Source organism: Alosa alosa, chromosome 4, assembly GCF_017589495.1.
Source record: "Alosa alosa isolate M-15738 ecotype Scorff River chromosome 4, AALO_Geno_1.1, whole genome shotgun sequence".
NCBI classification, from domain to species: domain Eukaryota; kingdom Metazoa; phylum Chordata; class Actinopteri; order Clupeiformes; family Clupeidae; genus Alosa; species Alosa alosa.
The window spans coordinates 1,602,438-1,746,616 of record NC_063192.1 but is presented as its reverse complement, the minus strand read 5'-3'; the positions used below and the strand labels follow the sequence as shown (position 1 = coordinate 1,746,616).

Sequence of the window (144,179 nt, the reverse complement as noted above, 5' to 3'; positions counted from 1 at the left end):
CACAAAGCCAACTTTGTCTAATCCTGTGAAGTTTCTCCTGTGTAACAAACAGCTAATCCTGTCGCCTTGTGACTGCAGCCCCACCTCCGAGCAATTTCCGCTGCAAGAATCGGCAGGACACTGGTGGCACGTCGAGGATACAATAACATTCTCCAAGCTGATGGCACGAACTTTTATCCGAAAAAATCCACAGGGCACAGAGGCTGAATCTCCTTGATGTAGGCCTAACTTAATATTATTCACAGTTATAGACGATAGATATAAAAAGAAGACTTTCCGGAGACTGGACAATTGAATTCCAATGAACACCCAGAGTGAAACTTTTGAAGACAGTGACAGAGAAATATTTCCTTCCCAGTCGTAGGACTACAATAATTTTAGATTTGTAACATTTGTTTCTAAGTCGACTGACATGTATTCCTACGAGACGCTTGCATATTCGGGGGGCACCTTGCCGAGACGTATTCGAAATGTAAGTTTCCCTGCTCTTTTGAAATATTGTAGACCTAGGCTGGGCCTACATTAAGATAAGAGTTCTTTACAGCTGTAAGCTCGTTTCACTCACAAATTGAAATTGAATATTGGATTCATATTGGAATATGGATATTTTTCCAAAACTTGTCAAGTTCGTGAACTTGTCATTGTTTTTGTTGTGTAGCCTAATGATCAAATAGGACAAATCATATCACATACGTGTTAATCCTGTCCACCTAGTTTATTTAGCTAGCGAATACCTTTTCGCCATAATTTAACGCAGTGTCTTAAATGGTGGGTCGGGACCCAAAAGTGGGTTCACAAATATAATGACAAACATCACCACGTACCAAACAAGTAGGCCTACTGGTATTTTGCGTGTCTTACCATGTAGGCTAGCTCATGGTATCCGTTGGCTTGAACGCTAAAAAATATATAGGGCCTATATGTGTTGCGACTACATGAACATGGGAAATTGTGGGTCCCAGACCAATAACCACTGATCTAACGTATAGGCCTAGGCTAGGCTAGGCCAACTGATATTTTTTAAAATTTTATCCCAGAAAACAGGCTTTCTGACGGGTCGCGTGTTATTTTAATTGTATTTAGGAAATTACATACAAATATAGCTGCAAGCGTCAATGGTGGACCCGAGCACCTGCCGTCCGCGACCTGTGAAATTTCGGAATCCAACTGACATGTAGTGTGTTTGAGAAATGTACATACTGTAAAACTTCAAATAATAGCCGAGTCCCAAGACACCTGTCTCTTTTAAACGCCTGGTGTGGCTACAGGGTTGGGAGGCCGGTCTCAAATAGAGGCCTGGTCTGTTTTTTAGTTTCAGGTTGTATTTAATCTTCTAAACCCGCCAGATCATCTGTTTAAAGCCCAATTCACACCAAAGATTCGCAATGAGGCGAAACCATTGCAGAAAGGAGTTGCAGCAGTGTGAATTAGATGTTACACGTTGTTGCAAGCCGTCGCAAAGCATTCACCATGTCTAGTCACAGTTGCAAGGTTTTAGAATGTTGCATCAAGTTGCTGGTTTATAGAATGTTGCAGCGCATCTCGTCGCAAATCTTTAGTGTGAATTGGGCTTAAGCCAGTATGGATCAGACTACGCAGTGCGCACGCTAACGTTATGATTAGATGGCGTTAAAAGACTGCGGTGGGGAAAAGCTTTTTTCTGTGGGGAATAACTTTTTTCAATATGAACTATGCCTATATGTCTGACTTCGTCACCGTTCAATTCATCCCTTTAGTTTCAAATTTGCGGACAGGCCAAGGGTAAGCTTGTGTTTATGCTGGCAACAAAAAAAGGGTTCACAAACATTTTTATTTCTAAATAAAGAGAAAGCGTAGGCTATGATCTGAAATGGCGATCAAAGCCAAATAAAATATGGGAGGCTATGATGTCATGCTGACATTTGTGAGACAGCATGAGAAAAAGGAGGGAGAATGAAACATTATGCACGTTCCACTTTTGCATAAATAATTCCTGAACGGTTTTGGTCAGGGCTGATAATGCAACTGTATTTGACAGAGGACAAATAGGCTAGGTTGCTAGTGACAAAATATGAGCTTTCAGTGTGATATGATTTCTTTGTAAATTACGTTTGATTAAAATGTGTTTAATTTGTTCTGGCTATATTAGCTATTTGGATCTTATCTCACTCAATGAACAACATCTCAACAACAAATGAATGATGATCCGTAGTTGTCATCGGATAGCCTAGTCATATGGGTAGACATTCAGTGTGTTTGAAATAATTAATTCGATAATATTTTCCATCTTTGCAGAAGAATTTTTAATTTTGTGTAAAGGGAATTAAAGGCCTGTCCCTAATACTAGGCGGTACAGTTTGGCGATTTGGGAAAACAAAAGTCCGGGCTATTATTTGGAGTTTTACGGTATGTGATTTCTGGCACATTTTCTTGCTTGGCCAGGTGGTGGCGCCTGGATGTCATCATAATCATAATATTTATTAACCTGAGAAGTTTCGGACCATTCATTCAAAGCATAGAACATTTCTGACGCACAGTTCCTGCTTGGCCAGATGTTGGTGATTTGCTAGGCAGGGAATTACACATGTGAATATCATCACAATAATGATATCCAATATTTTATAAAGTTTCAGATCAATCAATTAACCCTCTAGACCCCAGTGGAATTCTACAATGCCCTAGATTCCTGGGTTTTCTAAGAGAAAAGGGCAATTTGAGAAACATTTCAAATAACCAAGAATAACTAAAAATCTAATGAAAAGTGTCAATTGTAAGTTTCTTTCAGCTCTTTCAAATGATATATGATCCATTAAGAATTATATATTCTTGTTTCCCATAGACGGCCACAGGCCTACTCACTTACAGTCTCTTCTACAGTCTACAGTCTTTCACTAACAAAAAGTTATAAATATGGTTCACATGGGTATGTATTACTGTAGAAGCTGGGAAACAAGATACTATATGAGTACTGATTTAACTGAAATAGACAGGCATATCTTGCACTTATTTGGGATTTAGCTGGCTGACAGTTGGGCCTTACAGCTAAAGAATGATGAGGATATGAACTAACTGAGGGCAGAAGCATAGCGCATGAAACCGTGAGTCATTTGACTAAGTATGCCACCAAGAACAGGGACTGTCAAACCTGACATGGATTTACGTTTTGTTTTACATGCACATTGTCATGTTATATAATTTATCTAAACTTGATCAGTTGATGATAATGAACCTGTTGCACTCATTCACTAACCTTCAACCTATCCTCGGCTAACATTACGAGTCTTAGACTAACGTTACTTCAGTGAAGGTAGCAAATTAGCAGGCTATTTTTTGTAATCACAAATGAGATGAAGGGACATTAGCCTACTTGTATACAAATACATTTTACAATACACCTGACATCCATAAGCAGAAAACACAATGATGGTTCCCGCTTTGGTTATTAGTCAACATAAAAACTCATTGAGAGAGAACAGATACAATAGTAGTTTGCAATAACTATCTGTAAGTGGGATAACGATAATGTTAGCTTTACTGAACATGCCAGAAAGGAGTAGGCTAATGGTAATGTTATGTGTGTGTTAAGATATAACTGCAAATAAACCTGGCATGGGTTTATCATAAACTTTATGGTTAATTAGGCTAAGACCCATCACTGAATTATGCCTATATTTTGCTGGTGCTAATGTAACCTGCGTTGTGTTGAACCTGCGCGATTCAGCCCTGAACACGCCCGGACTCGAACCTACGAACAGCAGCACCTCGGATCGGGAGGCGAGCGTGCTGACAGTTGAGCCAATAGCCCAGGCTACTGGCTCGCATGCCAGCAGCACTCTTGAGGCGTCGGGGAGTGAGGTTTACTAACGTTTCACAAGCACAGCTAAGCTATCTGGCATCCGTTACACTAGCTAAACTCAAACTGACTTTCACATACGAATAGTTAGTCATGACAAACGGGAGGATGCTAACGTTAAATATATTACACTTTCATATTTTTATTTTGTCATTTTCTTACATCAATATGATCGTCACTGACATCAAAACATGGTGGATGCACATCAATACTATCTCATCTAATGAGAAAAGACGCGGACGCTTGTTAGAAGCCATAACTCCAGAGGCACCGTAAGTCCTCAGGCGGTCAGTCAACAGCGTGTGTAGGCTAAACTCAGATTGAGTGTCTAGATATTATGATGATCATAATATCTATTAACCTAAGAAGTTTCAGGATGTTCATTCAGATTACTTTCTGTTATGTTACATTTTACTGTGATGTCATTCAGTAGGTGGCAATACACTACAATTACATAGGCTACGATGATGCATCTGGAAGTGACCAATTTACCACAAACGTTTTGTGATCTAATTTGCAACGGTTGAGAAGTGATCCTAGAAAGTTGTTTTTATTCTACTGGACATGGTATGGTGCGGAAGGGGTGGCATGATCCCTCTTCATGTTTGCCTTAAGGCTGTTTCATGCTTCTGCATTGACTCCACGCAATGACTACCTTGTTGCCTCAAATGCTGCGCTGAAATATTAATCTTATTTGTTTGGCCTTTTCCTACGTAGATTTAGTAAAATACACAGTAGCCTAATATATCAATGTGTGTCTGTGTGTGTGTGGGGGGAGGGGGTCTGTCTGTCTCGGTGAGTGTGTCTCTCTTTTTCTCTCTCTCTCTCTGTGTATGTGTGGGGGTCTCTGTGTGTGTTTGTGTGTGTGTGTGTGTGTCTGTTTCTGTCTGTATAGTTTGTGTCTCTCTGTGTGGTGTGTGTGTTTCTCTGTGTATGTGCGTGTGTGAGTCTGACTATGGTGTTTGTGTGTGTGTGTGTGTGTATGTCTGTCTGTGTGTGTGTGCTTCTCTCTGTGTCTCTGTGTGTGTCTGTGTGCGTCTCTGTGTGTGTGTGTGTGTCTCTCTTTTTATCACTCTCTCTGTGTGTGTTTGTGTGTCTCTGCGTGTGTGTGTCTCGCTATCTCTTTCTTTCTGTGAGTGTGTGTGTATGTGTGTGTCTCTGTGTATGTGGGTCTGGCTCTCTGTGTGCGGTGCGAAATACACAGTAGCCTAATATATCAATATCATTATCTTTCTATTAATGGTGTGTCTCTCTGTGTGTGTGTGTTAGTTTAAAAAAACTTGTTTGTCTTGGGGACTTACATACACCTACCAAATATGGTGTGTGTAGCTTAAACTACATGCTAAGCATGACACTCTGTGACATAAAGGGCACTAGTGAGTCCCTGGGCCACACCCCCGGTCAAGCCTGTGTCTGTCTGTGTGTGTCTCTCACGGTGTGTGTGTGTGTCTCTCTCTCTTTCTCTGTGTTTGTGTGTGTGTGTGCATGCGTGAGGTGCATGTGTGTGTGTGTGTGTGTGTGTGCATGCATGTGTATGTGTGCAGATCTTGCACACATATGCAATGTACAGGCAGGTCAGTTGTATTGTGTGTGTGTGTGTGTGTGTGTTAGTGTTAATTTTGTCACCTATTTTAAATTTAGTCTTAGTCTTGTGACGAAATGTCCTTTTTAGTCTTTGTCATATATAGTCATTCAAATATAATTTTTGTTAGTCAAGTTTTAGTTGACTAAAAGTCTCTTTTTTTTACTGGCACATTTCATGCTTGGCCAGATGGTGGCCCTATGCTAGGCATCTGAATTACACGTGATTATCATCACAATAATAATTTCCAATATGTTATACCTACCAAGTTTCAGATAAATCAGTTAAAGGTACTCTAAGCGATGTCACACGTTTTTTAGGCTAAATCATTTGATGTCACTTACTGCAAACAGCACCAACAAAACCAACTGCTAGCTGTCTGTGTCCTGAATACACTGTAAAAAAAATGCAATCTCTGTGGACAGCCCAGGCTCCAAGAATGGCAACAAAAACAACCTGAGCAAACCTAGCCCATGAAAACATAACAAACTGTTCCAGCAAATCACAGACGAGATGCGTGTTTAGGAGAGTTTCAATTGCACGGGAGGGAGAGGGAGGAAGTAGTGAGCTAGCTCTCTGTTTTGTTTGAAAAGTCAACAGAAGAGACGTTGCCCAGTATCGCTTAGAGCACCTTTAAGGCATTGCCCATTTCTGTTACATTTCCAGCTTGGCCAGGTGGTGGCGCTTCTGGATACGTTCATAATCATAATATCTGACTTTGTGATTAGTAGATAGGTGGAGGGTGGTGCATCAGGCCAAAACACAACATGGTACCATCAACATCAGTTGAGGGCTGCAACTTCACTTTTTAAATGACAATATCCTGGCTGGACTACTGTTGTCAGTGATATAAGTATTTGAAATTAACATGATTTCTTAATGTCTAGTGAAGAGTTTTAGACCCTGACTTAGGCTGACCAGCTATGATGTGACTCGGAATCATACAACACTTCATGCTGGCAAAAAAACTTAACAAAAAACGAAAAAAAGGCAAAGGTACAAGACTGTATTTCATTTCCAAACGAATGAACTACTCATCCCATAAGCCTTTTCAAACTGCACATTTGAATATTTGCAGCCTAACGATAGTTTAATGTCAGACAGATGTTTTTAATGTCAGACAAAAAGATGACTAACTTACCGTTTCCATTGAGTAAATTCAACTTTCAAGATGAGAAAAATTGTTTTCATCAGATGCCCACACATCTGTTCTGACAGCCTCGGTATAGCTAGGCAGATAATAGAAAAATCATACAAAAATCATACAAATACAAGCACTAAATTTGGCACAGTTGTTCTCTAGGACATACTTAAAATTACCCGATTTTCCACTCAAAAATTCAAGATGGCGGCCATATTTAAAGATGGTTTTCCTCATAGACATGCATGTACTGGCTCAATTTCACCAACGGTAACAGACAGTGGAGGATCCAAGGATTCCAACAGTACCTCATTTTTGAAAACTGGGCTGCCATCTTGGATTTTCCAGTGGCAAATCAGACAAATTGTTTTAGTATGCCGTAGAGAACAACTGTGCCAAATTTGGTGCTTGTATCACTATTTGCACGATTCCACTAAAAAACTGCTCTTAGCCGCCCTACTAGCAATGCCTTTATCAGGGAAGACTTTGAATATTTTAGGGAAATAATGGCAAAATAAATTCTGCATATATTTAAACAATATTTCCCCATAGAGAAAGAGTCCAGATGCTAAAATAGCCATAACCTATGCAGGCAGGCAGGCATATTAGCTTTGTTTTCCCTTTGTTTGTTTGGTAGCATATCAGTGTTGTATTGGGGAGGATCTGGGCTTCATAACACTTGGAAAATAGTTTTGATACTTCACAAAACTGCAAGCAGGAGTGAAAACAAGCCAGTCGCATGGACACACAAGATCTCTTTCCAGTAAGCGCTGCTTTGAAAACTAAATAAGTTATTGACCTACAACAAATATTGTTTGTAATATTTTTTTTTTAGGTACAGTTTTGTTAGGATATTGATTCCAATTATATTAATGAACGTGTGTTTACAAGGCGGAGACATAAAACCATTCGGTTGTGGACAATTTTATGATCATTGGTGATTTATAAAGTCTGAAAGAATGGCATACACACGTTTTTTGTGCATACAATCAGTTGAAAAATTGTCTAAGATCAAGTGAAATGTGGTGTCTATGCAACCTTTTTATAAATGAAGCCTCTTGATATCAGAAATAAAATGTACACTCGTTACCATCCAAACATGGACCTTGGGTTGTTTTTAGACTGGAGTTATAATTGCTTTTATTCATATTGTAAAAAGGGATCCTCTGCTGCTGTTGGGCAATGACAACATTTCTGCAGAAATGTGGTGTGGTTTGAGACTCCAACACACTTATAAATGTGCAAATTGCAAAACAGAGAAGTGTGTGAGCTCAGTAAGAATATCCATTATCCATGTATCCTATGATGTGTACGCACATCATAGGAATGTGCGTACACATGTTCCTACATCAGGTTTTATACAAAGATTGATATAATTGGCACCTACTGTAGTCTTAATAAGCACTCTAAACTTGTTTGAGATACTCTAATGTTGACTATTTGTACTATGCTAATCATGAATGTGTGGGCATGGCATGTAGGCACCAAATGGATGTCTGTCTCTCCAAAGCATCTTGGCTTCACTCCCATTACAGACAAGCAGCTGTGTGTGTACCGTGTGACTAGAGAGTCTAGGAGCTGGCCATCTTGAAGCTGTGCACTGCTCTGCCCTTGTTTGGAAGCGACACAGTCATTTCTTTCCTCAGTGTTTCAACCTCCCACAAGGGCACAGGGCACAATGTACTACAATAAGGCCTTGTGTTAGAGTAACATATGTAGTGTAGGATCACACAATTAGACTTTATATATAAATGAACCATTGAATGCAGTCTTGAACAACTCTGCAAATGATAGCAGACATTCCCAACAGGCTCAACACAAAGGACACTTTATGGTTGCCTTTTCAATGATTGAGAGGATTGTCACATACATAGAGACTTACACACAGCCTGTTGTAAAACATAGTGAAATGGCATTTAGCTGCTTAACTTTCCTGCACAGAGAGAATACAAAGAATTTAGAAAGAATTTAATAGATTGAGAGAGGAGGGGATAAAAAGTCCAGTGTGTGTAAGTGCAGTATGGCAAGACCATGTAATGTAATTTTAAGTTAGTTCAGGATGCGGAAGGTCTTTCTGTTTTAACCATGTGGGAACAGAGGCCTCTGCCTGACCTGTGGTTTAAACAGTCCATGGTCAGGGTGTGAAATGTCCTTCAAAATATTTTGAGCACCTTGTACTCTTCTGGTATAGATATCCTTGAAGGTAGGGAAAGGTGCTCTGATGGTGCATTCAGCTAGCCTAGAAATCTAGCAACTCTCCGTTGGCTTGTGAGCTCCAGAAATCGAAACTCAATCAGGCCAATGAAATCGTGTATAGAGTTAGGTGGGCTTAACATAATGATTGATGGCAGAGTTGCAACGGGTTGGCTTGAATTCCCTGCTACTTGAAAACAAATAAGATGGATGTTGCTGTTGGCGAACAGTGTGATACGAGTTAAGCTTTTATTAAGTTGGCAAACGTTTGAACTAGCCAACTAGCTCTGCTGGTGGGAAGCATGGGACTCTTAAGCTGCGCTGTCCTATTGCGTGCAGAGGGAATTTGAAAGACAACTGATTATCCTGCCCCTCGGACTGAGCACTGCGAACGGTGAGTGCCCAGACCCTACATTTTAATATGGGTCTGGCTCGTCAGGCTAGCATTCAGCAGATCTTACAACTCTCTGTAGGGCACTGCAGTCACAGGCTGTACAGTTCCCATACCAAGTGATTATGCTACCTGTTAGAACACTCTCCACTGCGGAAGAGTAAAAGGCCTTCAAGATGGATGACTTTTTGAATTTCCGCAGCTGACGTAGGAAGTACAGTTTTTTGCCTGTGTAGATTGTTGAACTGGTACCACTGCTACATCCTCCACCTGATTCAGGCAGGCCTGTTGATTGCTGTTGATTATCAGACCCACCACTACTGTGTCATCTGCAAATGTCATGATGGCGGAATGACTGCTGCTGGCTCTGCAGTCATGAGTATAGATGTTGTACAGCAGGGTGCTTAAAACAGCCTTGGGGGTCACAGCTGATGGTTAATGTGCCAGATGCCAGACTGCCCACTCTGACCACCTGTGATCGGTTGGTGAGAAAGCTGAGTATCCATTTGCACAGTGAGGTGTTCAATCACAGAGTCCTCATCTTTGTGACCAAAGTGAGAGGGCCTATGGTATTGAATGCTGAAATATAATCAATTAACAGCATTCACACATAATTCCCCTTCCCTCTCTCCAAGGTGGTCAGGTATGCTGAAGGCTCCTGTTGGCTCAATAGGCAAATTGGAGGGGGTTGAAGAACTTGGCAGGGATGAGCGAATTAAATTCTTCACAAGCTTCTTCATAACCGTTGATGTCAGAGCCACTGGGCGGTAGTCATTATCTGTGGTCTCTATAGTTTATGACAGTTAAACCAGGTATGGATAGATTTCAGTATGGGATTTTCTAGGTGTTTGCTCCTAATCAAGACTCAGTGAGGAAATGACATTCATTAATGAGTCTCAACTATCAGCAATAATTGATTGATTGTTGGTTGATAATTACGACCCAATGACAGAGGTGATATAAACTTCCACAATTATTGTACATGGAATATTCAACAGTGGGTATATGTTCTGTATGACAGAGCCACACATTTTTTAAAAAGATGCTGCTCACTACTTATCTTGGTTTCACAGAAATTAATCAGTTGATTCAGAATGAATTGCTGAATTCTGCCCCGTCTCTCTTAAACCCCCTTTAAGAGAAATAAGGAGCTAAAGAACAGCAAAAGAGTATTTTAAGATCTTGAGTTGGTCTTGGTTTGAGACAAGAGGAAAGCTGAAAGCTTTCTTAGCAGATGAAATTCAGAAATATAAGACAATGGTCAAAATCTACATTGATGTTAAACTGAACTCAAATGTGTCTAGGAAACATAGGCTAGAGAAAGCAAGGATCTTGTTTTGAAATTTATTTTTATTTGCTCTATGAAATTATCATCACTATAATCATAATATTTCACACTTCAACTTTTTTTTAACCTTCATGAAAACATGGCATGGTTTATATGTAGGCTAGTTACCTAGGGCCAGATGTACGTACATTTGCGAACGTAGCGTTATCAGCGTCATAGACACACCGCAGATTGTGAACGCTGTCAGACCCAAGTTTCTGTCATATTTATCAATCGATCAATCCTTAGTGTAAACTGCGCCTTTCTCTGCCCATAAACGCAATACGAACGTCCACAACTGAATGGCAGCGCCTACATACAAGCGCAGAATCAAACGTTTAGCGATCATGCAATAATACCATTCATGATAAGATGTAAACAATCAAGGAGATATTGTATAGAGGGGGAGGGGGGTGTCGATTTTGGTCGGCCTCTTTTTTTTGTCAAAGTTCACAAGCCCACAGCGCAATAACTAAACCATGTAGGAGGCTCAAATTTTGCTTGCTGGTACATAAATAAGAATAGTATGTAGCAAAATCGTCACGCTTGGTCTGGATGATCCTGCATGGTCATAGTTGTCCCTCAAAGTTGATCAAAATTGTATTGGAGTTTTTGGCTGGGCTCTGTTTAGGCCTTCAGAAGACGTATTTGTACTCAACATAGGCTCTTGATTTATTTTCCTTACTGAGATAAGTAGAAACACTCTCACAAAAAGCAATGAACAGAAAATAAATCCCTTCAGGGTCTGAACAGCAGACCTCACAAGTCTGAAAAATCATTTTGGTTATCATTTTCAGAGCTCCCAAACACCTTGTGGGAATATACAAATATTGTTTTAATATGTTTTTCTTTATTCTCCATGATCCCTTCTTTTTAAAAACACCAATTTGACTTGTCTTATGAAAATCTTTCTATTTTATTTTTCACCTTGAACATGGGCAAAATGCCCCATTGACATCAATATGTTTTGTGTAGCTCTATACAAAACATATTGATCTCAATATTTTAAACATTTCCCTTTCAGAAATGGAGACCTCTGACACAGTCATCAGAACTAATCAGGTCAGTTTCTGTTATTTTTATTCTATCATGTGAATAAAATCTGATCAAATGACTCAGAAAAAGGCCATTTTCAACCATTGTGCTCATTATACAGGAGAAAATACAATACAAATGCAAATACAATATAATACAAATACAATCAAGTCAGAAGATTCAGGATTAGTTTTGTTTGAAACTTCAGAAATTACAGTTTGTTTGGGATTTCAATTCTGACCTGACCTCTTGACCACTAATTCATTTCTCATTTAACTTTGTTTCATAGTCATTGTGATACATTTGCAAGTCATGAATTAAAGTAGCATATGGAGACTTCAACCTATTGTGCTCAATACCTTATTGGTGAAAGAGTTAGGACATCAGCAGTTATGCTCACATTCAAGTGCCACTGCATGTATGTGAGCAGTGTGCAGGTTGTTTAGCTTTAAATAATAAAAAATAATCTTTTTATAGGACAAACGTGGTCCTGAACGAGTTAGGACATCAGCAGTTATGCTCACATTCAGGTGCCACTGCATGTATGTGAGCAGTGTGCAGGTTGTTTAGCTTTAAATAATAAAAAATAATCTTTTTATAGGACAAACGTGGTCCTGGAGAAGAATGCAGATGAGACATTTGGTTTTGAAATTCAGGTAAGACCATATTCCAGCATCCTTTAAGGAAGGCTTGGCAATGTATTTTTAGGAACATTTTTTATATACCATGGCTTGTAAAAGTATTCAGCCCCCCTGGGAAATCATTACTGTTGTCTTGACAAGATATCTACACACATTTGCCTAATAAGTGCTTTCATTGTAAACATTTATTATTACGTAAATAAAGGCTAAATAAGTTGTTTGTTAAAATAAAAAATGTATTAGTTAAAAACTAAAATATCCTGTTTAAATTCAGCTCCTATACATTAATGGGTAAAGAACCCATTTGGTGCAGTAACAATAAAGTGCGATAACAACCTTTGTAAAAACAACAAGCTGTTTGGCTGTAGTGGCCGGCAAGCGGCTATACAGTTAAAACAAGTGGGTTAATAGCAGTAATGAGTTCTGTTTAAATCTCCTGTATTTTGAAAGCTAAATGTTGGCAGGTATGCATATTGCTCCTTACTACCTCAGCTGCCATCTTCTTTGAACAAGTAGCAATATACGTTCATTCATTCATTCATTAATTCATTCATAAACATTTCCATGGCAATGGTGATCAACACCAGACGCTGCTTTACATGCTTTGTTGGATTTTAGGTAGTGTAGGACTTCTAAATAAAGGAGAGCTCGGTGAATGGGCACAAAGCTGCCTTGAACTGGAAACACCGTCGTTTCCTCTTAAGCAAATCTAGGGTTTCCTCATTTCTATGTCTTCTTCTCAACCAAAGTTGATATTATATGAACTTGTGGTGTCTGTAGTGACATATACAGTCGCATCAATTTCGTAGCTTGTGGTAAGTCTATCTGGGATGGTCACAATCTCATGGCTTATAATCAAATTCTCAATGGTGAAAATTAATGGGATTTTTACTTCTAGAACCAGAGTGGACGGTCATTTTTGAGCTCCATTCAACCTAAATGAGAATGAAGCGAAATTCACTGCAGTGGAAACCTACTATTTTTTTCCTACTGGTGGGCCAAGCTCAAACTTCTCCAGGTTTTCTTGTGATATTGTGTCAAATTCGTCTCTATTCATTGTCCCTTCAAGCTTTTCCAGTTCTCACAGTTGAAAAACATCCCCACACTACCATATTACTTCCCTATTTTACAATAGCTATAGTGTTTCTTGAGTCTTTGTCAGGGTTAGATTTACATTATATGTAGCGCTTTGATTGGCCCAAATGGTCTACTTCAGTCATGTGACCATGTACTGAACAATTTGGCTGTTGACAGGATATCCAGGGTATCCTGGATCCGCGGCAGAGGATGGGCATCCTTAACGGTACGTTCATTGAGAACCCGAGGTCCTTCCTCTGCATCATAACTATGGGCAAAGAGAGCTCTGTTCTAGAACCTTTGACTGCTCGTTAGAATTTACTTGTTTTTCAAATGCCATCCTACGTTGATGCTTTTTCACGGAAGGCCCAGGCAGGGTTTGAATATCATGCTTCATGTGGGCAGTGGTTGTGTAGTGGCTAAGGAGCTGGGCTAGCTGACAGTAGCCTGAAAAATTGTGGGTCCGATTCCTGGCATCCAGTGTCCTTGAGCAAGGCACTCAACCCCAAGTTGCTCTGGGAACAATAGCCCTTGACATATGTAAGTTGCTTTGGATAAAAGTGTCTAAATGAAAATGTAATGCTTCACTAGGCCTGTGTGACCCATATCATGTGGGTCCTTGGAGAAAACATCCTGATATGCGCTGAGCAACTGTGCCAACTCGTGGCGTTCCCCTGCACTTCAGCAGAGCTCTCAGAGCTGAGAGCGTATAATGCTTGCAAGTGGTCAGGCACACCAGAGCCCCGGTCTGTGGTGAGCGATGGCTCAGTAGACATGCTGAGGGGCTGAACAATATCCGCTGTCTGTTGCTGGGATTGAAATAGGGCACTTGCTCCCCGAATAGCATAATTTTCTGGCTGCCAAAGTCAAGGCGTGTTCGTGACTGAAAACGATGAAATTCACAATAGCTGTGTGAGGGCCGATCTGAATGGGCAGGTAGATCTCCCCACGGACATTCACATTGACTGAACTTATGCCTTGCAAATACTAAACAGTAGATGGCTGGAGTGGCAGCTTAATGTCTAGGTCAATGCTGTTATAACATCGGAAAGGCAGGTGTCCAATAGAGCACATACCTCCATACAATAGAGCAACACATGTTTGCACATTTCAGGGCCCAAACATTTCACACTCAGGGCTGGGGGCGGTATTCGGACTAGGGTTGGGCGATGTCCCCTAAATTGGCATTTGACGATGTGTACAGTAAAACATTGTGATGGACAATGATATCGTGGGGGGTTAGTAAACACTAATTAATTACCATATGTCTGTACAGAAATACATTTATAATTTACTACATAAAAAATAAAAAATATATTATATAGGCTATATGGCATGATGAACGTGGACATCTAAGAGAGACATACTGACCAGGCTACCGAAGTTGGGTGGAAGATCTGCTTCAAGAAAATCGTGGTGACAGACGGATTGACAATCAATCTGAACACTTGCGTTTGCACCAACCAGCAGAATATTACACATTGCCAGCCTTCGCTGGGCCTAGCAAAAAAGCTACTTACAGTAAGACTACTATCGTGGTCTCATTTAAAATCTTCAGTAGGCTACGCTATGCAGCATCCCACGTTATCAGGCTACCGTCTATGCTGATTATGAGGGCGGCGGGAAGTGAAAGTAAAGGGCTGCGGTCGCGCAGTCCAGGCTATAGGAGGGCAAAGTAAAAAAAAAAACTTTTACAAATAACGAATCCCGATTACCACTCCGCTGCTGTCTGGGACTTTTGCTAAATGCATGAAATACAAGCCTTACAGTAAAAGACAGATAGGCTACCTCCTGATCCTATAATTAACGAAAGAAATGGTTTATTTTAACACAGAGGAGAACAACGCATTTGGCGCTCGCTGTACCCTTGCAAAAATATTTGAGCGCTAGAATGTCCTAGTCGTAGCCTAACAATAATAATTCAATTGGACTATTTTCTGCTAAAACATTAGGCTACATATTTTACGTCCAATGTAGGCTATAGGCCTGCGAGACATGTAGGCTACAAAAAGACAAACACATTCACGTCACAGTCAGTTTTATCTTATAAGACAGTAGACTAATATGTGATAACTGTTTGGCTGACAGCCTTTAAAGTAGGCTCAATTTCATTTCCAGGGAAAGTGTTTTTTTATGTTTTAGCCTGTTACAGCATGAATTAGTGACTGGCATGTGGGGGCGTGGCATCACAATGGTTGCTTCCCATCGTGATGTCTGTCAACCATCACGATGGACGATGATATTGTCCATTGGCACAACCCTAGTGCGGACTGCACAGGTTCTGGTGCTGCGGTTCAGATGATGTGGAAAGCTCACATCCATCTCGATCAGGATTGTCTCACTCATGTATTGCAGTTGTCCTGGCCCGTTGCTCTGTAGCTTGCTCACAAAAGTGCATGAGCTGAGTCACGCTGGCAGCTGCTCGCCTAATGGCATCACGTTTATGGGTAATCTCATAGGCCTTGGCTAGCTTGTGTGGATTTTGTTCCAGAGCTTTTGCACTAGTTCGGAACGCCCATGGCATTCATGAATACGGGGGTTGTAGTGTAGTGGTAAAGGAGCTGGGCTAGCGTGCAGTAGCCTGAAAGTTGTCGGTTCAATTCCCGGCTTCCACTGTTGTGCCCTTGAGCAAGGCACTTAACCCCAAGTTGCTCCGGGGACAATGTGATCCCTTGTAATATAGCTGAAGTCACTTTGATCAAGAAGTGTCTGCTAAATGTAATGTAATGTAATGAATACCTCCACACCAATGATATCTTGTTCCCCCTCAGAGCAATCTGCACAGCCTATTCAATGGACATGTTTTCATAAATGTCATCTCTCAGTGCATGCAAAGACTCACCAGGTTTACACACTCGTCTTCTCAGTTCAACACCAATAGTGGCAGCATTCTGTGAAGATGGGTCAGTGGAAAATGGGCCTTGCAGGTGGACATCTGGGAAGAAATTGAGATTGATTCTGTTGATAATACGATGATACATAGGCCTTTTGTTGCCTACAGCATGAGTTAACATTTCTGTTTACACTTGTTTAGGAACTGCACATAGCCTTTAATAAAATGATTGTTTTTATGTCAGTATGAAATTTAATTAAAAATGATTGCAAGAAGGTTTGGGAGAGAAAGAGCTTTGGAAAAGTAGCCTACTGCCCTCACCAAATCACTTGATTATAGTCAAGGCAACATCAGGTTTCTGCCATGGGTACACGTTAGATACAGCATACCGTGCAATTGTTGAAAACTTTCAAACATATATGTCTGTCACATTTTCCAGGATGATGATGATGTATCTTGCTATAGAGCAAATACCATTAAAACCTTTCTTCATGAAAGACATATCAATCAATGACATGGCCAGCAAACAAACTGGATCTCAATCCAATTGAACATGTATGGTGGAAGCTAAAGAGAATGGTGCATAACAAGGCACCATCCTGTAAAGCTTATCTGTCAACTGCTACTTGACAAAGTTGAAACCTGGTTGATGAAGAATATTGTTCTACATTAGTGAATTCTCTGCATTAGTGAAGTCTCTGCATTAGTGAAGTCTATGCAGAGAATTCAAGGAAGTACTAATTATGATTTTTTAGGATTGTGATTCCATTAGGATTGTGACTTTTTTCCTCAGGATTGATTGTAATTTCTTTGAGTTATGTTTCACAAAGCCAGAATGTTATCTGTTGCATACAAATAGTGTTGAGGCACATCTGTGATTTGTCTTTTTTCCCCTAAAATATAAAACAGCTGAATAAACATCCCCCAAGAGTGATGGTTCATAATTTTTGCCAGGGGTTGTATAAGGCTCTGGGTGGTGTTTGCAAGGTTTGACATGCCTTTTGGGTAGCTAGTTTGTTAATTTTTGACCAAAACTTAAAGGCTCCTTTAATTTGGAGCCTCACCCAACAAATCTGCTGGAAAGATGTATCCATGGACCTACATGACCCAAGATGGCGGTGCGTGCACAACGTGAGGCTCGACGTCTGTCCAGTTTTGTAATTTAGTGTTTATTTACTTTGACTATCCTACTTGTTTTACAACAGACACACACTATTGGATATTCATCAAAGCTGCAAGAACTTTGTTTTGGATTACCCATTCAACTTTCGACCAGCTCCCTCCCGAGTTTATCATTTCACCGCGACCAGATGAACAACTCACTCTGACCGGAAATGCTCGCCATCCACATGGAGACGCTTTTTGGTTTGGGCGATCGTCCAAACGAATCTTGTATATGCACTGCCTGAAGACGCACTTTTTTGAAACCTGGTCCCAGGGTGAAAAAATTTGAAAACGTTGTCTTTACGTGTTTGTTTGGATGGCGAAGCCGCATACTTGCGTATCGATGATGTCATCGCCACACCTCAGCTGCCCTCGACTTGACACATATTATAGTATTGCCTAGCAATACTAGTTTTCGTACATGACATTACCTGAGATTACACTCAGAAGGCTAAACATAGTTTATCATGACTTGGTGAACAGTATTTTTCCTATGTGTTTGTCTTGATGCATTCTAGTTACTGTCAGTGACTGACTCGAGAGAACTAGTCAGAAGTTATTAGGGAAGGGCGTTTTCAGTTTAAATGAATGTGTGCTTAGTGCCAGTGACATTCATTTCTTTTACATGTCACAACATAAATAAATGTCAGATATGAGCCTACAAGTCGCTTAGAAATCATGTTAAGCTTACAGTAGATGCGCACTTAATGCGCAATTTGATGCAGGCAAAAAGTATCGAGTAATGAAATGGTATTATAGCAATATTATATAGTAAATGTGACGACGGAATAGCCTAGAACTTGGGTAGGAATAGTGTTTAGTAGCATAATGCACTTGCGGTGATAGCCAACAACTAATGTGAATCGCGGACCATACAACCAAAGAAAGTAAAGTTTATTTGCACCTATGTTCACCAAATAAAGGACTGGACAGCACCCTTCACAAACCAAAAAAATGTTTTTTTTTGGTTTTACAATTGACTACAGTTGACAGTTCACTATCGGTCCACACAAACAATTCTGGTTTCCTTGCACTAGCTATTTTCGTCGTATTTATCATGTGCTTGGTTTCTTCTTCTACTGTCTCTTTGTATACAGCATGCAAGCTTTATGCACCTCTTCCTCTCATTTATGGTGAATTTCTGTAACAGAAACAGCCCCACCCATAGGCCTGGAATATGAAGTAGCGTGTTGAGATGGATCAGTTTGGACGCAAATATTTTTGAAACGATGCCAGGGAAGACGGGGGGAAAAGATGGTTTTGGTATATGTGGACGTGGCCGCAGACTCCACTCTACAACACCAGTTCCAGCACAACAACTGGAATGTGTTTGCTGCTGATGCCACTACAGACTCCCAAATGCACATTCATACATCCACCAACTCTGTCCTGGATTATATAAGTGTGTAGAGGGAGTGACTACACATAAAACAGTGACATTATTCCCTAAAAGAAGTTCGCCTTCTCCTCAAGGCTAGGGACCAGGAGACCTTCAGCTCAGCCAGATCCAACCAGAGGAAATGCCTTAACAATCCACAGCCAAGGAATGGAGCCATTTCCGCCCGGTTGCACTGACACCCATCATTGTGAAATGTTTTGAGAAGCTGGTCCTCTCACAACTGAAATCATGTCTGCCCACTGCACTGGACCCGTACCAATTTGCCTACCGACACAACAGATCAACCGAGGATACTATTTCCACAGCGCTCCACCCGGCACTCCCCCACCTGGACAGTCCCAATGCATATGTTAGAATGCTGTTCATTGACTTCAGTTCAGCATTCAACACTGTGATCTCCTCCAAGCTGATCTCCAAGCTCTGCCAGTTTGGCATCAGCAACTCACTCTGCAACTGGATTATGGACTTCCTTACTAACAGACCCCAGACTGTTAAATTAGGAAGTCTCTCTTCCTCCACCACACTGGCGTGCCACAGGGCTGTGTGTTGAGCCCTCTGCTCTACTCCCTCTTCACCCACAACTGCGCCCCTGTTTATGGCTCCAATGCCATAATCAAGTTCGCAGATGACACCACAGTAGTGGGCCTGATCAGAGAGGAGGATGAAATAGCATATAGGGATGAGGTTCAGCACCTAGCTATGTGGTGTAAAAACAACCTGGCACTCAACACCCAGAAGACCAAGGAGATCATTGTGGACTTCAGGAGAACCAAGAGCAAGGCACACACCCGGGGTGCTCAGCGGTGTTGAGGTGGAATGTATGTCTAGCTTTAAGTTCCTTGGGGTCCACATCACAGAAAATCTTTCTTGGTCTCTCAACTCCTCCAGTCTGGAGTCCAGTCTTTCTACGGACCCTTAAGAAAGCGTCCTAGAATTCTATCAGACTTCTACTGCTGTACCATTGAGAGCATACTCACAAACTGCATCTCTGTATGAAAGTGCAATGCTGCCGATCGCAAGGCACTACAAACAGTAATGAAATCTGCCCAAAGGACTTGGCTCCCAACTCCCCTCCATCCACAGCACATGTCATAAATGCTGTACAAACAAAGCCAAATCCATTGTCAAGGATGCCACCCACCAAAACCATCAGGTCTTTTTACCCTACTCCTATCTGGCAGGCGATACGCCTGCGCTCCCGCACCAGCAGGCTCAAGTACAGCTTGTTTCCAGAGGCTGTAACACTGTTGAAAAAACTACATCTCCTGTCTTGCACTTTAGCTGTTTACTTGTTTACCTGTTTACTTTTTACTTCTGCACTGTTTACCTGTTACATTGACTGCACTGCACTGTTTACCTGTTTACATTTTTACATTTACTCCTGGGGCCGGTTCCCCGATAACGCTCACTCTTAGCGTGCTAAGAAGACTCAAAAGATATATCTTTCCAAAGTTGTTTATGTTCCTAAGTGTGTTCCCCGAAGTGTCCCTTAGGAAGCTTCTTAACACGCTGCCTCTTACGTTCGACGTTACAAAGGCGCTGTCCCAAGTGAAGGTGCTGAATTAGTTGGCATCGTTTGCTCAGGAATCGATTTTCCACTTCACGAGAAGGTGTAATGGTAAGGTACTTTACAATCAGAATTGATTGGCAAGCAGCTGCAGTTACTTCTGTTTAATGCGGTATTGATTGCCTTTGGTTAATGTTTTCAATAAAAAGCCACCTATCTTCATTGAACAGAGAGAGAGAGAGAGTTAGATACAGAATATGGTGGAGAAGCAACGTAAAAAAGGGCACCAAGCTTCTCGTCAGAGGAACTTGAAGTTTTGCTGGACGAGGTGAGCTTGCACAAGGTGACACTGTTTTCCAGCTTTTGGAATAACTTGTGCAACAGCAACAAAAAAGAGCTATGGAGCGACATAGCAAGGAAGATGGCTGCCTCTGGATCAGGCACACCAAGGTCCTGGCAGGACGTCAGCAAAAAATGGCATGATTTTTTTTCAAGCCAGGTTAAGGTGAGAGCTTCTGCTGTCCGTAGAGACCGGGCGAGGACAGGTGCGGGGACCAGTTCGGTGCAACCCTTAACAGCACTTGAGAAGAAGGCACTGGCGATCATGGGAGACACAGTCTCACATGGAATCCCTAGGGGGATTGACGTTAGAAGAGGTGATGCTGAACAGGCCTCATGTTCCAGGTCATCGCCACCCCCCAATGTGCCAAGCTCCCCAGACACCGAGCCATCTGCTCGGTGCTGCTCTCCTCACCTGGCAGCACTGAGCCTGAAGGGTGCACTACGCCACCACCTCCCGTATGCACGTCTTCGCCAGGACTTCTTTACATGACACAATCTCACCATGTCGGTGTAGCAAAGAGTCGGTGAACATTGAAAAGGAGAAGTTGGTCGTGTTGCAGGACATTCAGCGCCAGTTGACCGAAGCAAATGAGCTCGCTTGCCAGTCTCTGGAGCTGAAGAGATCCCAGCTGGAACTGGCCAAGCAGAGGTATGCCCTAGCAGAGGCACAATTCAACAGGCCCTCAATCTCGGTACCAATCTTGCTGCCAGCTGAAGGTGAGCCAGTTGTTCTTGGTTTCTAGATTTTGATGTTCCTTTCCTCACAGTTCCTAATCTGATTTTGGTATGTCTTTGTCTTTATAGATGCTGAGCAACAGTCACTCAGTGGCCGTGTCTGTGTGTGTTTGTATGCGCATTTTCATTAAAAAATACTTGATCAACAAGATTGTATGTCATTCTGTCATCCTTAATGAGTCAACAACTGATTCTCTATTGCCATTGGAAACCTATGAGTAAAATCTTGCTCTTTCTATGAGATACCTTATTTATCCACAAGGAAATTAAGCAGTGTCAATCTAAGTGCACGTTCAGATATAAAGGCTCGTTTGAAGAGACTGCATAAAGACATTAGTTTGTGATGGACATTGTCTGTGTGTTAGACGACACGTAAGGCTATGCATGAGGCAAAGCAGCGGAAAGGGAATCCTCTGACAACCATGTGACCTGTGTTCAATGGCCAATAAATGAATGAAGATGAATCAGCAATGTGATGTGGTAATTTGGGCATATGTCAACTTTTGACTCAGAAATTCTAACGTGTAGGCTCCTTCGCCAACCTTAAGTGAAGCATGTCAATGATTGGCGTTGCATAGAGCACTTATGGAATGGACACAATGATTAGAATCACACACAGAACATTTAATGGATGCAAGGTTTGAAACTTCCGTTTACTTTTCAGAAACCTAAAAATTCCATCATACGAATCAAAAGAAAAGTCCATTCAATCATGGATGATGGCTAATGATCAGCTCAGCAAGTTAATCCAAAAAGAAAATAAATCAACCAAAAACATTTGCAATCAAAAGTTGCCTTGCCTCAACCCTGGCAGCGTGCAGAGCAGCCCTCTGTGGAGGATAGAGGACCTCAACTTCTCCCTCTCCATCTTCCTTCTCGTCCGCTTACACCTCCTCCTCCCCCTCCGGAATAGGTGTGCCTCCGCGCACAGCCATGTTATGAAGTATGGCCGTTGCCACCGTAACTGCGCAAGAGCTGAGAGGCTTCATACATAGTCCTCCTGCCGACTTGTGCAAGCACCGAAAGCGCAGCTTCCAGATGCCAATTGCACGCTCGACAATGTTGTGCGTGCGAACGTGTGCAACATTGTTAGGCTCTTTCAGCCCGAGTCTGTGGGTTGGTAAGCGGTGTGTTCTCAGAGCGTATCCTCTACCCCCAAGGAACAGGCTCTGACCAAACCCCTCTCTCTCTCCGCTTGTTCACCCACGGCAGAATTGGCGCAGACAAAACTGTAGTGGGTGCTGCCTGGCCACCTTGCCACCAGGTCAGAGATCACACCCCTATGGTCCACTGTAACCTGCACGTTTATGGCCGCGTATCCCTTTCGCGATATGTACGCCTGATCAATCACTGATGGATTGGCGATAGGGATGAGTGTGCCATCCACCAGGCCCAAGACTCTGGGAATGCCAGCAATGGCATGACAGCCCTGGTGCACCTCCTGACGTGTTGCCGGCAGCCGGATGTAATCCCCGGCATGGCGCAGAAGGGCGTTGGTGACAGTGTGGACGCACCTCCACACCGAGGTCTTGCTTAGGCCATAGCCCTCTCCTACGACTTCGATGAAGCTCCCTGTAGCAAAAAACCTTAGCGCTGCAAGCAGCTGGATTTCAGGACTTAAAGCAAAATTCTGCCACGTTAGCCTGGCAAGCGCAGTTCTGAGAAGGTCCAGCAGCTCCATAATGGGGTTCTCTTGGGAGGCGATTTTTTTAAATATAGCCATGTCAGGCAAAATGTCAAACGGGCTTAAGTTTTGCTGAATAAAAAAATTGACATGGACTAAACAGCTCCGCGGCCAGCGCCTCTTTGATTCAATACAAGGACACGTTGGATTGCTGCCATAGTTGGTCGCTGAGTGGACACCACCATGCTTACCCATTTATAAATCTTAGCCATTTAGAGCCAACTTTTAACTATCAAAAGTGATTGCCAATTTGAACGCTTTAATGACATTACGTATCACCACCATATTAGTTCTGATACCAAATAAAGTAAACTTCATAAATATGCCTATATTCTTTGCGAACATATTTTATTATTAGTTTTAAAATTTCCATAACATAATATCGTTGAGCCACAACACTGTCAACATAGTCTACCATAGTTTGACTTGTACTGCGCTGCACTGATTTCTAAAGACTGCATAGTGGCGGCGACTAGCGCCTTGAGCTCAAACAACGCTAAGAGAAGCTTACGAATGGTCCAGACCAACCTTACGAAAGTGACTTACAGAAGATATACTTAGCGTACGAACGTGTCGGGAATCGTGCCATAACGTTAAGAGAGAGATTAAGGAATAGGTTAAGAACTACTTAGCGATAAGAACGTTTTGGGGAACCGGCCCCTGCACGGTTTCATCAATGCCCTCGCACTGCTAACATCAAAAACTGCACAATATATTTATATTCTATAACCTGCCCATAAACCTGCAATACATATAAATTACATGTATGTTTGTATGTGTATATGTATATGTATGTATATATATATATATATATATATATATATATATATATATATATATATATATATATATATATATAATGTTTATTTATACTCTGTACATAACCCTCTATACTCCTTATCTGTCACCGTAGACATGTCATCTGGAAAACCTGTATTTATCTATCTATACACTGTTATCTAGTCTACATAAATGCACAGAATACTTGGTATTTAATGCTTCTTTGCACTTCTGGTTGAATGTCAACTGCATTTCATTTGCAAGAAACAATAAAATCATGGTACATAAATCTTAAATGGAGTTATCTAACAAACCTCTGTACAGTGTTTTCATTTATAGATAGCAATAGAATTAGATGCAAAAGTAACTTGATTTATCTTAGAGAACAACAAAGCAGCCACATAGGTGACCACGGTGTTTATGACCCAGACTGTCAAAGCTACTTCTTTTTCCCACCTGTTGGCATTTTTAAAGCTAGAATACATTTTGTGAAAATGTAATGTAGATTCGTTTTTTTTTTTGTTAACATTTTTGTAAACCAACCAGTATGTTACAGATAAGTCATTCATCATTTCCTTTTGCAGACTTATGGTCTTCACCATCAGAATGAAAACTCAGTGGAGATGTGTACCTTTGTTTGTAGAGTGCACAATCACAGCCCAGCCAAACTGGCAGGTCTGAAAGTTGGTGAGTAATGACCTGGAGTGGTAGATGATATTTTTTTCCTTATCTTGTGTGTATCCTTGCACAAATTGCTCCTAAAATCACACAAATTGTTGCACACACACACACACACACACACACACACACATACACACACGGCGCCATGGCCAACCCGTAGAAAGCACCTAGGCCAAACCTGCAGTTCATAAGGTAATCAGCAGACATGGGGGACTCGTCTCGAGTCACATGACTTGACACGACTCTCGAGTCACATTGTTTAGGACTTGAGACTTGCTTGATCAACATGTATAAAAGACTTGACTTGACTTGATGACTTAAGACTTGAGACAAATGACTTGAAATTACTTGACTTTTTATTTTTCATAGATATTAAGGAGTTAACTTTACAATTTTAGAAAATCTGCTTAGGTGCTGTTGCATGCGTCACGCGAGCGAACCTGTCATTGTACCAAGTGACGCAACGCGACAGACCAACAGCAAGTGCCAGATCAAATGAGACAGACTGAGGTAGGCTAACTTGCAAATATGGAAGGCTCTACGTTTATACCAAAACATAATACGAAATAACGAAAATGTTGCCAATGTAACCTAAAGTAAGTGCCTCTCTTTCTCACTCCCTCTTAAACACGTCCCTGTTCCATACATTACACCCTAGTAGTAACAACAGTCAGTAGGCCTGGCTAACTGCCAGCAATCATCATATAAAAGTAGCTTATTTCACATGTTAGGCTTATGTACCTATAATATGATATAGCATTGACGGTCCTAAACCCTCCTAAAACCCATTGCGCTGTCGCGCTTGTCAAAGTTTGGCAGTGACGTCGGCGGCAATGTTTGATTGATTGATTAGTTCGCTTTTTTGACATTATTGGGTCCCTGGGGATGTGACAGGTCAGGGCAGGTGTAACTTGAACTGTTTGAATATAGTTTCATGATTTGATGTAGCTTACCTAATATTTGAGGCATATTGAAACAATAATAGGCTATTTTATAATAGGTCTACTTGAAATACATTTTTATTCTTATACATTTCATCTTATTCTATAAACCATTCAGATGTATGTGGCTTAAATGAATGCAATGTCTATTTGTTTTTTACAAATAAAACTCCAGCAGTTAATAACAAGCCTATTTGCTTGCTTGAGACTTGAAGGTTAAGACTTGAGACTTGCTTGTGACTTGCACATGTGTGCCTTACTCCCACCTCTGTCTGGCATATTGAAGGATGAAATACATATTTTTGATGTTACGCATTAGAAGGGGTAAGCCTAGCTTGCACATTATTAAAAAGGAATGCAGAATGTAAGATGTGACTGGTTTTGAACACAGCCACACAATACTCTTACCTTGACTTGCATTGCATTTTGTACACATGCACAACCTATTAGAAAAGAGCCCTGCTAGCTAGTTTGCATGCCATTCTTGAGGGATATCTGGACAACACAAAGTATGCATTGTTGACATTATGTCAAAATGGTTGTTTCGTCACATTATGTTGCTATTTTTAGATGTTTAAAAAACACTCCAAATACCACCTTTAATGTTTGTATTGTCAAATTTGTATGCAGGATATACCATTGCATGTGTTAATGAGACATCAGTGGAGGGTTGCCAACACAAGGAGATTGTTCAGCTGATCAGGTCTTCAGGGAACATCCTCAGGTAAGCACCCAGTCAAGACTACTGCTAGGTTAGCCTACTATAAGCGTCCGCACACGCATCAAGCTTCATTCACTCTAGTCTAGTCTCTTGCCAAGTTTGCTTGTGCCAGCTCTCGCTAGACTATCTGTTATCAGTCTTGATATCGATCTACTTAGGCCTTTACTTCAAACCCAAACAGTTTTTTTAAAGACTAATACCACAAACAGTCTTTTTAAAGATGATCCCAATCTCAGCCCCAGCTATTTTTTTTAACTGCTAGGCGTGCGCTTAGCTAATAGGGTAGGCTACCCCTCTGCCTTTTTCACTGTGTTGCAACACATGCCGGTTCTCTTTGACTCCATGCTGAGCCAATCCAGAGGTCATATCAGAGGTCTAGTGCCAATTCCCACTTATAACAAAAGCCGGTAACACTTTATAATAACTACACACAATTCAGCATTTATTAAGCATTTGTTACGTATTAGTTAATGGTTTGTTCATTATTAGTAATTTATTGTTCATACATAATGTATTATCAGTAAAGCATTTGTTCACAGTTATAAAAGGTTTGTTCACAGTAAATAAGCCTATATCTAAAATATGAATACATTATTGTTAATACTTAATAAATGATGCAATAATACTGTGTTGATAAGGTAATATTTCCATTATTTAACAGTTGTTACATACACATGCACTAATGATTAGTTAGGGTGAGGAAATATTTTATAAACCACTTTCTAATACTATAATTCATGATTAACTGAGGAGTTACAAGTGATTATTTTGTGAGCTCATCTAAAGTGGGGACATTTCATGCCTTGTAACACATTTACAATATTACATAATAATATGAATTATACATGCTTTGCTGTTGTTATTATTATTATCATCATCATCATCAGTGGGCCTATTATCATTACTAGGCTTTTGGGTAACACTTTATAATAACTACACACAATTCATAATTTATTAAGTTGTTGTTACTTATTAGTTAATTGTTTGTTCATCATTAGTAATTTCATGTTCATACATAATTTATCATCAGTAAAGCTTTTGTTCACACAGTTATAAATGGTTTGATCATAGTAAATAATCCTATCCAAAAGTATGTTTGTAAGTACATTTATACTTAATAAATAATAGATAGATAGATAGATAGTCTTTATTGTCATTGACACTTTTTGCAAAGGTACAATGACATTTGAAAGTGCTGTCAACTCATGAGGTATGCATAAGAACAATAATAAATAGTTTAAAAATGCACATATATAAAAATATAAAAAGAATATAAACATATATTGCACTGGTTATGAACAGGAATGGTTCTGTACAGATTTCACTGGTAAAAAGAGCATTACTCCACCATAGAATTTGCACAGTGGGTTAGGGGCCAAGAACAGACTATTTCAAATTTGAAGAGTTAAGGGACATGATTGCCTTCGGATAGAAGCTATTTTTTAAACGGTTTGTCCAGAGAGGGTTAAAGCGGAGCGAGAGGCGCAAACGTTCGACAATTTCCGCGTTCGATTATTGCAAGGGGGAGGGGGGGAAATCCCCCTTTATGCAGACCAGAGTAAACCCTTGCTGCACTAATGTCAATGGAGACTTGTGGAATTTTACCAATAAATTGGTCATTATGTCTTTCTGGATTTGTTGAGGGTTTTTTCGAACATTTTGTCATAATCTGTAAGTGTTTGGGATTATTTCAAGCCTAAAAGTGTAATTTTTTAGTGTTCGGATTTGTAATAAAATAACTTAATATCAGACCATGCTGCTGCCAGTTACTGTCCAGTTGTTAGCATACTAGCTAGCCTCTTAGCTAAGGTAACATTTTAAACGGAGAAGTGTAATTTCTTTGAAATGACAACTAGCTGAATAACATTACTGACATTAGTTAAAGTGGATAGTTTATACTCGCCGAATTTGGAACAGTATATTAAGTTTAAGCGAAGTCCTTCAACTACTAGTCAATTGTTAGCGCATATCTGTATTGCCATAGCTACTCCCATCCACTTGTATGGCGCTTTTAAGCTGTTAGCTAGCTAGCTAGCTTCGGTACACATGACTAATTCAATTATGTATATCATGTCCTAAAGAATGATTCATTGGTATCATACATGATTATAGACAATGATACTGTGAACACAATTATGTTTATCTGTTCTTATTGCTTATTAAGAGTGAAAGTTTATTTAGTGACGTAAGGTGACACTCCCACTTATGCAGACCGGAACTGTCGCGTTTTGCTCCCATAGTAACGAATTACGTTGCTCTATCTTGCTAGTAATCAAGGATCTTTGGTTTGTCCTGGTTTTCATTGTTCTGTATCTCCTGCCTGATGGCAAGAGCTGAAAGTGACAGTGACCTGGGTGTGAAGGGTCCTTTGAAATGTCTATTGCCTTCTTACGGCATCTGGAGGCGTAGATCTCTTCCAGCGTGGGGAGGGGGCAGCCTAAGGTCTTCTCTGCTGCCCTGACGACCCTGTGAAGCACCTTCCTCTCTGAGGATGTGCAGCTACCGTACCAAACACACAGTCCATACATGAGCACACTCACCATGGAGCAGTGGTAGAAGGCGAGAAGCAGATTCTGGGGTAGACCGCTCTTCCTGAGAGTTCTCACGAAGTACAGTCTCTGCTGCGCCTTCTTCAGTAGCTCCTTGGTGTTGGCGCTCCATGTCAGGTCGTCCTCCAGCTCAATGCCCAGAAATCTGAACACCGGAACCCTCTCCACACAGGCCCCGCCGATGAAGAGTGGTTGAATGTCAGACTTGTTCTTTCTAAAGTCAATGACCAGCTTCATTTGTTTTTGTGGTGTTGAGGAGCAGGTTGTTGACTGAGCACCACCCTGCCAGCCGCTCCACCTCGTCCCTGTATGCTAGCTCACCCACCTCGGCTGAGATGAGTCCAACTACCGTCGTGTCATCTGCGAACTTTACAGTCTTGTTGCTGATGTGGGTGGGGGCACAGTCATACGTATAGAGAGTGTAGAGGAGTGGGCTGAGCACGCAGCCCTGTGGCGAGCTGGTGCTGAGGCTGAGAGCAGTGGAGATGTTGGAACCCAGCCTGACCCTCTGGGAGCGGCCTGTTAAAAAGTCCAATATCCAACTGCAGGTGAGTGATGGGAGCCCAAGGTCCGCCAGCTTAGAAACCACACGTTGTGGAAGGATGGTGTTGAACGCTGAGCTGAAGTCCACAGTTGTTCACAGTCCCTTGTTGTTCCAGGTGGGTCAGCGCGGCATGAAGTGCTGTGGAAACAGCATCCTCAGTGGATCTCTTTGCTTTGTAAGCAAATTGAAAGGGGTCCAGGTCAGCTGGCAGGCAGGAGATGATATGACTCCGCACCAGTTTCTCAAAGCACTTCATGATGACTGGTGTAAGTGCCACTGGGCGGTAGTCATTTAGGGTGGTAATGCAGGGTTTTTTCGGTAGTGGGACAATGGTGGAGGACTTAAGACAGGGGGGGACACTGGCCTGTGACAGGGACTGGTTGAAAATTCTGGTAAAAATTCCAGCCAGTTGGTCCACAGTCTTTCAGCACCCGGCCAGCCACTCTGTCAGGTCCTGCAGCCTTTCTCGGGTTCACCCCCCTCATCACCCGCCTCACCTCACACTCTTCTACCTTAAGTGTGAGGCTGCTGTGAGCAGGTGGCTGTGGTAGGGTTGATGTAGATGTCACCTCAAAGCGGGCAAAGAAAATGTTAAGCTCCTCTGCCAGAAAAGAGTCCCCCGCGGCGGCCGAGGAGTTGCTGGGTTTGTAGCTGGTGATGTGCTGGACGCCCTGCCACACCTGTCTGGTGTTGTTACTCCTGATATGGTCCTCTATCTTCCTTCTATATGCTGCCTTGGCCTTGCGAATGCCTCTTTTCAGGTTGGCTCTGGCAGCGCTGTAGAGTGCCTTGTCCTCAGACCTGAAAGCAGTGTTCCTGGCTGTCAACACGCTCTGCACCTCTTTTGTCATCCAGGGCTTTCTGTTGGGATAAATCCTTATACGTCTGTCCCTGGTGACATTGTCTGTGCAGAATCTAATGTAATCCAGAACTGCTGTAGTGTGGTTCTCCAGGTCCTGGTGATCAAAAAGCAGTCCTGCGGCTGGTCGGAGGCCTCCTCGGGCCAAGTTGGGATAGTCCGGGTCGTGGTCGGAGCTCGTTTCCGTAAGGGGGAGGGGTAATGAAACAACCACTTCCCAATATAAACCATTTGTAAACAAAATGCTTTGTTCATCATTTGTAAAGCATTGCTCCTAAGTTAATTCTCATAAATAAAGTGTAGACACAGTTAGAAATGGTGTATCTAAAATATGTTTATACATTATTGTTAATACTTAATAAATGATGCAATACTATGTTTTTGATTAAGTAATATTTAACAGTTGTTGCATACACATGCACTAATGATTACTTAGGGCGAGGATACATATTTTATAAACCACTTCCTAATACTATAATTCATGATTAACTCAGGAGTTACAAGTGGTTAGTTAATGATATTTTGTATAAATAATCATGTATAAACATATTGTAGATATAGGCTTATTTACTATGAACAAACCATTTATAACTGTGTGAACAAATGCTTCACTGATGATACATTATGTATGAACAATAAAATACTAATGATGAACAAACCATAAGTAACTAATAAGTAACAAAGGCTTAATAAATGATTAATTGTGTGTAATTATTATAAAGTGTTACCGAAAAATGTAATTAAATTGATTTAGTTTTCATCACATGTAGTTAGGACTTGATGATAAGAGCCATATGTATGCATATTATCTATCAGTTGTATTGATGTAGAAGTTGTAAAAGAGTTTAACAAAGTAAATGATATGCAATGTGGCAAACACCTTTTTGCAAATGCAGCACACTGAGGGCCAGATGTACGTACATTTGCGAACGTAACGTTATCAGCGCCATGGACAAACCGCAGACTGCGAGCGCTGTCAGACCCAAGTTTCCGTCGTATTTATCAATCGTTCAATCCTTGGTGTAAACTGTGCCTTTCTCTGCCTCTCTCCGCCCATAAACGCAATTTACGAACGTCCACAACTGTATGGCAGAGCCTACAACCGCAGTTGAATGAAGTTAACTGATGACAACATTAAAAAGAATCAAACGTTTAGCGATCATGAAATAATACCATAGATGATAAGATGTCAACGAGCAGGGAGATAATGAAGATCAGTAGTTCTACTCAAACTACTTGTGAACGTAGGCTATGGAAAATTGGTCAAATCTAGCAAGTAGGGAAGTTTAAGTGAATAACGTGAAAGTGAAAGTAAGACATTCGAAAGGCCAACGAAAGTTAATGTTGCTTTTGATAGTAGCCTAAGACTTGCAAAACTGGTGCTCTAAATAGCGATTCTGTTGTCTTTGAAAGGTTCTCTTATTGAAGCATTGAACTTCAATTTGGATTAACACCTGCTTTTACAAGGCGCAAGTATTTAGGCGCAGAATAGACGTGCGCTTTCAGGAGCAGTCTTTGTACATACCGCGGAATACATAATAACTCCCACTTTCCCCTGGATCCTCCCATGAATGCATATGCATGACACGACAATCGCAATCAACCACTTTCAGCTCCCGCGACAGGCAGTTTGCGCTTTTACATCATTGCAGCCTGTTTGTACATACCTCGCAATGATTTTACACGCACGTTGCGAAACAAATACGCCTGAAGTGGGCGTAAAAGCGTTAGTACATCTGGCCCTGGGAGTGTTAAAGGAGAATTCTGCCGATTTTCACATAAATAGATAGCTAAAGCAGCCAGGCATCTTAGATGGAGAGCAGCTTCACAGAAGAGAACTTCTGACAGCAAATTTGAGGAAAAGTTGGTAAACCACCCTTCTTACCTAATTTGAGGGTGCTGATTCTGAATATTTTGTTTACCAAGCTCAGTTCTGAGTTCTAAGCTGCATAATCAGCATTTTAACATAAAATAGCGATTATTTTTGCTTATTTTGCCCTAAATTGGGTTGATTGCAAATGTAATTACTAAAACCAAATTAAAGTGTTCTCTAAATACATGTTTGAGCATTAAAGAAGCCAAACTATAGTTTATTAATGTATTTAATGGGAACATGATTACAGTTAACATGTAATAAACTCGGAAATTCTAATCAAAACACAACCATATTTTTATTACTAACATAGTGAGTCACTCGTGGTGTTTAATGCATTTCATCACAATAACAAATTGCACAGATAACCTTCAACTCAGAATATATCCTACAGTATATATGAACTTAGATAGCGGGAATAAGCCAGAACTAAGAATAATGCAGAACTGCATCTACCGTCAGCAACAACCGACAAGTAAAGTAATTTTTTACTTCTAGTAACACTGGATTTGGTATGTGTGCTTGCCTCCATACTAGAGCTTGATAATGTGCTCTTCTAATATGCCATTGAGCAGCATCACTTGTTGGTGGTAGAGCCTCCGATCCTCGACATATAGAAAACAGAGTGGCTCTATCATAGTGTTGTACGACTTCGATACAATACCTGCCATAAATATTTTGATACTCGATACTGAAACAATATCCAAATCCTAAAATATCTGGAAAAAGAAAGGACACAGGCCTCCTCCAAGTGTATTGAGTCATTTGTGTTGAATTTGGTGCACTTTTGGTCAATTCTGGGTTTTAAACTTCTAAACTTCCTACATAATTATTATTTTTGTAGTCAGTAAAATAGTAGTTTGTGTGTGATTAAGTCCTTTATTGTTTGTTAAAGCTAATTTATATTGTGTGGTATTTTGGCAATAAATTACATTTAAATAGCCAAAGTAGGCTAGATCAAGATCAGTGTTCAAATTACTGCATGCCAATCACTTAATGCTATGCAGAGGAGCCTAATCTTTAGGCCATCCGATGTAGGATACCCTAGGCCTTCCTGTGTTTATGGGATTTCTTTGACAGTTGCAAAGGGGGAAAAGTTAAGATAGTCTTCTTTGCTCCCAGTGTTATTTAATAAGTATGTTTCAACCACTCTTTGGGTCTTAATCAGATAGGCCTACTCCATTATTACATTACATTACATTACATTTGGCTGACACATTTTTAACCAAAGCGACTAACAACATGGTAACAGTTAAGTTTTAAAGCAATTCTTTCAACAATTTTAGGACAATTTAAAAACGGTAGAGAATAAGTGCATCAGTGAGTGCTGTTTTTAAACAGTTGAGTGTCAGTTCAAGACGGGTGGTAAGTGCTAGGATCAGCAAGACTTGTTTTAAGTGGTGCTATGAAAGGAGATGTTCTCTAAAGAGCTGGGTCTTCAGGAGTTTTTTGAAAATGGAGAGGGATGTCCCTGCCCTTGTAGGAACTGGCAGTGTGTGCCACCAACAAGAAACAACAGATGATAAAAGTTTGGATTGGCCTGAGCGTATCTGTTGCAATATCTGTGTGCATTCCTACATTAGGTCTATTTCTTTGATAGTCAACCTCATTTGCTACCACATAACAAATACCAAATAACAATACAAAAGTTTCTTACAAACTTTCCTGCATAATTCTTAAATGTGCTGCAGTCAGATGGGTGTCCTAAAGACATATAGATCTTGAGCATCTATTACCAGTGTTGAATGAGCAGTTTTTGCAGTGATCACTACTGGACATTCCACATTGCTAGACAGCACTTGAGTGAGGATAGACTTATTTCCACTTCACAAATAACCATCGCTATCTGCAATAGCTACAGTTCATAGCTGAGGATTTGTCCTAGGTCCACTTCCCTTTCAGCATCATATGCAGTAATGATGCACTGGAGAATGTTTCTTTTTGTTGCACTATAAAGGATATTTTTTGCATGGCTGGAATTTGAATGATAGGAAAGAGCACCAGTGAGATGTTTTAACTAGGCAAGCACAGTCGCCTTTACAGTAAAAAAAAATAAAGTGTAAATCCTCTGTAAAGACTGACAACTGTTCATAATATTTAGTGACAAAGTACTTTCTACAGAAAAATGAGCAGTCACCTACTATTCTATCAATTTATTATCAAGGAATCTATTTTGCTTCTAAACGTCATACTGAATTTTAATTTTAGCTTATTTTCATTTGTTACTTGAGGGTCATTGGGGTAATTCCTGTCCTGTCCTACATATATGATACATAAAGAGTATATTAATGCCTTATTTTTTGCAATTCCTATGATATCTGATGGCAAAACCAAAAAGTATGTGAATTATGCTAATTAGCAAGCTTAAAACTCAAAATTGAGCTTGGTAAACAAAATATTTTAATTCAGCACCCTCAAATTGTGAGAAATAGCCCCTTTACCGACTTTTCCTCAAATTTGCCAACAGGACTTTTTCTGAGCGTTTGTTAGCTATCTGCTCTCCCTCTATCTACAGCACTACACTTTAGGGACATGAACATAGGAGCTCACAAACATGCCTCCAGAGTGTAGGGCTGTAGTTGCCTGGAAGCTCTAACTGTTTGCTGCAGCAACTCAAGCAAGGGAAAACCGATTGTTTTCTCTTTTTCTCTTACCGTACAGTACTCAGTGACCTCCGAAAACAGAGATTGCCAGAATTCACCTTTAACTTTACAATAACATGCAAGCTATGAAACTTATTCATATCAACAACGCCAGCATTCATGCAGGTGTGCAAGGACTTAGCTTACCTCTTATTTGAACAACCAGTGAATTCAAGCTGATTGTAAAGGTGTCCTTTTATAGCAACTATGTGTGTGTAAAAGTCAAGTGAGCTAATGAATGAACAAAACAAAATATAATTTTGCCAACATGTGTAAACGTGATACATTTCCTGGTTAAATAACTTGTGATCTAACAGTAGCAAGGCAACAAGCACAGAATCAAACATAGAATCAACAGTATCCATCATGTCTGCTCTTTGCCTCTACGTTGTCTAGTATTTCTGTAGGATACCTTGACAAAAGAGATGAACTAGTTCCATGACTAGTTACAGTCCTTTTAGTGTCAGTATCAAGATAATTTGGGCAGGTATCATATTGAAGTCACAATTTTGCTAATTTACTTTTAGAGGTGCAGTAAATAAAAGTGTTTTTGGTTTGAGTGAGAAATATGTGTGAGTGTCCGGATTATTTTTGCAGTTTTTAAATGTTTGTGGGTGTATGAGTGTTTGGAATGCTTTAAATAATTTGGCCCTTGGGGCAAACTATTTGGGGACCCTTAGGGACTGTTCGTTATTTATTTCAGGGGCTATCGGAGGAGTTTTGGGAGCGTTAGTCAAAAAATATGTGACCCTCCCACGCCAGCAATACATTTTTCTACAACCCTCTAAAGTGATTGAGAAAAAACACATGAACTTCTCCAATAATTTATTGATGCCGTCTGTACTGGTTTGCGTTTAGCAAAGATGTACGGATAGCCACTGTTTTTTAACAATCATGATATACATGACTTAAAGAAACATGCTGTCACGTCAGGTAGCCTAAAGTTCATAGGCCTAATATGACTTCATGCTAAATTTTTTGAAGGTTCTTAGTGATTATGAGGAACAATATGGGAGAAATTTGTCGATCACTGATCGTCGTTTTAGGACATTAAGCCATGTTAAGCTTTTTGCTTACAATAGGAGTTAATGAAGAATAAACGCTTAATGTCATCTTTGGCCAGTGGTGAGGCTCATCAGACGCAAAGCCCTGGGCGACGGCCCACATTTTGCTGTTTTCATTAATACAAAACTTGGGTGACCCTCCCTCCTAGACGAAAAAAAGTTGGGTGACCCTCCCCTCAACAAAGAATAATGACCCTCCCCTATTTTCCTCCGGTGGTCCAGTCCATAAATACCGAACGGTCACTTAGCATAATGCCTACACCATTTCAATTTTATACACTGACATACCTGGAAAAATGTATACAGAGAGAATAAACAAAATCTGCTGATACAATTGATAGTAATAGTCTTCTTTTGTTACTTAATGGTGGTTAGTTAAAAGCCTTTAGGTGCATTACCACCACCCTTTGAGTAATATCTGCAAGGCTGCAGGAAAGTTGCTATTGAATGTGTAAACTCTGGTAAATTGTCAGGAAATGATCCTTTACTTGCTGTATAACTGCTGGACTTGAATTAACTTTTTGTGGGTTTACCAGACTTGAGACACTCTACAGTGATTCAATACGGAAGGCTGAGCTTGATGCTAGACTGCAATACTTAAGGGTGAGTTATTTTTCTTCTGTCGTGTTTATTTAATTTTTTACTCATATAATTTCCAACAACTTACAGGCTATTGTTTTTTTCCTTTTGGGATGTTAAAAAAGAAATCTGACAGCTTGTCCTAACTGCATGCAACCCTGTCCACACTGTATCCCTTAAATATGCCATTCTATTGTGACATATTTCTCCCTCTGTACAGTAGCAGATGCAAGTGACAGAAAGAAAGTAGAAACAGAGCAGAGAAAACAAACATTTTTGATCAAAACATTATGCCGCACATCACTGCTTCGCTCGCATTTAGTTAGGACTTTCTAATTGAAAACAAAGTTTCCGAACGTATTTTGTTGCCTGCTTGTCCGACCGTTTGTCTGATTGATTTCAAACGTGGCAGATGTCTTGCTTACGGGCATGAGTAAGTGCAGTGCCAAGTTTGACATTGTTTGGATGAGAAATTTGTCGTTCTAGCCGCAAGTCAGACTCGAGTTACGATTTTGATGACTTGACTTCGACTTGACAAAATTAGAAATGACTTGCAACTCGACTTGGACTTCCATGCTATTGATTCGAGACTTGACTCGGACTTTGCCTCTTTGACTTGTAATGACTTGTAATGACCTGTGGCATGGGTAAAATTATTTGTATCTTATAAAAACATTTGTATCTTATAAAAACATTTTCTACCCATACCAACTTCAGCAGCCTCAAGTTCATCGTTACACCTGCAACTCAGCGTTATTTTGCATGGAATGCAGGGTCTCCTATCTAGTATGAGAAAGGAAAAGGAATGATCATCGCTCACTGATCATCCTCCCGTTTTAGTTTGACTAAGTGGATGCTGTGATATTGTGATGGATTTGCAATTTGCAGGTTTCTCTACACCACTACCTAAAATGGTTTTGTTTACAATGTGCTACTCCCTTCACAAGAAGGGAGGCTGTAACCTGAATTGGTAATGGCCGGTGCCTCATTTCGGTGCCACTTAGATATCTGGCGTTTTTTTTTTTTTTTTAATACGAGGCATCACTGCACGTCATGTGCCATCATTATAACGTCTTGCTCTGATAGCAACACATCCATAAGTTAGGCCTAGCTAACATTAACACTACATGTAAGCTTAAAGCAGAGGGGTGCACAACATAGGCTAGTGGACAGTATTTGAGTATTTACTTGCGTGAGCCCATGATAAGTAGCTTACTTTAAAGCAATATCTCAAGCTCCTATCAAAATCTAGCAGTAGGCCTAACTACACACAAGTAAAAGGCTATGAAACAACATCAACAGTATACTTTACACAATAACCTTGCTAATGCTTTAACTGGCATTTATTTGAAATGTTATCAGCAAAAGTTGTAAGTGAAAACTATTTCACGCTGTGTTATGAAAAACATAATGACATGACGACATACATTTTTCATGTGCATGTGGCTCATATAGCATCCAAATGAATATGAAGATCATGCTAAAAGTTAGCTTGCAAAAACATAAATACTGGTATGTAGGTTACATACCTCTGCATTGATATCCCTGAGCTGTCAAAGAGGCTGTAATATCTCCGTATGTTAGCTGCTCTGACTGGGGGTAGCCTGTTAGCGCATAGTTGCTGTTAAAAGGCCTACTAGCTCTGGGAATCTAAACACTTCAACACCGGCACATGTAACATGTTTAAAACTATTGCGTGTTATGGGGGAAGACATCACATTTTTTCAAGCATTTGGGAACACACTGAATGAACTTGTAAGCAGAGTCCCTCGACGTTAGATTAGGTTGCTTGCAAATGCCGTTGTCCATGACCTGACAGTTCCAAGGCAAGCAGTTTTAACATACCTTATGTCACGCTGCCTACACTGGATAAACTTGAAAGCAGAGCTTACCATTTTGTGTGCATCCATGGCAAGCTGTTTTAACATTTAAATGTATTATGCGTAGAAGCAATGATATATTGATAGTAAATTGAATATAACAGTTCAATTTCACGTTCAAATTTGTTTTATCATTTAAAAACCAATCATGCTTTAGACCATTTTATTCTAAAAACAAGTATCGATTTAGCACCAGTATCGGATAAAACCCAAACGATACCCAACCCTACACGACAGGCATGGCTAGTCAAGGGTTGACAACTTTCTCAACCCCAAATGAGGGACACTCAACCCCAAATGAGGGACACTTTCAGTCTCCACCCCCCCAACCCCCCCTTGTTTTATTCAGATGATAATAATGACAAAGTAATTTTGTTTTTAAAGATACATTTCTTAAGAAATATTACCGATTTGATGCTGTTTAACTTATTTATAAATGGTGCACTGTCACTTTAAGAACATTGTCTACCTATCATTATAAGAGTGGTGTATTTTGACATTGTAAACATTCTCTAAGGAAAGTGAAAAGAAGTTTGCAGCAGTGCTGTCAGTTAAACGCGTTATTAACGGCGTTAACGTAAACCTATTTAAACGGCATCAATTTTTTATAGCGAGATTAACGTTCTTTTTGGTGTAACAAACTGTAGTTTTTTCACAAGCTGTTGCAACAACTAATAATAGAACAACTAGGCCTACAACACCACACTGGATCTAGCTAGACCGTGCTGCATGTACACACCCCCTTTTAGGGGAAAGGGAGCTGTTTGGATAATGGAAACCTATGCTGCATATAAGTGGGGAGCGAAAAGGGCTTATACTTACTAAATCTTGAAACAAACGTGAATAAAAGGCACAAAATAAGGTTGGTGTAAGAGTTATCTGTGTGTTTATGGGATTAATGTGACCATTATGTTCCTATTTTTTGCTCTTTCCAGTTTAGCCTACTAACAGGAGTTGTTTTTTGCCGCCGTGTAAATCACAATTCAGTTATATTTGGTCGACGCCGCTCCATAAAATTGTTCATCCAGTGTTTGCGTGTTAAATGTCAAGTGACAGTGCACCATAGACTGTAGGCCTATAAAATAGCAGTGCACTCATGTCGAAAAGTTCCTTATTTTCAACTGAACTCAAAGATAATATAGTAGGCCTATTTTATGTTTGTTATGCCCTTTATTAGCTATATTTCTGAAGAATATATTGTGTTGCCTCAGGTGCACATATTTTGAAATTTGATTTGAAATAATCAAATAGACCCACGTCTTAAAGTTAAGTTAATGAAGTAACTTGCTTTGTATTTCATTTGAATCCTAATCAAGATACACAATAATTGCTTTATATTGTTAACATGGACTCCTGGAAAGTTCAGAAATGCAAAATAATAGAATTTTAATCATGCGATAAAATATGTGATTAATTGTGATTAACTATAGGAATTCAGCGATTAATCGTGATTAAAATTTTTAGTTTGACAGCACTAGTTTGCAGTAAAGCTACTCTGGCTAAATTATGGTGCTCCCTGATCGGGTCTTTTCCACTGTACCCTACACACAGTGCGAGATGCGCGTGGTGGTAGCAGCGGCACTGGACACTTTGTTCCAGGTGTGTTTACAGTAGCCTACTATTGGCCATTGACAACTAGACAAGGCCGATGAGGCTGTGATTGAAATTCGCGACTGGAGCTGTCCCTGACGGGACAAATCAAAATCACCCAAAATACGAGATGTCCCGGACAATTCAGGGTGGTTTGGCAACCCTAGTCATGTCATGGCAGAGCCAGTGAAAAGAAGCAGAAAGTGAGTAAACCGTTGTCGGAGGAACAGGGAAAGAGGAAACAGCAGACTGACAGATTGAGGAGTGTTGAAAAATATATACTCTGAAGCTGTAGGGGGAGCTCTGCAGAGAAACATGCGAGCAAAAAGAGAGAATACATTTTAAATTTCTCTGAGTGACCAGTAAAGGGAAAATATTAAAATTGACTTGTGCATGTATCCTACAGCAAATCTTGCATGAGAAGTGGGATGAGTACCGCTCCCTGATGATGCAGGAACAAAGACTAACCCACGGTGAGGACAGTAACAGCACTCACAGTGTTGTCTGAATCACAGTCCATATCTGTATTCAAAGCATTCTCACATGGTGATGGTCTTTTGTGTCTTTAGTATTTTGGGTGGCCAAGCAAAACTCTGTGTATCTACCATTGTGTTTTTTATCTTATCATTCTTAGCAGTAAAAAGTTTTATTTGACACCATGATTGGTGACAGTTTACAAAAGTTCATGTCTGCACTTCAAGCACTGAAGCACCACCAATGGTTTGAAGTTAAAGGTGTAAAATGTAACTTCTGAACTATATGCAGGATGTACAGTGTTGGGGAGTAACGGAATACATGTACCGGCGTTACGTATTCAGAATACAAATTATGAGTAACTGTATTCCGATACAGTTACAAGTTAAATAGTTGGTATTTAGAATACAGTTACATTGTTGAAATCAATGGATTACATGACGATACTTCTCTGTTTCATAAGTTTATTCACTCTCTAAATAAATGAAGGCAACTTCATTTCCCAGAAGCTCCTGAAAGCAATCTATGATGAAATTGTTTACATGTTTAAATCCAAGCCCCGCCGTCTTGCACTAGCCTCAAAACGCAGCCAGCACGCATTATGGACGCGTCATCGGAGACCGTGAAATGACTGTTTGCACAGCAAATTAGGAGTAAAGTAAGTGGAGGTAACTCCTGTTCCTCACTGATCGTGGTTCCTGATGTCTGTTCAAAGGATAGTTTCCCAAGTATTAATAGCTCAGGCTACTTCGGCCAATCGGTTACACAGTTTGCTAAGCAATAAACAAAGCCTAGTTCACGTGTTGATTTAGACCTACAATAAAACCAATCTCTAAAATAGGCACTGCATTCTAAGTTTTTTATTCTAACTTAAAATAGCTTTATGGATTATTATTTTTTTCTAATTTGATCTACATTTACATTTCAAATTGAATTATATGGTGCAGCCTCTTAAGAATTACATTTACAGGTCATTTGCGTTCCACCTGTCATATGCGCCCCTCACTTGTACTGGGTTGATGCCACCGAAAAATCTCACAGGCACACCTTAATTATAATTTCTGGCTACGCCCTTAAAGTAGCCTATTTATTTTGTTTGTTTTAATTAGCCTAGTCGCCTGCTGTAGTTTTAGTGGTCACCTTGCTATTTTAAAGTTGTATCAGGTAGCTTAGTTGACTTTACATTCTCCTTTGTGGGCCTAACACTTCAGGCATTTGGAACAGAAGAACACACCAGGATAGGCCTGTTTAGTTAGCCTAAAAATCTAGACGCACCCTTGCGGCAGCAAATTACATTTGCTGCCAGGGCTAGTCTAGCAACTCTCCGTTGGCTTGTGAGCTTGAAAAATTCAACTTCTATCAGGCCAATCAAATCGTGTATAGAGACGTTAGGCGGGCTTAACATAATGATTGAGGGCAGAGTTGCAACGGTTTGGCTTGAATTCCCTGCTACTTGAAAACAAAGAAGACACGAGTTAAACTTTTTTTTTAAGTTGGCAAAGGTTTGAACTAGCCAACTAGCTCAGCTAGTGGGAAAACGTATGGGATAGCGCTGTCCTTTTGCGTGCAGAGGGAATTTGAAAGACAACCGATTATCCCGCCCCTCGGACTGAGCACTGCCAACGATGAGTGCCCAGACCCTACATTTTAATGTGGGTCTGGCTTGTCAGGCTACTGTTTAGTAGGCCTAAGCAGGATTTGATGGCTGCATTCCTACACTTATAAAATGCAATTCAATGCGGAAGTAATCTAAGTATTCAGAATACGTTACTCAGATTGAGTAACGTAACGGAATACGTTACAAATTACATTTTTGGGCATGTATTCTGTATTCTGTAACGGAATACGTTTTGAAAGTAACCCTCCCAACACTGAGGATGTACCATTGGATTCATTGGAGTTCAATGCACTGTATGTAATCAGTTTCTGATAATACTGCCAGAGTTCCCAATGCCAGGGTATAGCAACTTGTAAGGAAAGTAAGTTTGTCTTGACCAATTGATGGTCATCTGACTTTTTGAGTGTGCTAAGAGTGTGATGCCCTTAATGTAATAACATCAAGGGCCCTATCATGACATTCTAAAGTGCATCGTCACTCGTCAAAAGTCTCTTCAAATTTAGTAGGATGTCCAGTTCACATTGGGAGGGGTTTTGTTATCAAAAGTGTTCCTAGGATTTTTATTCAGTCAAATGGGTGTGTTTGGGGCGTAACATCATTTCAAACCAATGAGAATGACATCTGTCATTCCCTTTAACGGCGCAAAGCGCGATATGTCAAATAAATGCATCGGTATTTTGGCATTCAACGGCGCATTTGAAGGAGGCTGCTTGCGAGACCGTATGGAATAGTCATTCTTAAACCATGCTTTACTAAAACCTAGCATAGCCTTCACGCATTTGCAACTTCACCAAGGAGTCAGTCAACGACAAGACAGTTATATGCAGTTACTTTCACTATTGACTGACACTGGGTTACCACCGAAAACATAGGCTGGAAAAAGCAACACTTACCCTAATGTTGCTCAAATGACTGAATAAAACAACATTTATTCTGCAGAGGAGTTGCTTATATCTCGTGACAGTGCGTCTTCAGCTGTGCTCCATACATGTCTCTCGCCTCTCCCCTAATCACTTTTAACCGTCATTACCAATTTGCAAATGATGGTGAATAACTGATCATCATGAGATGTACATGTACAGTATTTCGTAATATCTTTGTTCTAATTATGTTTCCCATTGTAATCGTGCAATTTGTAATGCTTTGCATGGACGTGCGCTGGTGTGCGTTCATAAATGATAGAAGGATGGTGCGTGCACCTGCCAATATGACTGTTGACATGCGCTCTTAAAATAGCATATGAACAACTCGCCATTGACTTCTGACCAGGTTTAGGTGGTGTACGATAGCGATTTTTACACAACGCGCCAGGCCCCTCCCTAGATTGTTAATTGCCACACCCCTGGTCGCAATGTTTAAAAAATAAACGTGCAAAATACCGAATTCAACTTTGCGCGGGTGAAAAGCGAACTTTACGCCATGCGCTGGTGCCCAAAATACAGCCCCAAGTTACCAAGGAAGCTCCTGGATGCTTGGCCCCCATATTGCTGCTTGTAGTTGTATTTGCCTTAATAATGTATAGACCCTTTCAAGAGAGTTCCATTATCAGCATCATAGTTGGCCCCACAAGGCTTCCGTTTTAACATTCCATATGTTATCTTAATGCAAAGGAAGTAGATTGGGAACCAAATTTTTGTTTTTATTGTTGAAAGGGTCTATAATGTATTATACTGAATTCACTGTTCCACTTCTATAAGAAGTCTTTTCACAGCATCTCTCTTTCTCTCCTATCAGGCATAGTTATGAGTGACGCTCTGATTTATGAGTCCCTGGAATCAGCAGGAGTTTATGGGAGTTTAGGTGTTCCCAGTCCCATTACCCTTCGTGCTCAACACCTCTGGGAAGGTAGCAACAGCAGCAGTGCCAGCCACCTCAGCGTTGCCACAGATGAAGACTCTCTGTACCAGGACTGTCTGTACCAGGGTAATATGCCCACCCCATCCAACTCTGATTCCTATTGCAAACTGTCTCTGCAACTCTCGGCCCAGAGACTTCTTCGTCCAGCCATTGATCTTTTTGCTACATCAAGATGTTCACTCACACGTAGTGCCAGCACCCGTAGTTACTTGCAGGAACCAGAGAATACTGCTTCATTGTCAGGCAGCAAACAAGGGTGGTTTGGTATAATGCTGCCCAAGCCAAAACAAATGAGCTTTCCGAGGAGTCTGTTGAAGTTCATCCCTGGCTTGAACCATGCACTGGAAGAGGAGGAAAGCAAGCTATGACGCCTTGCATTAATGGGAAGGGAATATACCTTAATTGTGAACAATTGTGCACTTGTTTCCATGTTTGTTTTCAATTTGGCATGCTGATAGGTATAGACATTAGGTATAGACATTAGGTATAGACATTAGGTATAGGCTGATAGTGGGCAACTACCTCCTGGTAACACTAGGGCTGTCAATCGATTAAAAAAAATAATAAAATGAATTACATACTCTGTGATTAATTAATCTAAATTAATCGCATATATACTTTTTGCTGTGAAAGTATTTTAAATATTTAAATTCAAATGGATCATTGAATAATCAGCATTAGTGACATTAAAGTTCAAAAACTCTATTATTATTTTCACTGTTCAAATAATGGTCATAATAATCTACGATATGACCTAATATGCTGAGGAAATAAATTCAAAAGTGCTTCGGGAAGAAGTTTTTTTTCACATACATTGCATTTCAGGCCACAGATTTAACCTAGGGGACACAATGAAAATAAATTAACACTCAATTAACCTCAATGTCAACACTATTTCTTTCCATTGATGTGCGACTTTAGAGTTGACAAAATCCAGTGATATGCAAATTCCTTGCTACAGACATTGCAGAGGACTTTATTTTAATCAGCTCTTTATTTTGATTTCTCTTTATTTTCTTCTCTCTCCTTCATTTTACAGTCTAATGGTTACTGACTAGAACGGCTTAGGGTCAAAGGTCATACGGAATCGATTAATCTGCGCTATTTTTTTTAATCAGTTATTTTTTCTCAAATGAATTAATCGAAATTAATCAGTTATTTTGACAGCCCTAGCTAACACATTAACCTATATGGCCAGTACAGAATACAGCTAATGACATATTTCTTCTATATTATTGTATAAGATGTATAATATCAAAAAATAATAATAATAATAATAATAATAATAATAATAATAATAATAATAAACAATTTAAATAATATGCATAAGGTTACAATCTCTACAAACCCTGGACTAACAACCACCATCAGTAGCCTACTAAAGCTACTGATTTCCCCCATCTTCTGGCCCCACTGCCGCATAAAGGGATGGTTGTGTAAACACAACCTAGGGCAGAGTCCTGCACGGGTCTAATTTTTTAAATCCGCACCCACCCGTACCAGTCATGTTTAAAACAGCATCTGACCCGTTTTCCATCACCAGAGCTAGTTAAAATCCGTACCTGACCCGACCCGCATGAAATAAAACTGACACCCGACCCGCGTACCCAAGTTAAAATCAGTCTACCACCCGAGTTAAACAGACACGTTTAAGGAACTAATTACACAACCATTAACACTGCAGATCCAACTTCAGCTGAAGTTGACGGCAGGCCTATCCTACATGATGAAAAGTAGCCTAGGCTACCACAATACAACACTCGAGTGATAACATTTTACCACTCTTCAAGCAGATGCGGCTACAAGGCTATCGCCACGCAAATGCCTAATTTAGGTGTGCCTTGCACACACATCACTAAACCTATTAACAGCAGTAGTAGGCTAGCCTACATTAAATAAAGGAATGATTCGGTCACAGCCTACACCGGATTATGCATTAGCCTATGAAACTTTATGGAAATAAGCATAAGACGTGTGACACTATCCCGTTTATTTGAGTGCAAGATTGAATGGGAAAAAATGTGGCCTACCTTTTCCCACGCAGAGGAGAAATCTCGCTCGCTCGCAGGGATGGCAATAGATCTCACAATCTAAGCAATATTAGGAAATAAACGAGCATGCTCTCTCCACCATAACAAAATGTCAAAAGAGTCATCTTTAGGTGTTTTAAGCAGCCACTTCGTTCTGAAAGACGGCAGGCAGATCCTGCGCATGTGATTTTTAAAAGTCAAAGTATAGGCGCCTATAGAGAGTTTTGGGAAGGCACGTACGAAACATGCATTTCAAATGCTTTTATCAACTTGAATTGCAGGCATATTATTTAGGATGTGTTACTATGTAGAAAATATTGTTACGTATGCACGTGATGTTTATGAAAGGCCAATTCCGATTTAGAATCCACAACTACCCCGTGTCCGACCCGACCCGCATCCGACACAGAATATTTTTCACCCGTTTCATCAAAATGTGCGGGTCACCTGCGGGTACCCGAATTCGTGCAGGACTCTGGCCTAGGGTCAATTTACATGCATCATTTGTTTATGTTAACAGCCACCGAAAGACAAGTTAAGGTCATGACCCACTCCAAACTACCACCGAAGTGTAAATAGACCCTAAGTTATGTTTACAGCAAACCATTCCTTTAAATGTGAAAACACAAAAGATGGAGCAGAGTATGTCAATTTGCGGCTACTGTATCAATATGGCGGTGCAACATGGCGGACTCTGTGAGGTTACTTTCGCATTTTATTTAGGTACAAAGAACTCATTCTAAGTTTATAAAAAAGCCTTAAATTGTTGGTTAAGGTAAATACACTAATCAACAGAAATTTATAGTAAGTTACACACTGTACCTTTAAAACTACCAAATTATTGCTCTATGATTAATGTGACTTAGAAATTAACCTTGAAAATGCCCTTGATATTATACAACAATCGACTGTTAATGGGTGGTGAGACATGAATTTAATTATTCTATATGTCTGCACACGTGCCACCTTTTGAAATGGTATACCCATATCTCCTAGCATGGCAAATGAATAAAAACTACATGAAAGCAGGATTCTTGTGAATTCTCCCAACTGCAATGATGACAAATGGTGATTAAGCCAGGGAATCAAAAATGAATGATAATTTTTGTCACTTAAATACAGTGTGATTTTTATATTTCAATGTATATTAAAGGTCTTTTTTAGAAATGACTGTCTGGCATTTACTTGTTGTAGATCAATACCAAAATCATAAGAATGAGATTGCCATGGTGATACTAACTTTGGGCTTTACCACTTTTGGTCATATGTGTGATATTTAAAGTGATGCTAGGGTGACGCTAGAATTCCATTTAAAAAGTCACATTCAGTTTAAAATCATATTTAATGTCTGAAAACTGAACTTTATTATAAACATCAAACATCTCTTGTTTATTTATTTACGTTTATTTGACAGGGACAATGCTCAATATATAATTGGGCCAGATTATAGCCACAAGGCTAATTTACATCTGTTGTCCCTGGACAAGAGTTGATGTTAATCAAATTAAAAAACAAAATGTATGAGTGGGGGCAATGACCCAACACACACATCACAGTGATATGTACTGTACAGAGTAATACAATTGAGTAAATGGGAAATAAAATTGATGAAATAAGATGAACATAAACACAGAGACAAGAATCAATGACTAAAAATGCTCACAACGTTGGTTTGCTTTCAACCATTTCTTAAGGCCTAATTTAAAGTTGGTGAATGTGGTGCTTTGTCTAATAATGTCAGGGATGCTATTCCACAACTCTGATGTTTTCACTGAGAAATCGGTTTGGCCAAAGGTGGAATGCCTAAACACACTTGTGCAATCCCTCCTAGATGATGCTCTTGTGGGTCTACAAAGGCTCACAAATTGTTTAAGGGTTGGTGGTGCAAGATTATTGATAATTTTACAAAATAAACAGGTGTTTGAAAATAAAATAAACTTGTCCAAGGTAAATAAACCATAATTCTGTATGATAGTACAATTATGGTAACTGTAAGATTGTTTAATGTTAAACAAGAGTAATCCAGCCAGTTGACTATTTTGTTCATTGTTCCTGTGAGTTTGTATGCCGCTTGTTGTTTTGTCTTTGCATGAACATAGATAACTGTGTCATCAGCATACATTTGGATGTTAATGCCTGGGCATACTGAAGGAAGATCATTAATATATATACTGAACAATAGTGGACCTAGGATTGAACCTTGAGGCACCCCTACTGAACATATATTTTCTTTGGAAAATGTGCCATTAATTTTAGTGCAATTCTTCCTTCTCATCAAGTATGATGTAAACCACTTGATTGTGTCAGCTGAGATGTTATGAGTGGACAGTTTAGAAACTAAAACATTGTGTTTTACGGTGTCAAAGGCTTTCTTCAGATCCAGAAATATTGCTCCAACCACTCCCCCATTGTCTAAATTGGATTTCAGTTCTTCCACAAAGTAGCATAAAGCGGTATTTGACCTGAACCCAAATTGCATTGCATGCAATGGAATATGACATGAATTGAGATGGGCAGTAAGTTGGTTTGCTACAACCCTCTCAACTACCTTAGATTTAATTGGGAGTATACTACTTATGGGCCTGTAATTTGCCACATCAGTAGGGTCCCCAGCCTTGAATATAGGTGTTATCACAGCTGTTTTCCAAACATCAGGAAACAGACACTCATTAATTGACATATTGACCAGGTGTGTGATGGGTGTACATAGTGCTTTGGCATTACACTTGAAGAGGGAGGAATTTAGTCCATAAACATCCTGAGCCTTAGAGCCTTTGAGATCAAAATGTTGGTTATCTCTTCTTCATTTGTCTCTTTAAAACTAAAAGCATGGTTGAGCATGGTTGTGTTTCCTATCTCCTGCACAGCACTCAAAGAATCTCCCATAGAAATGTGTTAGTTCGTACCATAAACATGGCAGTTATCTACACATTATTCCACCCCTTCCACCGCCAAAAGTTGACATGTGAATACATCGTGCCAATCATGTGGTATGTTGTGAATACGTCGCGCCAATCATGTGTTATGATCTCGCAGCTGGCGTTGTGAAGCCTTGCACACGTGCAGTTCTGGCCGAAATAGATACCTGATAAATGCCATTGAAAATAAAAGATATGGACACAGCCATCCCTTAGACTTCTAACGAGACGAGTGAAGCCAATTTGAACCTATTTCCTGTTGGTCAACTTCGGTTCTCGCGCATCCTCAGTCCAGGCGAGTGAGAAATGTGTGACGTTAATCAACGGACTGAAACACAGTAACTCGTCTGGTAGCCGTGCTAAGAAAATGGATAACGCGCAGAGTGCTGCAAGTTCGAGTGCAGCTTTTGGTGGGGATTTGTTCTGACGTAGTGCCAACCCATCAAAACATCACTTCATTGTTTTCCTAAATATCCGTCGTAGACGGTCTCCCCCTGACTGCCTTTGAGTTTCTTATCCAGAGAATATGGTTACTTTGCTCCTGTGCGACGCTTAGTCGCATGCTCATTACATCATGATAGTATTGTTTTCGGAAAAAAAAGAATTACTCAGCCGTAAAGTGAGTTACGCCAGTCACACAATGTTGTGTTTCTCCGAAAATAGAAAAGGTTCATATAAAGGCTTAAAACGCTTCAGATGTAACGTTATTTGATTTCAAAGTGACACCGAAATGAATGGGGGTCAATGGAATGCTAGCTCAAGGCATCGGGGAGTGAGGTTTACCAACATTCCACACACACAGCTAAGCTTGCTGGCATCCGTCACACTGAGACCTCTGTAAAGTCATTAAAACATATTATACAACGATTAGGTCCGGTCGAGCTATTTATTTGAGTCCGGTCAAGAGGCATTCTATGAGGCATCATGAGTGGCAATATCCAAACACAGTGCCACTCAAGACTTTTTACTGCTCAGTCGGCATATTGCATTATATTACCAACACGACCATTCCATTCATTCATAGCGAGAGAGCAATGATTTCATAATGTTACCTTGGAGTGAGAAAAACACAAAGTAGGTGGCTGGCAGATAGCTCTTTAATGAGCTCAGACGTATTTTTTGGTCACAAAACCTGGGTTTTTAGATTAAATAGTGATTGTTTCTCGCTAAGTATTACAAAGTATAAGGGCACAGACACTGAACTTATTTGTAAATACAGATCTACTGCCGTGTTAGAGTTGGCTCCGCCATGTTGGATCTTTTTTTCGAGTTCACTTTCAAGCAACGTACGTCTCGAGTGGTGTCACATTGCTTGGCAACGGTAAAGGAAAAGGCTAAAGATTACATATATTTGTGTGGGCGGAGGATGAATGAACAAAAATTTAAATAAATGATAGAAAACACAATTTTGTATCTTAAAACTAAACTAGAAATGCAATTCCAAGGAATTACCAGTGCATGAAAATGCAAAAGTTGTGATGTAAAATATCATGTATAGTTAAAATAGATAATACAGAGATGGTTACTAAGGTGATGCTAGGATAGACATGGTGGTTGCATAGCTTAATAAAAGTTGATAGTTTAAAAGTAGACCGTTGAATGTAGATAGTTTAAAAGTTGTTGATAGACAGCTAGTTTAATAGATAGATGGTTTAACGGTAGTTTAAAAGTAGACCGTTTAATGATAGTTTAATGAAAATTTAAAAAATAGTTTTACTGTTTAAAAGTTGAATGTTAATAGTTTAAAGTTGTTGATAGACAGCTAGTTTAATAGATATATAGTTTAATGATAGTTTAAGAGTAGACTGTTTAAAAGTTGAATATAAATAGTTTAAAAGTTGTTAATAGACATCTAGTTTAATAGATAGATAGTGTAATGGTAGTTTAAGAGTAGACTGTTTAAAAGTTGAGCTACTTAGCTAATGTTTTCTAGCAGTTTTGCAAAAAATGCTAACTATGTTAGCAATGCTAACATGCTAACCATGCTACTTAGCTAACGTTTTCTAGCAGTTTTGCTAAAAATGTTAACTCTGCCAATATGCTAACTATGCTAAACATGCTACTTAGCTAACTTAGCTAATGTTTTCTAGTAGTTTTGTTAAAAATGCTAACTATGCTAACATGTTAACTATGCTAACAATGCTAACTAGCTACAGTGGGTAGGAGTCATAGTTGATGACAAGTGACAGTTACAATGGCTGAACAGTTAAAAAGTTCAGTAGTTTAAAGGGTTAAATTGTTTAACAATGAATTATTGTAGTGGGGACTTTTATTTTGAAACAGTTTTGGGCAGAGGAAAGGTTGTTGATAGACAGCTAGTTTAATAGATAGTTTTATGATAGTTTAAAAGTAGACTGTTTAAAAGTTGAAGGTAAATAGTTTAAAAGTTGTTGACAGACTGGAAGTTTAATTAATGTTGATATTCAAATAGTTTAATGGCTGTGTATAGGTAGATATTTGACGATAACTGAAAGTTGGAATGGCTCTGATGTTTGCTAGCAGTTATGCTAAGATTTTTAACTATGCTAACCATGCTACTTAGCTAACTTAACTAACATTTTCTAGCAGTTTTGCTAAACATGTTAACTATGCTAGCAATGCTAACATGCTAACTATGTTAACCATGTGACTTAGCTAACCTATCTTATCATTTTTAGTTGTTATGCTAACTATGCTAACTAGCATGCTAACATGCTAACTTTGCTAACCATGCTAACTAGCTACAGTGGGTAAGAGTCATAGTTGATGAAAAGTGTTGACAGTTGATGACAAGTTAAAAGTTGTTGATATACAGCTAGTGAATGTATATAGTTTAAAAGTTGAATGTAGATAGTTTAAAAGTTGTTGATAGAAAGCTAGTTTAATAGATAGATAGTTTAATGATAGTTTAAAAGTAGACCGTTTAAAAGTTGAATGTAAAAAGTTCAGTAGTTTAATGGGTTACATTGTTTAACAGTGGATTATTGTAGTGAGGACTTTTATTTTGAAACAGTTTTGGGCAGAGGAAACAGTTGAATAGGATGTGTAGTCTTAATTGACCCAGATTGTATGCTTAAAGCCTGAGGCTGCAGGTGGCCTGAACACCTGCCATAGGATTCTAATTGCTTAACGACATTATGATGTCAATCGGCAATGTTAAGTCTATGGGGATTTTAAAAAGTTTTTCTTTAATAGTTTAAAAGTATAAAAGTTTCAAAGTTGAAAAGACATAGCTTAACCGTCCGTTTGAATACCACGTTACAAAGTTTGAATGAAGTTTTGAAGTTAAACTGTTCAAGAGAAATAGCGTACGGAAAAAGTGGTAAGCGGAATAATAATAATAAGTTGTTGCCTAAGAAGAACAGTACAGTGCATTTTCATGCACTGTAATAAGAAGTTGCCTAGGAAGAACAGTACAGTGCATTTTCATGCACTGTAACTAGAAATGCAATTCCAAAGAATTACCAGTGCATGAAAATGCTAAAGTTGTGATGTAAAATATCATGTATTGTTAAAACAGATAATACAGAGATGGTTACTACGGTGATGCTAGGATAGACATGGTGGTTGCATAGCTTAATAAAAGTTGATCGTTTAAAAGTAGACTGTTTAAAAGCTGAATGTAGATTGTTTAAAAGTTGTTGATAGACAGTAGATAGTTTAAAAGTTGTTGACAGACTGGAAGTTTAATGAATGTTGATATTCAAATAGTTTAATGGCTGTGTATAGGTTGCTCTTGGGTGCTCCTTGTTAGTGCCCCCAATTCCAATCCTCCCCCACCTTTCTTATGCAGCCCTTGCCACTTAATCTACTAAACCCCTCTTCTACTGCACTTTTTACCCCCCCACTTTGCACAAATAGGCTGACACCAGACATAATTTCACTGCATTTCTTACTTCCAGTAACTATATGCATGTGACAATAAACTTCCTTGTATCCTTGTAGGTAGATATTTGACGATAACTGAAAGTTGGAATGGCTCTAATGTTTGCTAGCAGTTATGCTAAGATTTTTAACTATGCTAACCATGCTACTTAGCTAATGTTTTATAGCAGTGCTAGCAATGCTAACCTGCTAACCATACTACTTAGCTAACGTTTTCTAGCAGTTTAATGAATGTTGAGATTCAAATAGTTTAAGGGGGGCACACGTGGACACCAAACATGTAAGACGTGTGCTTCAGTGCTCCGAGGCTAAGTGACTATAGTATGTAATTTATCTCGGCAGAATATTCCATTTCATAGTTATCTTATTGTATCAGTGACAGTTTAATGAAGGCTCAGTCGAGAAATGGCTTCAGGACGGAATAAAGCAGACTTCGGCAAAGGCAAAAAACAACAATCTGCTGGAGATGCTAATGTTATGGATGCTAGCTCGATACAGAAGATGATTAACACTCTCAGGGATGACATATGTGATAAAATTGATTCCCTCTCGACTGAAGTGAGGCCCGAAATTGCAACAGTTCTTGCTGAGCTGAAAAGTGCTATGATAGCACCATCAAAGATTTGGAGCATGCTGCATCTAACCAAGGTGACCACTTGAGTGAGTAGGAAAACATCGTACAGACTCTGAGAACGCAAGTGGATCAACTAAATGCTAAGTGCGAGGATCAAGAGGGGCGCTCAAGAAGAAACAACATTCGTCTGATTGGGATACTGGAAGACGTGGAGGGCTCTAATCCGAGTCTTGACCAAAAACCTATCCTGGACAGAGCCCACCGTAGTTTGCGCGAGAAGCCCTGTAAGGACAAACCACCCAGACCGTTCATCATTCGCCTACACTACTACCAGGATCGGGACCGGATTCTACGCAGGGCTGAAGAGGCTTTCCCCCTAAGTTATCAAGAGAAAAGAGTCTCGATCTTCCCTGACTACACAACTGCTGTGGCCAAGAAACGTGCACAGTTCGGGGAGGCGAAGCATCTCCTTCGTCCTATCAAATGAGTGAAGTTCAGGTTGCTGTTCCCTGCCCTGCTGAAAATTACTTTGCCCGATGGAACACTGCACAAATTCGAAGACCCCTCTGCAGCAGTGGATTTCATCAAGAACATAACACCTGCGGGTAGTACACCAGCCTAACTTCAGGATACAGATGCGGTGAGCTAACGGTGGCCAAGTAAATTGACTGTCTATTTGGGCTAGCCTACTGATGGACTGCTAAGCTTGAACGTCCTTGCTATTTTCCCTTCTCTTTCCATCTCCAGATAGCTTAGCGACAGGTTAATCTGCCCCGTTTTCTGGCCATTCCTGGTCTGTCTACTCTGTTTTTTGAAATAACCTAATAGTCTGCATTTTGAGCTGATGTTATATTATTTGTATTTGCCGCTCTTATACTGTTCATTTAGGCTAAGTCACTAGTTTCTGGTAGGACGTCGGTGGCTCTCTTGAATGAGCAACGGTGCTATTTCAGATTGTTCGTCAATGTTAAAAGGGAATATGCGCGCGTCCTGTTCAACGGACGCTTTAGCAAGGGATGAATGTGTTTTGTCTTGTAATTTTTTCAATTTTTATGTTGTATGTATTTGTCGATCATTATGCCTGCTAAAATAGCTTTTCGTCCGTGGTTGTAATTCACAGTAGTTAACGTGACTCAGACTCTTTATCAAACAGTGCATGTCGCAGTCTCATAGGAATAAGTTGAACTTTGTCAGCTGGAATTGCAGGGGATTAAATGCACCAGTTAAACGTAACAAAGTCTTGAGCCATCTTCATAAATTAGAGGCACATATAATTTATTTGCAAGAGACACATCTAAAGGTGGTGGATCACGCTAGGTTGAGAAAGAATTGGATAGGTAAAATATATCACTTAACATTTCAGGCCAAAGCCAGGGGTACAGCTATCCTCATACATAAATCAGTCCCCTTCATTTGTTCTAATGTCCTAGCTGATCCAAATGGGAGATATATTGTTGTAACTGGGAAAATTCATAGTATTTCAATCATTCTTGCAAATATTTATGCACCTAATTGGGATGACTTATCATTTTTTTAGAACTTTTTTCTCCAAGCTTACAGACATTGCAACACATTCTCTCATACTTGGGGGTGACTTTAATTGCTGGATCAACCCAACCCTTGATCGATCATCAACCAAAGCTCACTCTCCATCCAAATCTGCAAAAACAATTCAATCCTTCATGGAGGAATTCAACATATCTGATCCATGGCGTTTTCTACACCCGAACAGTAAACAATACTCTTTTTTCTCTAATGTCCATCAAACATTCACACGCATTGATTATTTTTTAAAGGGGTGGTTCAGGATTTTGGACATAGGACCTCATTTCCATGTAACCAAGTGTGATATTTATCAGTGGAGACCGTTTTCAACACGTTTCATCCAGTCCTTCTAATTGCAGAGTTCGCAGGTGCTAGGCTAGCGCAAGTCAACGGTATGTGCTAGCCTGCCACTAAAAACAGTCTTACCCACTCCAAAGTACACCCAAGGCAAATAAATTATAACGCCAGACTATCGATGTAAATGTCTGTATTGATAGTTTTATTTCTAACATTATTCTATCCTTGCATTTCAACGATCGCATTACATTTTGAGGGACTAGTGTCTTAGCAGCGGCGGAATTATACTTGCTCCAGTTAGTAGTACAGCACTGGACATCCCAAAGGTGGATGAGGGGGCCGCTAGCCGATTGGATCAGCCTTTGTCTGTAGAGGAATTTGGGACTGCTATGGCCTCAATGCAGTCTGGAAAGTGTCCAGGACCTGATGGTTACCCCATAGAGTTTTACAGAATTTTTTTTCCACTATTGGCTCCCTTACTGGTCAATATGTATAATGAATCATATACAAAGCATACACTTCCATCAACTCTCACTCAAGCCACCATATCTTTAATTCTTAAAAAGAATAAAGACCCTCTGGACTGTGCTTCTTATAGACCTATTAGTTTGTTGAATGTGGATTTAAAGTTACTTTCTAAATTATTAGCGCTCCGCTTAGACCCTATACTGCCGACCATCATATCCTCAGATCAGACAGGATTTATTAGAAATAGGTATTCATTCTACAACCTGAGACGGCTTTATAATATAATCTATAACCAACCCTCATCTAGTATCCCTGAAGCCTTGATCTCCCTTGATGCGGAGAAAGCATTTGACCGGGTGGAATGGGCATACGTCTTTTACACAATGCAGAAATTTGACCTTGGACATACATTTATTACATGGGCTCAACTATTATATTCTGAAACAAAAGCCTCAGTCAGAACTAATAACAACTTTTCTGAATATTTCTGCCTACACCGCTCCACTAGACAAGGATGCCCATTGAGCCCTCTTCTATTTGCTATTGCAATTGAACCACTGGCTGTTCTCCTTAGATCCAATCAGGGAATTACAGGCGTATTTAGATCAGGTATAGAACATAGGGTGTCGCTTTATGCGGACGATCTTTTGCTGTATATATCAAACCTGTCCACATCTATACCTGCAGCACTTCAATCTCTTGCAACATTTGGCTCTATATCAGGCTACAAATTAAACTTGAGCAAAAGTGAGTTGTTCCCATTAAATGCTAGAGCATACCCTACCCACTCTTTCCCATTTAAGATAGCAACCCACAGATTTACCTACCTGGGAGTACAGATCACAGACAAGTTCCGGGACTTATACAAATTCAATTTTGCCAGTCTGCTGTCCCGCGTACAGAAAGACTGTGAACGGTGGTCTTTACTGCCCCTATCACTGCCAGCAAGAATCAATTCTGTTCAAATGAACACCCTTCCTAAATTCTCCTACCTTTTTCAGAGTATCCCAATTTTTCTTCCACAAACATTTTTTCACAAGATTGACCGTTTGGTCACAGAGTTCATCTGGAATAGGAAAACACCTAGAATTCGCAAATAATTTCTCCAAAGGCCCAAAAAACTTGGGGGCATGGCATTACCAAATTTTCAATATTATTATTGGGCAGCCAATATTAGCCTTACATTACTGGCTGCATTCAGACATACTCAGTCCACCCCCCACATGGTTGCAGATGGAAGCCTTGTCCTGTAAACCCGCATCTTTGAAGGCCTTAATGTACTCCCCCCTTGGATTCCCTCTGTGCCCATATACTAAAAATGTATGTGTTAAAGCATCACTGAGAATATGGAACCAATTTAGAAAACATTTCAACCTAAAAATTCTGTCCATCCATTCTCCTCTTACTACAAATCCTGTTTTTCCACCCTCCCTGACTGACGGAGCATGGTCGGTATGGTCTAAGTTAGGTATCAAGACAATTAATGACTTATATATAGATGGCTTATTTGCATCCAACAACTGTCTGAAAAATATAAATTGACCAAGCCGCAGTTCTTTAGGTACCTACAGATACGTAGCCTTGTTAGATCCTTATATCCCCATTTTCCTAACGCACCACCTGCCAGCCCTACTGACACACTCTTTATGCCTCTCCCAAATATTAGAGGAATGATATCTTATATTTATAATAGTATGTACACCTTTCGACCAATAAGTCTCAACTTAATTAAAACTCAATGGGAGGGGGACCTTGGGGATGAGATTTCAGACGAACTATGGGACTCAATTTTACACCGCGTACATTCTTTATCAATATGCGCTAAACATGTCCTGATCCAATGCAAAATTGTACACCATATCCATTGGACTAAGGTCAAATTAAGACAGTTTTTCCCAGATGTTGAGCCCACATGTGAGTGGTGTCACTCATCAGCTGTTTTCCTACTGCCTATGTACAATCAGAGAAGTCGGACGGACCCCCCAGTGACGAAGGAGGTCAAGCGCTGGACTGACCAATCGGAAGCCAGGCTACAGGAGGCCCTTAGCAACGTTGACTGGGAGATGTTCAAGACGAACTCTGCTGACATCAATGAGTTTACGGAAGTATCATTGAGTTACATCAATATGCTAACTGATTCCATCATCCCAACTGTAAAGATCCGAAGCTTCCCTAACCAGAAGCCATGGGTGGATAGAGAAGTGAGAACGGCATTAAAGACACGCACCATGACTTATAATGCTGGGCTTATTTCAGGGGATATGACTGATTACAAAGCAGCATCTTATAGTTTACATAGAGCTATTAAAGATGCTAAGCGGCGGTATAGAGACAGAGTTGAAGCTGATTTCTTGGAGGGTGATCCAGCACGAGTGTGGAAAGGACTCCGAACCATCACTGGCTTTGAAAGAAAGTCCCTCCTATGACCTAATGTGAGTAAAGCCCTCCCTGATGAACTTAATGCTTTTTTATGCTCGCTTTGACATGAAAAAACACAGACTATCTCGCACTAGCTGCAGCATGTGAAGCAAATGAGGATGCACCTTTCTGTGTCTCTGAGGTCGATGTGAGCAATGCCTTTAGGAGGGTTAATTGTAGAAAAGCTGCTGGACCGGATGGAATTTCTAACAGGGTTTTGAAATCCTGCGCTACTCAGTTAGCTCCTGTGTTCACTTATATCTTTAACACATCATTGGCTCAAGAGACAGTTCCTACTTGCCTCAAGCAGTCTGTTATTGTTCCAGTACCGAAAAACAAAAGTCCATCATGTGCCCTGACGTCTACAGTGATGAAGTGTTTTGAGAAGCTTGTGAAAAACATTATCTGCTCATCCCTCCCTGCCTCCTTCGACCCCCTCCAATTTGCTTACAGAGCCAACAGGTCTACAGAGGATGCCATCTCAAAACTCATGCACACCACCTTAACTCACCTGGAGGAGGGGAATGGGAATTATGTGAGGATGCTGTTCATTGACTTTAGTTCAGCATTCAACACGATAGTACCTCTCACCTTGGTCACAAAGATGAAGGCCTTAGGACTAACCACCCTGTGTCACTGGATATTTGACTTCCTCACCAACCGTTCACAAGTGGTTAGAGTGGGGGGTCTGACATCTGACTCATTAACCATCAGCACTGGTGCTCCCCAAGGCTGTGTTTTGAGTCCACTGCTGTACAACATCTACACACATGACTGCAAAGCCAACAGTAGTCATACCTCCATCATCAAGTTTGCAGATGACACAGTGATCTTGGGCCTGATTAGTAACAACAATGAACAGCTCTACTTGGATCAGGTTGATGAGGTGGCACAGTGGTGTCAATCACACAGCTTGACACTGAATATCAATAAAACCAAGGAAATGGTAGTAGATTACAGAAGGCAGCAGCAGAACTACAGTTACACCCCACTAATGATCAGCGGGCAACCTGTAGAGAGAGTCACAAGTTTTAAATACATTGGTGTCCACATTACTGAAGACCTAACATGGACTGTTAACACTCAATATGTTCTGAAGAAGTCCAGACAACGACTCTACTTCCTTCGTCAGCTAAGGAAATTCAAAGTTTCTACATCCATCATAAAGGCCTTTTACACTTCACCGGTTGAGAGTGTTCTAACTGGTAGCATCATCATCTGGTATGGGAACTCCACAGTTAGAGATTGTAGTACTCTGCAGAGAGTAGTGCGCTCAGCTGAACGTACTATAAGAACTCAACTCCCTGCTCTACAAGATATCTATTCCAGAAGAGTACTCCTAAGAGCCCAAAAGATTCTGAAGGACTCTTCTCATCCTAACAATGGATTATTCCTACCGCTGAAATCAAGAAGACGCCTATGTAGTCACAAAGCCAGAACTGAGAGACTCAGGAGAGTTTTTTTTTCCCCAGGCCATCCGAACTCTGAACTCACACTATACTGACTTTGCACACATTCACTCTTCAGCACTCTCAAACATTTCCCAACTCTGAACTCACACTATACTGACTTTGCACTCATTCACTCCTCAGCACTCATGACCCCCCCCACACACACACACCTACAAGACTTTTAGCACTTTTACATCCCTCACCCTATGCTATAGACCTTTTATTTATTTTCTTATTTCATCACACGTCAAAACACACACACACACACATATCTGACTTTCTCCAACGTTTGCACATCTCCATAGAACATTTTATTTATTATTTTAGATTTTTCCTCCATCTACCCATGTCCTTGATTACTTAGCCTTTCTGCCCACCCCCACCCCACCCTCATCACCAACACACACAAAAAAAAACACACACACTTACATCATCACTGTCATCACCTCACATACATACAGCACACTGCTTGCTACAGTAAGCCTCCTCTACTTGCTGCACACTGCCCCCCCTCCCTACATACACAGCACATTGTCTTCAGGATCTTCTCCAACACACATCCTCTACACACTTACAGCACACTGCCCCCACCTACCCACATGCACACTACACACACACACACAGTCACTGCTCCACTCCCCTCCCGCCCTCACACATATCTTCACTGTCATCACTCACATACATCATACATACAGTACTCTGCTTGCAATAGTAAGTCCCTTCACCATACTTGCAGTACACTGCCCCCCCCCAATACACAGCACATTGTCTCATGAGGAAGCTTCTCCAACACACATATTGCACACTGCCCTCTCCCCACATACACAGCACACTATCCCATCTCCCCTGTCATCCCCCCAACACACACACCAAGACCCCTGGCAGTTGGGTTAGCCCCTTGAGCCGTGGATCTGCCCAAGGTTTCTTCCTTGGTAAGGGAGTTTTCCTTGCCCCTGTTGCTCTTGGGTGCTCCTTGTTGGTGCCCCCAATTCCAATCCTCCCCCACCTTTCTTGTTGGTGCCCCCACTTTGCACAAATAGGCTGACACCAGACATAATTTCACTGCATTTCTTACTTCTAGTAACTATATGCATGTGACAATAAACTTCCTTGTATCCTTGTATCATCACCTACATCCTTGGCACATACACTCTGGTTTTGTCCAAATCTATATGAGTACTAGTCCAAGGTCTTTGAAATCCTATCAGATGTCTTGGAAGTGACAATTTCTCCCTCTCCTTTTACTGCTTTGTTTGGTGTTCTCCCTCCTACAGTACCCCTCTCTTCATATAAAGCTGACTTTGTTGCATTCATCACACTTGTGGCAAGACGTTTAATCTTGCTGAGGTGGAAGTCTCCAAATGCCTCCTCATTCAGTTCCTTGATTAAAGATATCCTTTCTTTTATGAAGTTAGAAAATATAGGACATACCATCAAGGGCTCTACCCGCAGGTTCTATAAAACATGGGGTTGTCTTTCTCATTACATAGACAATTTGAGCCTTCCCTCTGTGACAGACTAGAGCTGGGTACACACTGTTTAATTAAATAGAAAACAGACAAACCACTGTAGTGACATTTCTCTGTAGAATGCAGGCTTTGGGTGGGTGGGTGTTCTGTGTATCATTGTTTTCATATAACAATGTGTGGTACAGTATAACTTCTTAATTTAATTTCTTGATTTTTTCCCCCCTGTTGTGCCATTGATATATACCACATTTCAGTATCATGTTTGTTTATATTTGTACTTGGAAAAACAATAAACTAATTAAAGAAAAAAAAATAGTTTAATGGCTGTGTATAGGTAGATATTTGACGATAACTGAAAGTTGGAATGGCTCTAATGTTTGCTAGCAGTTATGCTAAGATTTTTAACTCTGCTAACCATGCTACTTAGCTAATGTTTTAACACTTAATAGGTTTATTCCACTGTATCAAAGAGTAACAAGGTTGTAGCAGCACAGCTGTTACATGTACACTGAAGACAATAAGGCCTTGACTGGAGCTAAGAATGGTTTGTATATCAAATCTATCATGGGCAGATTTACCCCATCCAGCAGGTCTCAGGTCAGCTCTTTGCCTCTGATGAAAATTTAGGCAAACTGGCAAAGTTTTGTAAAAGCACTCAGTATTACAATGTAACAACTATATGTAGGTACCCACAAATACATAATGCAAGTACAATGATAGTACCTGATAGTACATGTTGTTACACAGGATGTACCACTGTACCTAATTAGGTAGGTACACTGTAACAGCGACACATTAAAATAAAGTGTTACCAAAAATCGAAATTGCTCCTTTTGTTTCATAAACGAACTACAAAAGAAGTCACGTGACTCTACCCTTCGGCGTTACTTATGGTAGCATGGTTTGTTTATTAGCCTGGTTAGCATTGACACTTAACACTTACTGCAAGCTCTTCATGTGAGTAGAAGCACAGCACTAGTTATCCAGACATAAAGGTTATTACCACGCAGTTTATATCACGTTCCGTTATTACAAAAATATGTTAAGCCAGTTAAGCAAATTGCTGTATTGATCAGTTAGAGATTAAGCACCCAAACCTGTGACGTCACATACAACTGTAGTTCGTTATCACCATGTTACGACAAAAACTCAAAACAATTCAACTGATCCTAAAAATAAGGTATGACCACTTGAAGCAATAGAAGTGACCCCAGTGCCTAACATATGGAAGGCATTAAATTAAGATCCCAATGTGCACCGAGATATATTTTTTCTAAAAAAAAATCCCATCCACTCCGCTAAACTCTAGGAACGCAACCACTAGATGGCGATGAGATTACTTTCCCTCCCTATGTTACTCCTGTGTATAGTATACAATGGGGAGAGGTCCGTACCATTGTATATAATCTTGTTTAGTACTAAAAGCCTGACCAGATGTGGACACTAAGGGAGGCTTAGGCCTGTGTCTATTTACTATCAAGAGGGTCATATTGCCCTGCTCAGGGACATCCGAGGCCTCAGTGATAACATGGGCCGAAGGAAATATTGTGCCCTTGTGCAGGGCTAGTATTTTTCCATCTGGTCAGAGCCGGTTTTGTGCAGTGGTTGGCACCTACGTTGGCATGATTTACGTTTGTATGTTTTAATATAACAGGCTTTGTCTTAGGTTTTGAGACTGATCGAGGAAGCGACTCGGGGAGCATCTTCTGTCAGGACGCTCAGCAGCCCACTTCTAATAACTACCACGACTATTAGACTCTGTGCAGTTTTACTGTTCGAGACTTAGCCTGTGTTCTGTTATTCATTGTGTTACCATCTACAATAAATCATCATTTAATCACTGATTCTGATCCAACCGTCGAGCTGTATTAACCATCTTCAATACAGACATGCATGTTAAGCTGTGTGAGTTTTATGAGATAAATGCTGTTTGCGTGCCAATTACAAAATGATGCTCTTAATTTAATTTTGGTGTGAAGCATAGGAGATTATGAGTGGAGTGCACGCACATCTACAAAATTTAAACACGTGCTGGGTATAAGGCTTAGCCGACAATTGAAAAATAAAGATATCCGCACACTGTTCTATGAGCTCCCAGAGTGGTTTATTAAAAACGTTTCGACCAGAGGTCTTCATCAGGTATCCTTAGGGAGCTTATAGAACAGTGTGCGGGTATCTTTTTATTTTTCAATTGTAAGCATAGGAGATTATCTGACCTCTAAGATAAGCCTTGAGGGACTCCCATAATAAAGAGCAAGATGTATTATCTGTCTTGTTTATAGCAGGAAAGTGTCAATAGATGTCAAGTCAAGTCAAGTTTATTTATATAGCGCATTTCATACACAGAGGTCATTCAATGTGCTTTACATAAACAAAAGCAAACAGTAATAACAAATAAAAGCATAAAAGGGCAATAGTGAAAGAATAGTTAGATTATAATAGTAAAACAATTAAAAAAATGAATAAAAAAAACATAAAACACACAAGGTAAAATCATTTAAAAATAAAGAATAATTAAAATGACAAAAAAAGACACAAAGTAGAATAATTTTCAAGGCAGATTCAGAATTTGTAACTCAGTGCAGTTAGCAGAAAGCATCTGAGAACAGTTTGGTCTTAAGTCTAGATTTAAAGCTGGCTACAGTTGGGGCCCTTTTAATGTCATCCGAAAGTTGGTTCCAGGGCCCACTTCCCCGAAAGCATCTTAAGCCTAAGAGCGTCGTAAAGTCCCTCTTACGAACGTCTTAAGATTTGCCGACTGTTTCCCGAAACCATCGTAGCTTAAGAGCATCGTGAAAACACTCGTAGATCTACGAGTGCTCCAGAGTACTCGTTACCAGCTAAGAGCGTCTTAACAGTACTTCTCACTGAGGTCACCAACAGGACATACAGAGGAATTACAACTTAGAATACATAATCCAATTTACGTTCCCATTCTTTATTGTGTTTACCTGTGATGAATCAGATTTTAGCGTGCAAAATAGCCTACATTTAATGGTCATAATAATGTGATGAAAAGCGGACAAAAATGCAATCAAGTTATGAAGCGAGGCGTTGCCAGAATAGTTTGACATTATCTTTGCTAAGTGAATATTTTATTAGGCCTATGAGGTAAAAAAGCAGAGAAAGCAACATGTGGTTTAGTCTGTAGCCTACTGCATCAAAATCTAAGCCTACACATTTCCTCTCTTTCTTCTTATCTTCAAACGTGTTCTTAAGTGGCACCGCGAAAAATTATTGCATGGTGCAACAATCTAATCTTAAAATAATTACAATTATTTATGTCTCTGTGTGGTATATAACCTACTTGGGATGCTTACATGCAGATGTCAAAGTGTTTCTATTTCCGTATTGATGTGAATTAATGTGTAGATCCGAAGTTTAAATGGTAGGCCTATAGCTGTGACGTGCAGTCACCTGACATCACCGTCAAATCAGAGGATATTTCAGAACTATTAAAGTGGACAGCTCCCCTTAAGAGCATCTTAAGAGCAGTGCACGCGCGTTCACGCTACGAGCATGTTCGGGAAACAGTCGGAGAAACCAAACGAACGATCGTAAGATGAATCGTAGAAAACCCTCTTAAGAGCGTGTCTCCGTCGTTATCAGGGAAGTGGGCTCAGAGCTGAGTTGCATAGGAGCTAAAAGCTGCTTCACCATGTTTAGTTCTAACAGCAGGTTTTAATAACAGGTTTTTCTCCTGAGACCTGAGAGGTCTGGAGGGTGTGTACTGCTGAAGCATGTCTGAAAGGTATTTAGGTCCTGCTCCATTTAGTGATTTATAAACAAGCAGTAGTGCTTTAAAGTCAATTCTGTGACTTACTGGAAGCCAGAGCAGGAACTTAAGAATTGGAGTAATGTGGTCAGTTCTTTTAGTTTTTGTGAGAACCCTAGCTGCTGCATTTTGTATCACCTCAAGTTGTTTGATAGTCTTTTTAGGAAGGCCTGTGAACAGTCCATTGCAGTAATCAACCCTGCTGGAGATAAATGCATAAATGAGTTTTTTCTAAATCATCTTTTGACATCAGCCCTCTAAGTTTGGCAATATTTTTGAGGTGGTAAAAAGCTGTTTAGTTATCGCTTTCATGTGGCTGTTGAAATTTAGATCTCTTTCAATTAATACACCAAGCTTTTTAACAGTATCCTTTGCTTTCAACCCTTTTGTGTCAAGGAGAGTGGCAATCCTAAGTCTTTCCTCATTTTTACCAAATATAATTACTTCAGTTTTTTCTTTGTTCAGCTGAAGAAAATGTTGTTGGTGTTGAGGTACATTTTCCAATGGCAACAAATAAACTCCTTTCTTGTAGATATGGTTAGTTGATTAAAGACTACTTTTTCAATAATTTTGCCAATAAAAGGTAGATTGGATATGGGCCTGTAATTGTTTAGCATGGAGACCTCCAGGTTATTCTTCTTGAGAAGTGGCTTTACAACAGCTGTTTTCAGTGACTTAGGAAAAATGCCAGACAGCAGTGATAAATTTACCATGTGAAGGATATCTGTCCCTTATGTATTTTTTTTAATGAAAACTATCAGAGATATGAAGGGAAAACGTCCGGCAAATGTTTGGGCAAATGTGTGAAGCCGACCCCATTCATCACAGGTTTTTGTGGAAAGCTCTACAACATCTGAATTGTTTGATAAGCCAGTCATCAACAATTGTGGAACTAAATATTTGCGCTGTCTCTAAATGAGTTTCACATTCCCTTTTAATTCTTGATCTTCTCTAATTAGGTTCAGGGATGTGATTGGCAAAGGTAAAAAAAGGAAAATATACGTAGCACGGAGTGACACCCCCCCCCCAGACCCAAGAACATTTTGAAAAATAACCCCTTAAATGATGACATCTGATGACTTTTATGGGAAGTATTGATATATTGAGATACATATATTTCAAACATTATAGCATATTATAATACAGCCTATAAGGCCTAAAGAAAACGAATATAATAGAGCAAAGTCGCCTAGGCCTACACAAGACTACACCAAATATGGCTGAAATATATAAGCCATCATGATCATTTTGCCAACAGTGACACAGAACCATGGATTTTTTCCATTTATAACATGTTTTGTTTATAACTTAAACATCGAGTTAAAATGTTGACAAAACTATTTACTATAGGCCTACTCGATGATAATATATAGCCTGCCCCCTAACAGTCCTCTGGGCCTATGTACAAATTTGTGAATCACGTGATAGGCCTACTGACATTGATGCTGATTGAAGAGGTTGCAACTTGAAGGTTGTTGATATTTCAGTTCCAAAGAGAATCAAATTACATCGATTCTTCTCCTCCCAAAGTAACACTGTAGGTCCTACACCTCTCCTCCTAAAATAAATGGTAGGCTCTAACTGTTTTATGCTACTGCACCAGGATTGTATGTAGGCTACAACACTAGTTTTACAAGCGCACACACTAAATGGAGAGCTAGGGTTAAAATGCAGACTGCTCCTTTAAAAAGGTGACTTTTTATCTATCAGCACAATGCTACAGTTCCACTAAATATTCAGCTCAATATTATGTGCAAGACTAATGTTTACTAAGCATGCCAAAGCTTTGATCTCTTAGCACTGTCACCATAACGTTACGTTTTCTCATGGTGAGATGGCATCCCGAAATATGTTTTAGATGACATGGGGCGTAAGGTTCATGGAGGTGAACGGCTGGACAAACGTGAAATGACAAGGTATTAACTAAACAATTTAGTAGGTCTAAGGTAGACAGGCTTTGTGGTTAAAACTATGAAAACCTGTAACGTTAGGCTAGTCTCTCACAGCTAACTTCAAGCACAGCTTACAATATCAGCATCACAAGATTTATTAGGCCTATCGGAAAATCCTGACAGCGAACCCGATGCAAAGCCAAAACGAGAAAAAAAAACTTTATACATGATGTCTTTTTAAATCAATTTGTTGACCTTTACCGTTTCATGGCTTCTGCTGAGAAACTAGTTCACCACACACACTAAACTTGAATCAAGCATTCTTCAGAACGCAGCTGATCAACCCGTCTCCTTTCACTTTCAATGAAATCCACTAGCAAACAGACTAGACTACTTGCAGTGTGATATTCGGAAAGATGTGAAGCACAAAACCCGTTGTAATTGTCAGCAGCCTGTTATAGCCTACACAACAATGGTGTGTGTTATACAGAAATATAGCCTAGCCTACCTCTGACCGACAGACCTAAAAAAAACTCAGCGGATCTATACAAATTGCATGGGTCTCATTTTCAGGTCGAAAAAAAAAACGGAAAAATCACACCCCTGAAGGTTACAGTTGTCATTATACTGTAGATAGGCTGTTGCATAGCTTAGTAGTATTTGCCCATGTTGCATGTCCATTTATCTGGAAACATAGGCCTACTTCGAAGTGTTATTTTTAATAGCCCATATTTTGCCAGACATGAGGTTGGAGTGGAAAACCACAGGAAATACAGTACGCACATTTTTTATGTTCATTTACCCAGATACATCCGACCGTGAATGTGAAAGATGGCATACATGAGGCCCCAGTTGATCTCTTTTTAACAGATGGGATAGTTAGGAGGCCAGCATCCAGGGGTCGTTTGGTAGGGCAGGGACATACAGCTGTGTGTCATCAGCATAACAGTGAATCTTTACATTAAGTTTGCTAATTATGGGCCCTATCTTGGCGATCTAAAACGGAGCGCAAAGCGTATTCTTATCACGACACAAAGCGTATTCCTATCTTGCACTTATCTTTTGTTAAACAATGCGCCCAGGGCTGTGGCAATTAACGACCTAAGGTGTGGTCTAGCGCATTATCTAAGGGCCCGTCCACACGGAGACGCTTTTTAGGTTAAACGCAGAGGTTTTGCTTCGTCTTGGCCGAGCGTCCAAACGAATCCTGTAAACGCACTGCCCGAAACCGCACTTTTCTGAAACCTGGTCCCAGAGTGGAGAAATCTGAAACCGTGAGTCCGCTTGAATTCGTTTTAGACAGCGAAACCGCGACATCCTGCTTGGCGTGATCGATGATGTCATCGCCACACCTCAGCTGCCCTGGACTTGCACTTATAGTATTGCCTAACAATACTAGTTTTCATACATGACATTACCTACGTTTACACTCCGTAAGATAAATATCACAACTGGTGCTGCACAGCGCCGATATGACTTGGTGGACTGAACACTGTTTTTTCCCAGTGTTTTTTAATACATTCTAGCTACTGTCAGTGACGCGAGAGAACTTAAGTTATTAGGAAAGTGCGGTGTAAGTTTAGGCTACATTAATTTGTGCGAAGTGCCAGTGTCATTCATTTATTTTACATGTCTTACAACATATATACATGCATTCACAGTCGAGTGAAATCAGATATAAGCATACAAAGACGCTTAGAACTCACGTTAAGCCGATGGTAGCACACTGAATGCAAATGCGCGATTTGATTTGATTTGATGCAGGCAAACATATTGACTGTTAGTAACAAAGGTTTTATAGCAATATTATAAATGTGGCGACAGAATAGCCTAGAACTTGGGTAAGCCTTGCGTTTAGTAGCCTAATTGCGATGATAGCCAAAACTAATGTGAATCACGGACTATCCTACAACCAAAGAAAGTAAAGGTGATTAGTAGGCCTACCTGCGTTAGCCAAATAAAGGACGGGACTGCACCCTTCACAAACCGTAAAATAAAGTTTATTAGTTTTACAGTTGACTACAGTTGACAGTTCACCATCAGTCCACACAAACAATTCTGGTTTCCTTGCACTAGCCATTTCGTCATAGCCTATTCTGTCTGTTTGTAAAGCACAAACATTTTGCTCAATTTCTGTAAAGAAACAGTGCCACCTATAGGCCTGGGGTATGAAGTAACGTGTTGAGCCGTGTTGAGATGGATCCGTTTGGACGCAAATATTCTTGATGCGGTTTCAGGGAAGACGGAGGAAAAAAAGATCGGTTTCGTACGTGTGGACTAGCCCTAAAAAACGCTATTTTACACCATCTAAAAAGCATTATGCCACTGACCAAGAAAAAACCTGGTCTATAGCAAAAGGCACATATGAAGCACAGCTGTCACGAGATGTAAGCAGCAACTCCTCTGCAGGATACATTTTTTAGTTCATTCATGACATAATGAACATTCAGTCATTCATACATTATTGGGGTAAGTGTTGCTTTTTTCAGGCCATGTTTTCCATGGTAATCCACTGTCAGTCAATAGTGAAAGTAATTAACTGTGTAACTGTGTCAAAGCTGTTACGGTGGAATGACACGACCGGAAGCCTGATTGGAATTTCTTGAAAAGGCTGTTTTAGGATAGGTAGGTTGGTAATTGGTTGGCAACAGCTTTCTTGCAGTTTTGACATAAAAGGTAGATTGAAAACCGGTCTATAGTTCTGCAGAACTATAGTTAGATTTTTTGAGTAGTGGTTTGATAATTATGGTTTTAAAAGCATATGGTACAAAGCCTAGTGCAAATAATTCATAAAAAATGTGGAGACAGGAGCTAAGTAAAACAGGCAACAGTTATTTAAATAGACTAGAAGGTATTGGGTCCAATAGACATGTTATGGGCCTAGAAGCATCAAATCAAATGAATTGTTGCAAAACACAATCACAATTTGACACATCTGTGCTGCTATGGAAGTTAGCAAAAGTAATGAGAGAGATGTTCTTTTTCTGTACAAAGCATCGCCTGTATATTCTCCATTCTGGAACTCAGCCTTACTGGAGACAATTTGTCCATTTTTGTGCAAGCCGCCATGACACATGATGGGCCCAACAAGTTCCAGCCAACCACAACCAGCCACTGAAATTTTTGCCCACCCTTTCTTGTCCTTGATTTTGAGCATTCCTTTTATTGGGGCCCATACTCAGCTCTAACACAAGTTTAGGGAGGTTCTGTGGCAAATAATAAGTTGGCAAGGTGTGTAGCACAGCTGGAAGATCCCCATCGGTCTCACTGTCACTATAGCCCTTTCTCTCAAAATGAAGTAAGATTATTTTTTTACTCTGGAGGCCTGACTGCAGTGTAGCTTGAAGACATGAAAGAGTAGCAACAAGCACTTGAGTAGTCACTGAAGTCTTCTCTTCTCTTTCTGTGTCTTCCTCTCCTTTTAATCTGTAGGTCCACGCTTTCATTTCATAATCACATGTCTCATGGTTTTCATCATACTCAAAACTCGAAAATTGCAAATGTTCACAGTCTAAATATGGGTGTCTGTTTTTTTTATTTCCATCCTCTGTCTCCCCACGTTCTCCTGTGAAATTGTAGGCACCAGAAGCACTGGAACTCCAAGCAATTAGTATCACGCCTCCAGTCTGTAACACCGCTTGCCACTGTGTGTGAAGCCAGGGGACAGGCCCCAGATGAGCTACAGAGTCCTGTGAGGCACAGTGGTCCCACAGAGCAAGTCGCACGCTGCAGTTCAGCTCTGCTTCTAGGCCAGAAGCGAGAGCTAAAACTGCTGAGACATGGCTTGTCTCATCTGAGGAACTTACTAGCAAAACAGGTCTACTGGAAACTAAATCTAGAGAAAGAGAGATATATTAAAGAAACAAGTGTCATAGATCCGTTTAAACTCTGAAATTCTAATGTCTGAAATTCAAAACTGCTGACTTTTTTAAAAAGTTAATTTTCAACATCAAATTACATTAGAAAAATGACATTATACGCATGTATGATTAAATTTTAGTCAGTTCTGAAGCATTACCTGAGAATCTTTTCAAAAACTGGTACCAGGCACAATTTCCCAGGACAACTAAAGTAAGCAGGAAAGCCAGTGTTACCCCAATAATTAGTCCCCATCTTCTGTGTATCTGTGGGTCTGAGAGATCAAACAATTATACATACTTGTGTTGTACAAACAGCCTTTTTGTTCAAGATAATTTAATCTCAAAGGACGTTACCTTGTTATGTAGAAGTCACTTCAACTACTATGAATAGTTTTACTATGTATCTTTATTATTATTATTATTATTTTATTATTATTATTATTATTGTTTATGTATTTATTATTAATAATTGCATATATCTTTAAGAACACAATGGGTGACCACACATACATATCCTTTTTCAGCTGACAGAGAACCCGTTCCGTTCCTGTTCGCTAACAAACATTTGAACCATTCGGAGCCACGAAAATCCTGGATATAACAATTGGTGAGACAGCAACGAGTCCCAGGCAACACAACTGGTCTGCTTGGATGAATGTGCTAAGGATTTTAGTATTGGGGTAAGTGTTGCTCTTTTCAGGATATGTTTTCGATGGTAACCCCTTGTCAGTCAATATTGTGTGCAACAAAAGTGTAAGACTTTAAGAAATCACTTTGTTAAACTTTACTTGACATTATCGACATAAGAGTGACATGACAATTAATTCATGAATTATGCAGTACTTAATTCCTTAATATCTCACAAAGGTTCTCAAAGTGCGGCCCGGGAGCCAATGGCGGCCCGCAGAAACGTTTCTAGCGGCCCACGATAACATCTGATAACATCTGTAAAACTGAACAACTGTACTGTGTGCTTTGAAAAGAATGAATCTCTCTTTAGTGGTGTTTCGTGGCCATCAGGTTTTCCTGTGGTGCTTTGGTAGCTGGAATTGGCCCTGAATAAGGCCTATGCTGATAAGAAGCAAGGCACACTGAGACTGTTTGTTCTAAATAAGTTTGTACTTGAAATGGACTGCAACCAGAACTGTTATATCCCAAATTTGTTTTGCCAGGTTTAGCCTCAGTTATGAATTAAAATGGTTCCAGGTTTCTTCTTGTGGGCACATCATTATGATTTATTAAGAATGATGATGATGATTTCTTTTTCTTCCAAACATGTGGTTATCACTACTCAAATTCTGATTTGAGCACAACTTGTGCAGTTCTCTAAACACATGTCATTGTTAACACTTTAATTGAGGGGCCACAAACACGATGAACTCATGAGTTATTAAGCTTACATTTATGTAATCATGATGATCATGCTTAATAAATCATAAATCATAATGATGTACCCATTGTACCTAATGCTTTAGTTGATGTGTTGTTCATGCATGAGGTCATGAATGAGAGACTATAAACTCATGTAAATTCCTGATGATTCATAAGACATAAAGAAATGAAGTAATGCATAACTCATGAATTAATTCATGATAATTAATGTACCCTTACCGTAAAGTGTTACCAACTATTCATTATATTTCTTCCTATCTATATTTTGTGTTTGATTAGGGAGGAGTTATGTTGATATATTTTCAATAGCCTGATATTTTCTACATTTTATACCAAAAACATCTGACTAAATAGTATTTTCTAATGTATGGGATGAGAAACATAGCCACAGCTGCTTCTTTAATTTTGTCTTTCTGTATTCTCAACATAATTAAACAATACATTTTTAATCTGGCTTCATCCAATTTTCAGATTGTGTGTTTTGCAATAAAAGCAAATTAAGGTACATTTTATGAATAAATGCCTAATTTGCATATATAAATAAAATCTCAAAAACCTGTAATACATTTTTTCTTTGGTATGATGTCACTGAGAATTTTCCCCTATTCTACTCAATTTACTTAGAGTGTTGGGCACAATTTTGGCCTTTAATCTAAAAAAAAAAATGTTCCACTCCATCTATGGCGGTAGACTTTTAGTATATGATTCAGGAGGGTATTAGGACCAATAAAGACTATGAGACATTTCTGTTGCAAATTTTTTGTGTTTTTGGGCTAGATTGACTGGCCTAATTACGTTGGCTCACGGTCGGCGATCATTCTAATGCCACCATCTTCCCGATATCTTGCCGATTAGCTACCGATCTCCATAAGACATCTCACCGGAGCACTTTATGTCGGGCAGGCACACGCGCCCCAACGTCGGCAAGAGGTTATTTGTTGTCTGGGTAGACGTCTAATTGACAGCCAGAATTAGTTAATGAACTTGTCCTGCATGTGACAAACCAACGATGATTATGATTATTAGGATGGTAAACAATGAAGGTGTTTAGCCTGCAAGAAGGGTGTATTCCAAAACTGAATAACAAAATGTAGCCTACACAGTATTTTTTTTTTGTAAATGTAGGCTACTAGTATTTTACTGTAAGACGAGCATTAATATACTGTACTGTGTTTACAGTACATTACTGCTAGCAAAGGATTAATAACGGTCACTTTTTTACAGAAGGCCTAACTACTATACAGTAGTAAAAATGCATGGGAAAAATTTGACCAATGAAAATTAGTTTTTCTTCTCGTACTTTTCTCTTCCTCTTATTAAACAGTTAAGATCATTGACATGGATATAGACGAAAAGACAAAGGGCTCTATCTTGCACTTCAGTGCAATTGACTTTGTATACTTGCGCTTTTGTCTTTCCTATTTTGCAGTCAGCGCATATTGGAATATTCCCTCCACAGATACATGTGCGCCCACGGGGCCGTTTCAGCAAAAAGAGGGTGCCTGTTCCGGCGCAAACGGTCCCTGTTGATATTTTGCAGTTTCAGAAAACAATTCCGCCACAGACCAGGAATTAGTCATGGGCGCAAATTCAGATATTATTTTAAGGGCGCATGCATGGCCACAGGCCTGCAGAAATGAATGCTATGCACACCGATCTACAGACACCCTGTGCACAGATGGAAACATTCAAAGCCTTGATAATATTTGTCCGTTTCCCGGTTTTGTGCATGCATTGGTCAACTAAAAAATTAGTAGCCTATATTGTACATCTACATGAAATATCTTTCCAACAACAACGCCTAATTATGACCTAATAATTTGGACAACTTTATACAGCCCTATAAAGGCTAAAGTTACCTTTAGTTTTGTTCCAATTTACCGTTGTGTATGGCTTTAAACATCATGTGCGCTTAAACACCAGCCTATAAGCATTATTATTATATTAAGGTTTTGACAAGCACCACAATTTTGCCTACCTTGTTGTAGCCCATCTGAAATAACTCCAAGCTTTGCTATGCTCCCTCCATCCTTTCGTTGTTTTCAAAAAACGTTTTATATCCATGATGGCCTTGAAGTCTTGAGTTTGTGAATTAGCTTAAATCAGCTTATTATGTGCTGTTAACCAGCAACCATAGATAGTAAAAGAAAGCAGCAAGTAGCCTTGACTACAATTTCTGTAGTTGCTGTGTCCATACATTTATTATTCTCTCTCCTGCTCAAACAAAAGTTGTGCGTGCATTAAGTTGATGATAACGTGTTTACAAACTCTACTTTACATAAAATATTGTGAATAGCCTAATGTCATGCAGTTAATGGGATACTGTGCAGAGTTGGAAAGTTAGGTCAACTTGGAAACTGTTTCTCGTTGTTGAGTTGCCTGATAGTAAGGTACAGCCGTAGCTTACACCTGCAGGAGCGCTTGCTTAGGTGCCTGTGTTGCGCAATGCACTTTGCTCCTCTCATCTATACGACGCAGTTCCCATTTCTCCAAACCATACATAATTAGAAGGACAAATATTGCTACACGAGGGAAATCAGTGTGGTGTCCGATGTGAAAAAATAGGTATACATCGAGCGTACACATTTCCACGAATCACGGATTTGTTGATGACATAAATTAGGAAATATTAGAGGACTTAATGAGACGTGTTGTTGAACTGCATGCCGATGCCATTTAACCCAAATGCCCCAGCAGCAGCACGGGAGAGGAGAGCTTATCTGACAGAAGATCTGCATTGTCTATAGTGAGGTAATGTTAGATTACATTGCAAAAATATCACCATGCATTCATAACCTCGTGATTCAGTGAGAGTGATCCCAAAACATCGGAGAGTGACATTTCTGTATTACATTTTGTCAAGAGGAAAAATCAATAGCAAACTGTTCCCAACTGACTATAGCGCTGTGAACCATTCCTGGCTGCACCTGGCAAATCCGCCATCATAATAGCAATCCGCTATGGAACAAGCGTGCCTGTTGTTAAAGGGAATGTGAGATGATGCTCTGATTGGTTTATTGCATGTTACGCCCAAACCACATCCATGAGTAATGTAGCTCCTACAGACCACCCCATTTTAGATTTGCGTCGGGCGCAACAGTCATGATCCCGCCGGTAAAATAGCAACAGCGCCCAAGATCCGCCCACAAAGCGATTTGGCAAAGTCAATTGCGCTGGAGTGGAAGATAGTGCCCCAAATGTTTAAAACTGGTGCTACTGCTACATAACATCTAGTCATAATCGTGGTTACCATGGCTGAAACGTCCCCATGGGGGAACATGTTTGTTTCGATTGCATGTAATCTAATGGAGATGCACCGGCGTGAGTACAGAACACACCTTTAAAAAGATTAAATTGTTTAGCAAACATCAATAAACGGCAATAAACAGTTTGGACTGAGAGTTATCTGTGTGTCAACGAGGTTAAGGGTAACATTAAGTTTCCTAATTTTGGTAATTTAATTTAAACTGCGACTAAGGGCTGAGCTACACCAGGCGCGTAACTGAAGCGTTCCGTTCGCGACGCGTTAAATCCATTTTAGATGAATGGTCTATTTTTTTCGAACGTACGCCCCACTGTCACGTGTAGCTACTTCCATTGATTATAATGGAAGCTAATTGTTGCAGCAGACGCAACGCGAACGGAACGCTTCAGTTACGCGCCTGGTGTAGCTCGTGTGTAAGACTATCTTAAGATGCATTATTGTTGACGAAATAATACGAGACTAAAATGTTTTGTATGAAACAAAAACTAAGATAAAATCTCTTAATTTTCGTCTACAAAATGAGAAGACAGAATATCTAGCTGTTACGTTTTCAAAATATTCCGAATTAGTTCATGCGCAGCAGCTTTCCTGTAGGCTAGTCTACGTGCTGTTGCTGCAACCCTGTGGCTGCAACACGAAACTACATGGAATAAAGAACACTGGAGATTTCTGCCAGAGTTAGCACACTGATGATGCAAAGTTTGCTAGCAAGTAAGCTAATATGGAAAGTTCACTAGCAAGTTAGCTAAGATGAAAAGTTTGGGGAATGTGTTGCGTTTGGGCGCATATCGCCATCTAGCATGGCAGAGTAAAACATTAATACTGTATACGCGAGACTGTATAGAACAGTTATTCCATTAAACCATGCTTTATTAAAACCTAGCATAGTATAGCCTACACACATTTGCACTCGTCTATTATTTGAACTCATTGGCAAAGTGAAACTAACTTCACCGTGGTGTCAGTCAACGACAAAACAGTAACACAGTTAATTACTTTCACTATTGACTGACAATGGGTTACCATCATGGAAAAAGCAAAACTTACCCCAATAATGTTCAAATGATTGGTCATTATTGGTCATTACCAATTTGCAAATGATGGTGAATAACTACTCATTGTGAGATGTATTTCGTAATATCTTGATTCTAATTATGTTTCTCATTGTAATTGTGTAATTTGTAATGTTTTGCATGGATGTGCGCCGGTGTGTGTTTGTGGATGAGAAAAGCATGGTGTGTTGTGCACCCGCCCATACAGTGGGCAGTGCTTCGACTTGGCTAGCTTCCCTCGCGGTCTGCGCGAGGGATCACGCGACTTTAATTTGTATTTTTCCAGTGACGCTGCAACAACCGGCAGAGGTCTCAAGTGAGCAGGGTGTCTCGTAAAAAGAAATGGAGCTGGAAAACCCTACACAGACTAAACTACAGACTTTAGCAGACTGGTTTAGAAATAATTTAATAGCCAGAAATATGCCTGCCCTGCCCTAATAAAGAAATATTTGGTTAACGGCGAGTGAATCCCGTTTGCAGCCGTAGAAGGACAAATTAAACATTCTGGTTTTCTCCGAGTGCAACGATGATAGACAGACATCATTTGGACAAAATATAGAGCATATTAACCTCCGTTGCTCAGCCAAATGCCTTCCTGTTACGTCCTGTTATCACAGAGTTATCACAGGCGATAAACGATTTTTGATGGTCACAAGTTTACTTCATTAGCGTTTATTTTTTTGATTATTAAAGAGTGTTTAAAGGCATGACTTTGTGCTTATTCAGAAGAGCATTTATATGATATGTTGCTGTCAATTCCCTACTCCATATACTAACCACCAATGAGAGCGTCTCTCGGATGAAAATTCCTGACACTTCCCATCTGAAGAATTAACGCAAGGCTTTGTCGGGTCGTAGTAGTCTGACAAAGCTTATTGTTTAGTGACACAGCTAAACACTGGTACCTCATAGAACGTCTATAACATAGCCTAGGTGGTCGCAACTCACAAAAGTAAAGCAGATAGAAAGAACTCACGCAAATCTAGCCTACAACACGCAGACAGCTTCATGCTTAGGGGAGAGAGAGCCAAGCATTGCACAGGTGCTTTATGATTGTTGGCTTCTGATGGTATCTTGCTAATTCACTGAACTGCATTAGGTGACACAAATTATTGCCTTTATCTTATAACTCCTTGTCTGAGCGACTACCAGGCCTATGGTTTTTAAAAATCAGATGTTCCCTGACAAAGACATTCGAAAATTAAGAATGTTTATTGACTTGAAAAATACACTAAATTTTGCAAACTCCCTTCATTCAACCCTTGAAGACATCGCGGTCTGGTGCGCTATCAGTGTTGCGCAGGTTTGGTCACAAACAGCCCGCGGTCGCCCGACCGCAACTGGGACCGCGAATTATAGGACAAAATTATACCCGACCCGCTTATTTACAAAATGTGTGCTTTTGGTTATAGCCTGCATGCAGTGTGACAGTAGGCCATTTCTGTAAAACAAACTAATTTATTTGCGAAACTTTATGCAGTAGAACTACACGCAGTAGGCATGCAGGACATAATGTTTGCGCAGGAGAGAGAATGAGAATAAGAGCGCAAGCACGCACGCAACCACCAAGGATTAGAACACTAGGATAAGACATGAAGGCCATGGACAATACATCTTTCTTTCGAAAACAGAAATGGTGAGGCAAGGTCTAGGCAAAAGAGATACATTGCTGGTCAAAACGTTAGCGTAAGAACTGGTTTATAATAATGAATGAAGCACAAAGCACATTTACTGTTTAAAGTCACAAACACAACGAACTAAGGTAACTTTTATGCATGCGCGAACCTATGCATACCGGTAGATATGGCTGTGTAGTCTGTGCCATAACATTTATTCCTGCAGGCTGCCCGTTTTGGCCGTCATACTTTTAAATGGCTTCGCAAGAAGTAGGCCTACAGAGACCATAACTTGTACTACTGTCATCTTCTTTAAGAACTTTTCCCAATATTTCCCATAGCCTATATCACTTTTCCTGAAGCGGTGTCTTTATTATTTTAACTCATCAGTCTTCAGCTTCTTAACTGTTGACTTTACTGTATTGATGCTAGCCTTCTCGTGATATTTTAAGTAGGCCTATTTGTAGAAAATATATATTTAATTAATTTTAACTGACCACCAAGAAAATGACCGAATATCATTAAAATATTTTGTTTATGACTCATTACGGGTCATCAGCTAATCGCTTAATTTCGGGCAGACCGCGCAACACTGTGCGCTATGTAGATCGTTGCATTTGCCATTTAATTTCTCAGAATTTAGGTCTACTAGGCCTACAATAACGTCATCACCAAATACGTCTTTTATTTTTAGTTGATCAACCACAAAGAGTAGCATAGGCCTACTGTGCACAGTGCACTGACGACTGTAGCAGCCCAAGGTAACCAGTTGTAGATGAGAGGCAACCCCTTGTTTCAGATAGCCTGGACAACATGTAACCTGGGTGTTGCCTACGTTATTAATTAATGATAGCCTACAATAGTTAATTGATTCGCGTAACATATTAGTTGGCTCAAAGAGTAGGGAAACAGGATGGAGAGAGTCACGCGTGTCTTTTGTCCGAGTGGCTGTAATGTAGCTGAGCGCTCATGGCGTATAAAAAAAGCGACTTCAAACCGCCTAAAACAACTTGTTTGTGAATGTCTGACAACTGCTGCGGCGCATGCACGCGCAAGGAAACCAGTAGGTGGAGAAACCAGAAGGCACACAACACCGGAACGATTTTAAGGCTATTTCGCATAGGCTACTCAATGGTGCTATTTCACATGCATTATAGCGACCCCCACTCACCGGGGTTAGGTGGAAGGTGTTAATAGACGATTGGCATAGCCTACAGTGGACTAGGGCTGTCAAATTGCTCACAAATGACGTTCAAATATCCCCTCTAAAATAAACACGTGTATTCGAATATATTGGAATATCTAGGCTATATTATTTGCGCATTATGTCAGTGACGCGCATCATGTCATCTGTTTTTAACTTTTTGTATGGTTATTGCTTGACAGGGGAGATCCCAAGCAGCTTTCAGCCATAAGGCATTTCCTAATTCACCCGACACTGATATTCAAAATGTTGAAACTACTTCGGCATAGCCTATAAGCAGTTTAATTAAGTGTAATGTTAGTTGTAAACAAACGGGCTACTTGGTGAGGCTTAGCCTCACAGATAGGCCTATTAACTGACCGCCCGATTCACGTTGGCTGGGGGGGCCATCAGACATTTGTTCCCAAGGGTCTATGAATTGTTAATCCGGCCCTTCCCCCAACGAACGCAACTTTCCACCTCTGAGACAGTTTAAAAGAAGTCTAGAGAACTCACTGACCTACTTACTGTAGGCTGCGCAAACCACAGGTCTTTTTTTGGGCAAGCCTGCATTTGAGGCAGGCCTTCTGTTGAAGAATTCTATATAAATCCCTGCTTTAACAGTAATCCTCCCTACCCCGCCACCACAGCTGTGGATAGTGTGGCATGCTCCACGCTTTATGTCTCCTTGCAAACAGGGGCCTATAGCCCAACCATTTACGTCTTCAAAAATAACAACTTGCCAGATATGCCTTCATATCTTTGGGCTTCATTTAGCATTTTGTTCTTCCAATGGAAATGACTCTTCTATATTTGCTGCCTGCTGCATCCTTTCTGTTTGTATTGTTTAGAAAATGTTTGACGTCTTGAGTTAATGCATTAAACATTGTTTGCTGGTAACCAGCCACAAATAGCCTACAGATTCTTGCGTGCGTACATTCTCTATTCTCTCCAAAATGTGCCCGTTTTATAGGCTGGCCAAGTGTGTAATTCTGCGGCAAAAAGCAGATGTATTTGTTTATTGTACAGAAAAATAAAAATAACCTGTCAATTGACTACATTGCAGTCAATAAGTAGGGCAAATTACGAAACCAAAACGTGGGTCATAGTTGTCTAAGCCTCTGCTGTGAGGCCAAACCCATGAACAAAGACGCATTGATATCTGCAATATAGTTTTTTTTTTGGCGAAACAAGCTCACAGCCGAACAGGGCTCCGAACCGGTTCAAGGAACGAAAACCGAAAACGAACGGAATTTTACGGAATTTTACGAGGAGCGGAAACGGAAACGAAAACAAAATGGTCTTCAACTGTTCCGGAACAGAAACGTTATTCTGAAATCCACAAAACCGGTTAATAACGCTTTTTTTTCGTTCTCTATATATTTTATAACATTTCACAAAAGCATATCCTAAGGGTTCTACTCGTTTGATTGTAGGCGAACAGCCTAATAATTTGATTTCTGCAGTTTGAAAAAAAAACTAATAAAATGGACCTTTGGTCCAAATGTGTATATTTTGTCTTGCTGTTGTAATGTAACCCATCCGTCTGCCACTTGGGATCTTAGGCCAGCTCAGTGGCGTAGGCTACTGAAACTGATTTGGAAATTGTTTGTAGCCTATGCGTAATAGCCTATTTTGCCTGTCCACGCCTTGTCGCTTTTAAAGTCGGGATTTGAAATGTTTGGCGCTAATTATAGCCTATTCTATGTAGAAGAGTTAAGCGGGAAATTTGAGATAGGCCTTGTCAGCAACAGACAGGTTTGTTTATAAACAGGGTTGGAATTATAGCGCAAGCCGTTGAAGATCTCCATATGGATAAAACTTAGGCTACAACCAGGTAAGGAGTTTAGCACGATCCAGAAATATTTTTTGATAAGAAATTATTTATAGGCATAGGTTAGGCCTACAGTAAGTCTGTAGGCTATGGGATGGATAGCCCATCTGAATGTTTTTTGGATGCGCCTGTGATTTATTATTTTTGGGCATAGCTACGGTATAGGCTAAATCAAGGGGAAATAATGAGTATGTCTATTCTAAGATAAAGTCCACAAAAATAGACTTGATAGGCCCGCCAAACACTGCGGAACTTTAAAACGAAGCGATATTTTATGCTTCGAACCGGTTCAGGACCGATCGCATGCAAGAACGAAAACGTTAAACATAGGCCTACCTGAACCGTTCGGAACGGAACGTTTGAAAAATAATTTCGTTTTCAAGCCCTGCAGCCGAACGAGTCATAGCACTGAAGGGAGAGGCAACTGGCATTTGATCTCCCCACGGGCCAATGGATATACAAGTTTTCTCCTGTGCCTACAATATTTAATCCAGTGTTTTGTCAAGTTGCAAAATGCTATTTGTTTTAACAAATTTTTATGATAGTATGAAGTACTTTTTGTATAGGGTACTATCTTAATTGCTTTATACTCAATACTTGACCAATGGCTATTGCATCTGTCTATTGAAAGTGAGAATGTGGCATGTGATCAACTGTGTAGGCTTCATAAAATAAAATAAACAGATTTCTAATGGCCTACATGGGGTGCGTTTCCCGTACAACTACGGAGGTTAGCTTTTTACTAACAGGATGCATCGTTCAACTAACCAACATGTAAGTTCCCAAAACTGTCGTACTTACATAGTACTGTAAGTTTGGACCATGATAGTTTCCAAACTTCAGTAGTCTGGACTAAGGTGGTTAATGACGTTTAGTAGCACGTGTACGGGCACCTGCACATACTTCTGTGGCGCATTGCGTTAAGGGACTGTACGATCAATACAGTTAGTAAAGTCAACAGTAAAGAAGCTGAAGACGCGAGTCAAAATAATAAAGACACCCCTTCAGGAAAAGCGATATGGGCTATGGGAAATATTGGGAAAAGTTTTAAAGAAGATGACGGTAGTACAAGTTATGGTCTATGTAGGCCCACTTCTTGCGAACAGCCGAAATGGGCAGCCTGCAGGAATAAATGTTGTGGCACAGACTACACAGCCATATCTACCGGTATGTATAGGTTCGCGCATACATAAAAGTTACCTTAGTTCTTTGTGTTTGTGACTTTAAACAGTGGATGTGCTTCAGTAAAGCTTTGTGCTTCATTCAGCATTTTAAACCAGTTCTTACACTAACGTTTTGACCAGCAATGTATCTCTCTTACTTACCATTTCTGTTTTCGAAAGAAAGATATATCTCCATGGCCAAATCTTATCCTAGTGTTCTAATCCTTGGTGGTTGCGTGCGTGCCTGCTCTCTTATTCTCATTCTTTCTCCTGCGCAAACATTATGTCCTGCATGCCTACTGCGTGTAGTTCTACTGCATAAAGTTTCGCAAATAAATTAGTTTGATTTACAGAAATGGACTACTGTCACACTGCATCCAGGCTATAACCAAAAGCACACATTTTGTGAATAAGCGGGTCGGATATAATTTTGTCCTAATTAATATTCGCGGTCCGAGTTGCGGTCGGGTTGATTAAAATATCGGGCGACCGCGGGCCGTTTGTGACCAAACCCACGCAACACTGGTGTGTAGCCTACCCGTGTGTGTGTATATGTGCTTATGACATTTGCTGGCCGTTTTAACCTTGTAAACGTCATTTTTCGACCAGTTTTATTTTATTCACGTAGGGGGGAGGCTTTGATTTTGCCTTGAGCAGTTGTAAGTTTGCCATAACAATATACACTAAGGGAAATGTGGTATGAGGCTGCTCTTTTATTACTTGTAGTTATATTTTGTTACTATTAATGCTGTTTTTTTCTTAGAATGAAGATACTAACAGTCCAGGCAAAATATTCTTCTCCCACGGAGAAGAGGTTCATGTCTCCACACCTAAAAAAATAAGGATTCAGATTATAGATCACAGAAACATCCATATTCAGAAAGACAAAGTGTATGTAATTGAATAACTTCCCCATAACAATAATTTCCTCATTTCACTCCATGAAAATGTGACAATGAATCCAATAATGCAACTGCAGAAGAACTACAGGAGAACTACCAGTGAATGCAAAGTGGTTGCAGCGGTTGCTAGGGTGCCTATCATTAACATTTCTAGTTCAATGGAGGGGGGCTTACTGAGATCACAAGCAAGAAAGAGATGTAAATGAATCAATTTCCATTGCCTCCATCATGATGCAACAATGTGTTTATCCATGTGTTTTTCTCTGTGTACGCTGTACGCTCACATACCCTGTAAAGCAGGGGTGGGTAGTAACACATTACAAGTAACGCATATGAGTAAAAAATAGGGCTGTCCAACGATTCATTTTAATGAAGTTTTCATATTGAGAAATATGCACAAGTGTGCAAAATGCCTTGGCCTACTGCACATGTCAATGAATTGCATAACAAACAAAAATAGTCTAGTCCATATCTCCATGTTCAGTTCACATGTAACAGTGTGAGTGTAAACAATGTTTAGCTTGTAGGCTAGATTAAAGCTTAAACTTGAAGTGCTTCTGTGATATTTTAATTCCATGTCGATTAAGCCGACACCGCTATTTGCGGTGCACTACTATTGTATACAGTCTGGTGCACTGTCACTTGCTACACACATCAGTGCCAAAGTTTTTAACTGGCAAACACTGGATGAACAATGGATTTTATGGAGCAGTGCCGACCACATAGAACCGAATCGTGATTTACACGGCTACAAAGTGTGATGCTGGTGTGCAGAGTTGTATTGAGAAGAATGGAATCTAATGTAATTGAATGTTGAAAGCAGAGTATAAGTATAAGTATATATACTCTTTTGATCCCGTGAGGGAAATTTGGTCTCTGCATTTATCCCAATCCGTGAAACACACTGCACACAGTGAACACACAGTGAGGTGAAGCACACACTAATCCCGGCGCAGTGAGCTGCCTGCAACAACAGCGGCGCCCGGGGAGCAGTGAGGGGTTAGATACCTTGCTCAAGAGCACTTCAGCCATGGCCTACTGGTTGGGGTTCGAACCGGCAGCCCTCCGGTTAAAAGTCCGAAGCGCTAACCAGTAGGCCAAGGCTGCCCCACACTCATGTCACTGTCAGTGTCCACAGCATTTTAAGGCGGGGATCACATTAGCCAGCGGCAAGCGGAAGGTTTCCTATTGTTCACTATGGTTCGGCAGCGGAACGGTGGCAACGCTGGTGTAACGCCAGCGTTGAACAAACTGAGTTGAACTTGGTTCAACTTTCAAAGCGCAACGCGAGCACATTCAATTGTCAGTTATGGCAAACCGAGATAGAACTTATTATGGCCTGACCGTTGCGTTACGCTTGCTGCTGGCCTTCTGGACTAGGCAGAATATTTTACTGTCTATGGCAGAAGCTTACTAGGAAGCAAAGTTCTTAGAATCTTTGATAGGAAGTGTCTGTGGCAGTTTGAGGACAAGGAACGGTGCATCAAAGGGTCAAAATAGTAGCAGCCAAAGGAGATTGTTGATAACAAAGTGACGTGTAAAATAAAAAGTCTTGTGGTGGCACGGGATTAATGTGATTAAAAAAATGAATGCATTATGCTTGGTCCTTAATTAGCCTTAGTATGTTGTTAGAGTGCATGACAATGCAATCTACTGTTATCCGATTTCTTCTTATTACAGTGCATAAAAATGCACTGTACTGTTCTTCCTAGACTTCTTATTACAGTGCATGAAAATGCACTGTACTGTTCTTCCTAGGCCTCTTATTCTTATGCTTATGCTTATTACAGTGCATGAAAATGCACTGTACTGTTCTTCCTAGGCTTCTTATTCTTCCGCTAACGCATTTAATGCAGCTTCAACCGTTTAACGTAGAAACTTCATTCAAACTATGTTCCGTAGGTCTTACCTAGGACATGGGGGCTTTGTATTTTTCATCTTTGTAACTTTTATACTTTTTAAACTATTAATTAAAAACTATTCAAAATTTCCCCATAGACTTAACATGGGCTGATGACATCATAATAGAGCACTTAACCCTTAAAGGAGTACCGTCACACTGGTGTGACGGGAATGTTGGGAAATTAACATTCTAAAGAATATCTGGGTTCATTGAATTCAACATAGAATTTTAGAACCTTCAATTGTTGCGGAACTTAGAATGTTCAAAAACCTACACCTTTAAGGGTTAAGCAACTAGAAAATGTAATTTCGAGGAAATTACCAGTGCATGAAAATATAAACATACTGTATATTAACATAAAATGCCAAACAAACTTTTATTTGGAAAAAGTTGCCAGGAGTCATAGTTGATAACAACTGACAGTTGAAATTATTATTATTATTATTATTACATTACATTACATTTAGCAGACACTTCTTGATCAAAGTGACTTACATATGTCAGCTATATTACAAGGGATCACATTGTCCCCGGAGCAACTTGGGGTTAAGTGCCTTGCTCAAGGTCACAACGGTGGAAGCCGGGAATTGAACCGACAACTTTCAAGCTACTGCACACTAGCCCAGCTCCTTAACCACTACACTACCACCGCCCCCATTGGCGAAATGGCTGAACAGTTAAATAGTTGAGTAGTTTAAATAGTTATTTGTGTTAATTAATATAAATTATTTAATAGTGAATTATTGTAGTGAGGACATTTATTTTGAAAAAAAAAAAATAGACGCAAGTGAACTTCAGGAACAGCTGCGTTCGTTCAGGTTTCATGTCAACAAATAATAGTAGGCTAACGTTGAAGGCGCAGTCAGGGATTCCACAGGAGATCACGCTTGTTTGTGTTTAAGTTTATTAGCAGACGCAATTTTGTGCAAAAAAACGTAGCCTACATTATGTTAACCAAGGAACCAAATTAAATACGCCAGCCAGATAGCTCAGCCCCTACCTTCAGTACCCTATTCCCAGATAAATCCACGCATTGTTTAGTTTTTGTTTGTGATACAGGCAATGCTTTCAAGCCCTGTGTTGCTAACATACCTAGGCTGTGAAACTAAGGTCTAGCTAGCCTATTGGTGGGTTTAATTGAATTTGAGTAATAGGATACGCAAGCATTACATCTGAGATAGTTTGTAATTCCTGTAGAGCTCACCAAAATTATAGATATGATACAAGACTGCTATAATCCAAGATAGATTTTCTTCGAATTTTTGACCATTTATTTTACCAAATGACATGGGAAACATAATTCATTTCATCCACATATTCTTATGCACCATGCACAACAACGCTACTAAGTTAGCTTAAAACCGTGAGAATCAAGCCAGCGTCATGGGCCGTCACGGCATTAAAGTGACAGGCACTCAATTCGACTTGCACAGCACCAATACAGTGTAATGGCATGAAAGAGTCTATATAGTTTATACAGTGCTGTGCAAAAGTTAAGACACCCATGCTGAAAGGGAGGAATAAAAAACATATTTTGCCTTTTGTCTTAATGCCTTTTTAATCAATAATAATCAATTATTTTTTAATGCATCATGTATCGTAAATAAATACATTATATATAAATGTCTTAACTTATGCACAGCACTGTATATTCTAAATAGTAATAGTTTGTACAGTGGCCTACAGTGAACAGTTGTACAGTGGCTAATATTAATAATGTAAATGAAAAAGGTGAAAGAAAAACATGAATAATCCTGTTCAAGTACTGCAATAATCATGCTTGTGTTGATGGTTGTCATCAATTTGTAACTCAATCTGTCCATTTACAATACAAATCAATTTGTAACTCAATCTGTCCATTTTTTTTGGGGGCTTCCTACTGTACGATCAACAGCACCGCTGCTGGAAAAAATTCTAGGGGAAACATTGTAGATAGTGTAATGGATGTTGATAGACAGAAAGTTGAATGGATGTTGATGGGCAGATTGTTTAATGGATGTTGATGGATAGTTTAATGGGTGGATGAGTGAATGGTTTGAAGAGGATGAATGGATAGAAAGTTGGATGAAATGTGCCTTATATCCTTGTAGAATGGAGAGACACAGAGAGAGTTGGCCTAGTTAAGCAGAAAGCAGTTGATACAGGTGCAATCAGTTTAACTGGCCCTTTGATGGGTCCTAATAGTGAGCAGCTGGAAGTTGATACAGGTGCAAATCAAGTTAATTAGTCCATTGTGATGTCATAGTGCTAATGCAAAGTCTATGGGGGAAAATAAGCTTGTTACAGTGCATGAAAATGCACTGTTCTGTTATCCGAAGTCTTCTTCTTCTTCTTCTTCTTCTTATTACAGTGCATGAAAATGCACTGTACTGTTCTTCCTAGGCAACAACTTCTTATTATTATTATTCCGCTTACCACTTTTTCCAGACGCTTATTTCTCTTGAACAGTTTAACTTAGAAACTTCATTCAAACTTTGTAACGTAGGTATTCAAACGGACGAAGCTGCTATGTCTTTTCAACTTTGAAACTTTTATACTTTTTAAACTATTAAAGAAAAACTTTTTAAAAATCCCCATAGACTTCAGCTATGTATTTTTTAACTTTGTAACATTTATACTTTTTTAACTATTAATTAAAAACTACTAAAAATTTCCCCATAGACTTAACATTGGCGATTATGACATCACAGTAGGGCACTTAGAATCCTATGCCAAGTGTTCCGATCACCTCCAGCAACTGTCTGTCTCAGGCTTTAAGTATACAATATGGCTCTATTAAGACTACAGATCCTGTTAAACAGCTTCCTCTGCCCACTTGTTACTTGTCATCAACTATGACTCCTACCCACTGTAGCTAGTTAGCATGGTTAGCATATGTTAGCATTGTTAGCATTTTTAACAAAACTGCTAAAAATGATTAGCTAAGTTAGCTAAGTAACATGGTTAGCATAGTTAGCATGCTAGTTAGCATTATTAACAAAACTGCTAAAAATGATTAGCTAAGTAATATAGTTAGCATGCTAGTTAGCATTTTTAGCAAAACTGCTAAAAATTATTAGCTATGTTAGCTAAGTAATATGGTTAGCATGTTAGTTAGCATTTTTAACAAAACTGCTAAAAATGATTAGCTAAGTAACGTGGTTAGCATAGTTAGCATGCTAGTTAGCATTTTTAGCAAAACTGCTAAAAATGATTAGCTAAGTTAGCTAAGTAACATGGTTAGAATAGTTAGCATGCTAATTAAAATTTTTAGTAAAACTGCTAAAAATGATTAGCTAAGTTAGTTAAGTAACGTGGTTAGCATAGTTAGCATGCTAGTGTGTTAGCATGCTAGTTAGCATAGTAACTTGGTCAACATTATTATCTTTGTTAATATAGTTAGCATAACTGCTAGCAAACATTAGAGCCATTCCAACTGTCAGTTATCGTCAACTATCTACCTAAATAATTTAACCATTTAAACTATCCACCTATTTAACTGTTAAGTCATTCCAACTATATTAAACCTCATCTACTTAGCAACCAATATAGTTTGTTTTTACTCTGTATGATATTTTACATCATATTTTTGCATTTTCATGCACTTGTATTTCCTTCAGGAAATGCTTTTCTAGTTCTTATTCTTATTCTTTCGCTAACGCATTTAATGCAGCTTCAACCGCTTAACGTAGAAACTTCATTCAAACTATGTTACGTAGGTCTTACTTAGGACATGGGTGCTATGTATTTTTCAGCTTTGTAACTTTTATACTTTTTAAACTATTAATTAAAAACTATTCAAAATTTCCCCATTGACTTAACATTATGATTATGATCACAATACGGCCGTTAAGCAATTAGAATCCTATGGCAGGTGTTCGGGCCACCTGGATCAACTGCCAGTCTCAGGCTTTAAGCATACAAACTGGCCCTATTAAGACTACACATCCTGTTCAACTGCTTCCTCTGCCAAAAACTGTTTCAAAATAAAAGTCCTCACTACAATATTTCACTGTTAAACAATTTAACCCTTTAAACTACTGAACTTTTTAACTGTTCAGCCATTGTAACTGTTACTTATCATCAACTATGACTCCTACCCACTGTAGCTAGTTAGCATGGTTAGCACAGTTAGCATGTTAGCATTGCTAACATTGTTAGCATTTTTAGCAAAACTGCAAAAAATGATTAACTGAGTTACATGGTTAGCATAGTTAACATGCTAGTTAGCATTTTTAGCAAAACTACTAAAAATAATTAGCTAAGTAACATGGTTAGCATAGTTAGCATGTTAGTTAGCATAACTTTTAAAAATGATTAGCTAGGTTAGCTAAGTAACATGGTTAATATAGTTAGCATGTTAGCATGCTAGTTAGAATAGTTAGCATACCTACTAAAAATGATTAGCTAAGTTAGCTAAGTCACATGGTAAGCATACTTAACATGTTAGCATGCTAGTTAGCATAGTTAGCATACCTACTAAAAATGATTAGCTAAGCTAATTAACTAGGTTAGCTAAGTCACATGGTTAACATAGTGCTAGTTAGCATAACTACTAAAAATGAAAACATTAGCTAAGTTAACTAAGTAACTTGGTTAACATTATTATCTTTGATAATATAGTTAGCATAACTGCTAGCAAACATTAGAGCCATTCCAACTGTCAGTTATCGTCAATTATCTACCTAAATAATTTAACCATTTAAATGATCCACCTATTTAACCGTTCAATCATTCCAACTATATTAAACCTTATCTACCAAGCAAATCATTTAACTATATAAGCTATCCACCTATTTAACTGTTCAGTCATTCCAACTATATTAAACCTCATCTACCTAGCAACCAATATAGTTTTTTTTTTACTCTGTATGATATTTTACATCATATTTTTTGCATTTTCATGCGCTGTATTTCCTTCAGGAAATGCTTTTCTAGTTATTCTTCTTCTTCTTAACGCTTTTTCTGCGTTTAATGCGGCTTCAACCATTTAATGTAGAAACTTCATTTAAACTGTGTTGCGTAGGTCTTACTTAGGACAGGTGTGGAATGTATTTTTCATATTTGTAACTTTTATACTTTTTGAACTATTAATTAAAAACTATTACAAATTTCCCTATAGACTTAACATTGGCGATTATGGCATCACAATAGGGCACTTAGAATCCTATGCCAAGTGTTCCGGCCAGAGCCATAAGGTTCCGGCCACCTCCAGCAACTGTCTGTCTCAGGCTTTAAGCATACAATCTGGCTCTCCTAAGACTACAGATCCTGTTCAACTGTTTCCTCTGCCCACAACTGTTTCAAAATAAGAGTCTCCACTACAATAATTCCCTATTAAATAATTTAACTATTTAAACTATCCAACTATTTAACTGTTCAACTATTCCAACTGTCAGTTATCATCAACTATGCCTCTAGCCTACTATATTAAACCACCACCTACCTAGCAACCAATTTAGCAACCATTGAAATTAAGCATCTATGTCAGTTTCCATAGCAACCAAGATGATTATACTAGCAAACCACTGTAGTAACTCCTTTATTTCTGATAGTAGCCACCATGGACACCCTAGCAACAACCTAGCAACGACTTCAAGTACCCTAGCAACAGCCTAGCAACCACATTCCATTAAAACCTAGCAACCAACATCATTAACCTAGCAACCAGCATAGCAACCACCATAACTACTCTAGCAACAGTCAGTTGTCATCAACTTTGACTCCAGTCAACTGTTTCCTCTGCTCACAACTGTTTCAAAATAAAAGTCTCCACTACAATAATTCCCTATTAAATTATTTAACTATTTAAACTATCCAACTATTTAACTGTTCAACTATTCCAACTGTCAGTTATCATCAACTATGCCTCTAGCCTACTATATTAAACCACCACCTACCTATCAACCAATTTAGCAACCATTGAAATTAAGCATCTATGTCAGTTTCCATAGCAACCAAGATGATTATACTAGCAAACCACTGTAGTAACTCCTTTATTTCTGATAGTAGCCACCATGGACACCCTAGCAACAACCTAGCAACGACTTCAAGTACCCTAGCAACAGCCTAGCAACCACATTCCATTAAAACCTAGCAACCAACCTCATTAACCTAGCAACCAGCATAGCAACCACCATAACTACTCTAGCAACAGTCAGTTGTCATCAACTTTGACTCCAGTCAACTGTTTCCTCTACAATAATTCCCTATTAAATTATTTAACTATTTAAACTATCCAACTATTTACCTGTTCAACTATTCCAACTGTCAGTTATCATCAACTATGCCTCTAGCCTTCTATATTAAACCACCACCTACCTAGCAACCAATTTAGTCTTAGTTTTTAGTGAATTTAGTGACTCCCGCCAATTGTGTCCTCTGCCCACAACTGTTTGGCAGCCTGGGCTTTTCAGTCAACTAGTGTGATCAACTCCCAATCTACATTCAACTTTTAAACTGTCTACTTTTAAACTATAAACTTTATTAATCTGTGCAACCACCATGTCTGTCCTAGCATCATTTTCATGCACTCGTAATTCCCTGGAATTACATTCTCTAGTTAGTATTTGTTGTATTGTGATTATAAGAATTTATTTACAGACGTTTAAGGAACACAACAACCGGAAGACTGGTAGCCTTAACCCTTAACTAAAGGCTCTCATATACAGGTATGTTTTCAGGTCTTTTTTAAAAATATTCACTGAACTCGCCTGTTTGATGTACAGAGACAAGGTGTTCCATAGCTTTGGGGCATAATGGATAAAAGCAGCTTCTCCACTTTCCTTGTGGAGCACTTGGGGTGCAATTAAGAGATTAGCATTGGAAGATCTAATTTTCCTTCGTGGTTGATACGATATTAAAAGCTCAGAGATATATGAAGGTGCTTCATATAATTACTTCAGAGCTTTGTACAAAATTAACGTTAAAATCAATTATATAGGAAATAGGGAGCCAGTGCAGTTCAGTTGCTCTCTCTTTTTGATCTTAGTTAAAAGTCTAGCAGCAGAGTTCTGTATGAGTTCCAATTTATTTATATGTTTTTTGGGAGACCAGTAAAAAGTGCATTGCAGTAGTCTAACTTGCTAGTGATAAAGGCATGGATTAGTTTGTGCCATTACATGAACCAGGGGGAAGGGTGCAAGTCATGAGAAGTATTTACGACAGTTGTATAAAATACAAATACTCCATAACTGTGGGGGGAGCCCAGTAGCAAACAAAAGAAAAAAACAAAATGGCATCTGATTGCATTTTTGATACTTGGGAGTTAACCAAAGATTATTTTTATTCTGGCCATTATTGCAGTCTATGGATCTTTATGCATATTGTCTCAGTCTCCCACTTCCACTCTTAAATTGGAGTTCCAAATATTCAGTTGCCAGTCCTGGAGAATATTTTGTAGACTACAAATAGTGATTAAGGTTTTAAGATTGAGTCTTACTTGTACACAGGGCCCAACAGAGCGAGAGGGAAATGGTAACACCAGCTCCATTGGACTGTTGCCCCCCACCTGTTGCATGCATAAGAAACACAAAGATGAACAAGACTACATCTCACAGTTACAAAGAGAAATCTAAAACATTTTAGTGACCAAGACTTTTTATCCGATTGTGTGTGTTCCACAAACCATGTTTCTAAGTTTACTTTTCACCGTTTCTCTCAAAATGAAGTGTTTGCGGAATTACAAGCTATTGACACTATGGCTCTGTTCGAAATGGTAAACTATGCTGCTTTTTAAGATATCTAACATGAGAGCGAGCCAACAAGTGCTATTCCTGTCTTCTAAGATAACCCCATAATGGTCGTTTTTTAAGGCAGCATCGATGTATCCTTGATGCTGCCAACTACTCACAAATCTGCAGCAACATCTGAAACAGTTGTCAAAAAAGTAAACAAAAGGTGGCGGATGACACTCGAAACTGATGTGTGTTGGCTGATTGTGTTGAAATGTCATTTGTTTGACATTGTTTGCTTAGATTGGTCAAAATATAGCGAGAAATAAACACTGCACTATCTGATAATATATTTGTTGTAACCATTGATAGCGTCTGGTCTGATTTATGTGCAATCTGTCAGACAACTTTCTGCCATTAGCCTGTTAGCTTCCGTAAGCTAATTTAACGTTATTGCTTGTGCTAACATCATAGCGTAGTGTCAACATTCTGAGTTAAGAGACTGTTCGAAACCATCGTTCTTGAAAAAGATGCCTTCACTCCAAAGTCATCCAACCATCCAAGGCAGCAACCTTCCATTTCGAACGGACCCTAGCAGTGCTACTGGAGAAGATAAATTAGATATTTTTTTCTTAAATTGTCTGTTCCTATTATCACAGACCATATAACTTAGCATAGACCTATATCTTTCCATTCTGATGGGCATATTTTCTAGTGCATGGAAACTGGCCCATGTGACAACTTTACACAAAGGATGATTTAAATAATTACCGTCCAATCTCCCAATTACCCTGTTTATCAAAGATTTTTGAATCATTGGTTAATAACCAACTCAAGTCATTTCTTTAAAGTAATCAAATATTAAGTACACAAATAGGTTTAAAACCACAGCACTATCTCAGCTAGTTACTAATAATATAATATCTGCTTTAGACATTAATAAACACTGTGCTGCCCCTTTTGTTGATTTGTCAAAATCATTTGATAGAGTTGATCATCCCTTGCTCTTACAAAGACTACATAGCATTTGCCTTATTCACCCGGTGGCCAGAACAAGGCTACAGGGTACAGGGTAAATACCAGCATCTACACCTCAGTCCAGTAGATGGTGGTAATGCACTCCATTTACAAACTGCCAAAAACAAGCTCACCGAATAAAAAGAAGGGTTCGCTGACCTGTTCTTCTTCTTCAGTGAGTTTTTTTGGCAGTTTGAAAACGGATTGCATTACCACCACCATCTGCTGGACTGAGGTGTAATGGCAAGTGTACCCTGTAGCCTCGTTCTGGCCGCCGTGTGGATAAGGCAAATTGATTTGGATGATAAGGCTTATGAGTGGTTTCAGAATATTTGTCTCAGAGGTTTCAGTATGTGAAGTCAGGGAATGTCCAGTCACAGAGTGTTTGCCAATCACAAAAGGTGTTCCACATAATATATTTTAGATGCATTAACATATCAACCACAATGTCTATATTTATGCATTGCTATTATTTATGCATTGCCTGTTGCCTTAAATGCAAATTAACTGCTGTTGGCCACGCCCCACTTTGGAACTGATTCCATGTTTACATCAACAGGCAGCATAGTCAACTGGGAATACGAGTTGGTGACAAGGCGATAGAGGGTTCTCCACCAGAAAGCCTCCGACTGCCAGTGATAAAATGCAATTTGTTATGCAGGAATAAATAAAGAATGTGTGACAAACGTCATTGATGGTTCTGTTTTAATTTCCGTAGTAATATAGCCTAATAGTAAAGTCATTGGAGTTATTTAGCCGAAACGTCTGCTAAATACATTAACCTAGCCTAGAGATCTAGATGCACCCTAGCGGCAGCAAATGTAATATGCAGCCAGGGTAGTCTAGCAACTCTCCATTGGCTTGCGAACTAGATAAACAAACTTCGGTCAGACCAATCACATCGTGTATAGAGTTGGTGGATCAGCTTAACATAATGACGGTAGAGTTGCGACGGTTCCGCGTGAATTCTCTGCTACTTGAAAACAAGATGGATGATGAAGATGGATGCTGCTGTTGGCGAACAGCGCAACTTGAGTTAAGCTTTTTAAAAACCCTATGAATTTGGAAAATGAAAGTCATCTAAATGAAGTAAAGTCATATAAATAATTATTTAATATAAACATTGGTTTTGATCAAAACAATTACGGTATGTCCCTACAGGAAGGCTATTTATTTTCCAAGCCGGACTACACTATGACAATATTACCATGTTATTATCACTTTATTGCCCAAAATACAGTTGAATTTGTATCAAAGATTCTAGAGTGCTATGTAAAAGAAACATAGAACATAAGACAATAATGAAGAAAATAAAATAATAAAATAAAAGAAAAAATAAATAATAAAAGAAGACAATAATGGGCTACAATGAACCTATTCTCCCAGGTCAGGAAAAATATGAGGTGCAACGAAGCATGCAATCGGATCTGTCTTACATGATGTATAGGTTAGCCTATCGGATTAGCAAATCTTGCAAACGACCATTGGCTAGGCTACATGCACCAAGCTTACATTTTGATCACTGCTTCAACAACTCACCCCATTTGGGACTCCTGTTTTAAAATACTGGTTGTCATGCTGCCATGTTAATTAAGGAGAAATTATAGCCTACCTGTCGTCTTTCACAACTCTCCTGAGACTTTGAGATCATTGCAAGATTGGAAAGAAATAGCCTAGCACAGAATCCAACTCTCTTTGACATTGCCATCTCTTGAAAGTAATGTTATGTGACAGACAGTTGGATTGCTCATGGGTTCATCATGTCTGTGGCCCTTCAACTAAAGTGGTGAATAATGACATGTGTTGTGTTCAAATCAGAATTTGAGCAGTGACCACATTTTTGGCAGAAAAACAAATAATCATGCAATAAATCATAATTCATACTGATGTGCCCACCATACTTAATGCGTTAGGTGATGTGCTGTTCTTGTACTGTATGAGGTCACGAATGACAGACTCATGAACTCATGTCAATTCCTGATGATTCGTGAGATATTAAGGAATGAAGTAATACATAAATCATGAATTAATTCAAGCATGAATTCATGATAATTCATGTACCCTTACTGTGAAGTGTTACCGGAATTTTCAGATGGGGGTGGGTAGTCAGCACCCTATATGGCTCTGGGGGAAGTAACACTCAAATTTCCCTAAAGGAGCTTGCACACTGCTCCAACAAAAGCCAACAAACACCAACAGTTGGGTCAGTGTGGGCCGACTGTCTGCGTTTGTTGACGTTTGTTGGCTGGAGACACCACAGTGTGGACTGGCAGTTGGTTTTGGTGATGTCTCAATAAGGGAGACTTCTGCTCATAGAAGTGCATAGTTTCTGACATTGACCTCTCTCCACTAGCCCACAAAAACTCACAGAAAAAGTGAGTTTTGCATAATATCAAAGAGTATAGAAGTAACTATACTCTTTGATAATATGGCCCCTTTAATCCCAAAGTTATCTAGAAAATCTATGTTTAAACATATCCTGTAGGCTATGCAGTAGAGACAGAATAGCTAAAGGGATTGAATATAGATGGTTTTCCTACTGCAATGGTCACAGCTACCTACTGGTCCGACTCTAAAAGCTAAAAGTCCATTTAACCTTGACTTGGGTCAAATCTGAATATTATGACACAAGCAAGTAAAGTAAGCAAGTAAATCTCTGTATACAGTACCCTCCAGAATTATTGGCACCTTTGGTAAAAAGTTGACTAAAAACACATATAAAAAATAATAATTTGGTGATTTAGTGTACTCTCACAATGAAAACAATGAGGAAAAATCCACCATTGAAGGAAAGCAAATTTATTCTGAGAAAAAGTAAAATCTCATTAAGAAATAAATCTTTTTAATGAAAACACATTGCTCACAATATTGGCACCCCTAGAAAAATCTTATATACAAAACCTAACAGAAGCGTTTTCCTATCTAATTTCAACTTATTTAAGTTAATCAGAGTGTCTGTGAACTTTCAGAAGTAGGTTCATGACTTTCTTTTTCATTAAGGTGACAATACAATGACACAGAGGCTAAATCCTTTAGTCATTTTTAGGGTTGCAAAGGGGCGGAACATTTCTGGTAAATGTCCAGAAACTTACCATGGGAATTTAAGCTGGGGAATTTTGGAAATATTCCAAATTGGAAACTTTCATGTAATTAAAGGAAATTATGGGAATTAATGGGAATTTACAGGAATTAACTGGGAATTTCTCGGTAATTCATACAAACTGTTTCATATACAAACATTAACATTTTGTTTCGTAATAAGCAATATGATTTGTATGTTCGTATTTTCGCTTAGCTTAGCATACAAAGCTAGCTAGAATGCTAGCGGGAATCCCATTCTCTGCCTATGGTCAGAGAATGTCTAATAAGGGGAGAACTTCCACTCTCTGAAAACTTCCGGTTTCTTCTGTGGTTCCACACGAGGGCGCTCGCAGGTGAGTCCAGAATGAATGGAGGTCTATGGAACTGTACCCCTCAAAATCCACTTTTCTCGGGATGTATTTTTTTTCAAGTAATTTGAATATTGTATTCGAAAGGGGAGGCAAAGACAATACACTTGGTTGAGTATTATATTTTTTAAAGCCACCTAATTGTTCTAAAAAGCCTTTCAAACGTGTCAATGACGTCATTCATTAGCACAATGCTAGCGTGTTATGGGCAACAACGACCCAACCTGTAAAAAAAAAACGAAAGGACATGACTCCCGGATTATTTCCCTTTTGATTGATAATCCATATCCATTTTGCAAAAAATAAAATAAAATCTGAGGGTTTCAGTTGTTAAATAGGTGAAAACAATAAATTTAGCCATGTAGCTCCACAGGACCCCATGTATTTTGGAATTGCCCGCGATCGTCATCTAGGTAAACTCTGGTGAACTGCAGCCAAATTTGGTTTGTATGGGATTAATAGAGAGTGGGGAGACTCTCCGTAGACGGGCTCTGCTATGGTTTATTAGCGTGCTAAACTAGCAACATTGAACTGCCCAAGATACACCACACCACTCAACAACAAAATCCGATTGGTTGGAAAAAATTTTCCCAATGCATATGAACGCACCATATGTTTCCTTTATGTCTAGCAGCCTATGCCGATTGCTGTGGGCATGTTATTGACATACAGTGGGCATTGCTTCGATTTGGCCAGCTTCCCTCGCGGTCCGCGCGCGGGATCACGGGGTATCACGCAACTTTAATTTGTATTTTTCCAGTGACGCTGCAACGACGCTGCAACAACCCAAACAACCAGCAGATGTCTCTTGTGAGCAGGGTGTCTCGTAAAAAGAAATGGAGCCTGGAAAACCCTACACAGACTTCACTACAGACTTTAGCAGACTGGTTTAGAAATAATTTAATAGCCAGAAATATGCCTGCCCTGCCCTAATAAAGAAATATTTGATTAACTCTCTAGGCGCCACGGTCGAGTTTACTCGACAAGATGCGGTACTGAATAAAACGGCCGATTTAGTCAAATAGGGTGTCATATTTTGTTCGACCTCCACTCCACTAGATGGCAGACATGTCATACGTCATCCCTGAGTCGAAAAAACGACATGCTTTAAACAAAACTTTCTAGCTACAGTGCATTGAATCAGTGCGTGAAATACCGGAGCTAGTGTGCGTGTGAGCCACTTTGTCAGAGCGATATTGTCAATGTCAGCGAGTATTTGCATTAGATTATCATCTAATGGCATCAAAAAAGTTTACCTGAAATGAAGTGTTAGGTCTTCTATTCGCGGACCCTGATTCTGAAGGGGAATATCTGCCTTCAGAAAATGACGGTGATTCGTTTAGTGAGGCTTCAGATGCGTCCCTGCCTTGCAATGATGCAGCTGGACAAAGTGAGAGTTTACTCCATAGTTTAGCTTACACCAAGCACAAACGTTAAATCGTTTGCCCAATGTCACTGGTGGGAATAATGTTTCATGGGTTCGGAGTGTTCATCGGGAAGTTAGCAGGGTGTTAGTGGTGTGGCGAACGAGGCTGGAGGTAGCCTAATACCCATAGCGCTTAGCTTCTGTCTTCTGAGCGTGTGCCTCTCCCAATCGCGGCGACAGTAACGATGGTGGAGCCTTTGTCTAATGCCACCGCGTATGTTAGACGAGGTCGAAGTGCTCATAGGACAGTTAGGGGGGGAACGAGAGGCAGTGTGGGGAGTCGCAATGAGAGTGACAGAAGGCCTAGTCCGAGAAGGCGCAAATTCTCTCCACTGACGCCTTGGCCTTGAGGCAGATCTGGCCATGCTGCTCGCAACAGGAGCAGAGGTGGTGACATCGGGCAGGAGAGCCATTAGGCCATGAATAGTCTATCACAAGATGATGGGAATGCCAGCACTGTATGGATAGGATATGGATATGGATAGTCATTATCTCTACAGCAAAAGGCCTGCAACATAAAAAAAGCCATTTATTAGTAATGATTTACACTGTTGATTATCTATTTCCCTGACCATTTAGGGACATGTGTTCTTTTTGTGTGTTCATGTCCTTGTGATGTGTGTGTCTTTGTCAGCTAAGAAAAAACAACAAAAAAAAACATCAACAAAAACAACAAAAAGAAAACAAATACTAACATTGTCTCTTGTCTTGTCTCGTCATCTCACTCCTGATCTGTGCCTTGCCGTGGTAAGTGAGCTTTTGAACTAAACAGGTCTTGTCTACTTGTGTTTGTGTGTCATCTGAATACTATATATGTGCCCCATACATTGAATCAGAGTGCCTACTGTATGTAGTGAATGGAAAATCTCTACAGCAAAAGGCCAGCCTACCGCTACATGCATTTGGTTTGTTTCTGGCATTTATTAGTAATGATTTATACAGTTTGTTTACTACTTACTATTTACCTGAGCATTCAGTATTGTCCAATATAGCATACAGAAGGTGAGGGACATTTTGGGGAAAAGAAGTGGTGCATTTTATCATTCAAACATGCAACTTTTCATGACAATTCTATAATCCAAGATGGCCGCCACCATATGACGTCATAATATGCAAATTAGATATAAACATTTAATCTCTACATAAATTTTGGGTCATCCTTAATATTTCTCTAATTTACAGAAAGTCTCTATCATCACTTTTAAGATATAGCCTTTTGAAATGAAGATGTCAAAATCGAACGTTTCGAAAAAAAACCTCTGGCGCCTAAAGGGTTAACTGCGAGTAAATCCCGTTTGCAGCCGTAGAAGAAACGCAGGACAAATGAAACATTCCGGTTTTCTCCGAGTGCAACGATGATAGACAGACATCATTTGGACAAAATATAGAGCATATTAACCTCCGTTGCTCAGCCAAATGCCTTCCTGTTATGTCCTGTTATGAAGTTTACTTCATTAGCGGTTTATTTTTTTGATTATTAAAGAGTGTTTTTTCGGTTTTGTTCAGAGCTATACATGCAACTGCATTCGACAAAGGACAGATGTATGTTGCTAGTGACAAAATATTAACTTATAAAAATATCAGTGTTTTACGATGTCTTTGTCATGGGGAAGTGTTTTCCCCATGCATTTATTCTAGGCTACTGTCAGTGACTGCCGCGAGAGAAGCGGGTTCTGTGTTGCGTTCATTTCAGTGACTGACACGAGAGAAGCGGGGTCTGTGTTGTGTTGCGTTAATTTATTGGGTATGCCCTTCCGTGCTGTCCACAGCTCTTCAGTTTTGGCACTCATTTTGACACAATGAGTGCAGGCCGCGCGTTTGTATGGTTATATTGCTTGACAGGGGGGGATCCCAAGCAGCTTTCAGCCATAAGGCTTTGAGTACATTTCCTAATTCACCCAACACTAATATTCAAAATGTTGAAAACTATTTCGGCATAGCCTATAAGCAGTTTAATTAAATGTAATGTTAGTTGTAAACAAACGGGCTACTTGGTGAGGCTTGGCCTCACAGATGCGCTCGTGCCTTAGATGGCAAGAAAAATCTTCACGATATAGGCCTATTAACTGACCGCCCGTTTCACGTTGGCTGGGGGGCAGGGGGGGCCATCAGACATTTGTGCCCAGTTAATCCGGCCCTGTCCCCAACAAATCACACCTTCCTACCTCTGTGACAGCTTAAAAGAAGTCGAGTGGACTCCTAACTCACAGACCTATTCACAAACCGGTTTTGTGGCATTTCGCCATGTTTTGAAATCCTATGCGGCTACAAGAGCTTCCAATCGTGAGGAAGCAATTTTGCATTGTAGGCATAACTAACATGCAATAACGCCACCAACAACAACCAAAACTAGGCTACTCATTGTCAACATGTAAATTAAATGTAGCAGGCCGCACATTTGTATGGTTATATTGCTTGACTTAAATCCCAGAGAGTAGGCTACCGGACCCCACAGTGATGGGCCTAGCGGTCTTACGCGCTCAGTGTGGAGCTCTTTGAAGCTTGGGATAATGTGGTACAGTTACTACAGTAACAGCATTTTATTTTACTTCTTATGGAATAGTTTTTTTTTTCACTTTTATAAAGGCTTTGTTTGAATGCTGTTGGAACAAATAGTAGTTGATTATAAAGGCAACTTTCTGTTGCAATATTCGGTGTGTTCTGGACTGCAGGTAACTTGTTTAAGTCAGTGGTTCTCAAACTTTTTCTTTCATTCCCCACTTTGATCAAGGGGGCCATCGACTGATGATAGTGGAGATAACGTGTTATCCCGAGGCCTTTGCAAGTCAGCATACGGTAGTCTACCCTATTAAAAATGTTCGATGTCCCAAACGGAGAGCCATACTTTATTGTTTTAACAATCTCTATGCTACTCACCAAAATGTAGGCATGGGAACAGTATCCAACTGTCGTGTCGGGTTTTCAAACATTATGCGTGACTCGGACATCTAAAATGCAACAGGCTCATATCGTCCTCGCATTCGCAAAATGAGGACATACAGACTGCTCAGATAACAGGTGTACCTCCAGTTTTGCACGGTTTTAGTCAAGTTATAGGCCAGTTTTAGTCAAGTTATAGGCCTGTTTACCTGCAAGGTTCTGCACTTTGCATTTTGCAATGAGCAGTGCTTTCCCTTTTGAATTGTGTGTGTGTGTGTGTTTGTATGAATTGTTAATCCGGCCCTGCCCCCAACAACTCACCTTTCCACCTCTCCACCTCTGGCCTATTGTCCAGGAGGAGGAGGGGCCTGAGGCCTGGACAAAGTCATCAACAGACTCATAGCACTGAAGGGAGAGGCAATTAGATATTTAATCCAGTGTTTTGTCAAATTGCAAATTGCTATTCGTTTTAACAAATTTTTATGATAGTATAAAGTACTTTTTGTATAGGCTACTATCTTAATTGGTTTATACTCAATACTTGACCAATGGCTATTGCATCTTTCTATTGAGATCTAAGTGAGAATGCATCTATCTAAGTGAGAATGTGGCAGGTGATCTACTGTATAGGCTTCATAAAATAAAATAAACAGGGGTGCGTTTCCCGTACAACTACGGAGGTTAGCTTTTACTAACGTGGTACGATGCATCGTTCAACTAACCAACATGTAAGTTACGACTGTTTCCCAAAACTGTCGTACTTACATAGTACTTGTAAGTTTGGACCATGATAGTTTCCAAACTTCAGTAGTCTGGACTAAGGTGGTTAATGACGTTTAGTAACAGGTGACAGGCACACCTGCACATACAGTAACAGAGACTTGGACTACCTTAGTTTAATCCGTGAAATCTGTTTTTCTCAGGGTCATCAAGTTAATTCATTGGTTCATATAGACTGACCTTGTAAATTAACCACTGCTTTGAATTAACGTTTAACAGGTGTCATTTAAATGTGCTGGTGAAACAGTTGTGTACTGCAGTTATCAATCCCCTGTCCAAGAGTTCGAATCTGGGTTAAGCGTAGTTAGCTTTTGGGAAACGCACCCCTGATGTCTGATGTGTGATCAGTGAAATATGGGGAGGGAAGTGGCAGTGTTTTTTTGCGTGTCTGCAGAAGTCAGCCAAATATGAATGTATGTAATTCTGCGGCATAAAGCAGATGTATTTGTTTATTGTACAGAAAAATAAAAATGACATTTTGTCAATTGACTACATTGCAGTCAAGAAGTAGGGCAAATTAATGTACAAAACCAAAATGTGGGTCATAGCCTAGTTGTCTAAGCCTCTATTGCGTAGCCTGTTAAAAATGACGCTAGATAGTATTAAATCACCAACAACATTGTTTTCTGTGCAGAAGCCTACCCAAGGCTACAGATTAATTCTAAACAGTTATGTCTCTACTGGCTCAATTGTCACACAAGACACTGTTTTGATTTGCGTAGTTGCGTTACCCAACACTGACAATTACGTAGACAGCAAATTAAGATATTTTTTCGTTTTGTGGAGCGGCACCGGTAGGCTATCAAAAGCAGATTTCGATTTTCGTTACCACCCAAGTAGCCTAAATCGAGGTAATGTTTAATTATGCATGATTTATTTTGTTATTGAATTCGTAGGCTGGGATTTCTCTCGGCAACAATTATGTTTAAAGGTAGCCTCCTGCTTTTTCAGAAGGGGCGACAGTCAGGCTACTGACAGAACAATGTACAGTGGCAGAGCGACGCACAGTGGCTGAAAGTGGTACTAAAGTTTCACACAGCTTCACGCCGAGTAATGCGCGACTGAAGTGGCCATTTGAAATCAACGCCCACTGTATGTGCAGGGTAGAAATTCGACTGAAATTGCATTAAATCAGGTTGTTTTAACTAATATTAGACTGCAAGATGGGGTTTTGTCCACAAATTCCCTGTCTTGCCTAATTTGCCATATTAAAAATTCCCAGTTTATTCCTTTTAATTTCCGTTTATTCCTGTTAATTCCCATATATTCCTGTTAATTCCCATATATTCCCGTTAATTCACATGGAAACTTTGAAAATTCCCGGAATTTTGCAACCCTAGTCATTTTTCAACATGAGAACAACAAGAGAATACACTACATTTAAATAAAAAAAAGTATGTTGGCATTTGTAAGTCAGGGAATATCTATAAAAACTAGATACTTTATTTACAGTTAACACAATGATTGAAAGGTTCTAATCCACTGGAAATGTGACAAACGTGCTTGGACAAAGACCCATGGTTATCTTACCCCCACGTACAGTATGGAGGATGGTAAGATAGGCAAATATCATCTTGGGATCACCAAGTCCTGAAAAAAAAAGCCTGTCCAGTCATTTAATTACCAATGTAAATGGCAGGAGTTACTGAATGATACAGTGACTTTGTCTGGAAGTGTGGTCTATTGTCAGATTAAGGGCCCTATCATGACAGTCTAAAGCGCATCGTCACTAGTCAAAAGCTTATTCAAATTTAATAGGATGTCCAGTCCACATTGGGAGTGTTTTCATTATCAAAGGTCGAGCGCATGGCGCAACAAGGTGTTCCTAGGTTTCTTAATCAGTCATGGGTGTATTTGGGGCAAAACATCATTTAAACCAATGAGAATGACATGTCATTCCCTTTAACGGTGCAACGTGCGACGTCAAAGAACGCATCGGTATTTTGACAGTCAACGGCACATTTGAAGGAGTCTGCTTACGAGACCGTATGGAACAGTCATTCCACTAAACCATGCTTTACTAAAACTTAGCATAGCCTTTACGCATTTGCACTCGTCTATTATTTGAACTCATTGGCAAAGTGAAACTAACTTCACCATGGTGTCAGTCAACGACAAGGCAATTATATGCGGTAAGTTACTTTCACTATTGACTGACAATGGGTTACCATCGAAAACATAGACTGGAAAAAGCCACACTTAATAAAAACTAATATTTTTCAAATGACTGAATAAAACAACATTTATCCTGCAGAGCATGGGCGGATTATGAACTTTCGGGCCCCTGGGCCCAGATGTATTAAGGGCCCCCCACTAATTGTCGTATATGTGGGAGGGGGGTTTGGGGGTCCTCCCCCAGAACATTTTTAACTTGTTTGATGTGATTTCCTGTATTCTGGTGCATTTTGGGGATGGCCAATACTAAATTCAATCAGATTCATAGCCTACATCCTGATTTGTTGATATTGAGGCAATGATTCCATGCAAAGGCTTGGGCTTCAGGGCCCCTTGACCCCCTGGGCCTGGGCCGGGTAGGCCCGTGCAGTAATCCATCCCTGCTGCAGAGGAGTTGCTTATATTTCGTGATAGTGCGTCTTCAGCTGTGCTCTCACTTTTAACCGTCATTACCAATTTGCAAATGCGTTGTTTTTCGTAATATCTTTTCGTAATGCATTGTATTTCGTAATGTCAAGCACACTTATTGTTCTTCTTAAGTTTTCTTATTATTACGTGTGCTTGCAAAGCAGCACACTTATTTGGGGGCCAAGCAGAGAAACTGCGAGGCAACCCATAGTGATTCTACGTATTCTTCTTATTATTATTATAACGAAACACTAATTTGCCATTGAACCATACAGTAAAAAGTGGCATATTCGGCACATGGATTCGGTTCAGTCATATCTTTAATTTATCAAAGTTTCAAGTCTGCACTTGGAGTGCTCTAGCGCCACCAACGTTTCAAATATTTTATTACATCTATGCACTTAACGTTTGAACCGTACACCACATTTTGAACATTAAGGTATATTTGCAATCCTTGGATGAGACCGAATTCGACGCACCCCATGACGTCAATATCCACCATGTTGGATCTTCCGCCATATTGTATTTCATCAAAAACACTTAAAAGGCATCAAATGTCATAACGTTTGTCCGATTTTCACAAAACTTGACGCAGCTGATCTTCAGACCATGACTCACAAATGCATTGCTTTTTGGAGCCATATTCAAAACCCATCGCCCGTCGCGACCAATGAAGATGGAAGAAAACAGGAAGTGAAGTGATCTCAGCAAGGCTTTCGCGTATCAACACCAAACTCAGTACAGGGTCTCAGTATCCAATTAGGAGGAGGCTCAATAAATTTGATGACTTTTGACCTATAGGTGGCGCTATAATTATTAAAATTATGTTTTAGCCTGTAACGGGTCATGTGTTTGGAATTAAAGCATTTTAGTGATATCTGTTAATACCTTGAGAGGTCACAAGCCAACATGTGACGTCAACATAATTGATTCGACCGCCATATTGGATTTCACCAAAAACATTTAAAAGGCATCAAAGGTCACAAAGTTTCTCCGATTTTCATGAAACTTGACTCAGATGATCGTCAGACCATGACTCATAAACGCATTGCTTTTTGGAGACATGTTCAAAACTGGTTGCCTGTGACGACCAATCACGTTTAACAGGAAGTGAAGTGATCTCAGCAAGGCTTTAGCGTATCAACACCAAACTCAGTACAGGGTATCAGGACTCAATTAGGAGGAGGCTCAATAAATTTGATGACTTTTGACCTATAGGTGGCGCAATAATCACAAGAAGTGGGCTCATATTTCAGCAATGCTTTCACATATTGAAACCAAACTTAGTATTTGTACTTGGGACCTCATCCTGAGGACAGAGAATAATTTTATCAACCTTTGACCAGTAGGGGTACTATAATTTGCACAACTTTCTTGTATCAACACCAAAATTGGTATGTGGACTCGTGACTACAACCTGAGGATGCACAATACATTTGGTGACTTTTGACCACTAGGGGTGCTATAATTATCAACACTTTCTCGTATAGACACCAAACTTGGTATGTGGACTTGTGACAACATCCTGAGGATGCACAATCAATTTTGCGACCTTTGACCACTAGGGGTGCTATAATTTGCGACACTTTCTCGTATTGACACCAAACTTGGTACAAGAACTCGGGACCACATCCTGAAGACGCTCAATATATTTAGTGACATTTGACCGCTAGAGGCACTATAATTATCAACACTTTCTCGTATCGACACCAAACTTGGTATGTGGACTTGTGACTACAACCTGAGGGCCGACAATACATTTGGTGATGTTTGAGGCATGCGATGTGTGGGGGCTATTGGGGTGTGTGGGAGAGGAGGTTTATCTGTGTATATGTGTGTGTGTGGGATGGGGGGTTAATTGGGTGTGTGTATAATGTAACAACGTTGGGTTGCCATGACAACTCCTGCTCAACTGCTTGGCCCCCACATTGCTGCTTGCAGCTATATTTGGGGGCCAAGCAGCGAAGCTGCGAGGCAACCCATAGTGATTCTACGTATTCCTCTTCTTATTATTATTATAACGAAACGCTAATTTGCCATTGAACCATACAGTAAAAAGTTGGGATATTCGGCACATTGATTTGGTTCAGTCATATCTTTAATTTATCAAAGTTTCAAGTCTGCACTTCGAGTGCTCTAGCGCCACATTTCAAATTTTTTATTACATCTATGCACTTAACGTTTGAACCGTACACCACTTTTTGAACATTAAGGTATATTTGGAATCCTTGGATGAGACCGAACTCGACGCATCCCATGACGTCAATTTCCGCCATGTTGGATCTTCCGCCATATTGTATTTCATCAAAAACACTTAAAAGGCATCAAATGTCATAAAGTTTGTCCGATTTTCACAAAACTTGATGCAGATGATCTTCAGACCATGACTCACAAATGCATTGCTTTTTGGAGCCATATTCAAAACATGTCGCCCGTCGTGACCAATCAAGTTTGTCGGCGAAGCCGCCAAACAGGAAGTGAAGTGATATCTCACCAAGGCTTTCACGTATCAAAGTCAAACTCAGTATATGATCTCAGGACCCAATTAGGAGGAGGCTCAATAAATTTGATGACTTTTGACCTATAGGTGGCGCTATAATTAGCAATATTACGTTTTGTCCTGTAACGGGTGACGTGTTTGGAATTAAAACATATTAGTGATGTCTATTAATACTTTGAGAGGTCCTTAGGCCGACACATGCCAACATGTGACGTCAACATAATTGATTCAACCGCCATATTGGATTTCACCAAAAACATTTAAAAGGCATCAAAGGTCACAAAGTTTCTCCGATTTTCACGAAACTTGACGTAGATGATCGTCAGACCATGACTCATAAATGTATTGCTCTTCGGAGCCATTTATGAAACCTGTCGCCTGTGACAACCAATCAAGTTTGGCCGCCAAACAGGAAGTGAAGTGATATCTCAGCAATGCTTTCACATATCAAAACCAAACTAGGTATATGGGCTCAGGACCCAATCAGGAGGGAGGCTCAAGAAATGTGGTAAATTTTGACCACTATGTGGCTTATAATCACAGGAAGTGGGCTCATATTTCAATGCTTTCAATGAAACCAAACCAAACTTGGCTCATTGACAGAGAATAATTTTATCGGGGCACATCCTGAGGACATACAATAATTTTAGCGACCTTTGACCACCAGGGTGCTATAATTTGCAACACTTTCTCAGATCGACACCAAACTTGGTACCTGGACTTGGGACCACATCCTGAATAAGGACAATACATTTAGTGACCTTTTTGACCACTAGGGTGCTATAATTAGCAAAACTTTCTCGTATCGACACCAAACTTGGTACATAGACTCGGGAACACATCCTGAAGATGCACAATATATTTAGTGACCTTTGATCACTAGGGGCACTATAATTATCAACACTTTCTTGTATTGACACCAAACTTGATATGTGGACTTGTGACTACAACCTGAGGGCGACAATACATTTGATGAGGTATGCGTGTCTGTGGGGAGCCATTGGGGTGTGTGGTGGAGGAAGTTTATCTGTGTATATGTGTGTGTGTGGGACGGGGGGGTTAATTGGGCGTGTGTATAATGTAGCAACATTGGGTTGCCATGACAACTCCTGCTCAACTGCTTGGCCCCCACATTGCTGCTTGCAGCTATATTTGGGGGCCAAGCAGCAGCTTCTTGCAGGCAACCCATAGTTTTTGTATTCTTTTCTTATTATTATAATTCCTCTCCTCTGGAAGTCTATTTGCCATTGAACCATACAGTAAAAGTTGGGAAATTTGGCACATTCATTTGGTACATTCATATATTCCATTTCACAAATGTTCAAGTCTGAACCCGAAAGGCAGTCTAGCCACCAACATGTGTCAAATTTTTATTACATCCTATGCACTTAACTTTTGAACCGTATGTCCACTTTTTGAACATCCATATATATTTGGAATCCTTGATGGACCTGAGTTCAATGATCCTATTATGTTACTTTCCGCCATGTTGGATCCTCCGCCATATTGTATTTCATCAAAAACCACTTAAAAGTTTTCAAAGGTCACAAACTTCATCCGATTTTCACAAAACTTGACACAGATGATCTTCAGACCATGTCTCACAATTACATTGCTTTTTGGAGCCATATTCAAAACATGTAAGCCAGTCCGTGACCAATCAAGTTTGTCGGCGGCCGCCAAACAGGAAGTGAACTGATATCTCACCAAGGCTTTCACATATCAAAACCAAACTCAGTATATGGGCTCAGGACCCAATTAGAGGAGGCTCAATAAATTTCATGACTTTTGACCTATAGGTGGCGCTATAATTAACAAAATTACGTTTTGTCCTTGTAACGGGTGATGTGTTTGAAATTAAAACATATTAGTGATGTCTATCAATACTTTGGGAGGTCCTTAGGCTGTCACATGCCAACTTGTGACATCAACATAATTGATTCAACCGCCATATTGGATTTCACCAAAACATTTAAAAGGCATCAAAGGTCACAAACTTCATCCGATTTTCACGAAACTTGACACAGATGATCTTCAGACCATGACTCATAATTGTATTGCCTTCGAGCCATTTATGAAAACTGGTCACCAGTGACAACCAATCAAATTTTAGCCGCCAAACAGGAAGTGAACTGATATCTTGGCAATGCTTTCACATATCAAAACCAAACTCACTATATGGGCTCAGGACCCAATTAGGAGGAGGCTCAAGAAATGTGGTAAATTTTGACCACTATGTGGCACTATAATCACAGGAAGTGGGCTCATATTTCAATGCTTTCACGTATCGAAACCAAACTTGGCTCATTGACTCGGGGGCACATCCTGAGGACATACAATAATTTTAGCGACCTTTGACCACCAGGGTGCTATAATTTGCAACACTTTCTCGTGATCGACACCAAACTTGGTACCTGGACTCGACCACATCCTGAATAAGGACAATACATTTAGTGACCTTTGACCACTAGGGCTTATAATTAGCAAAACTTTTCGTGATCGACACCAAACTTGGTACATAGATTCGGGGAACACATCCTGAAGATGCACAATATATTTAGTGACCTTTGATCACTAGGGGCACTATAATTATCAACACTTTCTTGTATTGACACCAAACTTGATATGTGGACTCGTGACTACAACCTGAGGACGCACAATACATTTGATGAGGTGTACGTGTCTGTGGGGAGCCATTGGGGTGTGTGGTGGAGGAAGTTTATCTGTGTATATGTGTGTGTGTGGGGACGGGGGTTAATTGGGGGTGTGTATAATGTAGCAACATTGGGTTGCCATGACAACTCCTGCTCAACTGCTTGGCCCCCACATTGCTGCTTGCAGCTATATTTGGGGGCCAAGCAGCGAAGCTGCGCGGCAACCCATAGTTTTTGTACCTTTTCTTATTATTATAATTCCTCTCCTCTGGAAGTCTATGGCAGCCCATAGAACCGTACAGTAAAAAGTTGTGAAATTTGGCACATTCATTCCATACATTCCCATATTCCATTTCACAAATGTTCAAGTCTGAACCCCAGGCAGTCTAGCGCCACCAATGTGTCAAAGTTGGCGTTGCATCCTTGCACTTAACTTTTGAACCGTATGTCCAATTTTGAACATCCATATATAGTTGGAACCCCTTGACGGACCTGAGTTCAATGACTCCTATTATGTTACTTTCCGCCATATTGGACCTCCGCCATATTGGATTTCATCAAAACCACTTAAAAGTTTTCATAGGTCACAAACTTCATCCAATTTTCACGAAACTTGACACAGATGATCTTCAGACCATGTCTCATAATTACATTGCCTTTGACACCCATAATCAAAGCTGGTCGCCAGTCACTTAATTAATCAAAATTGGCGCTAAGCCGCCAAACAGGAAGTGAACTCAGATCTCGCAAGGCTTTCACATATCAAACCAAACTCACTACATGGGCTCAGGACCCAATTAAGAGGAGGCTCAATAAATTTCATGACTTTTGACCTACAGGTGGCGCTATAATTAACAAAACTACGTTTTGGCTTGTATGGAGTGATGTGTTTGAAATTAAAACATATTAGTGATCTCTATCAATACTTTGGGAGGTCCTTAGGCTGTCACATATCAACTTTTGACATTAACATAATTGATTGGACCGCCATATTGGATTTCATCAAAAACACTTAAAAGTTTTCACAGGTCACAAACTTCATCCAATTTTCAATTAAACTTTGACACAGATGATCTTCAGACCATGTCTCATAATTGCATTGCCTTTGACACCCATACTCAAAACTGGTCACCAGTCACGACCAATCAAAATTGCCGGCGAAGCCGCCAAACAGGAAGTGAACTCAGATCTTGGCAAGGCTTTCACATATCAAAACCAAACTCACTACATGGGCTCAGGACCCAATTAAGAGGAGGCTCAATAAATTTCATGACTTTTGACCTACAGGTGGCACTATAATTAACAGAACTACGATTTGGCCTCTATGGGGTGATGTGTTTGAAATTAAAACATATTAGTGATCTCTGTTAATACTTTGGGAGGTCCTTAGGCTGACACATATCAACTTTTTACATTAACATAATTGATTGGACCGCCATATTGGATTTCATCAAAAACACTTAAAAGTTTTCACAGGTCAAAAAATTGCATCCAATTTTCATGAAACTTGGCACAGATGATCTTCAGACCTTGTCTCATAAATGCATTGCCTTTGAGACCTATATTAAAAACTGGTCACCAGTCACGACCAATCAAAATTGGCTGCAAAGCCGCCAAACAGGAAGTGAACTCAGATCTCGGCAAAGCTTTCACGTATCAAAATCAAACTCACTACATTGGCTCAGGACCCAATTAGGAGGAGGCTCAATAAATTTGATGACTTTTGACCACTATGGGGGCGCTAGAGTTACAGGAAGTCAACTCCTATCTCAGCAACACTTTCACGTATCAAAACCAAATTTGGTACATGGATTTGGGACCCCATCCTGAGGACCCACAATACATTTGTACTTTGACCACTAGGGGCACTATAATTAGCAATACTTTCTCGTATCAACCTCAAACTTGGTACATAGACTCGTGGCCACAGCCTGAGGACACACAATACATTTGGTGACTTTTGCCCACTAGGGGTGCTATAATTAGCAAGACTTTCTCGTATCAACACCAAACTTGGTACATGGACTAATGAACACATCCTGAATAGCTACAATACATTTGGTATCTTTTGACCACTAGGGGAAACTATAATGCCATGATTTAGGCTCATATCTTACTAACGCTTTCATGGATTGAAACCAAACTTTGTACATGGACTCAAGAACCAATCCCAATCCAATCTATCAAGAAACTATGGAACTATGGAAACTATGAAGAGGAAACTATGATAAAAAATAGTTGAAGAAGAGGAAACTGTGATAAAAACATTGTTTTCCTCAAAGCATGGATTTGACGACAGTACAAGCCGGACATGTCACGTTAATGTTAAATACATCTGAATGCTAGGTGGCAACGTTGTATTACATTTCACATACATACGGTGACATCATTAGAATTATGTGAGCTTCACAAGTAAGGAAGGTGCAAATATTATGTAATTTAAAATGGGAAATTATTGGAAATGTTATTTCTTGTTTATTCTAATTGCAAACCACACACATCCATTCAGAATCACACGCATACATTTAATACTGAAAGACTCTAATTTCGTTTATTTGATGTTGCCCCTAGCAACCCTGGGTGCAGCCTACAGTAGTCCAGTTTCAGAGTGACGAGTTCGTGGCCAAACAAGTGCCCAAAATATCGGTTTCCATGTGTAGAACTGTGCTGGATGGTGTGCGTCCTTTATGAAAAGTGTTTTATAGAGTTACAGACATGAGTCATGTTGTAGTGGTCAACATAAATGTGCCCCTTCTGTTATTAGAATGCTAAGCGGAGAAGCATGCTAAGCAGAGATTAAGTATCAATAACTTCTTGTGTGGCTAGGGAGGAGATGTATGTTGCTAATTGGTATTTATGTTGTTTAGCGTAATGTCATGGTCATTTAATATGAGATGCTTGCACTCGTAACTTCGTCACTTGTAACTTTAGGACTGCTATTTTTTTTACTAACAGTAATTCACGAAGCACTTTAGCCCTAAAAGTAGCACCTAAGTCTGTGACAGCTTAAAAGAAGTGGCGAGGACTCCTAACGCGATGTTTTGAAATGCGTCTATATTGTCTACAGGATCTAACAATCGCGAGGGAACTTGCATTGTAGGCATAATTAAGGGATGCAATAACACCACCAACAACCAAAACTAGCCTACTCATTGTCAACATGTACATTAAATGTAACATTTCATGTGAATCAAATTAAAATGTTTTCTTTGCAAACGTAGGCATATGGTGACAGATTAATTTAATAATGCTGCTGTGTGAATCACGGTAAGCACGAATGAAGTGGCCATTTCTTAATGGGACCCACTGTATGGAAGTGGGCTGCCTGATTTACAGACGATGGTTTAGAGTAATATGAAGTATTCCTTTATTCTGAGATACATCTGAGATAGACTACATCAATAGGCTCTCAAAACAACCCCAGGCTCACAAAACAATCCCAAACAGACATAAGGTCTTTATAGAGCAAATCCATATAGATTATTTGTCAAATAAACCAGTAAAACATAATTTGTCGGATGGAATATATAACATTCACACTCATAGCTTATATTTTTTTAAATAAATCAGTGAAAAAGTATCCTGACAAACAAGCAGCTTTTTAATGCCTTGGTCATATTTCATAATTTCAATTCCTCTCTAGGTTACCTGATAGCCCAGTTTGAGAGGCGCAAGACGCGTGACATAGAAGCTAAATTCGAAGGCAGGCCAAAGGTAAAATCCAACGAACCGCATTCAACCCGCAAGCCAATAGTTGAATAGCCCTCTCCTAGAGCTTTTGAGATATTGCCACTGCTCCAACACTGAAAGGCACTGTTACAATGCCTGGATCAAGCCAGGTTCAGCATAGCGTATGCCATTGTCTGCTCACGTTGGTGACCTGACCAGGGCAAGCACACTTTCGCAGTTCCCGCCGGAAATGCAGTCTAGTTCTAATTATGTTTCCCACTGTAGCCTAATCGTAATTTCTAATGTTTTGCATGGATGTGCACTGGTGCGTGTTCATGGAGGATAAAAATTGGTGCTTCGTGCACCGGCCAATATGACTGTTGACAATGGGCTCTTAAAATAACATAAACAACTCGCCATAGACTTCTGACTAGGTTTCTCTTGGTCAGTGGCGTAATACGTTTCAGGTGGTGTACAATAATGATTTTTTAGACAATGCACTAGGTCACTCCCTAGGTTGTTAATTACCACACCCCTGGGCGCATTGTTTAAAAAATAGAAATGCAAAATAAGAAAATAAACTTTGCGCCGGGTGGAAAATGAGTTTTACGCCATGCGACAGGGTGCAAAATAGGGGCCTAAATGAAAATTGCGCTTTTTGGCTAGAAATACTTTAGGTGTGTTTGGCGTACATAGAAGAATAACTATACTGAAAAGAACCCCATGTCTAATGAGAATTATGGTAGAGGTGAAGATGGACTTTCTGGACAATCTGGGGAGATTTTGTAAAGACCAATGGTCTTAAATCCCTTGCTTCGTATTCTCTTTAGCAGAGGTGCCAATAATTCTGGAGGGTATTGTATAGACACTGTACCAACTTTGATGACACAAAGAGCAATTATTCTAAAATCACACTTTTTATTTCTTAAAAAATAACCGTTTTGGACATACCTGATACTCACCAGACAACAACGATTTGTAGTGTTCTTGAAAGGATTAATGTATTTTGAGGTATATTCTTATCTTACACTTACCATGCTGATATAATGTTCATTTCCTATAAAAACACATTCTTCTGCGAAATTGGCACATAGCTGGCCTGCAAAAGATGCTGGAATTGTGGATGTAATCGATACCCGTATGTGTCCAGCAAATATTGCTAACTTAGTTACTTCCCACTCGTAGACATGACCTGAAAAAGCACAGGGATGAAAATGAGCAGTCATCACAATTTAATATTTTAATGCTTTGATTAAAAGCTAGTTTTCTTAGTCATATGTACTTACCAAACTTGAAGGGGCAGTGGACATAGTGGCTGTTATTCAAAGAAAACTATGAAAGTAAAAAAGTGTCACTCTTTACTAAACCAAACAAAATTATAGCAACAGCAATGTTATGTAACAATACATAAACAAAATCATAAATTGTAAGCATGATGTTAACATTTTCATTTATCAGCTTTGTGTTCATGATCCACTGCTTAATTGATTACGACACACAGCATTACCTGAATACACATTTGTGGGTGCCTGTCCACATCAGACACATCATAGTTCTGAAAGCAGAAATGGGGAAATTCGCAAATTTCATCCACTTCAGAGAATACAGTATAATCAATATGATCTCATAATGTATTTCACTACGTTTAAGCATTTCACTGGAACATGATGTTTTATTTGTTTGCTAGTACAGACGTACTATGTCAAGATTTATTTGTCTTCAAATTTCTATTGTCCATTTAGTTTAAAAAAAAAAAAAAAAAAAAAAAACAAGGATTTAATGGTGGGCACTTTTTCAAACAAGGATGGGTAATGGTGGGCACTTGATTTTCAGAGACAAAACACTTAACCAGATGCACCTTGTTCAAAATTGGCATGAGTATGATAAATGGCAAAGGCATAGTGCATACTTCAAATGAGGGCACAGTGACAGGAAACTGATTTGTATGCCAGGCCACATCAAAACAGGAAGTGGATTTAATTGGTGATATTTGTTTTGATCAGCCTCATGGTTACATGAATGAGTCATAGAACAGTTTCAAGTACGGTTAGCACGGACATACCATACGGGTATATCAGTGTTTACCAGAGGGTTTATCCAGTGGTTAAAGTGGGATTTGGCAGGTGGGGAAACCCTAAAATCCAGTGTCGGTGCAATGGGGGAAAATTACTCACCGTTGGACAACATATTGAGTATCATGGTGTAGCAATAATTTTTTTGACAAGAATTGCTAGTTTCTTGGTCACCCCTGTCAGTCAAAATAGCCCCCATATTGAAATACTAGGGGTGTCACTAGACCTAAGCTACACTGGGACACAAGCCCCCATAGGGGGGTCTGGGGGCATGCTCCCCCGTAAGAAAATGTTGTATACAGTATTTTAACATTTAAATGCTTCAATCTGGTGTACTTTGAAAATAAATTCAGAGGTTAGATTTGCTTATTTTTATCTATGGATGGAAATGTTTGTACTGTAGCCGAAACTGTTTTGCACACACTAGGTGGAATAGTCATGATGATGATAGCCTACAGCAATAAGTTCACAGCTACAAAACATATTTGCTGAGTTTCACAGTTCAGAAATGGTCAAAAGTGTACATTTCAGCACTCCATGAAATTATACAGAAGTGGTCACCTGTGCTGTTCAGATAGTTCAGGGGTATTCAATTAATCTTCAGCGAGGTCCAGTTACGGAAAATTTCCTCAAGCAAAGGTCCGGAGCATCATAATGTTTAACGTGCGTGTTTAGGCTATGTATATGTATGTAATAATATTAGGATGGATGGATGGAGCCTAGTTTTAGATAGATAGATAGATAGATAGATAGATAGATAGATAGATACTTTATTGATCCTCAAGGGGAAATTCAAGAAATAGATGATGGTAGGCCTAGGCCTAATGTTTAATGTGAAATAAAATAAGTAGCCTAAAAGGCAACATTCGAAATGAGGAGAAATAAGGCAAGATAAGAGTAGCCTAATTGGGGAGAAAAAACTGAGTAGCCTTGGCTATTTTTAAGATCTTAACGTGAACTTAAAATAAAATTTGAGCTGAGACAAGGATGGATATTCCACAGCTGGTTCCTTGAACCCATTAATCAGCAAGTTTATTTTTTTTTTAATTTTTTTTTTTTATGTTGACCCGAAATCCTGGAAACCCAGGAATATCACGTTGTTGGGCAGTGAATGCATGTAGGCTTAACTAGATTGTGGTGGATCAATCATATTGCCTTTTTAAATCGTAAAATATTCTGTGGTCTCAGTTCACTGTTGAATGGGCCTAGCCTACCCTATGCTTGCTCAAAATATATGCTTTGTCTAGTAGAGGTGCTTCAAATCGCCTGTCTCAGAATATAGGCTATAGGCTAGAAGAAGTCCAGGGCAATTCCGTGCAAAACTGTCACATCCATATTTAGTTGGCGTTACGGACGTGACAGTTTTGCGTGGTATTGCCCCCGTATCGTTATATAAAGCTCTGTTCGTCTCGCTGTCTAGCTTTCTCCTCTTTGAGCAATCGATGATTTGAAAATAACTTAGGCTACTTATCGTTAACTTAGATATCCATCTGATTGTTTCTCGTCCCGTCTCCTCTCCTCGCTCGTTTCAGGCTATCAGTCTCTTCCCCATAGTAGGCTACTTTACTCACTGACTCGACTTTATCAGAATTCACAAATTTCACTGGCTGAGTAGCAGCAAGTTTAAATGATGGTTCCTGAAGCTCCTGAAGTAAATGCTGTTATCCTAACCAACTAAACATTTAGCTTAGCTTTGAAATCTTACGTGAAAATCTAAATTAGGCTATTATGGTCTGGGTCCGGATAGGATCACGTCACGGTCCGGACTCGGACCGCGGTCCGCCATTTGGTGATGGCTGAGATAGTTAATCAAAGATAAGTCATTGAAATGACCATCTATAGGCTACATGCTATAGCTTCCTTTTCCATTCTCAGCTACCCATCTGGGAAAGTATGATTTTTTCCCTTCATATTTTTTTGCATTAATATCACTAGGAAGCATGCCAGTAGACATATATATTCCTATCTGTTTAGGCAGGATTGTCTGTAATCTGGCAATATATGAACCATGATGGTGGGACACTCTGGCTAAACATTTTACAAACATGTATGCAGGCTACTGACATAAAAAGTTTAGTACATTTTGGCCCAAAAGTTGGAGACCATGTAGAAATGTGTTACTAAACCGGATTAGTCGGGAACCGATTATTGTACAGAGGCATGCTTTATATCCTTATAAACGGTAGGACCTGTTGTTTATTGTGATATATGGTTTGCCGGTAACATTTTATGGTAAGGGTACATGAATTATCATGAATTCATGCATAAATGAATTCATGATTGTATTACTTCACTCCTTTATATAAATCATCAGGAATTTACATGAGTTCATAGTCTGTCATTAATGACCTCATGCATAAACAACACATCAACTACAACTCAACTCAAGGCAGTTGCTTGCCTCCCATCTGCACCTGGACAACTGTCGTCGGTTTGGCTGAGTGGAGTGAAACCATCCGTTCGTGAGTACACTTACACTGACACACACACACACACACACACACTCAGTCTCCGCCATGAGCGACCGGCGAGTCGGACGGGCATTGTAGCGGTGGCTACCCTGCCTTCCAGCTCATAGAGCTGACTTCAGTGCACCAATGAGCTCCAACGGCCAGCGCTTGGGTTGGGTTATTATAGTGGATGAAATCCACTATCTTGAAATTTCCTGGCTTCTTCTTCTTCTTCTTATGATGTCATAATGGCCTAAAGCCAGCTGCGCTCGTTAAGCTCCCAGAGTAGTTCCCGGGCTAATCAGAACACTGGCACAGGTGTCACCTGTGAATCCAACTGTCTCAACTACTAATGCATACAATCTGGCGCTCCCTAAAACTACACATCCTGTAATTAAAGGGCCGTTTATACGAGAACGATTGCGAAGGAAGACGACAAAATATTTTATCATAAGTGCCTTTCGTTTACAAAGCGACCCCGTCCGCATCGGGCTTGAAGACGAAAAAATCTGAAGACTCCTTCCAGAGTGTAGAGTTTTGAAGACGACCGGGTTGCGTCTCCGCCTAAACGGCTAAACCAAAGATCCTTGATTACCTCTCTGGCTAAACTGTCAAATTAGAATGTCTGCGCGTGACGTACCGGGGTTCTATCATACCACCACGCATGTGTCTGGAATGCATATCCAATCGAATATCACATACTCTTGCATCTTCATATAAACAAAGATTTCCCCCTGAGAATGCTCGTCTAAACGCGAATAAAAAAATGAAGACGAGATGCCACTTCTGCGTCTTCTCTTTTCATCGTCACCGTATAAATGTAGCTTAAGTTGTGCGCATGCGCAGTAGCTTTTGCCTAGTGTCATGAAGAAAGTTTACGCTCTTGGTGTCTCCTGAATGAAACTTACGTTTTTCTACCACACCCAATGTAAGTTACAATTAATTTGTGTTTTTTATTCGAATGGAGTGTGTGAACGACTCGGCTAGTTATCTTCTACTCAAGCAAGCAAGCAAGCTGGCGTTAACGTTAACTGTTTAGCAACGTTTGTATGAGTGGTAGGTTGTGGCGTAAAATGACTTGATTGTAGGCTTAGCTGTTAGTTTGTTGTTCAGTTGAACATATTTAGCAAACAGCTGTCCCCCTTCTATTTCTGTTAGGTGCCTCTTCACTCTGCTACTGGAGGATCAGGCTGACTGCAACTGCTATGGATGGCAGGAAAACACAGTACACGTGAATTTCTAGATGAAGAGTAATATATATATATATAATAAATATATATAATAATAATAACAAGTTGTCAATGGTTATTTATGCAAGCTTGTGTAGCCTAAACAAGACATACCTAGGCCTAGCCAAATTTATCCTGGCTGTAGATAAAGCAGGATATGAATTTTCCAATATTTTGCCAGATTAGGCTAACAGTGGTTTACTGAGGTTTAATATCAATTGAAATACCATTGAAATCACGTTGATCTTTAGTTTGGTTGTAATTTCAACATTGTTTTAGTTTTTTTTTATTTTAGTGGAAATACCATTGAAATCCCGTTGATCTGTAGTTAGAATTTCAACGTTGCTTCAATATTAATGAAGGGTGCAAAACTGATGTAGAATAAATGTTGCAGTGCGACGTTGATTCAATGATTTTAACGTTGACAAAGTAATGTTGATTTTAACATAGGTTCAATGCCTAATTGTTATCTGGGTGCAGAATGAGCAGTCATCAACACCAACTGAAAGCCCCGTTTTGCAGGTAGTCTTGCATTGCATACCATTAGGCTTTCTCTGAACTACAAGACCAGCTTTCGTGCTTGTGTCACAACTTCAGAACGGCTTGACGTACATGCTTCAAATTTGGTGTGAACATTTGTTTGGACTCAATGATGAAGTAAAATGTCAAGGTCAAACCCACCTTGAGTGTGATATCTCAAGAATGCCTGGCACACAAGGTTTTTTGGTACAAGGGTTTGTATGAACTCAAAGATTAAGTGATTCAATGTTTTTTTTCAGGAATCTCAATAAAGTATCTATCTATCTATTTATCTATCTATCTATCTATATTGGGAACAGTTTAGCTTAAGCTAACAGTGTATTTAACCGTTAGCTGCTATCTGTTAACTTTAACATTAAGGTTCACCCTGCTCCCCTCAGAGTGAATTGTTCACTCGCTAACGTAACATTAGTCTACTTGTCAGGGTGTTGATTCCCTGTTGCTTCTCATTGAAGGTATTTTATAAATGTCATTCCTTTGATTATTACTAGTGAATAAATATTCTTTATTGTTATATTTCATTATACTTCGGGTGTATTGGCCATTCATTCCTGTATGCATCCACCACTAGTGTGATTACTATTTACACATACATTCTATAATTCTTATTCTGTAGGAATACACTAGCCTAAGGTAAGTGTAGTATGTTTACAGTGGAGGCACTGCGCTATTGAATTTATTGTCTTTAATTATTAGCCTATTGGTATTCAGGAATCTCAGCCAGCTCACCATTCCACCGCTGAGAATTCACCATTCGAGTTTGCGCCATTGTTTTATACTGATTGAAACTAGTGCCTGAGCACACTCGTTAATAAAGGGTTACACATGTATTAATGGACAATAGGCTGTTTTTTCTCTGTTAATATTGACAAGCTGGAGTGCCAGCCAACTACTTTACAGTTAACCTAACGTGCAAAGGTTGCAACGTTCGTCATTGACCGGCTGATGAACAGCTAGAGCCATATAGCCCTGCATTTGACATGTTTAAATTGTGGAATTTTAACATTGCTTCACCTTCGACTTTAACTTCCCTCCAACATCTATACGTGCTTCGGCTGGAACAGCAACTGTAAACACAGCGACTTCATCTGCATGCGTGAACTGACACATGTGCACTCAAATCAGACAGGAGACCCATGAGAAGTGAGAACCTAACGTTGGGAAGGGACAACAGGGGGGACAACGGGTGTTAGTGAAGCATGGTTCTGTGTTCCTGAAGGACAGGCAGGCTGCAATTTGATGGTAGCCTACACAAAAAAAATTAACTCACCATTTATTTTAAAAATATCATCGCGCTATATCATTGGTATGAAAGAATATATTTATTTATTAATTTATCTGAGGTGGGGGAACTGCGTTCTACCCCGTTCCCCCCACTTTAACCCCTGAGTTTATCTGATTTGGGGGAGCTCCTGTCTTGCCAGGATCAAATCATGCCTATCATAGCGCGTCGGTGCAGCAAAAGTTGAACTTCTCAACGCAAGCGACGGGAGCAACGCGATGCAATGGACCCAAAATTCAGATGGCAACGGATGACGTAAGCCCATGTAAAGTGGATGGGATGCTTCTCCAGCACTGCACCGCACACAACTGTGTGTGGGAGCCGTAAGGGGTCTTGTTTGATAATATTGTTTGAACATGTCATGCAAGTAGTTTGGCCCCATCCCCTTCAATGACTTAAAAACTAACAGAAGTGCTTTAAAATCAATTCTATATCTAATTGGGAGCCAGTGTAACGACTTTAAGATTGGGTTGATATGATCTGTTCTTTTTGTTTTAATAAGGACCCTGGCTGCACTATTCTGTACCATTTGTAGTGGTTTTAAAGTCTTTTGGGGGAGTCTTGTTAAGAGCAAATTGCAATAATCAATCCTACTAGAAATAAAAGTGTGAATGATTTTTTCAAGATCCTCCTTCAACATAAATCCTTTAAGTTTATTTATGTTTTTAAGATGAAAGTATGCTGATTTTGTGACTGCTTTAATGTGACTGTTAAAATTTAGATCATTATCTATAAGGACCCCGAGGTTTCTTACCACATCCCTCGCAGTTAAGCCCTTCATTTCAAGCAAGGCAGAATCTTGCATCTTTCCTCCTTCCTTCCAAAAACTACAGCCTTGGTTTTATTTTTGTTGAACTGGAGAAAGTTCTGCGATATCCATGTATCTATCTCTTCAATGCACTGACAGAGAGTTTCAATGGGGGTATAGTCATTTGGCATCAGAGGTAGATCAATTTGTGTGTCGTCAGCGTAGCTATGGTAGGAGATTGATTTGTTCTTTATGAGTTGACCAAGTGGGAGCATGTAAAGGTTGAAAAGCAGTGGACCTAGAATTGAGCCCTGGGGAACTCCACAGGTCAAATATGTTGGTGTTGAGGAACAGTTTCCAATTTTAACAGAGAAAGTCCTGTCCATAAGATAGGATTTTTAGCCAGCTGATTACAACACCTGTGAAGCCAACCTAGTGTTTCAGTCGATGAAGCAATATGTTGTGGTCCACAGTGTCGAAGGCTGCATGAGGTCCAGTAATACTAGGATGGATGCCTTGCCTGCATCTGTATTTAGCTGGATGTCACTTATGACTTTGGCAAAGCTGTTTTTGTGCTATGATTAACCCGGAAACCTGACTGAAAGTTGTCCAGGCAGTTGTTAAGTGTCAAATTAAATAGGCTATTTAATTGTATCGCTTTATTACAATTAATCAACTCAACTTTTTATGAGATAGAGAGACCCCCTTAAAGACAAAAAGATAATTCGAGCACTGCCCCTTAAAATAATAAAAAGACATGGCCCTCCCCTATTTTCCTCCGGTGGTCCATTCCATAAATACCGAATGGTTCCTTACTTCTGTTCTGGGCGCGCTTGACATCTTGCAGCGCTGCAGAGATCTGGCTGAATCTTACAGTACAAAACATGCATCACATTCAGCCAGATTTGCACAATGCTGGAAGAATATCTTGATTTATCTGTAGTATCCATATGAACATTACCACAGAAGTGTAAGGCTATTTTTGTCAGTGGTTTAAAAATAGTGATTTATTTTTGACGTGTGTGTATGCCCACTGCAACACAGTAAAAACCATTTCATTGCTAATGCAAACAACGATCTAACTCAAAATTCCTCAGATTAACATAATTTTGCTCCCAAACGAAGTTTGAACCTATTATCAACCACAAATAAACCCAAGGTTGTTTTAACACCAGAACTTCCCTTTAATAAAGTGTTTGTACAGGCAGTAGTAAGTTAACAGCTTCGTAAAATCAGTAGGCTAACTCAATGTTACAGCCCACAGAACAGAAACCAATCTATAGCATTTAATAGTCTTTATTTAAGGTAACACTCCATTTAGAAGAATTTGACTTCTTGTATAGGTTCTCATTTGTTTTCCTATCTCCTCTTTACGCTATCTTTACGCGTTCTCATTAGTAATCACTGTATCTTCCTTATCACATCTGTAAATATGACCGCTGCTACCCAAACGTGCTACATTGTTGGCCCGTTGAATGGCTATGCCAACAATGGTTCATTAAAACAACATAATTTATCTTTTTCAGTTATCATACTTATTTTAATAAATAAGAGGATTTAAGCAGCTGGAGGTGTCCGGGCCTGTCTGTCCTCTTCTCTAGCTTCACCAGGCTGACATTGGCACATCATATAAGATCACGTAAACCATCAAGTTAGCCACAAGCCCATGCCGCTTACTCCGCTCATGATATGTTTTGGTAAATGTAGCAGACATTAAACGGTTAAAACAAAGTTGTTAACATGATTAAAAATTTGATTTTCACCAGAGGTGTACAAACATGTATCTAGGAAACTTCTTAGTGATCAAAATTATTCGTCTTTCCTTGACTTTAAACATGAAATATGGCCTTAGAGCATGTCTGGTATACAAATTATTTACTGTTTAATTTATTTCATCACAAAACTGTGAAAACGGATGGTAAAAATTTGAAGACAAAGTAAAATGTTGATATTTCCCTAAATAATATCAATTAAAGCAAAAATATCAATTTTAACATCAAAATCCAGCATAATTACACAAGGAATTGGACTACTACAGCTACATGATTTTCCGTTTTAAAGCCCAAATCACTTTTACAAAAGTATAATGTAAGGCTTCAATCACATACTTTGAACAATACCTACCAGACCAACTACTTCTAGTATGGCGTTGGGTAAAACTGCACAGTCAGCCAGACGGGCACTGCTATTCCAGCAAAGTTTTGCAGAGGGAAGTTCAGCAGGACAGAGCGGGTGCCATGCCAGTTTAGAATTATTATAAACTCTTATTTCACTGGAGAACAAGACATCCAGAAGTCCTGCAGGATAGTAAATATATTGGAAATGTCACTAGCAAATGTGAGTCATTGACATTAAATGATTCTAATTCAAATTTTGTTGGAATATATTTCAGGAGCTCAGAGACAGAACTAGTGTTTCCAAGTAATTAGCAGTGCATTAAATTGCAAAAAATGTGATGTAAAATATCATGTATAGTTAAAGGTGTTACTAGGGTAGACATGGTGGTTGCTATGCTAATTAATGCTGTTGCTAAGATGCTATTCATGTTGGTTGCTATACAGGTTGCAAGGGAGTACTTGAACTTCACATGAAGGTTGATAGACAGTTAAATGTATGTTTATAGAGCATCACAGTCCCGCCCACAGGAGTTTCCGGAAGTAAGAATTCAATGCAATTTCTCCATTGACAATTCGGGTATAAGCCATAAAAACTTAACTGCACATGGTAGACTCAAAACCAGCTAACGGCTGTACTAGTTTATTGTATATGGTCATATAGAGGGCTTAAAATTCAAGGGGCACTAACCTTGTTTTGAAATAAATGTCTTTTAATCGCGATGTCTTGGATAAGTACTTCATTACCCACAATCCTGAACAATCCCACAATCCCACAGTGATGCCTCTGATTGGTGGAAAGTCCGTTATGATCATAGTTTGAAACTTTATCAGCGAAAATTATTGACAAAGATGGCGGAGTCTTTTATTGCCTATAGCGAAAATTTTAATGTGAATAAAAACTTTCTAGACGAACATTGGTACTTGTATCAACAAGGATTGTGGTTTATATATCACACGAACTCAGTCAGGGCCAATACACCATCAAATAGAACACTGTAAATGCTAGTTTAAACACTTAACTTTTCAGGTAGCCGATAGGCTAATCATTAGCCTTTCAGACATTGTCATGTCATTATAATGCTGCTAACATTAATGTTTTAGTGACCTTGTTGTTTCTATGAACATGAATTGTTGTTTATAGGAAACATCAACTTAGTCGAGGCATAAAAAGCCCTGTATCTCAAAAAGTACTTCAACTTTTGAACTAGCTAGCTAGCTGATAGCACATGCAAGCTGGATGCTACCACCGGCTAGCAGCTAGACACTGCAGTAAAATGGTTAGCAAATCGTCCATGCCCCCGTGAATATTTCACTGTTTCAAGGACGAAATCAAGAGTGTCCAAAGGGGTGAAAACCATTTTAAATCGGGTCACATTATTGACTGTTGTGTGTCCGAGGGTTAGCTTGTGGGTTGTGTGGTGAGTTTTGCAGGGAGGTTGGTAATGCTAGTTAACATTAGCTAGGCCTAGCTACTAGCTAATAATTAGCTAGTAGCTAGGCTACTGTAGCCTTCATACTGTAGGAGTCATATCATCAATCATTAACCTAGAAATACTTCTTCATACATTTAATGAACATTTTGTGTAATAATTCACAGCAAACTGAATATGGTGGTCCAAGAGTAGACCATGCACCGGTCAATGTATCAGGATGGCAGTCAGATACGAAGCACTGCACAATGTTGCTAACGTTAACCGCTTTCACACACACGATATAAAATACACGATGGTAAATATAACATTCAATACCAAAACACGATTATTTGCACGATTACTCCTGAAATAACTGCTATTAACTGCACATTCACTATATAAAAATCACTGTTTGGAGGAAAGGGTTTCGCGTGCTGTCGCCGGTTGGAAATGATTTTGCGCTGGTTCGTGCATTGCTTATATATTATTCAGTGAGGCGTTGTGGTTTATGGGATGAGTAGTTCCTTCGCTCGGAAATGAAAATATGTACACAGTCTTGCACCTTTGACTTTTTTTAGACTTTCTCTACATTTTTTCACTCAAAATGGTATGTTGTATGCTTATGAGTTACTCCGTAGCTGATTAGCCTAAGACATGCTCTAAAACTCTTTAGATACGGATTTTTCCAAAACGGAAACAATGGGAGAAATGAATGGGAAATTTACTTCCGGAAACTAAGCTCTCTCGGAGGAGGGGCGGGACTGTGATGCTCTATAGGCAGATAGTTTAATGGACTTTGAGAAAGAGATAGTTGAATGGATGTTGATAGACAGATAGTTTAATGAATGGATGACTGATTTGAAGTAGGTATAGATAAAGTTGGATGGAAGGTGCCTTGTATCAATATTACTAGTGTATCTGAGATGGTTACTAGGGTGATGGTAGTGTAGACATGGTGTTAAATGTTAAATTAAAGTGTAAATTTTGATCCCAGGGTGTTTTTCTGCATTAACACACATCAAATAAGCAATGGAGACAGTATTTTTCGTTGATCAACCACTACAGAGCTTGGCCCGGTATATGCTATAGCCCCAAATCGCAAACAGTGGATTAGCTTGGGGCAGTGAGTCAAACGCTTCCCAAACCAGTAACATTGTTCAAAACAGCACCAAACCTTGTCAGTAGCTTGCTCAGGGTCCCTCAGGTACACATAAAACAAAGCACCAACAACGTAGTTAGCGAACCAGGAGTTTTTTACAGAAGACTGTTAAGAACACTTATCACCCGGAGAGAAGAAATACTCTTTTCTGATTGGCTGGTGGGGTGGCTATTAATTCTGAATAACAGGACACTGTTCCATATCAATGCTTATGAATGGTAACTATAACAACCATAGTAGGACGACGGTTGCAGCGCTCTAGAATCTTTGGTTGCAGGCTTCGCAACAATGGAATCAACTGTAAACAAGCTAAGTGGCCATGCTAAAGTTGTACAACAAGCTGAACTAGTGAGCTTCTTTTTAAACGGAACCGCGTGTTTCCTTTGCTTTACAGTGGCAACCGGCTGATAAGCGGGTTAACGGCCTTCGAGGTCCAGTTATACGGAATTAATGGACTCGGGCGGAGGCAACGCAATCCCCTCGCCCTCGTCCATTAATTACGTATAACAGGACACCTCGGCGGCCGTTATCCCTTACTTACCAACTGTCCACCTACCAACTCCTCTCTAAGGAAAGTCCATATAAGTCATGATCCGTGTGAGATCTCAGTCTTCTGTGAGATTAACAGTCTGCTCTAATAAACTCTGGGCTCGCTAACTATGTCTCTACACATGAACTCGAGCATTAGGGTCATTCCACATCAATTCAACCAGGGCCCATGCACTTAGGTCTCAAAAAATTCTGAAAAAATTACCAGGTGTACCTATGTTACCCAGGAGACACACTGTAAAATTACTTTTATGTAAGATCAATACTTTCCAAGGTACAGCCAGTTTTACAGGGGGAGGGGGGTGTCGATTTTGTTCAGCCTCTTTTTTTGTCAAAGTTCACAAGCCCACAGCGCAAGAACTAAACCATGTAGGAGGCTCAAATTTTGCATGCTGGTACATAAATAGGAATAGTATGTAGCAAAATCATCACTTTTGGTCTGGATGATCCTGTATGGTCATAGCTGTCCCTCAAAGTTGATCAATTGACCAATTTGACTTGTCTTATGCAAATCTTTCTTTTTTATTTTCCACCCTGAACATGGGCAAAATGCCCCGGTGAGATCATTATGTTTTATATAGAGTTACATTACATTACATTTAGCAGACACTTCTTGACCAAAGTGAATATGTCAGCTATATTACAAGGGATCACACTGTCCCCGGAGCAACTCAAGGGCACAACGGTGGAAGCCGGGAATTGAACCGACTACTGCACGCTAGCTCCTTAACCACTACACTACCACCTGTGGTTGTATAGAGTAACCTGTGGTAACTCTATACAAAACATATTGATCTCAATGGTGCATTTTGCCCATGTTCAGGGTGGAAAGTAATAAAGAAAGACAAGCCAAATTGGTGTTTTTAAAAAGAAGGGATCATGGAAAATAAAGAAATATAAAAAATATTTGTATATTCCCACAAGGTGTTTGGGTGCTCTGAAAATGAAAACCACAACGATTTTTCAGACTTGTGAGGTCTGCTGTTCAGACCCTGAAGGAATTTATTTTCTGTTCATTGCTTTTTGTGAGTGTTTCTACTTATATCAGTAATGAAAATAAATCAAGAGCCTATGTTGAGTACAAATATGTCCTCTGAAGGCCTAAACAGAGCCCAGCCAAAAACTCCAATAAAAGTTTGATCAACTTTGAGGGACAGCTATGACCATGCATGATCATCCAGACCAAACGTGACGATTTTGCTACATACTATTCCTATTTATGTACCAGCATGCCAAATTTAAGCCTCCTACATGGTTTAGATCAGTGGTCTCCAACACGGTGCCCGCGGGCACCAGGTAGCCCGCGGGATGGCTATGAGGCGCCCCCAGCGCACCTTCTAAAAATAGCCAACAGGTCGCCTGCAGATCACGCTCTAAAAACACGCGCCATTGTGAAGTTTTTAATAGATATTTAAGTCTAGACCAGAACCATTTTAAAAATGTATGTAGCCATAGATCTGTTGGTGATACCTTATAAATTGTAGCTGCGTTACATTTTAGCCTTTGGCTCCAAATCCGTTTCCCTTTCAATCTTTAAACAACAACGGAAGCGGAGCGCATACACATGCATAGACATAAATAGACTCACATGCATAGACAGTAAAGGGGGAAAAAACTTGCTTGTCTGGTGTAGCCAATGGAAACATATCTTTGCAAAAGTTCTGTGGCCATTCCATGTTCGTCAAATACGGTTCTTGCATGATTGTTTAAGGACTGAAAAACAATTGCTTTAGCTCACAGGCCTTTTCTCCTCCGTAGGCTACTGCCGTATAATAGCGCTGAAAATTTTGTGGCATGCATGACTGAGCAGGACTGTGCATGACCTTTTTTGTCAGATCATGGAGAGATTTCAGGTGTGCAATAACTTTAAAAGGAGTTTTCATATGTTAGGGTGGTATGGGCGATTACTATTGAAATGTTAAAACCGAATTGTCCACTGAAATCCCCAAAATTCCCAAAAAGGTTGGAGACCCCTGGTTTAGATCTTGCGCTATGGGCTTGTGAACTTTGACAAAAAAAGAGGCCAAACAAAATCGACACCCCCCTCCCCCTGTAAAACTGGCTGTATCTTGGAAAGTATTGATCTTACGTAAAAGTAATTTTACAGTGTGTCTCCTGGGTAACATAGGTCCATTGACGTGGAGTGACCCATTAAGAACACACAGAGTACACAAACAATGTTCAAAACCTTTCTTTTTAGTAAACTTTGTGTACACAAACAATGTTCTCAATGCTCGAGTTCATGTATAGAGACCCTGGTAAGTCATCATCTGTCATGGATTTTCCTTTTCCCCCTCGGTGCCATCCAATCTCTTCTGTTTGTTCTCTTGTCTTCCAAACACACACACAAACGCACACTACCCATAATGCACCACACACAGCTTGGCCATGATGATGTCACATCTCACTCTCTCTCTTGCATTTGCAAGTTACAGTTGCATGCAAATTGTAGTTGTAATTGCAATTCTGCACTCCATCCATCATGCAATATAGTCAAGTCAACATTAACTCATTGGCTGCCAAAGACGTCTATAGATGTCAATTCAAATACAACCGTTGACTGCCAAAGACGTCTATAGATGTCAATTACGTTTTTCAGCGGGGCGGGCCGGGGAACGATCTGGCGGAGCTTGTCACTAAAAATCAGGCTTGTAAACAGAGAATTTAGTGAACTAAGCAAGGTGGCAGCAGTGTCACTTTGGATGGGAAATGAGAAAAGACTGTAGACAGCAGAAGAAGAAGCTGCTGAAGCCGCTATGGCGAGTCCCTTTACACACTCCTGAACAGTAAGTGGCGGTATACACACAATTCTGTAATCCGCCAATAAACAAGAAGAAGAATGGCTGAAGCCAAAGTGTATTGCATACAGCTAATCAAGCTAGAATGCTATGATCGAAGCAAAGAGAATATAGCGACGGTTAGGCGTAAGAAAAAGTTCATGAACTGTAGGCTACTAACACCTATGGCTAACACTTGAACAGAGTCGCACACACACGCACACACACAACGCGAGTAGTGTCGTGATTGTTGCAAACAACCGAGACCAGAAAGAGGCGCAATGTAAAGCCAAAAAACAATCAGAGAGAGTAGATGGATAGATATCAGATCTGCTGCCAGTGTCGACTGCTTCAAGTCTCTCCTCCAAACCCATCAGTTTAGGATAGCTTTTAACCTATAATCTACATGGACCTTCTTTTATTGTCTTTTTAAATTGCTCTCTACTACTTTTAATTGTACTGGCATATGTCTGCTTCTATCCACACGTGCGACTGCCTGTACACTTTTTGTGTGCCTCCCAATTTTTTATTTTTTATTTTATTCTACTACCCTACAGTGTTCAGTGCTTTGAGTACATGATAAAGTGCTCTACAAATAAAATGTATTATTATTATTATTAGTATTATTATTATTATTATTATTATTATTATTATTATTATTAATAATAATAAATATAGATAGATAGATAGATACTTTATTGATCCCCAAGGGGAAATTCAAAGTCTCAGTAGCCAACAGACATCACACACAACATGCACTTACAGCAGAAAAAGTAATATAAGTATATAAATATAAAAAAACTCCACTGCACAATAGAGACAGTAGAATATAAGAAAATACTAAAATACTAAATATACTAAATAAACTAAATCAAATATGCATATAGTAAATAGCTTAAATTAGTAGCACAAAGAGGCCAAGCGGAGGGAGTAGCACAAAATACAAGAAACAAAAAAGTTAATTCTTCACAAAAAGCTTGTTTTCTCCATTTTTGGTCAAAAACAGGTGTTTTTGGTGAAACCAAGCTATGTTCTACTGCCAACTACTAAAGAACAGAAAAAGGTAGAAACAGTTTTTTCCTGATGAAAGAAGAGAGTCTACTCTTTCTGTTAGTAGTTTCGGTCCTTACATAGTCATAGAACTCACTGTTCTGTCGGTCTTGGAAAATCAGTCAAAATGCTATAAAACGCTTGGCAGTATGAGGTTCTCTGCACTGAAAATGGGTGGCAACCAATGAGTTAAACAATCCAAACAAACTAGTAAAATTACCAACAAAAAATTAGCAGAAGTAAGTAGTGCAACAAAATTCATATGAATGCTGATGTTTTAACAGTAAACTCACCATCTTGAGTCTGATTCTCAAAGGGACATGTGACATTCCTCTTTGCATCAAGGTGATCATAATATACCTGCATAATAAGACCATAACCAGTACAAATTACTAAAGTATTAATTGTATATGTATTGCTTTTATAAATGGAGTCTTGGTCAATTTAACTTGAAAGTTTAACAATAATTTACAAAAAAAACTCTTTAATGACAAAGTAATTTTAATTCATTAAAAATATATAATGTAGAATAAGTGGCTCAAAGTGACTGACATAATTAAACAGCGGTCCAGCCAATTCAGAATCAGAATCAGAATCAAGTTTATTGGCAAATAGGTTTTCACATGCAAGGAATTTGCTTTGGTCTCAAGGTGCATGACATTACGGAAGCGTATTGCGGCCACACTAAAATAAATAAAAAGGCTCAGTATCATGTAATTACGTGTAATTACGTAAATTACGTTTCTTGTTATAACAATATCTTTTTCAAGTTTTAACAAGATATTTATTACGTTATTACATAAAAATATCACGTTATTTCTTTGTATTTTTGGATTTTCCTGGTTACCGATCTCTGGACTGTCTTTGGATTTGATTCTGCCTGACGTTTTGTGGACTTTCTGACCTGGAGGATTACACAGACTTTCACTGGAACATTTTGTGTTACCTTTTCGTGAGTAGCGAGGCTACCTTTACTTTGTGAGTAGACTGTTGCTGATTTCACAAACTCTGGTCTACAAGACAACTGACTGTGTGTGTTGGGCCTTTTATTAAAGATACATGCAATTCCTGTCTCTGTGTCTGCATCTGGGTTCATAATAGTCTTGCTCGTGACAAACTCACCCATTAGAAGTTAACTGTGAAAGAACGCAATGCCTTGCAACGAGTGGTGCTTTCAACTGAGCGCATCTCTACAACTCCTCTCCCCTATACTGTATATGTATGCATATATCTATACGTATTCATGTTATTTCATTATTTAATTTAGTCACTACTGACTAGTATTATTAATATGTTATCCATTTTATTTATACTCTTTCCCATTTTGCACAGTCAGAGTAAACCAGGTTTACATTTCACTACAAGTTGTACACTGTACACAAGTAAATCTCTGAATATGAATTTCTCTTAAATTTACAAAATCTTAGCAAACAAAAAGCTCTACAAATTAGATTTATCTACAGAGATGTCTCTCTACAGAGTTTGTTTACTTAACTTACCCACAACTAGCACATTAAAGTGAAGAGCTACATTGTACTCCAGCACAAGTATTAAAAAAACACAATAAAGTGTAGCTTGTGACACCTAAGTCAGTTAGATGAGCTCAAGATTTAACAGAGAACCATTTGAGGGTACTAGTCGAGTAGATTCAACACAGATCCAAAAATCTGGCTAGTGTGGCCTGGCTAGACTGAAATAAGCATAAGGGCGGCATATGGAACCATACAGGCAGTAGGCCTATCTTAAGGTAGGGGCAATAATTAATTGATTTTTATTATAAGATTATATAAGAACACTTGGTTAGATTTTATTTTTTGCAACGTAAAGAAGTCAGTTTTTGCTAGAAATAGATGGTGTTTGTTGTGGGGCAATTCCACGGAAAATGGACTTTTTGTCACATCCATAACGCCAGTGAAATGCCTTGGCATTTGTATGATAATTCATTTTTTGTGCATTTTTTCTCATGTACATTCTTCAGATTCACATCATACCATACCATCACATTTTATTGGCGTTATGGATGTTACAAAAAACTTAATTTTCCATGGAATTGCCCTGTGCTACTGCTATTAACAGTGATTCAAACAGTAATACTACAAAATTAAATGCCTTACCTGTATGCACAAACATGGCAGAAGATATGGAAAACTGATATTAGTAGAGCGGGAATGAGTAGTATCCATCTGAAAAAAATATATGAAAAGAAATTAATGCATATATAATTATGTAAATTATGTAAATCAGGTTTATCAGCCTCTGCAGGTCTCTGCATTTATCCCATCCGTGAATTAGTGAACACACAGAGCACACAGTGAACACACAGTGAGGTGAAGCACACACTAACCCAGAGCAGTGAGCTGCCTTGCTACAGCGGCACTCGGGGAGCAATGAGGGGTCAGGTGCCTTGCTCAAGGGCACTTCAGCTGTTCCTACTGGTCGGGGATCGAACGGGCAACCCTCCGGTTACAAGCCCGAAGCCCTAACCAGTAGACCACGACTGCCCCTAATTAAAATACAGGTAAAGATCAACCTACCAAAAAAGACCTCACCTGATGTTCAACTGGAGGAGCAAGTGACGCACATGTTGTAGCAGACCTGTTGCGGTAGCATAGCCTGATGTTCACCACAGGGCCACCTTCTGTCATTATTAAGAAGCTATGGGTCACAATATCCAATGAGTAGTTGAAGTGTGGCACTACAGCAATAAAGAAAAACTCTTAGTATCTGCATAAAAAGATATTAATTAAAATACCATATGTAGCTAAACAGACAATGCAAAGTTACTATGGTGTCGCTAGGGCAGACAAGGTGGTTGCTATGCTAAATAAAGTGGTTGCTATGCTGGTTGCTAGGGTAGTCATGTTGGTTGCTATAACTGTTGCTAGGGTGATGTTATGGTAGTGTTTGCTAGGTTGTTGCCTGGTATTTGAGATGGTTGTAAGGGTGTTGCTAAGGTAATCATAGTGGTTACTATGCTATATAAAGTGTTTGCTATTTATGTTGCTAGGGTAGTCGTGTTGGTTGTTATGGTGGTTTTTATACTATATAAAGTGGTTGCTATGCTGGTTGCTAGGGTAATTATGTTGGTTACTATAGCTGTTGCTAGGGTGACGTTATGGTAGTGGTTGCTAGGTTGTTGCCAGGGTACTTGAGATGGCTGTTAGGGTGTTGCTAGGGTAATCATAGTGGTTACTATGGTATATATAGTGGTTGCTATGTAGGTTGCAAGGGTAGTCATGGAGGTTGCGAGGTAGTAAATGAAGTTGACATGGATGCTGATGGATGTTGATAGGTAGTTTAATCAAGACTTTGAACCGGTTCACAGCACAAAAACGAAAACCAGAAACTTTTGATGTTTTGCTAGGAACAGATACGAAACCAGAAACTTTACATTTGTTCTGGAACAGATACTGCATGAAAAGTGGGATTTTCGTCCCCGTCAATGCCTGGAAATCTCCCTAATTTTCGGCAGTTAACGACAATTTACAGCCTGCGAACGTCGCATTTGTCTGTGCCACATATTGTCGGAAACGAACTATGACGTATGTGGAGAGCTCACAGAGTGCTAATGACTTTAATTAGCCAATGAATAGAATCAAAAACGCGCCTAGCTTGAATTTCCTTACTCAGTATGGGATGAAACCACTACTTTTAAACAAGAAAAATCATATGATTGGTTGGCAGATTTGTCACTATTGGTCACCCTGGGTCATTATAAATGTAAACCCCATATATATACTCATATTCCTATGCTATTATGTTGTATATTCATGTCATTGTTATCCTATGTAGGTTACTACACTATTATTACCATCAAGGACATGAATGAATTTATTGAGGAAAGGAAAATTTGCCAGGAACATGTTTATTCAAAGAAAGAGCTTTATTAGCACAGACACACATGGCTACAAAGTGAGATCACCCCTCACAACAAATTAGAAGCTCACAAGAAGCCCAAAATCCTGCAGCACCGTGAAGTGGCTGTTTACCACCTCGGAGCAGTAGGTAACTGGCGGTATTCTGTCAGAATTCGGTCCATTTTGCAGATGTCTGTGGTGCGTTGCCTTGTAGTCTACTTCGGAGTCTGTCTCGCTTCCAGCAGCTGTAAAAACAATCAATAAAGACAATCAGTAATGCGTGATGCACTGTGTGGGCTATGGAAACAACACATCTAATGCACATGAAAAATAGTCACCAAAAATGGATCTCACTCTCTTTCTTCTTGATCGACTCCGAGCTGAACTCTTCACAGCTTCCGCATGCGATATGCAACGTCTGGTTGTTTACCTGAAGCTCCTGCGTAGCCTACTGTCTCGTAATAGGTCTTACAGGCAGCTGGAAAACAATTAAATGAGAGTGGTATGAATAAAAAAGTAACAGTAAAATTGAACAAGGAATGAGAAAACAGTAAAAGTTACTTACACGCAATGACTTCATGACATGCAGACATAGCTCTGAGTAAATAGGAGGTCACGGCCTCGTTATGAGGCGAGGTTAGTCTGTGAAAACAAAATGTACGGTTAAGATCGGTCTCTATTAACATATTTATTTCCTTATAGCTTACAGAAGAATGAATGCATATTCTTTAAATCTTACCCTTACTCCAGTTTGTAGCGCCTACAATTTGTTTCCGAGTGAACACTGGTCGGTAGGCTACGGCTGAAGGATACCGCGGCTCTGATTTCCCGACGGCTGATGTCCCTCCTCCTGGCCCGATCTGATGAAGTAACCACTCGTCTGGCACTAGATGATCCAACGCTCACCATTCCTCCAAGCAAAGGGAAGTGCTCGTTTCAAGGTCCCCTCTTCTAGAAGGAATGACCGAGCGCCAACGATCGCGGATGTGTTGTTTTTGAACCACATTCTTACATCCAAGTAAAGTGAAGTAGCCTAACCAAACTGTAGGCTAGCCTTTCTGTTTGAATTTGCCGGCGAGCCGCACACTGACTGTTTGTTTACCCTATCAGCTGTTCTACTGGCAGAAGCGACGGGTGGGTCTTCAACTGCTCACTAGAGGAATTGTCTCCCCTGCTGGCGTGGGGGCGTAATGGTTGGACTTAGCTCATTATTGGAGCTTGTAGGGAACAGACATGTCATAGCCAGCATCATTTCTGCCTGTTGAGCGCCTTGCTGGGAGTTATGTGGTTAACACATCCACTGTGCATTTAAGCAAGACCAAAGAAAAGGTCACAGTCATGCAACTATGCACAGAAGACTGTGATGTTTGCATGGAATGCACCTTTTACCTTTGTGGCAAAGCCTGATTAAAACTACCATATTTTCAAGTCACACTTTTTTTCATAGTTTGGCTGGTCCTGTGACTTATAGTCAGGTGCGACTTATACATAAAAATATTAGTGCTGTCAGTTAAACGCGTTATTAACGGCGTTAACGTAAACCTATTTTAACGGCGTCAATTTTTTTATCGCAAGATTAACGTTCTTTTTGGTGTAACAAACTTTGTCGTTTTTTTCACATGCTGTTGCAACAACTAGTAACGTTAGAACAACTACAACACCACACCAGATCTAGCTAGACCGGATGGAATGGAACGTTGTATGTGCTGCGCATTACGCGCCCCCTTTTAGGGGAAAGATGACTGATATAATGGAAATCTATGCTGCATCAAAGTGGGGAGCGAAAAGAGCTTATAGTAAACTTACTAAATCTTGAAACAAACGTGTATAAAAGGCACAAAATAAGGTTGGTGTAAGAGTTATCTGTGTGTTTATGGGATTAATGTGATGTTCCTATGTTTTGCTCTTTCCAGTTTACTAACAGGAGTGTCACGAATGTATCGATAGGCACAGTCAAACTGCCCGTGGCTGACTAGCCTATAATTAAGTTCAGGAAGCTTAACTTTACATGTCATAACATCAACTAAACATAAGTCACACATTTATTCTATCACTTGTAATATGAACGTAGCCTATTTCCTACAACTAGGTGAGATACTTGGCTATGTTATACTGAAGTTCCACAGTTGGCTAGCCAGCAAGCTAACCATTTTGCATGGAATATTATGGTAAGTGTAGCTACATGCTAAATGTGTACAATACATGCATGGGGTATTGCAAACGAATTAGGTTGGTAATGTACATCGTTTCGACATGAGCAAGTTACATAAACATAATTCTTCATAACTGCCGTATTAGTAAAATGATTGAATGTCCTGTGAATTTATAACTAGATGTAACGTCAACGTGTGATTACTAGCTATCTTTCCCATTGGATCAATTATATGTTAACATGTTTTCCGCTAAAATGGGGCGTGATGCAGATTAAATGTATCTTTATGATGATGCGCCGTTAGTAGGCTACGTAAAGGCATGTTGCACACACTTGGTTGGGCTTACGAGCCGGCCAAAGAGTAGTAGCCTAGGCTGACGCATTAGTTGTGTGCCGCCAAAGATTTTATCACCATCACTTGTTCTGTTATCAACATTCCTCTTTGGCTGCTACTATTTGTGATGCACTCTGCTTTCGACATTCATTTACATTAGATTCCATTCTTTTCAATACAACTCCGTACACCAGCATCACACTTTGCCGCCGTGTAAATCACGATTCAGTTATATTTGGTCGACGTTGCTCCATAAAATCTATTGTTCATCCAGTGTTTGCCTGTTAAAAACTTTGGCGTTGATGTGTGTGGCAAGTGACAGTGCACCATAGACTGTAGGCCTATAAAATGGCAATGCCAATGCCATGAAAAGTTCCTTATTTTCAACTGAACTCAAAGATAATGAATATAGTATGAATCTAATATTTTCTGTTTGTTATGCCTTTATAATGTGTGTAGGCCTACATTTTGTGCATGCACTTCTGCGGTAGCATTTATTTCAGTGTATATCAACGATATTTCTGAAGAATATATTGTGTTGCCTCAAGTCTGCTGCACATCTTTTGAAATTTGATTTGAAATAATCAAATAGACCTACTACGTCTTAAAGTTTCTTAAAGTTAAAGTAACTTGCTTTGCTTTCATTTGAATCCCAATCAAGATACACAATAATTGCTTTATTGTTAATATGGACTCCTGGAAAGTTCAGAAATGCAAAATAATAGAATTTTAATCATATGATTTAATATGTGATTAATCGTGATTAACTATAGGAATTCAGCGATTAATCATGATTTGAGCCCAGGGACTCGCTAGCGCCCCCTTAGGTGACTGATCCCGTGGTTGGCAAATATTTAGAGGTGGTTAACATAATCGAAAAGTCTTGAAATTTGGCACACACATCAGGTGTCTCACAAAGCAGCTAGGTAAAAAGCTTGGCCCGGGTATGGCCTATAGACTCGCTTAGCCCCCTTCGCCCCATTAGATGACTGATCCCTGGTGGGCATATACTTTCAGCTACAAACACCAAATTTGGTAGGTGTGTGTATCTCCCCAAGATGAACAACTTTCGTATGTACAATGCATTAGCCACGCCCAACAGGAAGTGAGGTATTTGGGATTTTGTGCAAACTAATATGTGATGAAATATGTGATGAATCATGATGCCAAAAGAGGTGCTTCCCATGGGTGAAAATGCATGAAATTTGGCACACACATCAAGTGATACAGTGAATAGACAGGGATAAAAGCTTGGCACCGGGCGTTGCCCAGGAACTCCATAGCGCCCCCTTATGTCACTGTGACTTGTGGTTGGCGTATAGTTTTAGATACACACACCAAATTTGGTGGGTGTATGTAACTCCCAAAACCAAACAACTTTTGTATTAACATGCCATTAGCCACGCCCACATGAAGTGAGGTAATTGAGATTTTGTGAGTTGTGGACATGATCACTTTTAACATACTCCTTCTAGACGGTTGATCCGATTCATGTCAAAGTTGGTATACATGACGCCGAGATGTTCCTGATTATAAATTGTGAAGCTTTTTTTTGATATGTTGTAATTTGCAGAAATGGCGAAATTATTAATTTTAATACCCTTCCACATAAACAATAAATGTGTCATAATTCACCATGCATGGCTTGAAATGTTTTAAATTTCACAGGTCATTGAAGACCATGTTAATGATAATATTCACATGCCCATAATGCATGTTTGGCATAGCGCCACCAACTGGCAACAGAAAGAATGACAATTATACTGATGCCATATGATCAATTTGAACATACTCCTCCTAGACGGTTTGTCAGATTCATTTGAAATTTGGCAAATATGCCAAGATGTCGCTGATGTTAAATTGTGAAGGGATTTTTGATAAGTTATATATTTGATATGATTTTAATATCTCACCACAGAAACAGGAAATGTGTCATAAATCACAGTGCATTGAATGAATAGTCTGAAACTTCTCAGGTTAATAGATATCATGATTATGATGATATCCAGACACCCAATGGGCCTGCCTGACATAGCGCCACCACCTGGCCAAGCAGGAAATGTGCCAGAAATGGACAATGGAAATGGTGCCATCTTTGCTGCCATCTTAAGGAGAAAGTCCGTAGAATTTCAAGTGTGCTCTGGAAATTTGAAATTAAAATTGCCGTTTAAAAAAAAAAAAAAAACATAGTCCAGTATTTATTTTGAAATTGAAATGAAGTTGTATGGACTGGACTATGTTTTTAAACTTTTTTTGAACGGCTAATTAAATTGTGAATTTCCAGAGCACACTTGGCAATCGAACTCTAACGGACTTTTCTCCTTAAGATGGCAGCAAAGATGGCAACATTTCCAGAAAGGTACTGGCTTGATGAAATTCATTCTGGACTCTCTGTCCGACCACATAAAGACCTCGGGATACTTCGGTTTGGCTTTAGGGACCCTCTACTCACTACTACGTAAGTGCAATGTTGTTTGGAACTGTAGAAGAGGTATAAAAATAGCGTTTTGTAGAGGCGAAATAATATGCCCTTCTCACTTTCACGCTAACGAGCTTTGACTAAAAACGGTAACATCGAACTTTCTCAAAACACATCCGAATGACATGATTTGGACGTCAACTCAACGTATGTACTCCCAATCATCCGTAAATCGATCTAAAGTGCATTTTACTCCGGATAATTCCTAGCCTGGGTGTTCCCATGCTGCCTTGCGCGCGATTTGATTCACGCTGCTAAGGCAGCCTGGAGACCATGGAGCAAATTTTCGCCTGAGATAGGGAACCAATCACAGAACAGGTGGGAAAGCAAGACGATGATGAGCTATGCACAGACGCATTTGATAGACATCCGTGGCACCCAATAAACGGATCTGGGCATTTTTTTCAAATACGAGAAAATGAACGTTTGGTTCCCAGACCACGTCTCATTGAGAAGTGGTGGCGCTAGCCAGGCTAGATAATCCTTTAACTCACACTCTAAAAAATGCTGGGTTGAGGCTGTTGGGTCATTTTGTTTGGTTGTTTTTACTATTGGGTCATTTCTGTAACCCAGCCTGCTGGGTTGATAGTTTATCCCTGCTGGGTTGATAGTTTAGGGCTGTGCTCCCTCCTGTCCCCCACCTGACGTGGAGTACATTACCCAGCACCAGGGTGACTACACAGCTGCATAGTTATTTGAAGGTTGAGGGGAAAAAAATCGTCAGGCAGGCAGGCATATTCTTTCAACCGTCAAGCCCAGCAGCTGTCAAAATGCAATGGAAATCAGGTGATTTCGGAAGGTATGTATCTGCTTTTATTTATTTATTTATTTATTTTTATCCAGACGGATTAAAAGTCCACCCAGAGACATACCCTTTGTGATATCAAGGAATATTCTGCCTTCCATTTCGTTCAGCTTCAAGCAGGTTAGCAGGTGTCATTCCAGCTAATATTAGCTACTGTTAAATCTACTAAAGTACAGACTCATAAAAACATAGTTCTGAATTCACTGGGTAGGAACTGTTGAACAGAAACAAAACAAACTTTTACAACGAACTACAATTAGCATTCCAGCAGCTGGTAGGTAACGTTAGCAGACTTGGAAACTTTATGCTAATTAAATATGCTTCGTGGCTAACGTTTGTCAACTAGCTAACACAGTCAAAGTAGTCTCTACACAACACGTAACTTACGATAATAATCATGCCAAACAACATCTTATTAAATCATTCAGGGTAGCCTCATATTATAGCCATGTAACCTACTGGGTGGTTCTTGGTGGTAACATTAACTTGGATTCACTAACTGAATAATGTGTAACATTAGCTAACGTTAGCACTGCTGAACTTTGTCAGCCTAATGTTAGGCTAATGGTAATGTTAGTGTTATCAAGCTCATCTGACATAAACGCACGTTTTGTAGGCTATTACCGGTATTATGTTAAAAACAACTCCAAAATATTAGGTGGTCATGGTTTCCGAGTGTGTTGCACTAATAATTTGTCTCCTGGTGGATTTTTATGTCTGTCAATATAATTCACTGGTAATGGTTCATGCAAGTCTTGATATAAAGTGCTGTAGGCTAACAGTGATTTAAATGCACTCTTTTTTTCTTTGATTGACAGGGCTGACCCCCAAAACGGACTTTGGAATCTGCCTGCCTTCATGGAAGTGTCACATGCATTTTATACTAGGCTATCTATTCAAAAATAAAGAAAACTATCAAATGAATAATTGTGTCGAACTGTTTTATTTCATTGAATGGCTTTTGATGGCCATTTGATAGACTGTTTATACCATGCCTAAAGCTGTTAACAGAAGGTGTGACTTTCAAGTAAGTAAATACAAACTTTGAGTTATTAAAAGTTTGTAACAGCAGAGTATTTTAAAAATCAACCAGTAGTTTTTGGGGATTTGGTTACATAACCCAAACATTACGTAACTTTAACTAAACAGTTGTGTCAACATAACCCAACATATTGGTTAAATTTCAACCCAATTTGCTTGGTTAAGATAACCCAATGCTGTGTTGGACCCCATTTTACTCAGCGGCTGGGTTGAAAACAGTTTGGGTTGTTTTCAACCCAGCATTTTTTAGAGTGCATAAAAAGAGATCTTCTTAATATTTTATATTGTTGGTTGGTTTAATATTGTTGCCAATGAAAAGTCATTGTCCTACACACCATGAGTCTCCAACACGTCGCTGTCAAGCTACCAGTCGCTTGCCGCCCCCTTCTGAGCTTGCCAGAGGCTGAAGCATGCAGTAACCTACATTTAAACACAATTGTTGCTGCCAGGCATCAGCCTACGAATTTTTTTAAAAAAGTAAATCATGCATAATAAAAAAAAACCTCTATTTAGGCTATCGTAGAAACCTCTTTGGCTATAAGGAATAAGGTTTCCATTACATCACAGCACACGTTCCATGAATGAATGAAAGCGGATGCCTTATCTCGCAATAAGCGGATGGAAATCCCAACACTCTTTCAACTGCATGAAACTTAATAGTGAACCATCAAATAACCCACAGATTTCAGTGGTCATTAGTCCAGATATTTAGCAATATAATCAAACAGTCCAAACGTAAATTAAATCTCAAATCGAACATCTTCTGCTTTTGATAGCCTACCGGTTTTCCGCTCCAAACGAAAAGCCTATGTCTCACAATAAAACGCACCACGTACACTGTAAGAAATAAAGGCCTATGGTCACGGGGTGACTAGGTGGGGAACAAGTTACTGGGGATTTAGTTCTCTATGGGAAAGCTGAGGGTGTGACACCAAGATGGTGGCCCCCGAGCCGTTCATTGACTAACGAGCCACAGGTGTGTTAGCTCAGTGGTGGTGGTGATTGGTGCACTGTTTGTGGGATTAGTCTCTTAAGCACTTCATACAGGACGATAAGGACAGAGGCCTGAAACGAAGAGGGGCTCTGCTGAAACGGATCGAAGCCAGGGACCTGGATGCCGGCATACTGGATCTCGATCGACTGAGCGCTGCAGTTGTGTTGACGTTACCGACTGGGCTGCGCCGCCGTGCCAAGGGTTATCTGCGTGAACGGATACGAGAGGGGTGGAATCGTCCACCCCTCCATGAGCTAAGTGAACTCTCTAAAGCCTGTTTGTTACCGTGTAGCTCGTGCTATAACTGAGTGGTGCCCGACGTCTCAGGCTCTGGCCATTTGTATTCCTCCCTCTTCCAGAGGACCTAGCATCTACGTGAATACCGACAAGATCCCCGGGAGGTTTCCGGTGCGCCTATTCACCCCTTGCAGACACGTGACTTAAGTCACGTGACGGCTCCATGCTGGACGGCAAAAAGATGGGAGACGGACGACAAATTACATTATGTCATAAAGATTATGATGAACTGAACACCATTACTATAACATCTTTGTAGTTCAATGTATTGCTGTTTGGGGTCTGATAGTCAAAGAAGATGCCAGTGGTGTTGTTAGATGAAATGGGTCATGATCGCAAATGTAAACTTATTAAAACTGGTGGTAACAGCAAGGGGAGATAACGTTACGTTAGGCTACTGTAATTAACATTATGGTAAATGAACACCCATAAGTATTTCTGGACTAAAATATTGCAAAGCGATTTGGTTACTTTATTTGTCTTGCTTTTATCAGTCAAAACGTTAAGAATGTCATATCAGAACATGAAATAATAACTAGCTGCCACAGAAGCTAGCTATTCTAGCTAACGTTTATCGTAGCTCATAGTGCTAGGGCTAATGTAACTCGTCAGTTTGTAACGCTGCCCAGCTTAATAAACTTACTTCTTACATGTCTTAATTTAAAGAATTGAAAGAAATAGGAAATAAAAAAAAAACTTGAACGGTATTATCTGTTTACATTCAGATCTTGCCAAAGACTTTGCCTAAGTGCTATCTGCCGTCCTGTTCAGAGTCTATGGTTGCTATAGCAACCGCTGCTGTGCTTTATACACTGAGGAGATAAGCATGCAATTGTGGTTGAAATACTCCTCAAACACAAAGAAAACAAACCAAAATATATCTATGCAAGAACATGGGATGTTGTTGTATTCCAAACAATAAGCCAACAGTCGTGGAAGGGCATTACTACGGTTAAATCTCACTATAATCTCCTAGCTGTGCGATATGTCCCATTACAACCCATTGATTTGATTCGTGTTCTTGCCGTCCACTAGGCTATTTTGCTGTGCCGCGAACAAAACGTGACGTCACTTGCAAGGGGTGAATACACTGCTCTGTGGACCAGGAGAGGGGTGAGGACGCTCACCCCTCACTAAGTTAAATGACTTTTCTATAGGGAGGGAAAGTAATCTCATCGCCATCTAGTGGTTGCGTTCCTAGAGTTTAGCGGAGGGGATGGGATTTTTTTTTAGAAAAAATATATCTCGGTGCACATTGGGATCTTAATTTAATGCCTTCCATATGTTAGGCACTGGGGTCACCTCTATTGCCTATTGCTTCAAGTGGTCATACCTTATTTTTAGGATCAGTTGAATTGTTTTGAGTTTTTGTCGTAACATGGTGATAACAAACTACAGTTGCATGTGACGTCACAGGTTTGGGCGCTTAATCTCTAACTGATCAATACAGCAATTTGCTTAACTGGCTTACATATTTTGTAATAACGGAAGGTGATGTAAACCGGCGTGGTGATAACCTTTATGTCTGGATAACTGGTGTTGTGCTTCTACTCGCATGAAGAGCTGGCAGTAAGTGTTAAGTGGCATGCTAACCAGGCTAATAAACAAACCATGCTACCGTGAGTAACGTCGAAGGGTAAAGTCACGTGGCTTTTTTGTAGTTCGTTTATGAAACAAAAGGAGCAATTTCGATTTTTTTAAATAAGGCAAAATATGGTCAAACATTTTCACAGTTAGAAGATTATTACTGTATAGACACTGAAAAATATATTTGGTGGATAAGATCGCTGATTTGGCTTCACAGTATTTTTAAAAAAAA

The 144,179-nt window shown here is 39.7% G+C and overlaps 2 protein-coding genes and 2 long non-coding RNA genes across 6 annotated transcripts; 1 reads left to right on the top strand and 3 right to left on the bottom strand.

The window, feature by feature from the left end:
- Positions 1–172: 172 nt before the first annotated feature.
- Positions 173–44,128, top strand: tamalin (trafficking regulator and scaffold protein tamalin). The gene is made up of 8 exons (XM_048241589.1): positions 173–472; positions 11,491–11,528; positions 12,103–12,157; positions 24,248–24,350; positions 25,916–26,009; positions 36,074–36,140; positions 39,993–40,059; positions 43,413–44,128. The coding sequence occupies exons 1-8, from the start codon at positions 413–415 to the stop codon at positions 43,901–43,903; spliced, it is 975 nt and encodes a 324-aa protein (XP_048097546.1). The 5' UTR covers positions 173–412; the 3' UTR covers positions 43,904–44,128.
- Positions 44,129–69,052: 24,924 nt separating this feature from the next.
- On the bottom strand, positions 69,053–103,221 carry LOC125292836. Of its 2 annotated transcripts, none has more exons than XM_048240291.1 (5): positions 103,141–103,221; positions 91,827–91,895; positions 82,380–82,431; positions 70,255–70,368; positions 69,053–70,071 (listed from the first exon to the last, which is right to left on the bottom strand). In XM_048240291.1, exons 2-5 carry the CDS (start codon positions 91,875–91,877, stop codon positions 69,266–69,268), a joined length of 1,023 nt encoding a protein of 340 aa, XP_048096248.1. In that variant the 5' UTR covers positions 91,878–91,895; positions 103,141–103,221; the 3' UTR covers positions 69,053–69,265. The 2 variants fall into 2 exon arrangements, with proteins under 2 accessions (XP_048096248.1, XP_048096247.1); XM_048240290.1 differs by lacking the exon at positions 103,141–103,221 and adding an exon at positions 94,688–95,378.
- A 10,659-nt stretch (positions 103,222–113,880) lies between these two features.
- Positions 113,881–123,575, bottom strand: LOC125293904. The gene is made up of 4 exons (XR_007193451.1): positions 123,462–123,575; positions 114,524–114,571; positions 114,303–114,348; positions 113,881–114,208 (listed from the first exon to the last, which is right to left on the bottom strand). It is a non-coding gene; the product is annotated as an uncharacterized LOC125293904 (long non-coding RNA).
- A 10,738-nt stretch (positions 123,576–134,313) lies between these two features.
- On the bottom strand, positions 134,314–135,710 carry LOC125293844. 2 transcript variants are annotated; one of them, XR_007193445.1, is made up of 3 exons: positions 134,824–135,710; positions 134,597–134,736; positions 134,314–134,503 (listed from the first exon to the last, which is right to left on the bottom strand). It is a non-coding gene; the product is annotated as an uncharacterized LOC125293844 (long non-coding RNA). The 2 variants fall into 2 exon arrangements; XR_007193444.1 differs by having other exon boundaries at positions 134,613–134,736.
- Between the last annotated feature and the right edge of the window lie 8,469 nt (positions 135,711–144,179).

Coding starts and splice junctions, on each gene's coding strand:
- tamalin (XM_048241589.1), top strand. CDS start 413: ATGTATTCCTACGAGACGCTTGCATATTCGGGGGGCACCTTGCCGAGA. Junction 24,351..25,915: donor ACTGGCAGGTCTGAAAGTTG/GTGAGTAATGAC, acceptor ATTTGTATGCAG/GATATACCATTGCATGTGTT. Junction 40,060..43,412: donor GGAACAAAGACTAACCCACG/GTGAGGACAGTA, acceptor CTCTCCTATCAG/GCATAGTTATGAGTGACGCT.
- LOC125292836 (XM_048240290.1), bottom strand. CDS start 94,783: ATGGCAATGTCAAAGAGAGTTGGATTCTGTGCTAGGCTATTTCTTTCC. Junction 82,432..91,826: donor CTGTTGGGCCCTGTGTACAA/GTAAGACTCAAT, acceptor TTATTTTTTTAG/GTGTGGAGACATGAACCTCT. Junction 70,369..82,379: donor AAGAATATTTTGCCTGGACT/GTTAGTATCTTC, acceptor TTGATCTCTCAG/ACCCACAGATACACAGAAGA.